This window comes from Microcaecilia unicolor, chromosome 13 (assembly GCF_901765095.1).
Source record: "Microcaecilia unicolor chromosome 13, aMicUni1.1, whole genome shotgun sequence".
Classification (NCBI taxonomy): domain Eukaryota; kingdom Metazoa; phylum Chordata; class Amphibia; order Gymnophiona; family Siphonopidae; genus Microcaecilia; species Microcaecilia unicolor.
The window spans coordinates 93,416,247-93,521,301 of record NC_044043.1 but is presented as its reverse complement, the minus strand read 5'-3'; the positions used below and the strand labels follow the sequence as shown (position 1 = coordinate 93,521,301).

General features: G+C 45.7%; 2 protein-coding genes across 2 annotated transcripts; both read left to right on the top strand.

Moving 5' to 3' along the window:
- The first annotated feature begins 522 nt into the window (after positions 1-522).
- On the top strand, positions 523-58,452 carry TRIM62 (tripartite motif containing 62). Its single transcript, XM_030222435.1, has 5 exons — positions 523-1,816; positions 38,198-38,293; positions 46,007-46,263; positions 51,506-51,621; positions 57,278-58,452. Exons 1-5 carry the CDS (start codon positions 1,406-1,408, stop codon positions 57,826-57,828), a joined length of 1,431 nt encoding a protein of 476 aa, XP_030078295.1. The 5' UTR covers positions 523-1,405; the 3' UTR covers positions 57,829-58,452.
- Positions 58,453-87,536: 29,084 nt separating this feature from the next.
- On the top strand, positions 87,537-89,085 carry LOC115482558 (calpain small subunit 1-like). Its single transcript, XM_030222436.1, has 2 exons — positions 87,537-87,866; positions 87,939-89,085. The coding sequence occupies exons 1-2, from the start codon at positions 87,728-87,730 to the stop codon at positions 88,766-88,768; spliced, it is 969 nt and encodes a 322-aa protein (XP_030078296.1). The 5' UTR covers positions 87,537-87,727; the 3' UTR covers positions 88,769-89,085.
- Positions 89,086-105,055: the final 15,970 nt, after the last annotated feature.

Here is a 105,055-nt window from a genome sequence, read left to right as displayed (position 1 = left end):
AGTACCGGCCGCCCATTCCTAAACCAGTGCTGTACAGAACAATGAGGAAATTAAGACCGTACCATTCAGCGCGGAGGGGGGCACGGGATTTGTAATGTTCCTGTATTCTTTCACTGGACAGTAACACCCCTTCTTACCCCACACATGCTTCTTCCCAAAGGTTTTATGGCTCATGTTTACCCTGCATAGTGGCCTTCCGGGGGGGGGGGGTCTCGAGGGTTATAACCGCAGTAAATCCCAAGGGTCCCCCCCCCTCTGGTCCTCGGTAGCAAGTCTGCACTTGGTTGGAGCCGGGCTTAGTCTCAATCCTTCTCCGCTTCCTGAATGGGAAGAAGCTGCTAGGGGTCCCGGGGTCCTGGGTTGGGGGCTTGGGGTCCGGAGGTAGCTCTAGGCCGGGGAGCAGGCACTTCCAGCACCACCTTGACCTACCTGGGAGGGGGCACGGGTGGGGGAGGGCAGATCTGAGGGTCAGCTCAGTCTGGCAAGGACAGGCTTTGATTCTTGGGTGTTGGGGGCTGCAGGGCAGATTGGGGCTGGGCGGGCAACGTTAGGCTTTAATGGGCATTCTGGAAGGGTATTAGGAGCCCTTGGTGATGCAAGGGACACGGGGCTGTTTATGTAAGAAGTTGGCAAGGTCCGATCTGGCCTTTTTTATTTATTACAGTCCTTAGTTTTGCGTATTTTGTATTGCTTTTTGCCAAACCGATTGCACGTTTATTGTTCTTCTGTGCCGCTGCAGCTGGGGCACGTTTCTGCCTGTGGACGGGAGATTGTTCGGGGCATTGAATTTGCCTTTAATTGAACGCACAAGGAATAAGGAAGGTTATTTCTTTTTTTCTCATTTTCTCACTACTGTGTTCATTGTCTAGGTTTTATTTATTAATGTATTTGTTGATTTGCGCCGTTTCGAAGGAAAAATGGAAAAGTTTTTTTTTTTTTTTTGGTGACTGGTGAGAAAGCGCAACCGGCAAGACTGTGAAATAAATGCTGTCCGATTTTTTTTTTCTCTACAGCTGTTGTTGCATGCAGGGGTCCCAGATAACAAAGAGGGTTTTGGTACTGGGGAGTGAAAGACGATCAGAGATTATTTAGTGAACAGTACTTTTTTTTTGCTGTACCAGTTTGCAGAGCAAGCTGACTGTGTAGTAAGGGTCTTTTTCTTTTACTCAGGATTTCATTGGTGTGACAGTGGTTCTGGTACCAGTATAGGGTTTCTGGGTAGGAGAGAGAGGGGGGAGTGTGTATGTAGTAGCCATAACAGTTTGATGGTGGGTTTCTGGGTTTGTGTATGTGTGGTCCCTGCACCATTTAGTACTGGGTCTCAGGATTCTGGCTGCCAGTAGGTTGGTTTCAGTATTGAATGCAGAGAGGATTCCACAGGGCTTGGAGAGTGGATGGTGCCTAAATGATGTCTTGCTGTCTCAAAGATGAACTGCTCTGCTCCATTTGCCTGAGCATCTACCAGGACCCTGTCAGCTTTGGCTGTGAGCACTACTTCTGTAGGAAGTGTATCACCGAGCACTGGTGCAGACAGGAGCACCAGACCACCCGGGATTGCCCGGAGTGTCGTAGGACCTTCTCGGACCCCACGCTTTCCCCCAGCCTGAAGCTGTCCAACATTGTGGAACGCTACTCAGCTTTCCCGCTGGACGCTATCCTCAATGCCCAGAGGAGCTGCTTCCCCTGCAAGGACCACGAGAAGGTGAAGCTCTTCTGTCTCACAGACAGGACCATCGTCTGCTTCTTCTGCGATGAACCTGCCTTGCACGAGCAGCACCAGGTCACCAACATGGACGAGGCCTTTGAGGAGTTGCAGGTAATTTCTGGACGTGCTGGGAAGCCTTCATTTCATAGGTCTTATGGATCTAGAACCAGGGTCATGATAAAGTTGGAGAGGGTATGGCTAGAAATGTTTCTTCACCAGAAGGGGCTGGTGGGTGTATAGAGAGACCTTGCAGTGAAACCATCCTGGAAGTGGGGTCAGCAATGTTGCAGTAGGGAGGGTTTTACATGCATCATCTACTACTATTTCTGGGATTTGTTAGTTGCCTTTACAAAGAGATTCACCCAAGGCAATGTACAGCAGGTACAGTTTAACATATACAATTTTAACAGCATAACAATAGTAAAATAATCAAGAATAAACATAAGTAAATTGAAACCTAATAATAGAACTACGTGAAACAGTATCAAAAATAGGTCAGATGTCAGCTGGTGGTGGGAGGCGGGGATAGTGCTGGGCAGACTTATACGGTCTGTGCCAGAGCCGGTGGTGGGAGGCGGGGCTGGTGGTTGGGAGGCGGGGATAGTGCTGGGCAGACTTATACGGCCTGTGCCAGAGCCGGTGGTGGGAGGCGGGGATACTGCTGGGCAGACTTATACGGCCTGTGCCAGAGCTGGTGGTGGGAGGCGGGGCTGGTGGTTGGGAGGCGGGGATAGTGCTGGGCAGACTTATATGGTCTGTGCCAGAGCCGGTGGTGGGAGGCGGGGCTGGTGGTTGGGAGGCGGGGATAGTGCTGGGCAGACTTATACGGTCTGTGCCAGAGCCGGTGGTGGGAGGCGGGGATAGTGCTGGGCAGACTTATACGGTCTGTGCCAGAGCTGCTGGTGGGAGGCGGGGCTGGGGGTTGGGAGGCGGGGATAGTGCTGGGCAGACTTATACGGTCTGTGCCCTGAAGAGGACAGGTACAAATCAAGGTAGGGTATACACAAAAATTAGCACATATGAGTTATCTTATTGGGCAGACTGGATGGACCGTACAGGTCTTTTTCTGCCGTCATCTACTATGTTACTATGCATGTTACTATGTCAGCTATTTCTTTCTCTCAGGAAGTCCTGACCTAAGATTCCCCTGAGCCAGTAATACCCCATTATAAGGCTGGTCATGTGGGATGAGGATTTTGTGTTATGTTTATTTACTGTCTCCCTTTAAAGCAAAGTTCAGCCAAGTTAGTTTGCAAAATAAGGAGAGAATACTTAGAAGGTGGCCCACCTGTCCTGCAGATGGTGGGTGGGAAAGTGCCTTGTTGTGAAATTAGGAGAAAATTAACCTATTTCTTGCTGTCTTTCGGTTATTTGTCACTTGATTTTTGTGGGAGGTCTGTCATTCCCATCACACTTCTCTACATGTTCCTTAGGCAGCATATGCAAAATACTCAGCCTTCTTTCTTAGAAACCTAGCGCAGAAAAACCGAGAGCGTGTTGTGTTCAGCTGCCATTCAGGCGTTTTCAGGCAAATCGCCAACCACGCAATCAGATGCCTCTAGATCTCAAGTTTTCCACTGAGGACTTTATGTTTAGAAAACAAGAGACTACAGTGTAAGCATCCTGTGTCAAAGTCCTGTTTCTCCTGACATGATCTTAATTATAATGCCAGGTCCCTTCATGTAAGGCAGCGTCTGGAGCATTGATCATGATGCTGAGAGAACAGAAGTGAGCCCTTGATTTCTCTCAGCCACCTGCCATCAGGTTTTAATTAGCCTACAGGTTTAGACCCACTGCTGTAAGAAAACCAGCAGCACTTTCTGCTAAATTACGCCATCCATTCAGAGCCTTTCCCCACCCCCCTCATGGCTCCTGCATTCATGCACCTGTTAATGCTGCCCCACTGTTACACTTGGGTGATGGGCTTCAGGTAGGGGGCAGTGGGGCCTGCTTGTCCCCTTCAATGCCAGCCTGCACACCTTGGAAGAAAACCATAAGCTTGTCTAACCTTAATTTTGATTGTTTTTATAACAGAAAAATAAAATATACAATCTATACACCTGTTTGTTTAAGGTTAAAATCATTATTACAATGTGGAAACATCAGGAAATAACAAGGTGTGGATAAAGGAAGCACTAGACAGGGGCAATGCAGCCTTTGGGCAGGGCAGTGGGTATAGGGGTAATTCTTTAAAATGGATGTTAACATATATGTGCTTAATGATTAGAATAATGGCTTAATAAACACGTGCACATAATGCATGTAAATGCCCCAATTCTGCCTAATTGGAAATTCTATCTATCTATCTATCTATCTATCTATCTATCTATCTATCTATCTATCTATCTATCTATCTGTTCATGCTTTCCAAAAATACTAGGACTAGGGGGCATGCGATGAAGCTACAATGTAGTAAATTTAAAACGAATCAGCGAAACATTTTCTTCACTCAACGTGTAATTAAACTCTGGAATTCGTTGCCAGAGAATATGGTAAAGGTGGTTAGCTTAGCGGAGTTTAAAAAAGGTTTGGGCGGCTTCCTAAAGGAAAAGTCCATAGACCGTTATTAAATGGACTTGGGGAAAACACACTATTTCTGGGATAAGCAGTATAAAATGTTTTGGTCATTTTTGGGATCTTGCCGTGTATTTGTGACCTGGATTGGCCACTGTTGGAAACAGGATGCTGGGCTCGATGGACCTTTGGTCTTTCCCAGTATGGCAATACTTATGTAGTTATGTATCTATCTATATCTCTTACAGAGCAGCTATTTTACAGGGAGATGTACACATGGGTGGGACTCGCACTGCATGGGTGTTTCTCTGGCATTGAGGCACGAGCTCTTAGGCCACCTTTGTGGTTGGTGTAAGCCCCTAAATTATAGGTACATATTTCACCTGTTAACGCTGGATTCTGTAGGGCCCCCTTACCTTTTTGCCTTTGCCTCCAAGGGGGGGGGCCCTGCACCTGCAAGCTGCTTCCTGCATGCTTGCTCCCACGGTCTGTCCTCTCCTGCTCTTGTCCGTGCTGGGAGTCAGGACCCAGATGATTGCATTAACGCAATATTACGCTAATGCAATTATCCAGGTCCTGGGCAGCACGCAGGAGCAGGTGAGGACAGACCTGGAAGCAGGCAGCAAGAAGAAGCTTGCCAGGCCCGGGGAATTTTGCCCCCCTGCCCCCCCTCTCTCGTTGGCCCTGGTATTCTGTAAAGGAAAGTGGTACCTAAATATAGGTGCCCTGTGATAGAATCACCCCCATAATGCCCCAGAAGCATACAGGGTGCATGATGGTAGCCAAGTATCGTCAAAGTAACAGAAGAGTTTGGGCAGCTGTTGAATTGTTAAAATGTGCTTTCAGAATAGAGAATGACATTGGGGACAGAGCTTGCGGGGCAGGGGCAGATCCCACGGGGACAGAGACAGGGCCTGCGGGGATGGGGACAGGGCGGGAACGGGGACAAACTTTGTCCCTGCCTCATTCTGTAATTCAGAGGCCCTTTTGCTAAAGGGTTAACTTGCAGCGCACCAATCCGGAACTAGCCCAATGGTAGTTCCCACCCCCAGCATTCGCCATTTCTAGCACTATAGTAATTTGTTTGATTTTTCTAGCGCTGGAACTTAACCGATGGTAATCACTGCCCGGTTACCACTGGGTTAACGCAGGAGCCCTTACCGCCATCTGAATGGGTGGTGGTAAGGGCTCCCCGCCGAAATGGCCAGCCTTTTACCTGCTGCAGTAAAAGTGAGGCCTCAGCACGCGTCAAAACCATGTGTTGACGCTAGCGTAGTTCCCCTTCTATCACAGCTTAGTAAAAGGACCCCTCAGTTCGTTAGAGCATCTTAAACATTTAGGACCTAAGTCTATATATTTCGCCTAAAAAAAATTGATGCCGAAGGAAAACACGCTTAGGCGTATTCTGTAAACCGTGCCTGAAGTTAGGCGTGGCTTACAGTATACGCCTAAATCCATCCACGCGACTAGAATCTAGGCACAGTCATTTACACCATGAAAACCTGGTGTAAACGCCCATGCCGAACTTTAGGTGCGGAGTGGGTTATTCTCAAATGCTGCATGTAAAGTTTTGGAATGCCCACAACTCGCCCATGCTCCTCCCATAGCCACGCCCCGTTTTGGGATCTACACGCTAGAATTTACGTGGACTATATTATAGAATACACTTAGCTAGCAGTGTGTGTAAATTCTATTTATTTATTTATTTGCTACATTTGTATCCGGCATTTTCCCAACTATTTGCAGGCTCAATGTGGCTTACATAGTCCCGTAAAGGCGTTCGCCAAGTCCGGTAGAGAAACAATTACAGGCTTTGTTGTGGTTGAATAGGTAGGTGTGTTTCAGGCCCCATGGGGGTCGAAGAGAGGGAAGGTAGTGGATTGTCCAGGTCGATCATTGGTTTTGCCGGGTGTAGGGATTTATGGTGGGTCGGTAGGGTAAGCCTTTTTGAACAGGTTGGTTTTTACTACTACTACTATTTAGCATTTCTATAGCGTTACAAAGCGTACGCAGCGCTGCACAAACATAGAGGAAAGACAGTCCCTGCTCAAAGAGCTATGTAATAAAAGTGAGCCAAGTATAGGACAATCAAGCCATTGTGACATCACTGATGAGGTTGGCTCTTATTGGTGGCCTGAGGCATTATGACATCACAATATCACCTCTGATTACAAGAGACTACTACTACTACTATTTAGCATTTCTATAGCGCTACAAGGCGTACGCAGCGCTGCACAAACATAGAAGAAAGACAGTCCCTGCTCAAAGAGCTTACAATCTAATAGACAAAAAATAAAGTAATCAAATCAATTAATGTGTACAGGAAGGAGGGTAGGTGGAGGCGAGTGGTTACCAGTCAAAAGCAATGTTAAAGAGGTGGGCTTTCAGTCTAGATTTAAAGGTGGCCAAGGATCGGGCAAGACGTAGGGGTTTTAGTGATTTCCTGAAGTTTAGATGGTCGTAGATTTGTTTTCACAGCTTCTGGCAATGCACTCCATAGTTGTGTACTTATATAGGAGAAGCTGGATGCATAGGCGGTTTTGTATTTGAGTCCTTTGCAATTTGGGTAGTGGAGGTTTAGGTATGTTCGAATTAGTGCTGACAATGCCTTGTTAGCATCCAATTATCAGCACTGATTGGCTCGTTATCAAATTAAGTTACGTGCGCAAATCGGAATATGGCCAGATTTGCGTGCGAAACTCAGGGCTCCCTATATAGAATCCAGGGGTTAATGCATGTTACAATTTTTATTAACAAAAAGTTTGATACAAAACAAAAAAAAAAAAATCCCAAAATTGGGAAAGAGAATTGGAAAATGAACCAGCTTTTTCACCCATGCACATCCCTGCTTGGTGATAAGATGGTATGACGTAGCAGAGAAGGGGCAGGAACTGGATTAAGATACTCATTCACGCAGAATGGGAAGATCACAAATCTTGGACAAGGATCGATATCCTGCAGAATTTCAAGCTGTGATATTTCCATTGCAGCCTGAACCTCAACATCCCTCACACATCTACTTATTTATAAAAGAGCTGGACCGTCAAATCGGAAGAACGTTCAGGTGAACCACACCAGCAATGTCCATCCGAACCAGCTCAGGCTGATCATTCCTCCAAATATTCTATTTTCAAAAGATTTTCCTATTACTGCTATTCATAGTATCTTTTGTTTGACTACTTTAAATTATCAAAAGATTATAATTGAAAGCCCAACTGAGCAGTTATCTGTATGAAGCTGTTATTTCAGTTCCAAATTCCCAATCCCACATATCATTTAACTAGTACCTTCATACAGATAAGTGCTCTACATTTTTATTTTTTGACTATAGTCAAACAAAAGATATTATGAATAGCAATGATAGGAAAATCTTTTGAAAATAGAATATTTGGAGGAATGATCAGCCTGAGCTGGTTCGGATGGACTTTGCTGGTATGGTTCACCTGAATGCTCTCCCGATTTGATGGTCCAGATCTTTTTGAAAAAGCAGATGTGAGAGGGATGCTGAAGATATGAGTTATTAGAGTATTACTCCTTATGGTGTTTGCATCAAAGGCATTGCCCTGACCAAATTTATGGGGCAAACAGGATGACCCGAAAGGTTTTTATCTGCATGCAATAACTCAGAGTTGAGGGCTGATAAGGGCCACTTGCTCTCCCCCCAAACCCCCACCGAGTCTGTTCAGTTGCCCCTGCAAACACTAGTTGATCTTTGGTCATCTCCCTCCCTTGCCCTTACTGCTGCCCTCTGTATCTCTCCCAAGCCCACATGAATTTCGTCATTGTTTTGGTCACTTCCACTTCTAGTGATTCCAAGCATCCATCACACCACCCTCTCGTTAAAGATGTATTTCATCTAATGAAAAAGAACCTAACCAAAAGGAAATCATTTTACCTCCTGCCAGGGCTGCATAAAACCAAGGTATGGGATTAGGCGTTTGAGAGGCTGAAATCTATCTGGGCTAGAGAAAAGGCCCAGAAGAAATTTGAGGGGGCCCAGGCCCCTGTGGCCCCACCTAGCTACACCACTGGCCTCAGCATTAGAGCAGTTATCTGGGTCCTGCCCGAGGAGCCCTGCATACTTGTGTGGTAATGTGACCTCATAAGGAGGCAGGGAGCCCTCAATAAATATAGCCAGTCAGAGGACTGCAAGTAAAACAAGTAATAAAACTCAAAAATAAAGATTTCCCAAGTATGTTCTCTCCACAGGCTATCAGTGGCATAGCCAGGTGGGGCCACAGGGGCCTGGGCCCCCTAGATTTCATCCGAGCCCCCAACTCCTGCCAGCTGAAGACTTATTCAGTGCCGGTGTCCTCGCCGCACCCCACAGCACCAAATACCTTTGCTGGCAGAGGTCCCCAACCCCCCGCAAGCTGAAGCCTTCTTCAGCGCCGGTCTCCGGTGCGCCGTGTTCACTGCCCTGTGCTTTCTTCCTCCTGATGTCCTGTGCACGCTCCTTTAAGTGAAACTGAGCATGCACAGGACGTCAGGAGGAAGGGAGCGGGGTGGCAGATTAAAATGTGCTCCCCCACCTCAGGCTCTGGCCCCCTCCCACCGCGAGGTCTGTCTACACCCCTGCTAGATACTAACCATACAATCACTTGGTGCTTTATTGGAAGTCCCTGTAACACTATCCCTAACAGGCTGCACGGGATAAATACAAAGTAACTTCTTAACTCAGGCTCTTGTAGTCTGTCTCTGACACAGCTTCACAGGGTTTGTCAATACGCACTCACTTAACTCTGAGGTTTCAAGGAAACTTCTCCTACCTCACTAAAGCCTCTGCTTCTAGTAATTACAGGGTAACAATCTCTGCTGAAGGCTGCTCTTCTTTCCCAGGCTCTCCCCAGGTTCGGCAGCCAAGGGGAACACCCTGGGAGTCCTCTGCATTTGGGGTCTCCTTGATCTGTTCAACCTCGGGGGCATTTAACTGTAGCCTGGTCTGAGCCCTGCCCTTCTGACTCAGCAATTTAGCGCCACCTGCTGTAAGGTGGCTAAACTGCACCAGTGAGGGAGTGTTCTTCACTATGCCATCTACTCCCTCACACTAGGGGACAGGGAAACACTTGTGTACCTGAATGTAACTACAACTGAAGAAGGCATGAACTAAATCCAGAATCTCTTCTCCTTTCCATCCCTTTGAACTTTTCGGTTTGTAACTCTTGCATTTTCCCACTGAGAAGAAGATCAGTTCCTGCAAATGGGTAGAATCTTCCCCCCCCCCCTCCTACCTAACCTTAGAAGATGCCCCTTGTTTTGTTTTATTTCTTTTTCTAAACATTGATTGTCAGCCTTGTCCTTGGGACACACCCAGCTAGTCTGGTTTTCAGGGCATTTACAAAAATATGCACCAGAGAGCTTTGAATGCTCTGGCTCTATTTGCATGCAAATCTGATTCATGCATATTCATTGTCTGATATCCTAAAAACACAACTAGCTGGTGCACCCCTGTACAGGTTTAAGCATCATGGCACATGACATTTAAATTATCCCAGTGTAAGCAATCTTGTCCTTGGTGGCCCGTTTCACATAAAGCTTTATCAGGGGATCAAGATTATTTTTGAACCCTGTGAAGCTGTGTCAGAGAGAGACTACGAGAGCCTGAGTAATATCAGCACGTCTTGATCCCCTGATGAACCTTTGGGCCCTGGTTACTAAGCAGTTCTGTAGGCATGCAAACTTTTTATCTCGTGCTAACGATTGAGATGCTCATTATATTCCTTTGGGTGTCTGTATCATTAGTGCATTTTAATTTTTAGTGTGAGCTAAAATGTTTGCGTGCCTACAGCATGGCTTAGTAAACAGGACCCTTAATGGAAGGAATGAATCCTAAGGAGCTTAGCCGAGATTGGGTGGCAGAGCCAGCTGGTGGTGGGAGGCGAGGATAGTGCTGGGCAGACTTATACGGTCTGTGCCAGAGCCGGTGGTTGGGAGGCGGGGATAGTGCTGGGCAGACTTATATGGTCTGTGCCAGAGCCGGTGGTGGGAGGCAGGGATAGTGCTGGGCAGACTTATACGGTCTGTGCCAGAGCCGGTGGTTGGGAGGCAGGGATAGTGCTGGGCAGACTTATACGGTCTGTGCCAGAACCGGTGGTTGGGAGGTGGGGATAGTGCTGGGCAGACTTATACGGTCTGTGCCAGAGCCGGTGGTGGGAGGCAGGGCTGGTGGTTGGGAGTCGGGGATAGTGCTGGGCAGACTTATACGGTCTGTGCCAGAACCGGTGGTTGGGAGGCAGGGATAGTGCTGGGCAAACTTATACGGTCTGTGCCAGAGCCGGTGGTTGGGAGGCAGGGATAGTGCTGGGCAGACTTATACGGTCTGTGCCAGAGCTGGTGGTGGGAGGCGGGGCTGGTGATTGGGAGGCGGGGATAGTGCTGGACAGACTTATACGGTCTGTGCCCTGAAGAGGACAGGTACAAATCAAAGTAGGGTATACACAAAAAGTAGCACATATGAGTTTTTCTTGTTGGGCAGACTGGATGGACCATGCAGGTCTTTTTCTGCCGTCATTTACTATGTTAATGTGAAACAGGTCCCCGTCAGGATCCCATAGATAAGTGCTGTTTTTCCCGTTATTGTTTGTTTGTTTATTTTTTTTTGCAATGTGCATTTAGAGTTTAGCATTAGGAAAAAGATTTCAGTGTAGCAGTTTTTCTGACCAGCAATTACAAGCGACCCCGAGTTGGCAGTGAAGTTAATCCTATCATATTTATGGACATTTGCTGGGACACCTGAGGTCTTTTCCTCCACGTATTTGGTTTGTAAGTTATGCAAAAGCAAATTATTTGTATGCTAAATTGCTGGTCATAAGTGATAATTGATTTTCACAATTTTGTTGGTGTTTATAAAAAAAAAAAAAAGTTTTGTGAAATTTTCCCAATTTTTGTGGTAGTGTATGTTCTGACTTACCCATCAATTCACTGCCCCCCCCCCCCCCGCCCCCAATCTGGGCAGTTTACAATAAATCAAATACAAGCCAAAGAGAAGAAAAGGAAATACAAATACATCGATAGAAAAGAGAGAGAGGTTAAGATAGCGTCTGCTGTTCAAAATTTGGACCTGGATTGGGTCCCCATCACCTTGTGATAGTGGAACAGAAATCAATCAACAAACACACATAAATGCCAATATTCGGGCTACGCGGTGTCTAAAAGTGCTGGCGCATAGTTTGCCGAGGCGGTATTCACATGGATAGAGTTTAGAAGGCGTGTAGGAAGGGGAGGACGCATTTTACCACTATTGTGTAAACCATCTAGATGCCTATGTGCAGCATATCAAAAGTTCAGAAATAAATAAATTATAGAATCCTATCATGCTTTGGATATGGGCATGTTTTTTTGGCATTTTATGCTGGTATTCTATAAAGAAAAGTAGGCAACCACGTTTCCTTTTGGGGTTTTTTCGTGGAATCTGTGGTTATGTGGTCCCCTCTGATAACCTAGTCTTAGAGGAGGCTGTAATATGTGGGAATTCTCTCTCTGACCCTTCTACTTACCATAAGAAATATACCATTTGGACAAGTGGGGCAATAGGGTTTCTGCCTTACATCTGCCCCAAGATATAGTGGACCAGCCACCCCCAAGATATGGGGTGGCAGAGAAGACAGAAGCTATGTTCCTTCCAAGGAGAAAGTCTTTATTCCTTACCAATCCAGATATTAACAAAGCAAACAGGCAATAACAAATAGCAACTTGTTATGAGAGGGAGAGAGAGACCACCGCTGTAAAGATTTACTCACTGTTGATCATCTCAGCCTCTGCCTAACTACAATACAACAGTGCCTTATATACCTTTTTGTACAATGGATTGGGCATTAATTCCCTCCCAAATCATGCAGCTTGCAACTTCAGCTAATTTCTGTCTTACTGCATTGTTTACATAGAATGGAACACACTATCTGAATGTTATGGAGCACAGCATCTTATAACAAGTCCAAGGTTTCTTTTACAGGAGATTGTAGCTGTCATTTTGTTACAGGAATTTCTCCAAGACCCAGGTCTTATCATTGTTGTGTCTAGTAACCTCAACACATCTTCACTTTCAAACTGTGTATACATTCTTAGTGTCCTTGTGATGTAGAGTCAGTGGCACCAACTCTCAGGGAGGGGAAGAGCGCTCCTTGCTGTAGATCAGCATGACCTCAAATTCACAGCTTTCAGCAGAAAGTACAGAAAGATGCAGCTCTCAGGCATTTTTAGGTTTGAGCCATTAGCTATGCAGTTCATGGGTCATAACTGACCTGTCAGTGGTCAGAAAAGTGCAAATCAATTCACCTTGTATAATAGGTCCAGGTAGATGTGCTGTATAGAATTACCCACGTCCAGATATGCAGTGGATTAGTTGGCCTATAGTAAAGTGGTCTTGATCGCCTTCCCCTATCCATCGGTTCTTCTCCATCACCAAAGCGTCTCTTTTCTCTAATTGCCAGCATCCTCTGCTCCTTCTCGGGAGCCAGGGGGGATCCCTGTTGACCCCCTGGGAGCATAGCCAGACTTCAATTTTTGGGTGGACCTGGGGGTGAACTGGGTGGGTACGACACACGCATTTCTTGTCTGCCTGCTATTCCTGCCCCTGAAGCAGTAACCAATTTCAGGATGGACCTAAGTTTGGGCAAGAAAATTTTGAGTTTACAATTTGATATGTCCAGCACTTTTGACATGGTTGACCATAAAATGTTACTGAGTCTGATGGATCAATTTGGCATTTGTGGTGAAATTCTACAATGGTTTCTTAAAGTCAAGACACTCAATTTTATCTGGCAACATTTCTACCCTGGCTCTCTGTGTGTGGGGTGCCCCGGGGATCCCCCCCTTTCTCCCATTCTGTTTAATATAATGATGGTCTCACTAGGTAGATTATTGGAATCAAATGGCTTTAATACCTTTATTTACACTGATGATGTCACTATTTACATACCATTTAAAGAAAACTTAAATGAAATCTTGCCTAGAATGAAGTCCAGCTTGGATCTGATGGAATCTTGGGCTGCCAATTTTAGATTAAAAAAAGTTCCTGATCCTAACCAGTTCTGCCCAATGAACTAATGAAACTTCACTATTGATAATGTGTCCTACCCATTTTCTTCCACCATAAAAATCTTGAGAATAAGTATTGACCAGTGCCTATCATTTGAACCTCAGGATTCTGTGGAGTTTGAAAAGACCGAGGCCTGTCTTTTCTAACTCGCTTTTTCACTCTTTAGTTCAGTCTTTAGTGCTATCCAAATTTGATTACTGTAATGCTGTTTACTCAGGCCTAAAAGTCTCTCTTATAAAAAAAAACTTCAAACAGGTCAGAATACTGCGGCTCGTCTCATACGTAAAGCCCCTCGATTCACCAAGTCAGCTCCTCTTTTAATCGAACTGCACCGGCTTCCAATAAATGTAAAAATTACCTTTACGCTATGTGTATTTATCAAAATTTATTTGGTCTTTTACCTGACTATATGCAATACTTGATAGAATTACCTTTACGTAATGCTCATCCGACGTCGAAAGACTGTCTTCTCCATTTTCCACGTTGTAATCTCAAAATCTTTGTTACAGATCTACAGTAATACCTTGGTTTTCGTTGACTTCGTCAATTTTTTTTTTTCCGCAAAAAATTTGTCTCGGATTTCGCCGGCATGCCCACGTGCCCTAGCTGCTAATTTTGCAAAAACAAAGGGTGACCCATGCGGTCTCCCGCTCAGGAAATAATTGCCTCGGTTTTCGTCGGTTTTGGATTTCGCCGATTGTTTTCGGACGGATTATCGACGAAAACCGAGGTATCACTGTATTCATATGCCAAGCTACCAGGAATTCCCTACCAAAATCACTCAGATATGTTACTGACTACTTGAAATTTTGTAAATTGTTAAAAGCATTCTTATTTAGTGAATTCCTCACCACTGTTGATGATTGTTATTCTTTTCGTTAATTTATTTCAAAATGAGTCATCCTACTGCTTGGATGTTTTTTTACCTATTATTATTATTTTGTATTTTCTTTAAAGTTCTCTTATTGCCATTTTCTTTAAAAGTTTGATGTAAACCACATTGAACCCGAACTTCTTTGGGATAATGCGGGATACAAATGCCATAAATAAATAAAATAAATTAATTAGTTAATTTTAAAAAATGAATGCTTTGGCTGGTGGGGATCCCTCGGCCCCACCAGCTGAAGAATCCTCTCTGGAGCCCTCCCCAAGCAATCTCATCCTCGCAGCAGTCAGTGGCACATCTCCAGCTCCCCGGTACGCATTCTCATTTCAACCAGCATCCCCTGGTTGAACTGAGCATGTGCGGGGGTGCCAATTAAACCAAGCATGCGTGGGAAGAGGGAGTGCCGGTGTCGGCAGCTGGGAACATTCTGCTGACTGCTCCGGACATGAGACCACCTGGGGAGGGAACGCCAGAGAGGTCTTTTCAGCTGCTGGGGACTGGAGTATCCCTGCCAGCTATACTAATGATGTGGGCCTGAAGCAAAACTGGGTGGGCACACCACCCATGGCTACAGCACTGCTCCCTATTAGTGTCTTCCTTTTAATCGTACCCTAAGATCTTGGGAAGCTGAGGATACAGAACCGGGCTGTGTACATGGTTGTGCTCCGTGGAATGCAGCGGTGGCTCCTGGGGAGGGAGATCCTGGTACACTGGATGCACAGTCTTGAATCTGTGGGTTTCCCATTGCTGGACTAGAAGGTTGTCATAGAAACAGGGGTTTTCTGACTGGGAAATTGTCTTTCATAAATGACATCCCTTAGGAGCTACACACCATTTTTCCTAATGCTTTAAAAACCTATGTCATTTTTTTCCATCACGGCATGCTTTGAAACAACCTCCTCGCTGATACATTTTCAAAACACTTTGGTTATAAATATTGCACAGTGGAAGTGTATATTCTTTCTGAATCCAGCTGGGGAGAGGGCATGGCCATAGGCGTAAACATGGTTTATGTCAATCGGATGTAACGATTAATACAAAAGAGGGCATGTACGATCCAGGGGCGTAGCCAGCCTTCCGTGGGAGAGGGGTCCAGAGCCCGGGGGGAGGGGGCACATTTTAGCCCTCCCCCCGGCGCCCCCCCTCCCGCCGCGAACCCGCCGCCGCTGCCGCCTACCTTTACTTTTGCTGGCGGGGGATCCCACTCCCCGCCAGCCGACGTCTTCTTCTTAGTCGCTTCCCGCTTTTCAATTTGTTTGTTGACGTCCTGCACGTACAACGTGCAGGACGTCAGACTCAGAGAACAGAACTGTTCTCTGAGTCTGACGTCCTGCACGTACAATTACGTGCAGGACGTCAGCAAACAAATTGAAGAGCAGGAAGTACTGAGAAGACGTCGGCTGGCGGGGAGTGGGATCCCCCGCCAGCAAAAGTAAAGGTAGGCAGCGGCGGGGGCGGGTTCGCCGGGAGGGGGGTCCTGGGGTGAATCTGCGGGGGCCCCGGCCCCCTCAGGCCCCACCTGGAAATAACACCAACAAGAGGAAAAGTTGGAACCAAAAAATAAACAAGTTGAGGTTCTAGGGCTGTGTTCTCCACCGTCCTTGGGACATAACCCAGGCAGTCATGTTTTCAGGATATTTATTTTATTTATTATTTATTGCATTTGTATCCCACATTTTCCCACCTATTTGCGGGTTCAGTGTGGCTTACAATACATTGTATTGATGGAGGTACAATTTGTTACAACTCGATTATGGTTACATTGTGAGGAGTAAAGTAAAAACAAAATCTACGTATCGCAAGAGGGATAAAACAATGGAACGGAACAATGGAATAGTGAAGAAACAATGGATACTGATAGGATTACAGAACAATAGCTAGAGAACGTTTGGTTATAACATTTTACTTGTAGGTTAAGGTTTGAGTGTGTTAGAATTTCGGGGGATGGGAGTATAAATGAGTATGTATTGATGCAGTACTAACAGTGCATGGACTTCATGTGTTTTAATCCTTTCAATAGATTTTTTTCGAAGAGATAAGTCTTCAATGACTTGTGGAAGTCGGTCAGCTCGTAAGTCGTCTTCAGGTTGTGTGGTAGTTTATTCCAGAATTGCGTGCTCATATAAGAGAAGATTGACGCGTGTAGCACTTTGTATTTTATGCCTTTGCAATTTGGGAAGTGGAGGTTAAGGAAAGTTCAGGATGATCTTTTAGTGTTTCTGGGTGGTAAGTCTATTAAGTCAGACATGTAGGTTGGGGCTTCACCTTGAACAATGACTATGAATGAGATAGATTTGCATACAATGGAGGTAGCGTGTGCAAATTTTATCTCGTACATATTCATTGTGGATAGCCTGAAAACCGGACTGGGTTGAGAACCACTGTTCTAGGGGGAGGGAAGGAGTAGGTGCTGCTGCTTTAGGTTTGGGAATATCCATGAAAAGGTGGTTCACCAAAACTCGTATTTCATTACGAGCCTTGTCATTTCTGCAGTTTCAGGCTTTTGTGTGTATGCTCTGGACTAACCTTGAACAGATCTGTTTGAATGCAGTCATGCTTGCTCAGAATTTGTACTGCATTTTTTCCTTCATTGCAAGGCATTATTCTTGCCTTTACACTTAGGGCCCCTTTTACAAAGCGGCGGTAAGCCCAACACGGAGCCACAATTGACCGGAATCTGACCCTGGAAACCCAAGTAAATTGCACCACAAAGAAAATGTTCTACTCGATGTGGAAGCTTAAACGTATAAAACCTTTCTTTCCTCAAGATGTTTTTCGTAAATTAATACAATCTATGGTATTAAGCCATTTAGATTACTGCAGTGGAATCTATGCAGGATGCAAAGAACATCTAATCAAGAAACTTCAGACCGCGAGGCTGATCTTTGGAAAATCAAAATTCGAATCTGCCAAGCCCCTTCGCGAAAAATTACACTGGCTTCCCATTAAGGAACGTATCGCCTTTAAGGTCTGTACCTTGATTCACAGGATTATTTACGGAGAAGTTCCTGAATACGTGCTAGATCTGGTTGATTTGCCACCCAAAATCAACTCAGAATCATCTAAATTTCAGAAAATTATTGAAGACTACCTTGTTCAAGAAGGCTTACCTTCCAGACTCAACCTAAATTACCTTTTCTTGGTTTCAACAAAATTCATTGACCCTTTTATCTTGTATTATCTTATTATCTTTGCTGTTTTATATGATACCTATTTGATTACTATCTTACTATTACATTGTTTAATTGTACTTTTTTGAACTGTAGCCTACCTACGGTTATGTGTAAGCCACATTGAGCCTCAACCAGTGGGAAAATGTGGGGTATATATGTGTTAAATAAATAAAAAGGAACTAGCACCGGGCTACCACAGCATCCCAGTGGTAGTACCCAACCCCAGGGCGCCATCATATCCGGCGCTACAAAAATATATTTAGTTTAGTTCCCCGACACCACCTGCCATTGCCGACACTCCCCCGCCGATGACTCCGCCTGCCGTCGCCGTGACATCGCCTACCTTTGCTGGTGGGGGACCCCAACCCCCGCCAGCCGAAGTCTTCTTGCTTCGTTTGGTTTCTGAGTCTATCTGACGTCCTGCACGTTGTGTACGTGCAGGACGTCAGACAGACTCAGAAACCAAATGAAGCAAGAAGACTTCGGCTGGCGGGGGTTGGGGTCCCCCACCAGCAAAGGTAACGGACGGTGACGGTGGGCGGCAGGAGGGGGGGGTTGAGAGGGTTGTTGGCAGGGGGTCCAGGGCCAAATCTATGGGGGCCCTGGCCCCCGTGGCCCCATAGCAGCTACGCCCCTGCTGCCAGGTTAGTACAGGAGCCCTTACTGCCACCTCAATGGGCGATGGTAAGGGCTTCCCCCCCCCCCCCCCCCGAGATGGCCGCGCTGCAAGTGCTTTACTTGCCGCACAGCCATTTCCTGCAGAAAAGAAAGACCTACCTTTTACCTGGCTGCGGTAAAAGGGGGCCCTGGAACGCGTCAATAGCACGCACCGATGCCAGCGCAGACCCCCTTTTGCTGCAGCTTGGTAAAAGGGGCCCTCAGTTTGGGTCGCTATTATTTGTTATATGCAACGTGGTTAATTTTATTTATTATCCCCCCCCCCCCCCCCCCACCTCCATATGTAATAAAAATACAACAGGTCATCCTTTTAATCAGGGACCGAGACACAGGGATTATTCAGATGAATCGGGGACTGAGGGGAGGGAAAGCGACTCCTCCAAGGTCACTCGGGAGTTGGGGACTGAGTCTCAGGGAGGGAAAATCAGTATTACATTGGCCATCCTCCTTTCTTCAGTCACCCTGGCAGTTGGTATGAAATGACTGCTTCTCCCTACCTATTCTTACTGTACACCGCCTTGAGTGAATTCCTTCAAAAAGGCGGTAAATGCAACCTAATAAATAAAATAAATATATGAGCTGTGGTTTTGCGCTAGGCATGAGGAAGAGGAGACGAGACAGTGAGTGAGCAATTGGCTTGTCAGTCCTAAAAGATCTCCATGGATGGCTGGTCCAGTGGCTGATGCTTTGGACAGTAGCAGTCGTACTTAGCTCTGTATTGATGGATCTTTAACTCTCAGAAGCTCTTTTGTTTTCACAATACGATATGAATATGAATTTGTACATTATTCTACAGCTTTGGGAGGTTTATGCTACGATTCTTACTTTCGGATGACTTTTCTATTTTTATTTGTTTGTTTTAATTACTTATATATATATTTTTAACTGTATCCTGCCTAGAACTGTGCATAGTGCTGGTAAATATCAAACATATAAATGGCAAGTGACCAACTCACCTGCAAATGCGGAGTCGGACTGTCGGACGCTGCCGCTGGAGCCTTGAAACGAACATCGCGCACATCAACCTCCACCCCCCCCCCATCCCCGCCGCCGCTCCCGCCCCCTCCGTATCTGGCCCCCTGCACTGACCTGACAGCACCTCTCACCTCTGTGTGGAAGCGCTGCAGGCAGCAGCAGAGCGATCTGCTGCTGCCTGCAGCGCTTTCACACGGAGGTGAGAGGCGCTGTCAGGTCAGTGCAGGGGGACCGGCACGGAGGGAGGAGGGTAGCTGGAAATCTTGCCCATTTTAACGGGCTTAACGGCTAGTATTTTAAATAAATTGTTCTGCAATGGTGGTCTCTAATTTCTTGCTTGGGAGTCTGGGAAGGGGACACCTGTTACATAGGGTCCATCAAGCCTTGCTGTATTTTGTGCTTTTTTTTCTTCACCCAAGGGTCACATTTGTTCTTCCCATCTGTAGTTTTCCTATGCTATTCTTTTAGTTTTCCAGCACAGGCCAGATTGAGAAACAGGACCTTTTTTTCATCTTATCCATGCTTCAGTAGCTCATAGAATCACGTCTTTAAAAGGACTGTCTTGTACGAAACAGGACATCTGGCACCCTCTTCCAGCTTCCGTCTACAAAGACTGAAGGAGTAGCACAAGAAGGCGATATTTAGCACAGGAAGAGATGGTGTTTAAGGTGGGCATCCAGGATGGTGGGCTAAAAAAAGGTGGCAAATGAGTTGATGTTGGCAGAGGAAAGGGAAACATCTGGGGCAAGTGTTGATGTCAGCAGCAGCCAAATGGACCAAAGAGGAGTATGTAGGTTGCCTATTATGTGATCAGCATGTGCAGGAAAGAGAGGGAGGAAGGGGCTGCTGGTTGGGGACAGAGTGGAGGATGAGGGAGAGGTTGCTGACTGGGGAGAGGATGGAAGAGAGAGAGAGAGACTGCTGGTTGGGGATAGGGTGGAGGACGAGGGAGAGGTTGCTGACTGGGAAGAGGATGGAAGAGAGAGAGAGAGACTGCTGGTTGGGGACAGGGTGGAGGACAAGAGGGAGAGGTTGCTGGCTAGGGAGAGGATGGAAGAGAGAGAGAGAGACTGCTGGTTGGGGACAGGGTGGAGGATATGGGAGGTGACAGCACAGGTTGTGTGACCTCTGTGTTTGGATGGTCTGGGCACAGTAATACTTGTGCATTTTATACTTGAAAACTCCCATCTTTATGGAAAGACCAGAGTCGCCATTCCTGGCTTTGGCTGTAGGTCAAACCCACTTATTGCACTGACTTAATCTATTTGTCAGATAAAAGGTCCCGTGGCCTCTGTATTGACTCTTATATCTATGTCTCTAAGTAGATTAATACAGTGACCACATTTCAGAGGCAGGCTTCCAAAATGTGACACTGGTGAAATAAGAAATTTCTATAAGATGTACTTGGGGGGGGGGGGGGGGTTTCAGGGGGTACCTGTTAGTACTGAGTACTGCACTTTTTCCATCGCCTGCTAGAACTGCAGACCCCAAAAGCACCATAGAGGTTCCCCACGCACCCACCCCCTCAAGGAGGAAAAGCAGTATCGTCGGCCAAACCCTGCTCAGCCCCTGCAAAACGTGGGGGCAGAAGCTAAAGAGGCTGAGCTGTCCAGACAATAAAAGCAGAACAAAAAAGTTTGCTTTTGCTTTAGTGATTTGAATATGCAGCATCTCTGATACCTTTCTATTTTACACAGTGCATGAGGAAATGCGTTTCTGTCTTTATTTCTCTGGTGTTGTACTGCAGGGCTGACTCTGGCTTGGAGCCTCCAGTGCAGTTTTTTCATCTGCACATTTCTATTTTTAATTTGTGGTCTTTTATTTTGTGTTTGGTAAGGCTTTATCTATGTCTTCTTTTTGTGATCAAGGTGAGGGATTTGTAGCGGTCTGGCTTGTTCCCTTTTCCCAGTAAGAGGTGTCTTGTAAGGACTGGTGTTAATATTTGCACTTGCAACAAATTCCCAGACCCTGTTTGATTGGAAAAAGATTATGGACTAGATTCAGCAATAGGTGCCCAAATTTGGGCGCCGAGAAAAATGCACGCTTTGCGGTTCGAGTTGGGTGCTGTTTATAGAATAGAGTGTAGTGCCGGGATCCGCGCCCAGCTTTCGGTGCGAGGATTCACACCAACTGAAACCTAGTATAAATCTTCGCACGGAAACTAGGTGCAGATGCCCTGAATTCTATAATACTGCGCACATCTTTAGTGAACCCTCCTGACTCGCCCGTCCCATGGCCATGCCCTGCACGCTAAAACATTTGCACATACATCTTTATAGGATAGCGCTTAGCAAGATGCACGCGCAAATCTAAATTGTTGCTCATTAACACCAGTAATTGTTAGCACACAATTATTGGTGATAATTGCATCGTTACTCAATTAAATTGGGTGTGCAGATTAGATGTGCGCCGAAATTTGCATATGCAATTTTGGGCACTATGTATAGAATCTGGGGGTTACTGTATTTTCATAAATTAGTCAATTCTATGCACATCTTAATTGAATAATTAGCCAATAAGCTCCCATCGTGGGCATGGCTTTTTTGTTATGCGCACAATTTTAGAATAAGGGGATCCGCCTAAGTTTAGGCGCAGGCATTTCCACCACATTTTTGCTGGGGCAAATGGACGGGCCTAAATTTAAGTCTGACCTCTGGGCTTAAGTGCTATTCTCTAAACCAAGCCTAACTGTAGGTGTGGCTTATACAATAGTGTTTAGCATTTTTTCGGTGCTATTTATAGAATGTAGCCCAATATGTGTCAACCGTACCAGAAAAAGACGGTTATGTCAGATCTCTTCTCTTTTTCCTATTGCATTTAGATGCATTTTTAGTGCCTAGCCAGCATTTTGGTTTTACGTACGCATATGTCAGTATTCTAATCACTTCTATGCATAGAGAAGAGCTCCGCGTTTTGGCTTGGTTGGATTATTGTCTGATTTAGAAGGGGACCGATGATGATCTTGTTTTTATGGGGTGGGGTAGGCAGTAGATTTATGGTTTAATTTGAATAACTTTACAGTATTTAGATGCCTGTTATGTATTTTCTACAGGCTTGTTTATGTTTGTATTCTGTATTGTTATTCGCCTCAAGTGGATTTTGCAGAGGGAGTGGATAAATGAAAATCAAATAAATAAATACATTTTAGTAGGATCCCAAGTTTGATTAGGAGAGGGCTGAAGGGCCACTTGTAGGTCATGCAGAGCCTGGTGGCTGTGTAGCTAAGGGAGATGGGACACACAAGAATATGAAGCCTTAGCATTTAGATTGGTCTGCTGGAAACAACCCAGTTTATTGGCGATTCTGACACCTTTTTTTTTTTTGTTAAGCTCTGAATTTCCAGGCATGTCCTCAGAATGGGAAATGAGCCCTTCGGAACAAAAGTGGGCCATGTCCACTTTTTGCATTATTTCAGCAATGCACTGATTTCTTAGCCTCTAAGACCTAAATCTGGCCATGTCCATTCCTAAACAATTTTCCATCTTATATATGTATTATTTAGATTTTGCTCACACCTTTTTCAGTAGTAGCTCAAGGTGAGTTACATTCAGGTACTCTGGATATTTCTCTGTCCCAGGAGGGCTCACAATCTAAGTTTGTACCTGAGGCAATGGAGGGTTAAGTGACTTGTCCAAGATCACAAGGAGCGGCAGTGAACCGGCCACCTCTGAATTGTAAGGCTGGTGCTCTAACCACTAGGCCACTCCTCCACCACTGGCAACATTCCGTGTAGAATCTCAAGTAATAGCAACATTCCAGAATCTCAAAAAGTGGCAACATTCTATATATTTATAGATTTTGCTCACACCTTTTTCAGTAGTAGCTCAAGGTGTGTTACATTCAGGTACTCTGGATATTTCTCTGTCCCAGGAGGGCTCACAATCTAAGTTTGTACCTGAGGCAATGGAGGGTTAAGTGACTTGCCCAAGATCACAAGGAGCAGCAGTGGGATTTGAATCGGCCACCTCTGGATTGCAAGACCAGTGCTCTAACCACTAGGCCACTCCTCCACTCCTATATCAGAATTTACTAAGCCACGTGACAGTGTCGACAGCCTATTCAAAGTGAATGGGCAGTGTCGGCATTAGCGCACAGCAACCACTAGAGCGGCTTAATAAATAAGGGGGGGGGGGGGGTTAGTTAGGTATGGACATGGTCTGATTTTTCTTCTATATGAATCAGTGCCTAAGGTGAACATGGCCTGCTTTTGCTCTGAAGGACTTAAATTCCATTTCTTTCAGGACAGGAACCTCTCTTTCTAACTTCTCCTAGCTTGCTTGACACACTGTAAGGAAAAAAAAACACAAAACCTTGTCTCTCTCAGAAAGCAACAATTCGGTAGGTCTAGCATAGATCACTTCAGCTATCCAGGCTGTTAACTAGAACCGTGGCAGGTGTCTGCACACTGAAGAGAGATTCCCAGCAAATGTGAGATGGAGAAGATGAGATATGGGAAGAGGACAAAGTGTCCTGCCATCAGTTCTCAGGTAGCGTGACATGATTCTCAGCTCGAGCAGGGAAAAAGGCTGAAGCACTCTGTGTGCTGCTTCTGACGTCCAGCTGTAATGAATATACATTCCCACGTGAGCGGTTGATCTTTCTGAGAACAAGATATACCTTAAAGGAGTGAGTCTGTCATTAAACTGGCTTTCATCTCTTACCTCATTCTGGTACCTGCAGAGCTAAGCTGAGGGTTGTGTGCCAAGACCCAACTGCCAGTACTAACCCATCTGTGAAATCATTCCCAGTGTCCTCTGAAGATCCGACAACCTAGTTATAGCTTTGAGAATCAGAGTTGCAAACTAGCAGCAAGTGTAAAATATTTCCTGTGTGACCAAGCTTATGGGTCTTATCTATAATGTTGCTAATAAGTTGTTTGTTCATTGTCTGTCTGTTTTATATATTTTTCAGTTATTTACTTGTTTCTTATGTTTGAGTTCTGCTTAGAAATGTGGGTATCTGGCATTCAAATATCCTTCAATAAATAAATACTCGGCCTTTCAGCATAGTCCCTGATGTTTCACGGTAGCTGCGTCGAGGGAGCACTCAAGCCTTTGGCAGAGTCCGTGCAGTTTCATGGCACTTTAAGCCAAGTTTAGTACTGCCGTAGCTTAACTGTGATTCAGCTTAAAATATTAAATTAGTCTTCTGCATTAAAACAATAAACTTACTGCAAATTAGGCTCCGATTTTGGATGTTATACGCAGAGCAAGGCCTGGACTATAACTATAGAAACAAAGAAACAGATTCCCCCAGTTTGGGAGGTACATCTTTGGTCAACTAGAGGAGGGGCCTTTTTAAAAAAAAAAATTTTAGCACCTCAACTTTGGAATGCTCTCCTATAAGCGTTTCAGGAAGTTCAGTCTGGCACGTTTTAAGTGACTTTTAAAGGCTTCTTCTTTTCATTTAGCCTTTTCTGTATTATTGTTAGAAAGTTGAAGGAGAGTCAGTGGTTATTTATGCCTGATGCTTCCCTATCATTAAATGGTGTTGCTTTTCTAGTTATTTGTATTACTGTTTGTATATGATGTATACTGCTGAGATCTGAAAGTTAGTTAAGCGGTAAAGCAAATAAAATAAACGGTAATTGCTTGGCCGTTTTCTTTTTATGGTTTTAATGCTTAGGCCTTACTTCAGAGGGCTTGTGTTGCAGACCCTGCACTGGTTTGGTTGCCCTCTTCTGGTCTACATCTGCTCTGTGTCCTCAAAAACTGAACAAAGTACCTCGGATGAGAATTTACATGAAAGATTACAGGCACATAGTCACAGGTGGGGCCTGGGCCCCTCCACTAGCAGCTGGGCACACCTGTAGATGGTGGAGATCCTGAAGCTCCAGAAGCTGAAGAAATCCAGAGTTGAGTCAGCAGAACGTTGAAGAAGTATGGTAGTCAGCGGCAAACATTTGAGCCACTGTTAACTTTGAGTACTGGTGGGCTAGCTCCCAGGAGAACTGAGTAAGCATGCTACTGACCGCCATTTCTTCAGCTGGTGGGGCTTGGAAATCCCTGCCAGCTAAGGCATTTTAAATTTGGTAAGGGGCATGGGGGGTGTAGGAAGAGGAAACAGGATGCTTGGTGCCTAGTGTCAACCCATATTTTGTCCCCCAGAAAATTTTGTTTCTGGCTATGCCACTGGGAGCTCCCCAAAAAGAACTGGATGCTTTAGGAAGCAGTGAGTAGTAGAGCGCATGCGTAGAAAAATGTTATCTGTGTGAACTGGAAACTGATCCTCTGCAGTCCCAATTCATTATTAAAATTTGGGTTTAGCTCAGGCCTTTGCAATAAATAGTAGGTTGGCGGGTTATGTTCCAGGTACGGTAGATATTTCCCTGTACCAGAAGGTACAGCAAAGCGAGAGGGGCAACAGATCCACCATCTAGGTGTAAAGTACCATTTAAAAAAATTGGTGAAAGTGAAAATCCCCATAGGGACTCTACATTCAGTGATAACGATAGAATAACAGTAATCTTGTCTTGTAATAAAATCACTGTACCAGAAGGGCCCTACAGTCTTAAGGTGGCAATTCCATAATGGCACCAAGATTCCATTATAGAATTCTAGAATAAGTTGGTATCGATGTGTCTACGTTTAGGAGTCCACTTACTCTGGGTCTGTGGCAGTTATACGCAGGGCTGCCGAGAGACTAAGCCGGGCCCGGGGCAAGGCTGCCCCACCTCTGTCCCCTGCCGCCCCATCGCACCCCCCGCCGCTTCAGTCCGCGGTCTCACCTGCCTGCCTCCACGGATCGGGCCCCCTGCATTCAAGGTGGCAGTTGCAGATTACCTCTCTTCTAGCCCCTCCCTGTGTCCCGCCCTCGTCTGATGTAACTTCCGGTTTCCGTGAGGATGGGACACAGGGAGGGAAGGCCCGAAGGGCGGCGATCTGTGACTGCCGCTTCGAATACAGGGGGCCCGGAGCTGAGGAGACAGCCAGGTGAGACTGGGAACTGCAGTGCCGGCGGCCTAACCCCGGCGCCGGGGCCCCCCTTGGAGGCCCAGGCCCGGGGAATTTTGTTCCCCCCCGCCCCCCCTTTTGGCGGCCCTGGTTGTACGTTAGTGCACTAAAGTGTACCCGACTTATAGTATTCTACAAGGTGAGCACATAAGTAGGAGAAAGGCCCATGTCCTGCCTATGCTGCACCCATATGTACCCCCCTCCTTTGCAGTACATGCTATAGCATTTAGGGGGGGAATTCTATCCGAAAAAATCTGTGCAGAGCGCTGTTTTGTAAAAGGCGGGCATGTGCCTAACTTTGGGTCCCAGACTTACACCTGCTGAATCCTTGTGTAAATGCTAGTGCCATTCTATAACCACACCCCTGACATGCCCCTCCCATGGCCACACTTCCTTTTAGGTTACCCTGCCTTATAATGCACGTGCAAATTTTAATGAGTGCCAATTAACATTATTGATGGTTAAGAGCTCATTAACCAATTAGTTTGTTCGCACATCTCGGCAACCTTCCCAAATTTGGATACCGTATATAGAATCTGGGGGTTAGTACACTTGAATGCGTAAGTGCCAATTAAGGCTCCGCTTACCTTCACGAGATGTGCAATAACTATACACACCTGGTTAGAGAATTGCCCTGGGGCAATGGACTGTAAGAATGGGATCTGAACCCAGTTTTCAGTCTGCTGCTCTAACCACTAGGTTATTCCTCTACTCTGGTGATCAAGACTCTTGAACTGTGCTCATAGCATGGATCCGTCATTGCCTGGCTGATTTCCGAGAGAGAGAAGCTGCAGAGTAAGCAGGCTTGATCATCAAGCTAAAAGCTGATTTTCTTTCAGTGACCCAGACCCTGGAGGATGATGCTCCTTGTTACTCTTGTAAGTGCTTTTACAGAAAAATCATCTTTGTTAATTTTATAAAGAATATACAGCCAAATCCATTGAACAACACTTATTAATTTCATTTGGCATAGTGAACAAGTCTGCGGTAACATCAATTTCTTTTCATTAAAGTAACCCCCCACTAAAACAACCCGAACCAAAGAACTCCCACTTACCTCAGATTTCATATTTGATCTGATCGTGTTTAATACTTCATACATATATAGTTGATTTGTTCTGTCTGTGTATAGGTCTGTTGATAATTTAACATTACAGGTTAAACTACTGTATGATTTGTACCAATTCCACATATATTTTAGTAAATACCCTGGGGTCTTCTGAATGATTTTCTTTTTCAGACTGATATTGGGGAGATCAGTATGCTTCCCATGGACTTGCCTTGCCAAGATTTGATGCCAAGGTGACCAGGAAAACAGATTGCTCGGTGACGGTAAAGAGGCCACATTGTCCACTGCTGCAGGCACCCAAGAAATATTTTTTTCTAGATTAGCGAGTATGCAGTGTGAATGGCTAAATGCGAGTCTGAATGTGAGACCATGTGCTGCCAAGCCGTAGTGAATGCGTGGCATGTGCATTTCATGCATGTGAGACTTATCAGCAGGTCACTCATACTGCGGACACACGGGTTCAGGTTTCTGTAATTTATTGGGCATTTGCTGTGTTACTGCAGTGGGGAGAGGGGATGCACATGGGGAGAGGGGATGCACATTAAGAACATAAGAGTAGTCGTATTGGATCAGACCAATGGTCCGTCTAGCCCAGTATCCTGTTTTCCAAACAGTGGCCAAGCCAGGTCACAAATACCTGGCAGAAACCCAAATTGTGGCAACATTCCATGTAGAACCCCAGAAAATAGTAAGATTCTGGAATCCTAAGAGCGACAAGATTCCATGCAGAATTTCAGAGAGCAGCAACATTCCATGTAGAACCCCAAAGAATAGCAAGATTCTGGAATCCTAAAGAGTGACAAGATTCCATGCAGAAGCTCAGAGTAGCAACATTCCATGTAGAACCCCAAAGAATAGTAAGATTCTGGAATCCTAAGAGCGACAAGATTCCATGCAGAAACTCAGAGTAGCAACATTCCATGTAGAACCCCAAAGAATAGCAAGATTCTGGAATCCTAAAGAGTGACAAGATTCCATGTAGAACCCCAAAGAACAGCAAGATTCTGGAATCCTAAAGAGTGACAAGATTCCATGTAGAACCCCAAAGAACAGCAAGATTCTGGAATCCTAAACAGTGACAAGATTCCATGCAGAAACTCAGAGTAGCAACATTCCATGTAGAACCCCAAAGAATAGCAAGATTCTGGAATCCTAAGAGCGACAAGATTCCATGCAGAATCTCTAGCAACATTCCATACTACAAATCCCAGGGGCAAGCAGTTGCTTCCCTTGTCTGTCTCAATAGCAGACTATGGATTTTTCCTGCAGGAATTTGTCCAGACCTTTTTTAAACCCATTCTGCAACATGTTACAAATTTCTCTTCCTAACAAGCTCAGATTTTATTGATTGCAGTGTTCTCATGGACAAATATTCTTTTCAGCCACACAACACCCATATGCTGTGGCTTCAGAATCAGCAGTGACCCAAGTGGTACAGCCAGGGTGATATGATGGCCCCAGCCCAATCCCATAAGCCACCACTATCGCTTTAGCACATCAGAAAGCACCAGAAGTTGCAGTGACATTTCTTTGTTTTCCATTATGTAAATAAACTATATGTCAAGGGTTTGATGTCTCATCCTGCATGAGGCAAGTGGGCTTGAAGAATCCCAATGTGCATCTGTAAGTGGAGGTGTTCTGTACGTGGGTATAAGGGAGAAGCCTGTGTGAACAGTGTGTGCAGTTGGCTGTATGTTAGGGAGATGACTCACGTACTACATACTCAACAGTATGGATGAGTCACGCTTGCTAATGTCGCTGATCATTACTGTGTATGTGCTTTGGATTTCCCTACAATCCTAGGTATACAGAATGGCATGAATCTGTGATGGGGTTTTGAATATGTTAAAAGTGTCTTTGTATGTGTTTATTGGGCAATTTTCAAAACAGCCCACATGGTTGCAAGATCTGTGGAGATGGGAGCCAACTTTTTTCTTAGGGATCCTTTTTACTAAGGTGCGCTGAAAATGGACTGCGCTAGTGTAGGCACGTGTTTTGGGTGCGCGCAGATCCATTTTTCAGAGTGCCTATAAAAATGGCCTTTTTAACAATTTTGGCCGAAAATGGACGTGCGGCAAAATAAAAATTGGCGTGCATCCATTTTGGGTCTAAGACTTTACTGCCACCCGTTGACTTAGCAGTAAGGTCTCACGTGGTAACCACACAGTAATTGTCTATGCGCGTAGAATGATGATTGCCATCCCGCCGCGCACAGGAAACAAAAAATTATTTTCCGGCGTGCATAAGAAACGAAATTAATGCCCAGGCCATGCGGTAGCCGAGCGGTAACTCCAAATTGATGCACGTAGGACACATGTACACGCCTACGCGGCTTAGTAAAAGGGCCCCTTAATGATTGAGGTTGCTTAACCCAATAGAAATTACCGGTCTCTGTATACAGTCAAGGAGTTTACTCAATATTAGGGACGCTCAAGCACCTGTCAAGCTGGATCCTATGTTTGTGGATACTTTTTATCCTGAACTTTGCACCAGTTCTCAAAGGAAAGTATACCTGTTGGTTCACTGGCTTCTCCTCACCTCCATTTCAGCCTCTCAATCTATTTGGCAGTTGGCACAAGCTTCAGATATTTGGAAATTATATGAGAGACTGCCCTCTCTTTCAAACCACAGTTAGCATAACTGTCCGAGACATCTTTCTTCCGTTTGCTATTTCCTCTCAATGCTCAGAGAACAGCACATAAACAAACCCTGCTCTGCGCTCTGGACACCTACCGCCAGCTTGGAGCTGGCACTTGGGGGGGGGGGGGGGGGGGGATTTGAAGAGAGGATTTCTTTTGATTTTTCTCTTTAAAATCTGCTGGTTTTGGTTTCTTTTGGAAGCAGAAGGAAGCCCGTGCAAGCCACGAAGTATGGGTACTGAGAAACAAATATATGTGAGTCCGAGCAGACCTACAAGTGAAAGCACATATTGGCACCTGTTTTCTGCCCTTAAATTCAATCTGCACAGACATCACATGAAGATAGCCGGTGCCAGTCAGGTTCCCACCCCGGTGGGCCAGCACTTTACAAGACCAGGATACTGTACCAGTGACTTCATAGTAAGAATCCAGAAAGGTAACTTTAAAACAATACAGGAACGTAAGACCTTTGAAGTCAGAATGATTTAATATTTTGACACCCAACAGACAGGACTTAACAAGGATCTGGGTTTTCTAGCCCATTATAAACCATAAAATTGTATTTCTCTGTTTATCACCCTCCTGTCACCTACCCACACCCATCCTGTTAGACTATCAATGAAATGCTTTGATGTCCCCATGCATACCTCCTACCCACCCCCAGCCTCCCACCCTGTCAGACTGTCAAAGTAATGCTTGGATGTTTCACTTATATATATACTATCTGCTACCACATTTGCTTATTTCCGATCTGACAAAGAAGGGCAACCTTCGAAAGCTAATCAAGAAATGTATTATGTCCAGTAAAAAAGGTATCATCTTATTTTCTTTTCCATGTTTTATTTTGTTTGATTTCTATTGATAACCTTAAGAGTGGACTAACATGGCTACCACACCTCTCTGCCCTTAAATATAAACCTTTCAAGTGGAAAAACATTTTTTGAAATGCTTATATTTAAAGGCGCAGAAGAGTGGCACCGATGTGTGCTTCACTTTGGGGTTTTCTTGGCGCATGCGCACAAGAGCTGCGCTTACTGTGAAACTCTTGCGTACGTGCACCAGGCACGGCCCTCCCCTTTACTTTCAGCCTCATAGCACGCATCTGATTTGAATTATATACTTCTGCGCTGTTCCTGTGGTATGGGGCGGGTGCTGTTTGTTTAGCACCGGAGCTTTGAGCTCCGGGGCCCTAGGAAGCGGGAAAACAAGGAGGGAGGCTGGAGTGGTGAGAGCAGAGAAAAGCTGTACTCCTCCTTAATCTAACACTTTTGTCATGCCTCCTGCCCTTTCCTCCCCATACATTGCCACCAGAGATCTTGCCTGTATGCTGTGGATAGGAAGGGAGAGGCAGGAGAAGGTGAAGCAGCAGAAAAAAAGACAAGGCCAACCTGATCTAAACAAAAAAAAACAACCAAAAAAGCATCCAGACAACAAAGGCATTTCCATTTCAGTTTAGTGATTGGGAAAGTACACAAAGGCCTCTTTTCTTTATCAAGCTGCTGAATTTTGGAATTATCTACCTTTATTTATTTATTTATTTACGTCCTTTTTGAAGGAATGGGTGGTGTACTGCAAGAATAAGTCAAACATAAGCAATAGACAATTACAGCAGTAAAAATATTCAAACAACAATACAAAGTATGGCATAGTATTCTACATTACAACTTCAACAGAATACATAATGAAACATTTAAATAGACAGCATAGGGTGTAAGCAAAGATGGAATGTATAGGTAGATAGAGTAAAAGGCGTAAGAAAATAAGGGACTAAGTTAAAGAAAGTTGCAAATGAGATCAGAAAGGTGCTTGAATGTTATCTTGGCTAAGGTAGGAGTGGATAAACATGTCCTGATATAATATGTGCAGCCAGTGTCATTTACGTCTTGCATTAAAGACTTGGTTGAAGAGCCAAGCTTTCACCTGCTTCCTGAAGTAGAGATGGTCTTGTGTTAAGCGGAGCCTTTCAGGCAATGCATTCCAGAGTGTGGGGGCTACTCCGGAGAAGGCTCGCTTGCAGGTATCACATCATGTGATGTCCTTTGGGGAGGGTGTGGTTAGGATACTTCTTGAGAGGACCTTAGTGACCTACCGTGTGTCCAGGGAGATCCTGTTTCTTCAAGTACTCTGGACCATTTGCTTTAAGGGCCTTAAAGGTCAAACAGATTTTTAAATTTGGCTCTGTAATGTATGCAGTGGCCCTGAAAGAGCAGACCACTGGAGTACTTTGCTACATTTCAGAACCTTTTTGTGTTTTACATTTAAAGATATAAAGTGAAAGATTAGATTAGATAACTAATGCAGTGGTCTAGAAAGTTCATGGCTACTGGAATAAACTGGATTCTCTGCAATCTGTGGTGGCTTTCAGCGGGTCAGTGTAAATATAGCGGTCACAGAGGTTCCTTCTTCAGATGTGAAAAATGTCTGCTGATCCAGTGAAAGGTTTCAGTCTGCCAAGAACCCTGTGATTGAAATGTAGTCTTCAGTGTTTAGTTTTTTTTGCTTTGTGTGCATTTTGGTTTTGTTATGGAAAGAGGCTGAATCATTTTGTGAAAAGAAATAATAGCTCACTGAGTGGAACAGAGCTGTAACAGCCCCTTGATAAGAAAGCAGCAGCACATCACTGGTTATGTAAGGATCAGCTGGCATGCTCCACTTGGCTGTTTTAGTGTATTTGCATGCATGGCTGGTGCTGTTGTTCACAAAGCTGTTTTCCTCTGGAACTCGCTGCCGTAGCGGTTAACGAATCTGGGTTTAAAAAAGGTTCAGACAAGTTCCTGGAGGAAAAGTCCATAGGCTGCTGTTGAGACTGACATGAGGAAGCCTCTGCTTGCCCTGGAATTGGTAGCATGAAATGTTGCTACTAATTGGGTTTCTGCCAGGTACTTGTGTCCTGGCTTGACCACTGCTGGAAGCAGGATACTGGGCTAGATGGACCAGAGGAGAGGGAGGGTCACAGCAGCCACTGGAGGATTAAGGAGGGGTCATGTCTTAAGCCCTCCAATGGTCAGCTGTTCAATCAGAGCACCTTAGACGCGATTTAAACAGGTCTAACTTAGAACATCCTTTTTGGACATTTTTTCCCGTTCGTTATCGCTGTTGGACATCCTGATTTTGAGTCCTCCCTAGTCCTGCCCAAAACACGCCCACAACATGTTCCCTTGGTATTCAGCTGTTCTGCGGGGTTGGATGTCCTTTTTCTGCCTTTGCAAAATCAGGATTTGGATGTTTCAAGCGCTTGAATGGCCATTTGGGTATTTTGAGATGTCTATATTCTTTGAAAATAAACTCCTAAATTTTCAGCTGAAATTTCATCTTAATTTAGGAGCTTAACAGTTATGCTTATAAATTTAATGTCGTTAATTTGCCTAATTTATGAGCCTAGAGCTGAAAATCGGCACCATGCTCCTAACTTAGTTTCCCCACGCTAAATCTGGCCTGTTTGCCACTCACTTTTTATGCTCCTAAATGTAAGAGTTTAGTGAAATTTTGGGGTTGATACTCAAAGCAATTTAACAGGGCAGGAGAGGCTGTGCTTCTGTTGGTGTTTTTGACGTTACCTAACGTTATGTACAGTAGGTTGTCTTTTGTTATGAACGTATTTCTTTACTAAACTAAGTTTAGGTTGATTCTTTCTATTTGTGGTTCATTCATTTGATAATACGAGATACTTCTAGTTACACCCTCTGATAAGTACATATCAGTTAACAATTCATCTGCCACTAGCCTTTTTATGCTTTCATCTATCTGTGTTTAATATTTATTTTAATTTCTTTTATTTTGCCTGCAAGATATCAAAGTTATATACTTTCAGATAGTTGATATTTTTCCGTCCCTAGTTCATAGTCTTAAGGAGCCAATGTAGAAATCCTCGTGCTAGAGCCGCGAAACCACCCCTCCAAAAATAGCGCAGCACGCTACAAGCAGTGAACATGCAAATTACTGCTGCGTTAAAGTCACGTCAGTAATCTGCAGATCATTGCAAAATGTCATCATTCCTGTCCTCCTCTGAGCTGCAGTTGGCTCTGACAGAAGGATGACATTTTAAAAAGAAAAAGTGCTGGTGGTCTGTACCGACTCCTGATCTCCCCCCCCCCCCCCCCCCCCCCGCCCCAGTATTAAAGAATTTCCCTGGTGTCTAGTGGTCCTTCCACCCCCTGATAGGATCAACAGCAAATTGCAGAATCTGCCCTTGGTCAGGATAAACAATAGCTTTTGAGATTATTCTTTAGAAACAGAGATAAGACTTTTCATGGTTTTAAGATCAGGGTTTTCCCTACTATTTCTTGAGATGCCCAGAGTTGAAAGAAGTAGTTATTCTTGGATCTCTAATTGCGGACTTGAGTGAATCAGTAACTTAGATCATATCCTGTTATATATTTGTAATTTTTTAGATTTTCTTATTTTATCTTCTTTTTTTCCTGATTACTGATCACTTTGGTGTACAAGTATGTTGTTTGCTTGGTTGTATATTGGTTTAAATTGCATAAATAAATAAAAAATTAAAAAAAGAAGAAGAAGAAAGGTGGTCATTTAAATCGGTTGCCTAGAATGGCCTGGTCTTTTCTTTTGAGCCACATTTTTATTAGAAACTAGGAAAGAAGGCCCGTTTCTCAGAGCAATGAAACGGGCGCTAGCTTTTTTTTTTTGGGGGGGGGGGGTGACTCACATACGGAGAACAGTGGCGATTTTCCTGGGCTGCCCCGTGGCTCGTCGTGGTTGTAGCTGGTTCGTGCGCCCCCACTGTTGTTAGCATTGTCGTAGCTCTGTGTGGGTGGCGATTTTCCTGGGCTGCCCTTGACGTCATCGCGTTTTGACGCGAGGGCGGAGCACAGGTACAGTAATAAAACTCACCCTCAACGTTTGCTCCGCCCTCGATGTCATGATGTTTGACGCAAGGGCGGGGCCCGGTGGCTTCACCACCACGAACCTGAAGGAACTGAAGTCAGTGGCTTGGCTTCACTGACGTCAGTGTCCTCAGAACGTTGAGGGTGAGTTTTATTATAGTAGATAAGTCAACACAGTGGAAACCTGTGCATTACGGTTGTTTAACTTAGAGACCCTCCAGCGCCACCCCTCACCCACACACCCCATTGGCTACTTTCCTGATATGAGTGACTGTAGGTCTGTGTCCTCTTCTCACATGACCCCCCTACACTCAGTACTGATTGACTCATTGAATTTCCCTGCCCACCACAGGTTAAAAGGTGCCGCGTGTGGTAGCAGTCATTGCCTTCAATAATTCCAGCTTTTTGCTTTATTTTTCTTTGATTAGTTTTATTACAAACTACACTGCAACTAAGTCATCTCTTCTTCAGTGTGAGGGAAGAGAGAAGAAATGTTGGCCTAACATCCCATCCACCTGTCTTCGGTGTCTCTCTGTCTGACTAAATTGAAGGCTCCATTGAGCAGAGAGGATCCTGTTCTATGCATCTGTAGTAGGAACACGATGGGATGTCTTTCCTTTTGTATTAAGATGTTCTTCATTGGGGATAGTAGTGCGACATGTAAAAAGATGTCCAGGATCAGTAGTCATGTCCTTACTAAGGCAGGGTGTCTCTTTTGGGTTTATATTTTATTTATTTATTTGTTAGATTTGTACCCCACATTTTCCCACTCATTTGCAGGCTCAATGTGGCTTACATACTACCCACCGTATGGCGATCGCCAAATCCGGTATGAACAAATACAAAGTGATGTTATGGTAGAGTAAGGTTCATGTATCACAGATACATTAGGGAATCATAGAGAGGAAGAGTTATTATATGCCCACTACGGGCTTTGGTTTTGTTGTGTTGCAGGGTACAGGCATTTAAGTAGGGTCGGTAGGGTATGCCTTTTTGAACAGGTTGGTTTTTAGTGATTTCCGGAAGTTTAGGTGGTCGTACGTTGTTTTCAAGGCTTTTGATAATGCGTTCCAGAGTTATGTGCTTATGTAGGAAAAGCTGGATGCATGAGTTGATTTGTATTTGAGTCCTTTGCAGCTTGGGTAGTGGAGGTTTAGGTATGTTCGTGTTGATCCTGTTGTGTTTCTGGTTGGTAGGTCTATGAGGTCTGTCATGTATCCCGGGGCTTCGCCATAGATAATTTTATGAACCAGGGTGCAGATTTTGAAAGCAATATGTTCTTTGATTGGGAGCCAGTGCAGTTTTTCTTGGAGGGGTTTGGCGCTTTCGAATCGTGTTTTTCCAAATATAAGCCTGGCTGCCGTATTTTGAGCGGTCTGGAGTTTCTTTATGATTTGTTCCTTGCATCCCGCATAGATTTCATTGCAGTGTTCTACATGGCTTAGTACCATTGATTGTATTGCTTGTTAAGTGAAGTTAAATACGCTGATTGGCTTGCTAAACTGATTTGGTTATGTTCATTGTTATAGAATATGCCTGGATTTCGGTGCAGATCTCAAGGCACCCTATATGGAATCTGGCAGATAGTGGCTAACCGGCTGTATTGCGTGATATATCAGTCCTGCTCTCCTGTCTGGCAGCAGTGGCATGTCTCCGCTGCTTCAGGAGTGTCAGAATCTTAGGACAGGACCCAGGAAGTGGCTGTTGTGAAGGTATCATGACTGATTTCTCCAAAGAACAGAAGACGATCTCAGTGGCTTTGCTGGGAAAGTGGAATGTTGGAAAGGGTCAAGGATTTGATATACTGACTTTTCTGTGGTATAACCAAACTGGCTGTTTGGTTGGGGAGTAGCAGAAACCTTCTTTGCTTCTAGAAACATTTACAGCTGGTAAACATCCATTGTCCACTAGGTAGCTGCAAATGCCTCCCCCAAACTCTCCTTTCATGGAGATACCAGATCTCAGCAGTGCCTCCAGAGGCATATTCCAAATTTTTTATTAAATATTTCCAAAATATTGCTGTAACAGATAATGGGGGTTTAGCAATATTTTATTTATTTATTTATTTGTTGCATTTGTATCCCACATTTTACCACCTCTTTGCAGGCTCAATGTGACTTACAATACATCATGAATATTGTCATCTTAGACCACTGTTACATTTTCTTTCATTAGAAGTGGACCTGTCGTTCTAATGTCTTCAGTTTCCCAATATAAACCAAGTAGAATGTCTGAATCTGTTTAGAAAATACAGTTGACCCATCCCACCATTCGAAAACGTGTATTTCTAACGGCTCTAGTGCCATCCAGATCAAGTCAGTTGTGAGCGCTTTCTTTTCCTTGACTGCCCACGCTTAACAGGGGACACCTCAGATACTAAAATTGGGCTAGAGAGAAGTCCAGAGCCAGCCTTTTCTACCAACATTGAGCCAGGCAACCCTGGATCAAAGGATATTCCCTGCTTTCCCTCTCCATCATCCCCTGGCATCACATTTGTGGCAAAAAGAAAGTTCTGTTTCCTGCTGGGTCCTGGCCAAGAACAACAAATCTCGGGGCTGTACAATATCTCGATCTCTGGCTGACAGATCACAGCTGCCAGAGTGTCATCTCAGCAGGGCTGGAGAAGGCAATCTATGATGAGACCAATGAGGAAGATCCCCATCCGTTTGACAATGGTAATATCAGTCTGTCAAGAAGTGAGATGGAAGCGGGACTTGGGTTAAGCATCTCGCTTCTGCCATGGCCATTTTTACCCCCACAGCTTGATTTTCGTTTAAGGTGCTTCAAACTTTTGCAAAATTGTATTTTTGGATGTGGACAGCTGTCTCTCTGTCACAGGAGCTGTCCACACTGTGGTACTGAACACCCACCTGTAGCCAGCAGTTGCTTACTTACAGTTATCCTTCATAATGAGAATCTTCTGGAACATCTGTACCACCATTCACAGCTGAGAAATGGACTTTAGGAAGCCCTCAGGTGTATTAGTCATTCTGGGTTTAAGAACCAATGACCAAGTGATTTCTGAAGATTTAGTCCTTGTGGCCCCTTGATAGGTCTGCAAATATACCTGTATACACCACATTGTAGTGCCACCTGCTGTTCAGTTTGAGAATTCCATGGCCCTTTGATAGCTGTGTTCTTCACTGCCAAGAAAGAGAGCACTGCTATCACTGATATTTGAGTGAGGACTGAAAAAATATAATTTTTTTTTAATCTGCACGTGAAGGTTTTGTCATGACGTTGTTACAGTCCTTTCAGCTTGCCTTCCTGCAGTCCTGTTCACCTGTGAATTGGACACAGTTTTATTTATTTGTTGCATTTGTACCCCACATTTTCCCACCTCTTTGCAGGCTCAATGTGGCTTACATGGTACCGTAAAGGCGTTCGCCCAGTCCAGTAGGAACAAATACAGTGTGCTGTATGATAGGATAAGGTTCATGTGTTACAGACACATTTGGGAATCGTACGATAAGGTTCAGATGTTACAGACACATTTGGAAACATAGAGATGAAGTTATGTTATGTCCATTCTGAGCTTTGGTTTTGTTGTGTAGCAGGATCCTGGCATTTAAGTTGGGTCCGTAGGGTATGCCTTTTTGAATAGATTGGTTTTTAGTGGTCTCCGGAAGTCTAGGTGGTCATAATTTGTGGTGCACCTGCTTTTTGCAGGCGATGACCGGGAAGGGAACTAATAGGGTTTTCTTTTTCCGTTTTTCTCTTACAGCGGGAACTGAAGGAACAGCTTCAAGCTTTGCAGGACAGTGAATCTGGGCATACAGAGGCATTGCATCTCCTCAAACGTCAGCTGGCTGAGACCAAGGTAAGCTCAAAGGAGCAGCCTCCTGCATCTGCAGCCTGCAGTGCTTAAGTTTGAAAAGCAGGCATGGATTTTGATAATTTCACAATAAGATCTGCTGAAATAGAATTAAGAACCTTTCAAAATATCACCAACTACCTAATATGACTTAGATGTTATGAGGGGCAGTTTTTCAAATTGGGATGTCAGGTCAGAGTTTACAGGAACTTTTCCCTGTGAACTTTCCATCAGTTCTCAAAAGGAAAATGTGAGCTTTCTTTCCCTGTAGAAAATTACCTGTGCCTGTTTTTCTGTAGGTATTATTTTCTGGCCAAAACAACATGCTGCCTTATTTTGAAAGTACAAAGTATACATGCGTTTGCCTCTTCCAACCTAAATCCCATCCTGGGAACACTTCCAAGGAACTACGGGGTAGATATTCAGCTGATGGCTGTGAACATTTTTTAGCCAGCAGCGGTGTTATTCCCAGATATTCAATACCCAGCCATGTCTGGGCACTGGCATTGAATATCTGGGTTTATGCGCCCAGCTATCTCTTATGCGGTTAAGCGCAATATTCAGCGACACCGCATAAAGATAGCTCTATGTATTATGAAGTCCGATATGGCTGCTTAACTTAACTTAACTGCATAAGTGCAGACTCCTCCCCTGGACCGCCCACCAAATGGCCGACTTTCACGTTGGTGGTCTGCGGTGATATTCAGAAGCACTAATTGGTTAACTGCCACTGAATTGCAATGGATAGCCCCACATGAAGAAACAAATTTTGAAAATAGCCCCCCTCCTCTTCTTCGATCCTTCCTGTTCTTTTTTTTAACAGGTTGGGCAGCTCCTTTTTTCTTTTCAGGGTTAGGGAAAGGTACCTAGTTGAAGGGGTGAATATTTCCCGAAGAAGTCACTAGACCACCAGGGCAGTAGTAAGGTAAAGGGAAGGGGGTGACGGGGTATGTGACAGGGGGGGAGGGAAAATGTGCCAGGGGGCGGAGCGAGGGCCTGATAGGGGCGGAGCAAAGGCATGGAAGGGGGTGGGGTGTGAAAGTGGGTGGGTGTGTGGTGGGGCGGGGCATGTGTCCTTTTTGGGGGACAAAATATGGTAACCCTAAGTGGCAGGAGGTTGTACCTTTTGATCCTGCTGCTCTCTGCTTCTTCAGCCGGTAACACCAGTGGGCTTAGAATGTCAGAACAGGCACTTCTTGTATTCTCGTGAGAAATAGGTTTCAAACTGTCCCAAAGAAGCAGAAAGCCGTGAGAGCAAAGGCACAATCTCCCACTGCTGTCCAAGGTAGAAGGGGGCTGGAGCTAGGCCAAAGGGGGGTTGCAGCTTGGAAATGCCACATCATTTGTTTTTTCTTGACATGAATATGCCAGTAAACCTCTATTTTTCTGATTCTGGTAAAGCACCTAATTGCCTCAAAAATAAACCTCTAAAATTCCAAAAGTGAAACCACTATGATCAGAAGCCCTGCGTGTGGGTTGTCTTCATCCTTTTTCATTAGGATGCTGCATAGAGCCACATACCATGAAGCTTCTGGTTGTGTTCTGTGTGAATGAAAGAATGTGACAGGGTATCAGTATGTAATGAATCCTAGCACTAATGAGCTTGGACTTCAGATTTTCATTAATTGTTATAGCTGACAGGAGAATAAAAGGTGACACAGAGTCAGTAATTAAGGTGCAGGGAGAATTTTCCAAGCTATTTGCCCAGGCACTCTTAATCCAGTTTAGGGAGAAAATTATCAGTGTGGGCTACCTTTAGGACATGTTATTTTACTGTTAACCTCAGTTATTAGTAACTAGGTCTCATGGCATAAAATGGGATCTGTGGTAAAATAACCCTTCTTTCACATTGATAACTTCCCCCTTATTGTGAAGAGTTTTAGTCTCTGGTAACCAGAGCTGATATTGTGATGTCATAATGCCATTCCACCAATGCCTAAGAGCCAGCCTTATCAGTGATGTCACAGTGGCTTGATTGTCCTATACTTGGCTCACTTTCCCCCCTTAGTGTGAAGAGTTTGTCTCTGGTAACCAGAGCTGATATTGTGATGTCATAATGCCTCATTCCACCAATGCCTAAGAGCCAACCTCATCAGTGATGTCACAATGGCTTGATTATTCTAGACTCACTTTTATTACATTATAGCAGTGACTTCCATTTCTAGAGACATTTCTTTATTCTTTAAATGGGGACATTATCAACATGTTCTCATTGCATAAAATGGGACTTGTGCTTAAACAATACGAGTTGTGATAAAATAATTGATCTTAACAGTAGCCCACATTGATAAATCCCCCCCCCCCCTTAAAGTTTGTACAGGGTTCCAGAGCATGGGTGCTTTTGGCCAGATTGAGGTAAATTATTTAGGATAGGTTTCAAGAATAACTTGGTGATTTTAATCTATGCAGTATATTTTCCAGTAAAGTTTGCCCGTACTTAGAGCAGATATGAAAATCTGGTCATACTTTGTATCCAGGGTGATTTTCAAAGTGAAAATAGAAATGTACACAGTAATATAGTAAATGACAGCAGATGAAAACCAGTATGGTCCATCTAGGCTGCCCAGTAAGGTGGCTAGAGTTGTACCTGACACTCTGCAAACTAAACCCCTCTGTGCCCTTGTTTGGGATTGTACCTGTTGCTCTGTGCAGTTTATATCCTCCTATGCCTTATTCAAAGTGTGACGTTCTTTTAAGTTTTTCTGTGATTCCCTCCTCTTGCTATGTTAATTCAAACTTAATATATCACCTTTTCGTGCAAAGCAGGTCAAAGCAGTTTCCAATCATAAAAACAAAATTGAGGAAATGAACTCCAACAATGCTATTTACAGATCTTCTGTAATCCGCCCCTTTCTTTCCGAGCACTCTACCAAAACCCTCATCCACACCCTTGTCACCTCTCGTTTAGACTACTGCAATCTGCTTCTTGCTGGCCTCCCACTTAGTCACCTCTCCCCTCTCCAGTCGGTTCAAAACTCTGCTGCCCGTCTCATCTTCCGCCAGGGTGGCTTTACTCATACTACCCCTCTCCTCAAGACCCTTCACTGGCTCCCTATCCGTTTTCACATCCTGTTCAAACTTCTTCTACTAACCTATAAATGTACTCACTCTGCTGCTCCCTAGTATCTCTCCACACTCGTCCTTCCCTACACCCCTTCCCGTGCACTCCGCTCCATGGATAAATCCTTCTTATCTGTTCCCTTCTCCACTACTGCCAACTCCAGACTTCGCGCCTTCTGTCTCGCTGCACCCTATGCCTGGAATAAACTTCCTGAGCCCCTACGTCTTGCCCCATCCTTGGCCACCTTTAAATCTAGACTGAAAGCCCACCTCTTTAACATTGCTTTTGACTCGTAACCACTTGTAACCACTTGCCTGCTTAGACCCTCTAAACATTAATACTGCAAAATGGTAGCAAGCTGTAAACCAATGGTAGCAAGCCTCACCAATCTAATGCATTTTTTTGAGGGGGTAAGCAAACATGTGGACAATGGGGAGCCGGTTGATATTGTATATCTGGATTTTCAGAAGGCGTTTGACAAAGTGCCGCACGAAAGACTCCTGAAGAAATTGCAGAGTCATGGAATCGGAGGTAGGGTATTATTATGGATTAAGAAGTGGTTGAAAGATAGGAAGCAGAGAGTAGGATTGCGTGGCCAGTATTCTCAGTGGAGGAGGGTAGTTAGTGGGGTCCCGCAGGGGTCTGTGCTGGGTCCGTTGCTTTTTAATGTATTTATAAATGACCTAGAGATGGGAATAACTAGTGAGGTAATTAAATTCGCCGATGACACAAAATTATTCAGGGTCGTCAAGTCGCAGGAGGAATGTGAACGATTACAGGAGGACCTTGCGAGACTGGGAGAATGGGCGTGCAAGTGGCAGATGAAGTTCAATGTTGACAAGTGCAAAGTGATGCATGTGGGTAAGAGGAACCCGAATTATAGCTACGTCTTGCAAGGTTCCGCGTTAGGAGTTACGGATCAAGAAAGGGATCTGGGTGTCGTCGTCGATGATACGCTGAAACCTTCTGCTCAGTGTGCTGCTGCGGCTAGGAAAGCGAATAGAATGTTGGGTGTTATTAAGAAGGGTATGGAGTCCAGGTGTGCGGATGTTATAATGCCGTTGTATCGCTCCATGGTGCGACCGCACCTGGAGTATTGTGTTCAGTACTGGTCTCCGTATCTCAAAAAAGATATAGTAGAATTGGAAAAGGTACAGCGAAGGGCGACGAAAATGATAGTGGGGATGGGACGACTTTCCTATGAAGAGAGGCTGAGAAGGCTAGGGCTTTTCAGCTTGGAGAAGAGACGGCTGAGGGGAGATATGATAGAAGTGTATAAAATAATGAGTGGAATGGATCGGGTGGATGTGAAGCGACTGTTCACGCTATCCAAAAATACTAGGACTAGAGGGCATGAGTTGAAGCTACAGTGTGGTAAATTTAAAACGAATCGGAGAAAATTTTTCTTCACCCAACGTGTAATTAGACTCTGGAATTCATTGCCGGAGAACGTGGTACGGGCGGTTAGCTTGACGGAGTTTAAAAAGGGGTTAGATAGATTCCTAAAGGACAAGTCCATAGACCGCTATTAAATGGACTGGAAAAATTCCTCATTTTTAGGTACAACTTGTCTGGAATGTTTTTACGTTTGGGGAGCGTGCCAGGTGCCCTTGACCTGGATTGGCCACTGTCGGTGACAGGATGCTGGGCTAGATGGACCTTTGGTCTTTCCCAGTATGGCACTACTTATGTACTTATGTACTTATGTACTTATGTACTTAATTTGAATTCACAGTCCAAGACCCCTTCAGGGCAACTGAACTACTTAAGCCCCAGCCCTGGCTATTAACAAGTGCAGGCCGAAGTTGTTTCTTTAAACGTCTGCAGTAACAAAGGCTGGAATTGGGGCCTTTGTTGTACAGCTGCTGATTACTCAGAGATAGAAAAGCTAGCTATATTCTAGAAAGCAACAAAAATCTCTATAGACTGTTAAGCAATTTTGCAATTTGGAAAAAGAGCAATTGGTAAAGAAAAGAAAAACTTAAGCAATTGTCAGAAGCTCATGATTAGCCAATGACAGAAAGTGAATCATAGAAGGTTGCAAGCGACGTGACCACATCACACCGTTTTTGCAAAAACGTCATTGGCTGCCGGTACAATACAGGGCTAAATTTAAAACTCTATGTCTGATCTTCAAGGCCCTAAACGGAAATGGCTCAGAGTATCTGAAGAATAGGATGATCCTCCATACACCGCCAAGGACACTAAGGTCCTCCCAAGGACTTTCACTAACTACACCATCTCCAAAAGACATTACACGATGTGATACCTGCAAGCGAGCCTTCTCCAGAGTAGCCCCCACACTCTGGAATGCATTGCCTGAAAGGCTCCGCTTAGCACAAGACTGTCTCTACTTCAGGAAGCCGGTGAAAGCTTGGCTCTTCAACCAAGCCTTTAACGGAAGAAGTAACTAACTTGTTTGTCTCACTCACACACACAAGGATTGACTTGGGCTGCACATACTGCAGCGGGACATGTTTATCCACTCCTACCCTACGAGATAATATTTAACCATCTTTCTGACCTCACGTGCAACTTTCTTAAAATCAATCACCTTACTTTCTAATTCTTCCTACTTTCTTACTCATCTATATGTTACAACTTTGCCTTACCCTTCACTACCAGTTATAATGTTCTAGTACATATTGTGTTGTCATTGCAAGTAGTATACAATGCCATACTTTGTTGTTCGAATATTTTTTTACTGCTCTAATTGCCTCCTGCTCATGTTTGATCTATTCTTACTGTACACCGCCTTGAGTGAATTCCTTCAAAAAGGTGGTAAATAAATCCTAATAAAGCAATTTATTTTTGAGCAACTAATGAAGAGACAAACTTTAAGCAGCCAGAACATAAGAGGCAGAAAGAGAATTCAAGCTGCCAGAAACTGCAAAAATTTAGCAATTTATCCAGACGGCTTCTCCCACTGCACTTCTGCCCCAGTACCTCACCTTATGCAGTTAAGTACAATATTCAGCCGTTAACTGCATAAGCTGAACCGCCCAATTTAAACAGTTACCTTATGCCATAAAGGGCTGAATATGGGCACCTCAATGCATAAGTGCCAACTCCATTTCCAGAATGCCCATAAGTTAGCCAGCCTCGGCGCAGATGCTAACTTCGAATATTCAGCGTCGCTAACCGGTTAATTGGCACTGAATATCATCAGCCAGAGACAAGCGATTTAAGGGGACAGGAGCCTCTCCTGCCTGCTTTAATCCTTTTGACCATTGCCCGGAGGGAGGTTAAGCCAAGGCAGGCTTTTGGTGGGATATGACCTGGGCAGCTGTACAAGGTGGCATGCGTGAGGGGTGTTTCTGTGCAGGTCTCTTACCATCCCACTGCCTTGTCCTTCCACATCTTGTGGCCAGTAGGAAGGAAGGGGGTTGGGGAATAATGGGGAGACTGAAAAGATGTTGTACTGGAGTCACTCCACTGCTAAAGAAGGAAGTGCTATGTTTATCGTTTATTCATTTACTAGACCGTCGCTTATTACAAAAGTAAATCAGAACGGTTTACAATTTAATATAACATTAAAAACGGTGGATAAACATACTCTGAAATCCATTTATGATAGGAAAGCACAGCAAAAGACATTCTATTAATAACATTCTTACAAATTTCTCAGGCTATAATCATAAAAACATGTAATAAAATAAAAAAATCTAAAAAAAAAATTCTTTTTTCTATTTTATGTTTTCCTCCTTTCTTTCTCCCTCCTATTTCCTTCTTTTCTCCTTTGTTTTTATTTTAAACATTATTTTCAAATGACTCTCGAAAAAAAAATATGTTTTTAAAATTTTACAAAAATGAGTATAAGAATCTTCAAACCTAAGTTCTTTAGGAAGACAATTCCAAAATGTAGGGGCAAGGAAAAAGAATGCAGATGTTCGCATTGATTCCCACCTAGCTTTAGATGGAGGTGGAATTACCAATCTGTTGTCTGTCAATGACCGAAGTGTCCGAGTTGGTGTATAAGGAATAGTAAGATTAGACAGATATGATGGACTAGCTGAGTAAAAAGCTTTATGTGTTAGTATCAATAGAAATCAAACAAAATAAAACATGGAAAAGAAAATAAGATGATACCTTTTTTATTGGACATAACTTAATACATTAGTATCAGAACTTTATCCTAGCTTCTATTGGAAGTCAGCAGTTGCCTCCGCGAAAGGGGTGGCATTTTCAGCATTTGCACTTTAGAGCTGGCTGTGCTTAAAGTGACTCCCCCAGGATCACAGAGAGAGAGGAAATGACTCCCCTAGAATCACATAGATAGTGGTGATGTACTGGGGGGTGGTGGATCAAATACTTATTTCCCTCTGCAGAATGCAAATAAATTCATATACTTTCCACAATGTGATTTTCCGGATTTAATTTGTGATGTGCTATCTCTCACTGTTACCAATAACCTACCCTTCAATTATGGGCTGCTCATGTCTTTGTCAGTGGGCAAACTTACAAAATCAGCAAGGGATCAAATACTTATTTCCCCCACTGTAGATAGTGGTGATGTACTGGGGGGTGGTGGATAAATTGACTCTTGCAGGGTTACACAGGGAAGAATTATGACACTTGTGTTTTTGTATAAATAAAGAGGTCCATCTGTTACTCATGCTGAATTTTTTGGCCCTGGCCTTTTTTTTTTTTTCATACAGTCATCGGCAAAGATCCTGAGGGCCACCATTGGGGAAGCCTTTGAGCGGCTGCACCAGCTCTTGCGGGAGCGTCAGAAGTCCATGCTGGAGGAGCTGGAGGCCGACACAGCTCGCACCTTGAATGACATTGAGCAGAAAATCCAACGGTATAGCCAGCAACTTCGCAAAGTGCAGGAGGGAATGCAGATCCTTCAGGAGAAGCTGAGCGAGGTGGACCAGCACACCTTCCTGGCAGGCATTGCTTCCCTGTCTGAGAGGTACAGGAAGTCTTTCCCTAATGCTGCCTGGTGCTTACAGGGTTACTGCAGGGCCAACCAGGCAGAAAACAGTTAAGCTATCAAGCTCTGTTTTTTATTTTCATTCATCACCAAGCAAAAAAAAGAAATCTATCGCCCATTATTCAGCTAAGCACTGACTGTCTCTGCCTAAATTAGACCCAGATATTCAATTCCAGGCCATGTCTGAGCACCAGCATTGATTGTCCAGGTCTCGCTGAACATATGGTGGCTGCTGGGAACTGGGCCGCTGAGAGACTGAGCTTGGCCCAGGGCAAGCCCCCCCCCCCCCCCCAATTGCTACTGCTGTCGCCTCCCTCTCCTGCTCCCAGGCCGCCGGTGCCGCAGTCCCCAATCCCCACCTACCTACCCTCAGCTCCCTTCTGTCTGCCATCCGACCAACTTCATTTAAAAAAGCAAAAACAAAATCTCGAAATCGGCAGCGCAGCGCCTTCTGTGTGAAAGTGGCAGATCGCCTCGGGTGGGCCTTCCCCAACTGTGTCCTACCCTCGTGGAAATAGGAAGTTACATCAGAGGAGGGCGGGACACAGTGAGGGAAGGCCCGCCCGAGGCGATCTGCCGCTTTCACACAGAAGGCGCTGCGCTGCCGATTTCGAGATTTTGTTTTTGCTTTTTTAAATGAAGTTGGTCGGATGGCAGACAGAAGGGAGCTGAGGGTAGGTAGGTGGGGACTGCGGCGCCGGCGGCCTGGGAGCAGGAGAGGGCGAGACCTCCTTGGAGTCCCGGGCTGGGGAATTTTGCCCCCCCACCTCTCTCTCTGCAACCCTGGCTGGGAATTGTGTGGATTCAGTCGGGACCTGTATATCTTGCCTCTCTAACTATTCTGTACATTCCCGTTCACTAAATAATAATGGACTGGTCTTCCCCATCCTTCAAAAGCTAGATGGGAATCTACAAGGGCAAGCACCTTTTACTTTCTTGCACCTGCGCTTTGGAACTCTCTCCCAGAATACCTCTGGTTGGAATCTTCCCACTTGTCCTTTCTTGCCTGTCTGAAGACTTGTTTCAATTAGCATTTAATACATGATGACGGACAGTCCCTGCAATGGGGGAGTCAATCTTCTCACCCTGTAAGGTAGAATGCTGTGTGCATGCAGGGTGGATGTTCTCTGCGAGAGTGTGTGAGCGACATGGATATATATTTTTTTAACTTGTAGTGTTCCCCTTCCCTGTGCGTGGTGTGTGACTGCTTTTTCTTTCCTATCTATAAATGGCGTTTTCCTTCTTGTCTTTGATTTTCTCTTAATTCTCTTGTTGTAGCAAGCCTGTAAACTTGACTGTCTAGCAGTGGCTGGGAAATTCTGATCTGGAATATGTTATTAATAATCAGTTACTCATCAGGCTGGCCCTTCCCATCCAGCACTGCTGGTAACTCCCACCCACCCACCTTCTCTGAGTGGAGGAGTAGCCTAGTGGTTAGTGCAATGGACTTTGATCCTGGGGAACTGAGTTCGATTCCCACTGCAGCTCCTTGTGACTCTGGGCAAGTCACTTAACCCTCCATTGCCCCTGGTACAAAATAAGTACCTGAATATATGTAAACCGCTTTGAATATAGTTGCAAAAACCTCAGAAAGGTGGTATATCAAGTCCCAGTTCCCTTTCCCTATTTGAGATTCTAGATGGAATGTGGCTACTATTGAGATTCTGTTGCTACTATTTGAGATTCTACATGTAGAAGCCTGCCCTTGCAGATCAGCAAAGCAGCCGCGTAGGCTTCTGTTTCTGTGAGTCTGACATCCTGCACGTACGCGGCCACGCAGGCTTCTGTTTCTGTGAGTCTGACGTCCTGCACATACGTGCAGGACGTCAGACTCACAGAAACAGAAGCCTGCACGGCCGCATTGCTGATCTGCAAGGGCAGGCTTCTACATGGAATGTTGCTAGTGGAGGAGTAGCCTAGTGGTTGGTGCAGCGGACTTTGATCCTGGGGAACTGGGTTCGATTCCCACTGCAGCTCCTTGTGACTCTGGGCAAGTCACTTAACCCTCCATTGTCCCTGGTACAAAATAAGTACCTGAATATATGTAAACCGCTTTGAATGTAGTTGCAAAAATCCCTTTCCCTTATGACATCACAATATCAGAAGTGAGCCAAGTATCGGGCAATCAAGCCATTGTGACATCACTGATGAGGTTGGCTCTTATTGGTGGAATGAGTGGAGGAGTAGCCTAGTGGTTAGTGCAGCGGACTTTGATCCTGGGGAACTGGGTTCGATTCCCACTGCAGCTCCTTGTGAATCTGGGCAAGTCACTTAACCCTCCATTGCCCCTGGTACAAAATAAGTACCTGAATATATGTAAACCGCTTTGAATGTAGTTGCAAAAATCTCAGAAAGGCGGTATATCAAGTCCCAATTTCCCTTCCCTTCCCTAACCATTTATAAGTTCACAGGTCTCCACTGATGTTCCAGCTGTCACAGGGGCTCATCTGTGTCCAGACTTTTTCCCTGTGTTTTGTTTATGTGTTGTGGGTTCCAGATTGGTCTTGGAAAGTGCAGGAGATCGCCAGCTACAGTGTCATTGTAGGGCACCCAAATTAGAAAACCAGTTGCACCAAACAGCAGCAGGGCTGTGGCATGTGAAAACCATTGTAGCCTCCCGACAGCTCTGTCGCAGCTAAAGCAGCATAGCAGGCCACATGTTGGGTTTTAATTCAAAGGCTTTGTACTTTAGGTGCAGCTCAGATGGGAACATGCGGAGCCGCTGCTGCTGTGGCTTGCCGGAAACCCTTTCCTGAATGGAAATCTAGCCCGTGTTCTGTGCAGAAATGCATGCACCCCACATGAACAGCTGACCTGCTGCACATTTTAATTGCAGAAGCTGTGTGTTCAGCGTGAGGGTGATGCACATCCTTGGCTGTATGTGAAGGATCCTCTCTTCTTGCAAAGATTTATGCCACACTGTGCTCCTATAATTACAGCGGTAACCCCAGCACGCAGCAGCACTGCGTAAAAAAAAGAACATTGTTCTTTATCTTCCACTCTGGCAGTTAAGGAACCGCTTGTTCTGCAGACTACGCTCTCGCTAGGAACTTCATTCACTGCAAAATTAGTATCTGCTCTCCCGAATTCAATGCACAGTTTTACACTCTTCCGACTCAAGCTAACATGGGACCTGCCATCTGTGCATAGTTCCTTTCCAATTAATGCTTGGATTATTATTCATGGCTGCTACAGTTCTTGCAGTCACTGCGGCTGGAACAGATTCAGTCTACACTGTCTGTCACCATGTCGCGATTCACCCATGAGCAAAGGAAATATGCTGACACAAATTAGCATAGCAGCTGCACCCAGGAAGCGCAACCAAGGACATGAGCCTGATTAGTAAAATTAATCTCTTGAATGAATTAGTAGGTGCCTAATTAGGAAGTTAACGAAGCACAACCTGTAAGGCTTTTACTGGAGAACAATTTGCACAGCCCTTAGCCCTGGAGGGCTGTGCAAATCTGCAACTCCTGCACCAAGATCTGAGCGGAGGGGGTGAATGTGCCCTTGGGCCCCAACGCTCAAAACTCCAGCGCCGGAACACCGCAGTAGAACAACTCCCTAATGCTCAACGCTAATGATATGCAAATATATGCATGCTGTTAGCGATGGGCATGAGGGAGTTCAGGGGGAAGATTGTGCCTAGTGCATGCATTCAAGAGTTAGGCGGCAAGCACAGCTGTTCTGCACATGCGCCTGAGCTGAGGAGTGGAAACGGATTCTTGTTAGTGTTTTACAAAAGTTAGCACTGGCGAATGGAGCGGAGGCTATTCATCAGGGAACAGCTGTGGAAGTGCCCCTCCCCCCTCCATCACTTTGGATTCTCCCTTGCTGTAACTATCCTGCAAACAGAAAAATCAAAGCCCATCATTAAGGTCAGAATTAAGTGCCTGCATGTGCTGGAGTTTTGACATGTGCGCTCGTGATCCTGAGCCGCCCCCCCTCCCCAAGAGCTTGGGTCCCATGATAAATCTCTCTTAAGCCACCCTAATGCAGGGGCATAGCCAGACTTCGATGGGAGGGGTGTCCAGAGCCCGAGGTGAGGGGGCACATTTTAGCCCCCCCCCCCCCGGCACCACCGACCACCCCCCTTCCCGCCGCGGACCTTTGCTGGCGGGGGACCCCAACCCCCGCCAGCCGAAGTTGTCTTGGCCGCCGGCGTTGCTTGCTGAATGATCTGATCAAGTTTCTGTGCGTGCGTCTGATCAGATCATTCAGCAAGCAACACCGCGCAGCCGAGGAAAAAACTTTGGCTGGCAGGGGTTGGGGGTCCCCCGCCAGCAAAGGTACGTGACGGCAGCGGGGGAGGGTTGGCGGCGAGAAGGGGGGGTCGAGAGGGTCGCGGCAGGAGGGTCCAGGGCCCCATGGCCCCATAGTAGCTACGCCCCTGCCCTAATGCCTGCTCTCTGAGCTGGCGTTAGGTTTTCGGCATTAAGGGTGGGCTTATTGACTGCGCTGTTGTCTGAACATCAGAGGGAATAAGAAATGGCCTAGTTTGCCTACATTTACATGCTTTTTGCATTCTTGTCCGGTGAACACGTTGTTTATCACGGTAGGGCCTTATGAGCATTCTGCACCGGTAACTGCTCACTCCAGTAATGAAGGCATTTAAGTTTTGCTTGACTTGGATCCATTCTTTATATAGACGAGAGCAGTGGTTCCCAAACCTGTCCCTATCCAGTCAAGGTGTTAGGATATCCACAATGAATATGCATGAGATAAACCTGCTGATGGCAGAGGCAGTGTTATTTGTTGATTACGTTTGTTTATTGCTGGTTGTCTTTCCATGACCATCTTCAGTTTTACAGTTTTTATTCTGATGGATTTTTTTTGTGTTTGTTTGATTTTTTTTTTTTTTTTGGTTTATTGTGCTGTTTTCAAATGACATTTTATCATTTTTATACATTCTTTGTACTGTGATTGCTGCATTGTTACCCACTCTGTAAATCTTTTTTTGTCAAAAAAGTGGGATGTAAATCTTAATTTAAATTAATCCACGGTACCGAGTCATCCATCAGTTGTAAAAAACCAGAACTAATATTAAGTCAGGTTAGGACAGAAAGAGGGGTTCCAGTTTAAATAAAAGGAGTTCATCAAGAAACTGAGGGAGGGGAACTGAATTTGCTGCAGATGTTTTGGTGGGCTAACCCTCCTTTGAAAGTGAGTGGGAGGGATGGGGGGAAGGACTTGCTAATAACCAACATTTCTTTCCTGTCAGGTTAAAGGGAAAGATCCATGAAACCAACTTAACCTACGAGGACTTCCCCACGTCCAAGTACATGGGCCCGCTGCAGTACACCATCTGGAAGTCCCTCTTCCAAGACATCCATCCTGGTAAGGATTCATTGAAAGCAAGATCCTTCTGCAAGATAGAGAAGAAATTTCTCCGTGTTCCTGTTCAAGTGCTGAAAAGGGAACATCTAATACTACTGCTAAAAATGTATATAACAAGGTGGATGTAGCAGTGGCGTAGCTACGTGGGGCCTGGGCCCCCGTAGATTTGGCCCGGGGCCAACCCGCCGTTGCCTACCTTTGCCGGTGGTGGACCCCAACCCCCCGCCAGCCGAGGTCCTCTTCTTCCAGTGCAAAGCTTCGTTCAGTTTCTGAGTCTGACGTCCTGCACGTACGTTTCTGAACGAAGCCTTGCGCTGGAAGAAGAGGACCTCGGCTGGCGGGGGTTGGGGTCCCCCGCTGGCAAAGGTAGGCGGCGGTGGGGGAGGGTTGGCGGCGGGAGGGGGGTCGAGAGGGTCGTCGGCGGGGGGGGGGGGGGGGGGGGGTCAAAGTTTTTGGTGGTGGTGGTGGCGGCGGCACCGGGGAGGGGGGCTAAAATGTGCCCCCTCACCTCGGGCTCTGGACCCCCCTCCCGCCGAAGTCTGGCTACGCCCCTGGGATGTAGTGCTGTACGGGCATATAGAGAGAGGTTCCTTCTCTGTGGAGCTTACAGTCTAGTTGAAGAGATAGATTTGAAGAGGAAAAGGGTAGTGGTAGCTTTTGTGTTCAGTTGTAGAGTTTTGGTGATGTTTATTAGATTTTGAAAGGAAGGCAATGATATATATCTTTGTGATTAGCTGTGGAATTTTTTGACTCCATGGGAAAAGTGCTGATTAAGGGATTTAAAACCCATTGCTGTTTTCAGAGTTGGAAAGGAAATGTATTTTTCTCAGCTGTAAAATTGGCCACAGGTGAATAGGGCTATCTCTCACTGTCCCCCCACATGGTGTGATGTTGAAGCAATCCAGAAAATGGTTACTTGCTGGACCTCTGCGTTTGATCTGTTATTGTAACCTGAGGATCAGCGACTCAGACACAAGAACAGTGGGCACCTTGCTCGTACACCCTTAGGCTAATTTTCCCTCTCTTGCGGGGAGGAAAGAGAGGGGTTTGGTGGGAGAACGACATCCTGTTTTTCTTCTCCATTCCGTCCCTCCCCGATGTCGCTACAGGCATTCTCGGCACCTGCAGCGATTCCTTCTCGCTGTTCGTGCTGGCCCCGCAGGCTTCCCTCTGCCATGTCCCGCCCTCACTGACATCATTGCCTGTTTCCTGTCTGATGGAACGTGGCAGATGGAATCCTGCGGGGCTGGGCGCAAGCAGCAAGAATGAATCACTGCAGGCACCAAGGACACCTGTACCAACACCAGGTAGGGAAGGGGGTCAGAGACCGGAGTGCAGATGCCAGGACACTGCGGTGGAGAGGTGGGAAGAGAGCAGTTTGGCACTGCAGATGGGTGGGCCTGTGCCCACCCAAGCCCACCCATAGCTACGCCACTGGTTCTTATCCTGATGAGAGGCACTTGTATCACACGTGTAAAAGGCCATTCTTTAGCTGGGAGCGTGCAGAATCATGTGCAAGGCAATATTTACATGCGGAAGTGCACTGTGTCCCGTAAATGACGAGACAGAGTGGGATGGGCTTGAGTAGGCTTAAACGGCAACTCCAGCAGCTGGGACTTAATGACAGTGTCAGGCGGAATTCTACAGTCCGTTTCCCAGAGATGGCAAAGAAATATCAGGATCAAGTATTTTATATTTTATTTTATTTATTTCTGCAGAACATTTTATACCCCGCTTTATACCACTGAAAGCGGCCTCTAAGCGGCTTACAATGAACTGATAAAATGCAATGACAGTTGAGAGGGTAAAAGGAACAGAGGAAGAAGAGAAGGGAGGGGAAAGACTACTACTACTACTATTTAGCATTTCTATAGCGCTACAAGGCGTAGGCAGCGCTGCACAAACATAGAAGAAAGACAGTCCCTGCTCAAAGAGCTATGTAATAAAAGTGAGCCAAGTATAGGACAATCAAGCCATTGTGACATCACTGATGAGGTTGGCTCTTATTGGTGGCCTGAGGCATTATGACATCACAATATCACCTCTGATTACAAGAGACTACTACTACTACTATTTAGCATTTCTATAGCGCTACAAGGCATCCGCAGCGCTGCACAAACATAGAAGAAAGACAGTCCCTGCTCAAAGAGCTTACAATCTAATAGACAAAAAATAAATAAAGTAAGCAAATCAATTAATGTGAACGGGAAGGAAGAGAGGAGGGTAGGTGGAGGCGAGTGGTTACGAGTCAAAAGCAATGTTAAAGAGGTGGGCTTTCAGTCTAGATTTAAAGGTGGCCAAGGATGGGGCAAGACGTAGGGGCTCAGGAAGTTTATTCCAGGCGTAGGGTGCAGCGAGACAGAAGGCGCGAAGTCTGGAGTTGGCAGTAGTGGAGAAGGGAACAGATAAGAAGGATTTATCCATGGAGCGGAGTGCACGGGAAGGGGTGTAGGGAAGGACGAGTGTGGAGAGATACTGGGGAGCAGCAGAGTGAATACATTTATAGGTTAGTAGAAGAAGTTTGAACAGGATGCGAAAACGGATAGGGAGCCAGTGAAGGGTCTTGAGGAGAGGGGTAGTATGAGTAAAGTGACCCTGGCGGAAGATGAGACGGGCAGCAGAGTTTTTAACCGACTGGAGAGGGGAGAGGTGACTAAGTGGGAGGCCAGCAAGAAGCAGATTGCAGTAGTCTAGACGAGAGGTGACAAGGGTGTGGATGAGGGTTTTGGTAGAGTGCTCGGAAAGAAAGAGAGTCTAAAATGGACTGCGGAAGTCCAGACGCTGAGAGGCATCAGAGTAGCTGGAACAGCTCCCAACAAGGCACTGTAGTGAGATCCAGCCCGCACAGCCAAAGCGCGGAAGAAGCAGGCATGCAGCCTGGAAAGAGGAGGCGGTCACCGGAGGCAGAAGACAGCAGGCGATCAAAGCTGGCGGGGCCAACGGATCCAGCACCAGCACTGACGAGGTACAAGAGACGCGGTCCACCGGAACCAAAGGCAGCAACCCCTAGCATCAACTGGCGTCCCAGAAGGAAGCAAGTCCCCCACCAGATGCAGCAGTGCACAAGAGATCTCCCCGTCGCGAAGAAGACCTCGATGCCCAACTACCAGCTACAAGCAGCGCAGTAGACGAATGCGGGCTGGAGCAGTCCGATGGGAAGGCAGAAGGAGAGGAGAGCTGGTTCAAATCAACAGCAGGAAGGAGCCAACCAGCAGCCACACCGGCGCCCCGCCTCGTGAGGAGCCGGTCCCTGCACTCCCGCACCCAGCAACGGTCCATCGATGAAATCGAGTGCGCAGCCGGACCGCCGACACAGCGAGCAAGGGCAGAAAACTGCGCCCCCCCCCCCCCCAGAGTTCCTGTCCGAAACAGGTGCCGGGGAGAAAAGCAGACCACTGCGGTACCCAATGAAGCCGGTTTCTACAAAATTGGGGCAGCTCCGCGATGGTAGCTGGAGCTAATGGTTTTTTAGCCTGTTACTCGGCGGCCATTTTAGGACATTGTTGGTTTTAACCATGAATTGATGATGAGTGTGACTGTTGGGCAGACTGTGTGGACTATTTAGGTCTCTATCTGCCGTCATCTACTATGTTACTGTGGTGCTCATTAAAAAATAACAAAATAAAGTCATAAAGTGGCAGAAGGATGTTTTTCTCACCAAAACAGGTCTCCCGAAAACGTCCTATTTATTTATTTATTTATTTGTTGCGCTTGTATCCCACATTTTCCCACTTCTTTGCAGGCTCAATGTGGCTTACAATACATCATGAATAGTGGAAATAAGAGGAAGTAGACATTTAGTATTACGGAAGGATTTTGGGTTACATGATAATGAAAAACAAGAAACTAATATAACAAGAAAACATTATAAACATGATAGTAATACAGCAAGAGAACATAATAAAACGGTTTTGGTTACATGTGGGAGAGTTCACATGTGTTGATCTTTGTGGTATGTCCTGTCAAAGAGATGGGTCTTCAGTAGCTTGCGGAAGTCGGTCAGTTCATAGATCGTTTTTAGGTTGTGCAGCAGTGCGTTCCAGAATTGTGTGCTCAAATAGGAAAACGTTGATGCGTGCGTTAGTTTTTATTTTAGACCTTTACATTTGGGGAAATGAAGATTAAGGAATGTTCGAGATGATTTCCTAGCATTCCTGGGTGGTAAGTCTATCAGGTCTGACATGTAGGCTGGGGCATCGCCATGAATGATTTTTATGAACAAGAGTACATATTTTGAACGTGATGCGTTCTTTGAGTGGGAGCCAATGTAACTTTTCTCATAGGGGTTTAGCACTTCCATATTTTGATTTTCCGAATATGAGTCTAGCTGCAGTGTTCTGGGCTGTCTGGAGTTTTTTGAGTATTTGCTCTTTACAGCCAGCGTAGAGTGCATTACAATAGTCTAGATGACTGAATACCAATGATTGTACCAGATTACGGAAGACAGTCCTTGGGAAGTATGGTCTTATTCTTTTTAATTTCCACATTTGCCCTGGATGTTTTTACAATGTTCCATTATCGCAGAAAAATTTCCAAACCGTAAGCCCTTCTCTACTTCTGCCCAGAACACACCGCCAACATGCTCTCTTGAGATTTCCATGAACTGAATAGAAAAACATCTTAGAAATAAGTTTCAAAAACAGCAATTTGGACATGTGTAATTTTAAGCGTCATCAGAATTTTCCTAATTACATCTTTACCTCCCTCCCCCCCCCCTCGACAAACTGTGAGCAAGTGCAAAGTGATGCATGTGGGAAAGAGGAACCCAAACTATAGCTACACGATGCGAGGTTCCACATTAGGAGACACCGCCTAAGAAAAGGATCTTGGTGTCATCGTTGATACGTTGAAACCCTCTTCTCTGTGTGCAGTGGCGGCTAAGAAAGCAAATAGTATGTTAGAAATTATTAGGAAAGGAATGGAAAACAAAAGTGAGAATGTTATAATGCCTTTGTATCGCTCCATGGTGCGACCACACCTTGAATACTGTAAAAAAATATATAGCAGAATTAGAAAAGGTACAGAGAAGGGTGATGAAAATGATAAAAGGGATGGGATGACTTCCATATGAGAAAAGGCTAAAGTGGCCTGGGCTCTTCAGCTTAGAGAAGAGGTGGCTGAGGAGAGATATGATAGAGGTCGTCAAAATACCGAGGAGTGGAGTGAGTAAATACAAATTGATTGCTCACTCTTACCAAAAATACTAGGACTAGGAGGCATGCAATGAAGCTACTAAGTAGTAAATTTAAAACAAACCAGAGAAAATATTTCTTCACTCAACATGTAATTAAGCTCTGGAATTCATTGCCAGAGAATGTGGTAAAAGCAGTTTAGCTTAGCAGGGTTTAAAAAAAAAAGGTTTGGCTAATTTCCTAAAAGAAAAGTCCATAAGCCATTCTTAAGATGGACTTAGGAAAACCCACTTCTTATTTCTAGGATAAGCAGCATAAAATTTGTTTTACTGTTCTGGAATCTTACTTATGATCTGGATTGACCACTGTTGGAAACAGGATGCTGGGCTTGATGTCCTAGTATGGCAATGCTTATGTTCTTATTTTCTTGTCCATCATGACGTTTGGGCTGAGATTGAGTGGACATATATTCACATTTCATCTCCTTCTGTGCTCTTAATACCTTTTTATTTACTTTTTCCCAGTACCAGCTGCTCTTATGCTTGATCCTTCCACTGCCCATCATCGCCTGATTCTGTCTGATGACTGTACCATTGTGGCATATGGCAATCTGCACCCACAGCCACTGCAGGACTCCCCAAAGCGCTTTGATGTGGAGGTCTCTGTGCTGGGCTCTCAGGCCTTTGATGGTGGAGTGCACTACTGGGAGGTGGTGGTTTCCGAGAAGACCCAGTGGATGATTGGCCTGGCCCATGAGGCTGTGAGCCGCAGAGGGAGCATACAGATCCAGCCAAGCCGCGGCTTCTTCTGCATTGTCATGCACGATGGAAACCAGTACAGCGCCTGCACTGAACCCTGGACTCGACTCAATGTCAAAAGCAAGCTGGAGAAGGTGGGCGTCTTCCTGGACTATGACAAGGGCCTGCTCATATTCTACAATGCTGATGACATGTCCTGGCTGTACACCTTCCGGGAGAAATTCCCAGGCAAGCTGTACTCGTACTTCAGTCCTGGCCAGAGCCATGCCAACGGGAAGAATGTTCAGCCCTTGAGGATAAACATGGTCCGTATATAGAAGACTTGTACTGGGGATGCTAGCTCTTGCCAACCTAATTCCATGGACTCAGGAGGTTTCGTAGTGGTCCTAACTCCTATCTCCATTTGCCCTGCCCTCTCCTTTCCTGTTAGTGCAACCCCCCACAAGCTGTGACCTCTGAGACCACTGACCTGCCATGGAGAGACTTGTGAGTTCCAGTCCTCTCTGTAGACCAGAGGTTCCCAGATCTAGTCCTTGAGATCCCCAAATGGGCCTTGTTTTCAAGATAACCAAAATTATGCAAAATAGTTAGCCTGAAAGTATGCAAATATAGCTCATAAATTATTCAGTGCAAATATGCTGAGAACCAGAAGAGGTGGTAATGCTTGAGAACTGGACTCTGGAGCCAATGCTGTGTGTGAAAGGGGGGGGAGGGGAGGGGGCACCAACATCCGTGGAGGTGGTGAGAAAGAGGCCAAGTCCTTTCAAATGAGGCTGCTTTGACGATTGGGACTGGGAGCAAAGACGTAACCCAGTAGGATCAGGAACATAATGCACCATTGTCAGTGTCATGCATTAGGACCACACCCCACTCATGCTTAGGGTTACCATATGTCCGGATTTACCCGGACATGTCCTCTTTTTGAGGGCATGTCCGGGCAACCAGACGGGTTTTGCCAATCTGCCCCATTTGTCCGGATTTCTGGACAAACGGGCAGGCTGGTGGGCGGGCCATCCTATAGGACGGGCAGATTGCTAGCCTCCCTTCCCCTTACTTACTACTGCCCTGGTGGTCTAGTGACCTCTTCCGCCTTCGGGGCAGGAAAGAGCCCTCTCTTTCCTGCCCGGAGCGCTGCCCTGCATGCATCCTTCCTGTTGTTCTATCCTTGGAGCCGATTCAAAACGGCCGCCGAGAGTTGAAGTGACCTTGCGAGACTTCAGCTCTCGGCGTTCATTTTGAATCGGCGCCAAGATCACCAACAGGAAGGATGCGTGCAGGGCAGCGCTCCGGGCAGGAAAGAGGGGGCTCTTTCCTGCCCCGAAGAGGTCACTAGACCACCAGGGCAGTAGTAAGGGGAAGGGGGTGACGGGGAGTGGGGGGGCAACGGGGTATGTGACGGGGGAGTGGGAAAATGTGACAGGGGGCGGAGAGAGGGTGTGACGGGGCGGGGCGAGGGTGTGACGGGCAGGGTGGGGTGTGAAAGGGGGCGGGTATGTGGTGGGGACGGGGCATGTGTCCTCCTTTTTGGGGGACAAAATATGGTAACCCTACTCATGCTGCTCTAGCCCTGGCCCCCTCTCTCTCTCCCAAGTCTTCGGCTGTGGCATCCTTGTGGGCCTGCCTTCCTTGAGCCCCGTCAGATCCAGTCTGTCAACAGCCTCTCTGCTCCCGTACCTCCGGTATTATGGCCCTCCTGCTCTGCAGCACTGATCCTGGACACTGCGGAGGTGGGGATGGGAGTTGGGGGTCGGCCAAAAATCTGCTGCTGCCAGTGGGATTACACAGTTCTGTTTCGGGCGTCTGTGCTTGTCTGTCTTGCTTCAGTGTTTGTTATTGCTGTATTTAATGTTTGGGGTTTGGATGGTCACTGGGTTGATGTAACGAGATGAATTACATGTGTAATTTTGCTTTAAAGATACTGTCCTGTATTCCTTTATTTTAAGCATCTCGATGGAACTAGAGACTGTTACAGAAGCCTCGGGGCATAAGTGCCAGAGGTTATGATGGGTAACTCCATGACATCTGAACTCTGTCGTGCTGTGGCTGTTTTTAGAAGTCACTTTCCAAAGCTTGCTGGGATGGCATTAGAGTATCAGAATTTCACCAGCTTGCTTGAATGTTTTATAGCCACTTTGGACTAGATTCTATATGTCACGCCTAAAAAAAAAAAATCGGCGCCAAAACGAAAAGCGTATTCTATGAAGTACGCCTTAATGTAGGTGTACTTTATAGGAGTAGCCTAAATTTCCATGCAGTATATAGAATATGCTGAACGCCCTTCTGCGTTGACTTCATTTAGTTGCGGGCAGTTACGCCAAGTAAAACTTGGTGTAAATCCTAACACCTAAATTAGGCACAGATCTGGGTGTATTCTATAACACGTAAAGATTTTAGAAATGCCCATTCCACGTCCACGATCACACCCCTAAACTATGCGACTTAGAATTTACATGCATCACATTATAGAATACACTTAGACAGTTCTGTGTGTAAATTCTAATTAATGCCAGTGTCAGTAATTGCTAAGTGGCAATTATTGGTGCTGATTGGCTTGTTAACTAATTAAATTGTATGTGCAAATCCAGAATACGACTATTTCTGCACACAACCTAAGTTAGGGCAGCCAAGAGACACAGCGGGGATGGGGGCAGGACCCACACATACACACACACCTTGGCCATAGCGCCTCAACCCCCCACTCGGGCCGCCCCCACCCGCCCCCACCCGCCCCCTTACCTTCCTATGTGACTCAAGGAGGGACTGCTCCTCCCTTGGTCTGTCGTCTCCTGCTCCTGTGTGCCGGCACCTGGATGATTGCATTAGCGCGGTAACCCGGGTGACCTGGGTTATCGCATTAATATAATTATCTGAGTCCTGGCACACAGAAGCAGGAGAGCGACACTCAGAAGCAGGCAGGTAGGAAGAAGCTTGGAGACCAGGCTCCCCCTTGGATGCCGGGCCCGGGGAATTTTGTCCCCTCCTCTTGGCGGCCATGACTTGTCGAGCTATATAGAATCCAGCAATTTGTGTTTTAGGTTATCCCAAATGAATTATGCCTGAGAGACGTTTGCATATATCGGTCCTGTTCATAGACCCAACGTATGCGGCTGACTTATGCACACTGGTTAGGGGTATCCTGAAAACCAAACCAACTCTTCCTGAGGAGAACGTTTCTAGGGATTCATTTAGAAGAACTGTTCTACAGGTGTATAAATACTTGGGGGGAAATATTCAGTTGGCGTTAGTCAATGATTTTTTTCGCTGCAAGGCACCGGCATTGAATATCGGGGTATGTGCAGACAGCCTCTTCAGCTTTAAATGGTTATGTTTAACTGGCATTTACAATGACAGAACTGAGAATCATAAATGGGCGAGATTTAAAGAGGTTTGTCTTGTGAGGACGCTAATAGTGAAACGGAGGCTGTTGAGCAAACCAAACCATACCATATTGGATTAAGATAAGGGCTCTTGAATAGCTATGTTCTGGACAATAGATACCAGTTAAATTTGATATTAGTGTGGAGTGGAGTGGAGGAGTGGCCTAGTGGTTAGGGTGGTGGACTTTGGTCCTGGGGAACTGAGTTCGATTCCCAGCACAGGCAGCTCCTTGTGACTCTGGGCAAGTCACTTAACCCTCCATTGCCCACCGCATTGAGCCTGCCATGAGTGGGAAAGCGCGGGGTACAAATGTAAAAAATAGTTAAAATTGATATTAAAACTGCAAAAAAAGATAAAAAGAAAATAGAATATAAAATTTCAAGTTAACTATGGGAGGTGTTTCAGACTGATGAAAACTTGCCCAGCATTCATTTTGCTAATTACACCACTGAGAGCCGAGCATCTGAAGTCTTTTCCTCCGTTAAGCAAACACATTTAAAATAAATAGGAGAGTGTGATATTTGCGTAGTTAAGTTTAACTGGCAAACGTAGAACTGCTATTTATAGTTTGAAACTTATCCGGTTAACTGTATATTACTACTACTACTACTTATCACTTCTATAGCGCTACAAGGCATACGCAGCGCTGTACACGATACATGAAAAGACAGTCCCTGCTCAAAGAGCTCACAGTCTAAATATGGAATGTTGCTAGTGGAATAGCAACATTCCATGTAGAATCTCCAATAGTAGCAACATTCCATGTAGAATCTCAAGTAATAGCAACATTCCAGAATCTCAAATAGTAGCAACATTCCATGTTCCACTGCACTAACCACTAGGCCACTCCTCCACTAGCAACATTCCATCTAGAAGCCTGCCCTTGCAGATCAGCAACGCGGCCGCGCAGGCTTCTGTTTCTGTGAGTCTGACATCCTGCACGTATGTGCAGGACGTCAGACTCACAGAAACAGAAGCCTGCGCGGCCGCGTTGCTGATCTGCAAGGGCAGGCTTCTACATTACTACTACTAGTACTACTACTTTTCACTTATATAGCGCTACAAGGCATACGCAGCGCTGTACACCATACATGAAAAGACAGTCCCTGCTCAAAGAGCTCACAGTCTAAATATGGAATGTTGCTAGTGGAATAGCAACATTCCATGTAGAATCTCAAGTAATAGCAACATTCCAGAATCTCCAATAGTAGCAGCATTCCATGTTCCACTGCACTAACCACTAGGCTACTTCTCCACTAGCAACATTCCATGTAGAAGCCTGCCCTTGCAGATCAGCAACGCGGCCCCGCAGCCTTCTGTTTCTGTGAATCTGACATCCTGCACGTATGTGCAGGACGTCAGACTCACAGAAACAGAAGCCTGCGCGGCCGCGTTGCTGATCTGCAAGGGCAGGCTTCTACATTACTACTACTAGTACTACTACTTTTCACTTCTATAGTGCTACAAGGTATACGCAGCGCTGTACACCATACATGAAAAGACAGTCCCTGCTCAAAGAGCTTACAGTCTAAATATGGAATGTTGCTAGTGGAATAGCAACATTCCATGTAGAATCTCCAATAGTAGCAACATTCCATGTAGAATCTCAAGTAATAGCAACATTCCAGAATCTCAAATAGTAGCAACATTCCATGTTCCACTGCACTAACCACTAGGCTACTTCTCCACTAGCAACATTCCATGTAGAAGCCTGCCCTTGCAGATCAGCAACGCGGCCGCGCAGGCTTCTGTTTCTGTGAGTCTGACGTCCTGCACGTATGTACAGGATGTCAGACTCACAGAAACAGAAGCCTGCGCGGCCGCGTTGCTGATCTGCAAGGGCAGGCTTCTACATTACTACTACTAGTACTACTACTTTTCACTTCTATAGCGCTACAAGGCATACGCAGCGCTGTACACCATACATGAAAAGACAGTCCCTGCTCAAAGAGCTCACAATCTAAACAGGACAGGCAAACAGACAGAACAACTAAGAGGTAAGGGAATTCAAGAGGTGGGGATAAAAGGGTACAGGGCAAGTGAGTAGTGGTTAGGAGTCAAAAGCAGTGTCAAAGAGGTGGGCTTTTAGCCTGGATTTGAAAACGGCCAAAGACTGGGCTAGACGTGCAAGCTCGGGAAGTCTATTCCAGGCATAAGGTGCAGCGAGATAAAAGGAACAGAGTCTGGAATTAGCAGTAGAGGAGAAGGGGACAGACAAGAGAGATTTATCCACAGAATGGAGTACCCGAGGGGGGGCGTAGGGAGAGACAAGAGCGGAGAGGTACTGGGGAGCGGTAGAGTGAATGCACTTATAGGTCAGTAAGAGAAGTTTGAATTGAATGCAGAAACGGATAGGGAGCCAGTGAAGTGACTTGAGGAGAGGGCTAATGTGAGCATAGCGACTCTAGCAGAAAATGAGTCGCGTAGCAGAGTTTTGGACTGATTGAAGAGGAGAGAGATGGCTAAGTGGGAGGCCAGTGAGAAGCAGGTTGCAATAATCTAGGCGAGAGGTGATAAGAGTGTGGATAAGGGTTCTGGTAGAGAGCTCAGAGAGGAAGGGACGGATTTTGCTGATGTTACAGAGAAAGAAAGGACAGGTTTTGGCAATCTGCGGAATGTGAGCAGAGAAGGAGAGAGAGGAGTCGAAGATGACCCCAAGGTTACGAGCTGATGAGACAGGGAGAATGAGAGTGCCATCCACAGAAATAGAGAAAGGGGGAGAGAGGAGAGGTGGGTTTAGGGGGAAAGATGAGAAGCTCGGTTTTACTGTCAACACCAATTATTGATTGTTAGTTAAATTAGCTGCTAATTGGCATGAAGTTATGCACGTAACTGCACTGTTGTATAACTTATGTACACTAACCATCAAATTGTGCACCCACATTTTTAAAGCAGGGGTCTGTGTCGCTTGAGATTATGGATACGGTTGATTTATTGGCGAAAAGATTGGGATTGGGGGAGTGGTGTTGGTCTAGGGAGGGGAATTTATTTGCACATCTCCTCAAAGCATTAGAAGAGGGTTAGTTGGTACAAGACGTGGATTGGCCTGGGAATAAGAGCTTCAGATGAAGATGAGGATCTGAGCACCTTGGCCACTCAAGCCATGGCCCAACCAATATTTTGTCTAACCCAGCGTTAGCTTGGTTGTGGGGGGGGGAGGGGGGGCTATTGGTGTGTTTGGCTGCACCAGCTAAAAAAGGTGTTATGCTGAATGGAGAGAGAGGTAGGACAGTAAATATTGTTTTAATTGTCATGTGTGTGTCTGGGGTGGGGAGGGGGGGGGGGTCTTAGGCCAAACATATGCAAATAATTTGTCTTTCCATGTTTCTGGCGTGTGTAGCTGTAACAAAGGCCTGATGGGATAGTACCTTGTTTTGACACCAGGTGGCAGCAAACAAATCCAAATCCTACCATTTCTTTTGAAGCCTGCTGCAGTGTGGACCCTGGAGGGGTGTGTGTTTTTATCTGAGCAGAGACAAATAACAGTCTCCCTGGACCAGTGAACTGGTTTAAATAGAAAACTCTACTCCAGGTACATACAACCAGTCATTAATACCTGCCTCTTTCTCCACGCATCAGACTCTCACTGTACTGTTAGTATCTTCATCTTCACGTTACGTGCTTGTACAACAAATGGAAAACAGATGAGGGCAGATAACGACAATCTGGACCATCCATACTGCCCACTTATCTTCTCTGCTTCCTCACTGATGAGTGGATGCATTTTGGTTAAGCAGCTCCCCTCCCTCCACATCAGTCTTCTGGGTTTGGCTGTAGACGTCTCAAAAGTGTTAAGAGTTCACATTCTGGGTGTGACAAAATGGCTCCCCTTCTTTCATCCACAGACTTGGGCATCTCTGTCTGCTGGTGGGGGGGGGGGGGGGGGGGGGGGGGGGAGTGTGTGTGAGGATGTCCCTGGAGTGTGAAGGTTGTTTAGGGGATGGGGGGTGTGGTTGGTGAGGGAGGGGGGGGGTCTTTCATGATGGTCTCACTCCTCTGCCTACTCCCTCCTCTTTCCCCTCCCACCATCCATCTACTCCAACCTTCCCCTCCCCCTTACTTTTTGGAAGCCAGTTCCTCTTAAGCAGTGTTGCCAGTCTCGCCCAATTGGGCTCCTTTCCGCAAGCCGCTGAGACTTTTTCACGCCGTGTGTGGGTGGCGGGATTTTGGGTGGCTTTTTTAAGCCCCACCGGCGTTTTTTTTTCGCCCACCACGGGGTTTTTTCCCTGCGGCTGCGGCCAGTATAAGCCCCACGGAGGCGGATTTTTAATGATGTCATTTGTATGCAAATGGCCTCATTAATATTTATTAATGATGTCATTCACATGCAGATTGACTTTGTGCGGGTTTTGGGGCTGGCTTTGGGCGTGACAAATTTTTTCCATCTGGCAACCCTGCTGTGTTTTTCTCTACTGTGGCTTGACCTGAACGCTCCTTCCTGCACTGCAGGGCTTTAGTTGTGATCCCTGCGGTGGCAGTGCCTGTGGTATCTTGCCTTTTTCTTCCTGTATTGCCTCTTACGATTCTTCAGAGAGGTTTGAGCATGCACAAATTAATCTTTGCAAACCCATGTCAAGATACCCAATGTACCTGAATACAACTCACCTCGAGCTACTATTGAAAAGGTGTGAACAAAATCCAAATAAATAAATAAAGCAGACAGACAGTCTTGTTTAGGCAAAAGGAGATGGGATTTGATACACTGCCTTTCTGTGGTTACAATCAAAGCAGTTACATATTATGTGCAGGTCCTTATTTCAAAGGTGCTCTTGCTCCGGCAAAACACAGTTAACAAGATGGATTGCTCTGGTTTGGGTAAAGGAGGGTTGCCACCAACCCAACACGTAGCTCCAGTCCTGGGTTTCCTCCACTACATGCATGAACTTGCCTTGCCTTTCCCAGGGAATAAGAACATAAGAATAGCAATACTGGATCAGACCAAATGGTCCATTTAGCCCAGTATCCTGTTTCCAACAATGGCCAACCCAGGTCACAAGTACCTGGCAGAAACCCAAACAGTACAATGAGAAAAAAAGGGCGAGCCCAACTACCCTGGCTTATTTTTAACAACCCACAATGGTAAAGTGAATACATCAGATAAACCAGGCTATTGGATCGCTTATAGCTGTACGCTATTTCAAATCCCAAGCCCGCTGCTATCATCAATCATTGGCGGTCACTTGTTACATTGTACATTTTTGAGGAATGAGTCTCTGTTATGTATTCCCGATTTTTGTTTTTCAGAAACCCAAATAGTAGCAACATTCCATACTACCAATCCCAGGGACAAGCAGTGGCTTCCCCATGTCTGTCTCAATAACAGACTATGGACTTTTCCTCCAGGAACTTGTCCAAACCCATTTTTAAACCTAACTGCTGTTACCACTTCCTCATAAGTACATAAGTATTGCCATACTGGGAAAGACCAACAAAGGTCCATCGAGCCCAGCATCCTGTTTCCAACTGTGGCCAATCCAGGTCACAAATACCCAGTAAGATCCCCAAAATGTACAAAACATTTTATACTGCTTATCCCAGAAATAGTGGATTTTCCCCAAGTCCATTTAATAATGGTCTATGGACTTTTCCTTTAGGAAGCTGTCCAAACCTTTTTTAAACTCCGCTAAGTTAACCGCCTTTACCACATTATCTGGCAATGAATTCCAGAGTTTAACTAAAAATATTTCCTCCTATTTCTGTTAAGTGTTTCCATGTAATCCCATAGGGAAATCAGAATTCCGTGACCCCTGCATGCAGTGGGGTAAACTCAGAACTAGAGATATCTATTCTAAAAGAAAGGAAAGATTGGTGCTTGTCCATTGCAGTCTTATGAATTGCTATGTTCCCATTAACCTCCGGATGCCCACATGCTTTTTTTTTTACATGTGCAGGCAGAGGCCATTCATTACTGACTCCATCAGTATCTGTCCATAACTGACTGCTGTCAGCAGAAAGAGATTTTTACAGTCACAGAGCTTTCTCCTCATCCCCAGGGACCAGCCTTTGATCTGTGGGCTCCTGCCAGGAACCTGATAAGCTTTTCCCATGCAGTGATTAGTGAGGCAGGAGCTGCTGTGTGCTGCCCTCCAACACTTCCCAAGGGCTCTGTCTGTATACTGTAGCAGATGTTTCCTGTGCATCATAAGAGGAACTGCTTGAATTAGGAAAACATCAATTTAGAAAATCTGAGCAGAGGAACGGAGGCTCCATCTGTATAAAAAGAGCAAAGTTTCGAGTCCCTTCTGGGTAAAAAGGATGGCAGTGATGTGGCTGGGACTGAATTGGTCACCCCTATAATGCCATCTCTCCCGTGGTAGTAGGGATGGGGGTGGAGGGGAAACCCTTTAAGAGCTGCAGTAAACGAACCCTGCAAAAAGCAAACCTGTCACAGTAATAGAAACTGAAACACAAGATATCAGACAGACAACAATTCATACATTTAGAAATAAAATACTTTTTTCTACCATTGTTGTCTAATCATTGGTTTGGTCCCAGCATCTCTTTTCCACTTTTCTCATGTTTTTCTTAATTGTCTTTTCAGGGTCTCCTGTCCTTTTGACATTTCTTCTCTCTCTTGTCCACTGTCCATCTTTCCTCTGTGTCCCTGTCCAGCATCTCCCCTGTGTGTCCCTGTTCCTGGCCTCCTCCCATGTTCAGCAACTGCCCTCTCAGTGTCCCTATCCAGCATTTCTCCTTTGTGTGTCTGTGTCTAGCATTTTTCCCTTCCTCTTCCCTTCTTCCTTCACCCCACCCCTGGATCAGCCTCTCTTGTAGGAGTGTTTCCTGGGTCACCTTTGTGGGCTTGAGGCCTACCCTGCGCTGAGCCATGTGGTCATGGTTTCTGCAACATTCCCTGCAGTTTTGTGCATTATGTGTTGTGCCATCAAGGACACTGCTTCCTGAATACCATCTTTGTCTATTGTTCACTTTGTGAACCTGAGGTGCCCAGCCATGATTCATGTGGACCAACCTTGGGAGGCAGCATTGTATCAGAACCAGTCCTGCACTGAGGAGCTGGACTACCAAGCAGGCTGGTTGGTTGGACTTGATCTTCTCATTGGCGTAGCCACAGGTGGGCCTGGGTGGGCCAGGGCCCACCCACTTAAGGCTCAGGCCCACCCAACAGTAGCACATATTTAGTGGTAACTGATGGGGATCCCAAGCTCCACCAGCTGAAGGCTTCCTTCTGATGGTAATGAAAACTCTACTCTCCACGATACCGGTACCTGCACATGGTGGAAAGAAGCATTTTCCCGCCAGCTGAGATTTTTTTGGGGGGATGGGGGAGAACACTTGGTGCCCATCTAGTTCTTGCCTAGGCCCACCCAAAATCTGTTTTCTGGCTACGCCCCTGCATTGGGGCAGTGAAGTCCCAGAATAACAGCTAAGCAGGGACATTGCTCCTGTCCTGTTTGTCCAACAGGTACACTGAGGGAGTTGCAAGAAGGAATTAGTACATCTGTATTGCTGATCCATCAAAATAACTACGTTCTGAGCCTCTCTGAAAAAGACTGCATGTACAGCCGCTGTTGCCCCCCCCCCCCCCCCACCACCATATGGGTCTGGGATCTCTGTAGCCCCCTCTCCCCAGATGTCCAACTTTTCTCCCGTTCCAGAATCTCTCTAACCCCCATCTCTCCCCTCCCCTTCGCGTGGGCCCAGAATAAGATTACCATATTTGTGGAGACAAAAGAGGACACAAGAAATAAAATGGTTGCTACCTTTGCTAAAGAAATATTTAATTGTAGCAAATGCGCTTTTGAACTACTACTACTTAACACTTCTAAAGCGCTACTAGGGTTACGCAGCGCTGTACAGTTTAACAAAGAAGGACAGTCCCTGCTCAAAGGAGCTTACAATCTAAAGGACGAAATGTCAAGTTGGGGTAGTCTAGATTTCCTGAGTAGAGGTGTAGTGGTTAGGTGCCGAAGGCGACATTGAAGAGGTGGGCTTTGAGCAAGGATTTGAAGATGGGCAGGGAGGGGGCCTGGCGTATGGGCTCAGGAAGTTTGTTCCAAGCATAGGGAGAGGTGAGGCAGAAAGGGCGGAGCCTGGAGTTGGCGGTGGTGGAGAAGGGCACAGAGAGGAGGGATTTGTCCTGTGAGCGGAGGTTTCGAGTAGGAGCGTAAGGGGAGATAAGGGTAGAGAGGTAATTAGGGGCTGCAGATTGAGTGCATTTGTAGGACACATATCAGATCAGCGGCGGGGGGAACCCTGCACTTCTACATTTCCTCTCTCTCTTTCTAGGGGAGGAAGTCAAGGATCCTGCTGCCTCAACTCTGGCTTTTATATTTCCCTCCTAAAAGCTACAACTCTGATGCCATTGGGCTATTTTCCTAGAATAGAGAGCCCTTCAATTAGATCTGACCCGCCCTGCTCTTGATCAGGGACCCAAAGGTACACTGGGGCATCCTGCTACATATGCATAGGTTGGGTAACTCCCGTTACTTCTGTCTCCTCCCAAGACCTCTCGGCTGTCTCTCGTTTTTGCTGTCTGAGCTCTCTCTTCAGCTGTTTATGCTGTATATATGGCGGGCGTCTGTTTGCTGCTGCTGTCTCTTCCCTGAGTGTTGTCTTCAAATGTGCTGCTATACAGGTTGCATGTCCCTGGTTTTTGCTGTCTCCTCCCCTGAGAGCACTTTTTAGCTGTTTGTGCTGTATACATGGGTTGGATATCTGTACTCACTGCTGTCTCCTCCACTGAACTCTATTCAGCTGTTTATGTTGTATATATAGGTTGGGCATCTCGAGTGTTTGCTGTGTGAGCTCTCTCTTCAGCTATTTGTGCTGTATACACATGCTGGGTATCCCTGGTCACTGCTGTCTCCTCCTCTGAGTGCTCTCTTTAATTGTTTGTGCTGTGTCCGCATGTTGGATGTCTTTGGTTGCTGCTGTCTCCTCCCCTGAATGCTCCCTTAAAACTGTTTGTGTGGTGTATATTGTTAGGTGTGTCTGGTCTCTGCTTTTTCCTCCCTTGAGTGCTGATTGCAGCTGATTCTGTTATATACACACACATTGGGTGTGTATATAACATCTCTTCTAGATGCTGTCTTTAGCTGTTTGTGTAGGTGCTCTCTTCAGCTGTTTGTGCAGTATACACATGTTGAGTACCTCTGGTTGCTGCTGTCTCCTCCCCTGAGTGCTCTCTTAAAGCTGTTTGTGCTGTATACACACACTGTGTGTGTCTGATTGCTGCTGTCTCCTCCCCAGGTGCTTTCTTCAGCTGTTTGTGCTGAATGCATACATTGGGCATGTCTGATCCCTGCTGTCTCCTCCCATGAGTGCTCTCTTAAAGCTGATTGTGTTGTGTACAATTGGGTGTCTCTGGTTGCTGCTGTCTCCTCCCCTGAGTGCTCCCTTAAAGCAGTTTGTGTGGTGTGTATTGTTAGGTGTGTCTGATCTCTGCTGGCTCCTCTCCTGATTGCTCTCTTCAGCTGTTTGTGCTGTATTCACACATTGAGTGCATCTGATCTCTGTTCTCTCCTGGCTTGAGTGCTCTCTTCAGCTGTTTGTGCTGTATTCACACATTGGATGCATCTGATCTCTGCTGTCTCCTGTCCTGATTGATCTCTTTAGCTGTTTGTGCTGTATTCACACATTGGATGCATCTGATCTCTGCTGTCTCCTGTCCTGATTGATCTCTTTAGCTGTTTGTGCTGTATTCACACATTGGGTGCATCTGATCTCTGCTGTCTCCTCTCCTGATTGATCTCTTCAGCTGTTTGTGCTGTATTCACACATTGAGTGTATCTGATCTCTGTTCTCTCCTGGCTTGAGTGCTCTCTTCAGCTGTTTGTGCTGTATTCACACATTGGGTGCATCTGATCTCTGCTGTCTCCTCGCTTGAGTGCTCTCTTCAGCTGTTTGTGCTGTATACACACGTGTGTGTGTGTGTGTGTGTGTGCCTGTGTCTGGTTGCTGCTGTATCCTCACAGAGCTCTTCATGTTCTGCTGGTACTTTGGGTACTTCAGGGCGTTACCTATTTTCCACACTGGGCTGCTGTGATTCATCCATGTGATGAGTAATGAGGAGAAACTATCAGTCATTCCTGGCTCCTGGGCATTAAAAGTCAGAATGCAGCAATCCAAGTGACAATAGACAATTTCTGTTAAGCAGATTTTCTGTCAAGTGTTATGCTTGTCGCTGCTATGTTACAAAAAAAAGCTTTGTCTTCCAGCAAGAGTTGGTTAGTGCAAGTCTTCAAAACATCTGCAGCTTGTTAATGGCTCTGTTGTTTTCTTTATTTCATCTTATTCCTACATCTCCTTTCTTTTATCTTCCGTGTATTTTATTTCTTATGTTGTGACAATAAATTTTGGGGGGTGATGGCGGTTGCCGAACTAGCAAGTAACATAGGTCCTGGTTTTGAATGTATATCTTAAAAGCAGTGAGAGGGTGGGCGGGGGTGTCTAGTCCCCGATTCCTCCTCTCAAAATCAGTGCTGCAGCTTCCGTACCCCCAGATTCTCGACCAAAGTTGGGTATGGATCCCAGATGCACTTGCAAACTAATTAGTCAATGAGGTGTAACAGTTAATTCTTGGGGTTTATTGTACTTAATCTAATCTAAAATGACTCTTTTTATCCCGCTTAATCCCTATAAAGGTCCAAAGCAATCTCTAATACATCAGTTAACATTAATTTAAAACTATAAATCAATATATCTAAATTAAACATAAATAAAAACAATATGTCATCAAATTCAAACATCCAGTTGAACATACTTCTTAAGGAGAAATGCCTTCAAGTCTCTATGACATAATGAATATTGAGTTGTCACAGAAGCTGGCAGAGAGCTCCATACATGAACAGTCTGATACCAAAAAGAAATTTGCAAAATCCTTGGGTTTCTAATCCCCTTAAAAGAAGGACCTGTACAAGTCATTGGTGAGGCCCCACCTGGAGTATTGTGTTCAGTTTTGGAGGTCGTACCTTGCGAAGGATGTTAAAAAAAAATGGAAGCGGTGCAAAGAAAAGCTACGAGGATGGTATGGGATTTATGTTCCAAGACATATGAAGAGAGGCTTGTTGACCTGAACATGTATACCCTGGAGGAAAGGAGGAACAGGGGTGATATGATACAGACGTTCAAATATTTGAAAGGTATTAATCCGCAAATGAACCTTTTCTGGAGATGGGAAGGCGGTAGAACTAGAGGACATGATATGAGAGTGAAGGGGGGCAGACTCAGGAAAGATGTCAGGAAGTATTTTTTCATGGAGAGGGTGGTGGATGCTTGGAATGCCCTCCCGCGGGAGGTGGTGGAGATGAAAACAGTAACGGAATTCAAACATGCGTGGGATGTACATAAAGGAATCCTGTGCAGTAGGAATGGATCCTCAGAAGCTTAGCCGAAATTGGGTGGCGGAGCAGGTGGGGAAAGAGAGGTTGGTGGTCGGGAGGCGAGGATAGTGGAGGGCAGACTTATACGGTCTGTGCCCTGAAAAAGGCAGGTACAAATCAAGGTAAGGTATACACATATGAGTTTATCTTGTTGGGCAGACTGGATGGACCATGCAGGTCTTTTTCTGCCGTCATCTACTATGTTACTATGACCTACCAAATCCATTCGATGTAACAATCAAGCAGTGCCTAATCTAGCTGAATAAGTAACCAAATGAAGAACATACCCTGATATAAGACCATACCAAATTTTTAAAATGATACAAGATTTTAAAAGAATCCGCGCCTGAATAGTCAGCCAGTGTAACTCCTTTAACAAGGGAGACACATGATCAAATTTACCCCCTCCCCCCAGGGCCACCGAGAGACAGGGCAGAACCGGATCTCCTCAAGCCGCCCCCCCCACTTGTACCGCTGCTCCCACCTGCCCCCTTACCTTTCTGCCTTTGCCTTCAAGGGGGGGGGGGGGGGGCAGAGCCAGCAAGCCGCTTCCTGCATGCCTGCTCCCACGGTCTGCTACTACTACTACTTATCACTTCTATAGTGCTACAGGACCCGTATGATTGCATTAACGTGATATCGCACTAATGCAATCATCCAGGTTCTGGGCGGCCTCGCCTTGTCGCCTTGCCCCCTCACAAATACCTTTGCTGGCGGGGGTCCCCAACCCCCGCCAGCTGAAGCCTTCAGCGCGGTGTCCGGCGCAGCCGCGTTCGCTGCCTGCCCCCTGCTCTTTTTTCCTTCTTGCTCCACCTGTGCATGCTGATGCTCAGCATCTGCGTGCACAAGAGGAACAAGAAGAAAGAAGAGCAGGGGGCAGGCAGCGAACGCGGCTGCGCCGGAGACCGCTGAGCATCAGCATGCACAAGAGGAGCAAGAAGAGCAGGGGGCAGGCAGTGAACACGGCTGCGCTGGAGACTACGCTGAAGAAGGCTTCGGCTGGCGGGGGTTGGGGACCCCCGCCAGCCAAACCAGGGGCCCAGGCCCCCATGGCCCCCTGTAGTTACGCCTCTAGTCCCATACCTTTTACTGCGGCATTGTAAAAGGACCCCTTATTTATATCTATCACTTCTATTTTGTCTTATCAGCATATCATATATAGGTCACTGTGTATAACGGTCTGTGCCAGAGCCGGTGGTGGGAGGCGGGACTGGTGGTTGGGAGGCGGGGATAGTGCTGGGCAAACTTATACGGTCTGTGCCCTGAAAAGGACAGGTACAAATCAAGGTAAGGTATACACAAAAAGTAGCACATATGAGTTTATCTTGTTGGGCAGACTGGATGGACCGTGCAGGTCTTTTTCTGCCGTCATCTACTATGTTACTATGTAACTAACAATTCTACCCTTATCCTACTCTGTATTGCTCAGTAGAAGCTGTAGTCCCATCCCCGGAGACTTATCAGTCTCATTGGGACTACTTCTCTCTATATGCTACTATATATTCGTCCTTTTAAGCTTTTTTGTAACACTGTTTACCTGTCAATCCTATTTAAATACTTATTTATCGATGTGATGCCGCTATACACATCCATTTCCTGTTATGACGGAACAGTTTTGCTTTGTTTTGTTACGTTTAGATGTTATTTCATCTTTCAGAATTCTAAAATTTTCAATAAAAATGATTTGAACTAAGAAAAAGTTGGGTGCGGAAATCCATTCAAAGCGCCATTCTATAAAGATTACTTAATGCTATGCAACCTTTGTGGAATTTTGGCTCTTAGTGCGGATCTTAACAGCATTGCGAGTTTGATGTCCGGTGGTGCCCGCACGACATATCTTATTCCAACGTCTATTACATTTTATCCTTCTTCACTGTTACGATGCTGTTTCTATAATTGTTAAGGCTCCTGACAAAGGCACACCAGCTGAAACACGGCCGTGTCGAGTCTTTCAACAATTGCCTTACCGTACTTTGGAAGCAATAAAGACTTAGAGCCAGATGCACTAAAGTCGTCGGTAATTCCTGTTCCCTACCGATTCCATAGCGAATCGGTAGGGAACGGGAATGCATCAACGATAGGGAATGCAAATGAGCTACTCGTTGTAGCTCACTTGCATTCGCTATTTTCCTCGGTTGCCAGTCGGAGAATCGGGACGTCCCTTTCGATTATGCACCTCTTCCTGGTCTCTTCAGCCAATCAAAGTGGGCTTAGCTGGCTGTTGTCAGCGAAAGGCGCTCTGATTGGCTGAAGAGACCAGGAAGAGGTGCATAATCGAAAGGGACGTCCTGATTCTCCGGCAACCAGGAAAATAGAAACATTTTGCTGTGGAGGGGTAAGTGGCACGGTGAAGACAAAATAGAAAGGGGGAAAAAAACACGAGCGCCGGCAGAGCAAAAAACGGCGAAAAAAAAAGACGTCTCTCACAAGCGCAGGGAGAGTACGTCCATAAAGGACGCCCCTCACATGCGCTCCCTGCTTTTTTTTTCTTTTTTACCTTTTTTGGGGGGCCCTTTTCCGATTCCCTCACAGGAGCCCTAACGAGAGGTGCAGACCTTCCGTTAGGGTTCCTAATGTAAGGGAATCGGAAAAACGGTAGTGCATCTCATTATAATAGCTTTTGAATAATTTGCATTCCGTTTTCGTTGCCTGCTACTGTGGCAGGGAAAATGCCCTTAGTGCATGCTGGAACCAGTTTAAAACGCAAGTTGTGGGCTCGTTAGGTTTAGTGCATCTGGCCCTTAATCATTTGATCTGGCTTTGGCTTCCTCTTCTTTTGCCCCCTCACCCTTGGTTGCTAGCTTTACATGAAATGTTCACAAACAATAGTGCACACTACGTGCAAAGAGGACTCACTGTTTCTCAATAGGGGACGTTCCTTAAGAACAGTATGCCCTCTTTACACATTGCGATTGTGCACACAACATCTTTACCCACTGTGCACTCGCGATGATATTTGTTCCAGAACAAAACAAAACAAAAAATGTTTCGGCTGCCCATCCCTATGCTCTACACAACCGAAACAAGCAAAAACTTGACATTCGTTCATTTAAAATGCTACAGTTTCTATAAGCCCAAGAAACTTCCAGCCAGGACCTCAACCTTTCATTCTGTTTAAAGGGTTGAACAACATCTCCTTAAGCCCAGAATCAGTCTGGAGAGATGAGAGAGACCTGTGTCAGCTTGATTCTCCAACAAGTCATTCAGGTTTTGCCCCAAACAAACCTGCTGGAAAGAGACCATCCCATAATTGTTCTCTTAGTTAGGAATTAGAGTTACAGTCAAATCCTGCTTAAATCATAATTGGGCTACCCAAGTGTCTGATATACATGGTTAGGATTCCTGGTTTTTACCCAGGCGGCCTGGGTTCGACTCCCGGTATGGGAACCATTTTTGGCAAATGCGTGTGAGGTCTTTTTTTCTCAGAGAGAAAGAACTGTGTCCAAAGGTGATGACATATTAGGCTGGCTGTGGTAAGGTAAGAGATAGTGAGAGCTAGTTGGGTAACAGCTAAATAATAAAGTCAGTAATACAATACTCTAGGGACAGTTAAATGTGCAATAAATCACAATAAAAAGGGCAAGGAAAGTATATACTTGCCACTCTTCAGGGAAATACCTCCGACCAGGACGCAATCAACTGGTCCTCAGGAGCCACTCCGACTCTTACCAGGGAGCTCGCAAGGGGAGCTAATGGATACCCCCAGCTATTCAGCCGTCCTGCGAATGGGGCTGAATAGAAGAGCGGCTTGTCCAACGGGGCTCGCAGATCTTCCACCCTGGACAACCATGGACAATAAACAAGAAAACTAAACTTCACAAGAGACCCAGTTGTACTCCCTTCTTAAACCAAAGTCAGATGAACTACACGTCTATAGAACCCTTACCTTTTCAGGATATGCGAAGGCGGTAGAACAAGAGGACATGAAATGAGATTGAAGGGGGGCAGACTCAAGAAAAATGTCAGGAAGTATTTTTTCACGGAGAGAGTAGTGGATGCTTGGAATGCCCTCCCGCGGGAGGTGGTGGAAATGAAAACGGTAACGGAATTCAAACATGCGTGGGATAAGCATAAAGGAATCCTGTGCCGAAGGAATGGATCCTCAGGAGCTTAGTCGAGATCAGGAGGCGGGGCTGGTGGTTGGGAGGTGGGGATAGTGCTGGGCAGACTTATACGGTCTGTGCCGGAGCCAGTGGTTGGGAGGCGGGGCTGGTGGTTGGGAGGCCACATTGAGCCTGCAAATAGGTGAGAAAATGTGGGGTATAAATGTGACAAATAAATAAATAAAAGGCAAACTGATTGTATTATAAAAGCGAGTAACCCTAGATCCAATATCTACGATTCGCTTTGCTGTATTTAACCTCATCTTTCCCTTCTGAAATGTTTCCCATGAGATGTGTTCTATTTAGTACTTTTGGAGCTAAATGTATGGAATGTTTTTCACAGTTTGGGGGCAGGACTATATTTTATTTACTAGTAAAACAGGCCTGTTTCTGACCCAAATGAAACGGGCGCTAGCAAGGTTTTCCTCGGAGTGTGTATGTTTGAGAGAGTATGTGTGAGAGTGACTGTGTGAGAGAGAGAGAGAGAGTGAATGTGCGAGTGTGTGTGTGTGACAGAGAGAGATTGAGACTGGGTGCGAGTGTGTCTGTGAGAGAGAGTGTGTGTGTGAGAGTGAGAGTGTGTGCCAGGGCCCCCCCCCCCCCCCCCCAGTTCCAGTGTCACCCCTTCCTCCGTGTTCCAGGGTCATCGTCACCCCCTCCCTCCCTCCGAGTTCCAGGGTCTTCCCCCCGTTTTTTTTTTCTAGTTTTTGTACAGGTGTTGCATTCCCTCCCTCCTCCCCTCTCGTCCCCTCCCCCGAATACAGAGTAGGATAAGGGTAGAAGTACACTTGATTATAACTGGAGTGGAAAAATTCGTAAAGTTTGAAGTAATAGGATTATGTGGAAGGGGTATTGTTAATTTCTTAGTTCGATAGATGTGATTGTTCATGAATTAGTTCGGGTCTGCTGCGTAGGCTTTCCGGAAGAGGTGAGTCTTGAGGTCTTTTCGGAAATTTCATGCTGTAATCTGCTTTGTACCTTCTGTCAAAACTAAAAAGGCAGAATATAGTTTCTTATTAAATTAAATTGAAATTGCATTAAATAGGTTGCATAGTGTCAAAAACTACGTAAGTGCTTTTAAATAGGGATGGGTTGTCATTTGCTACACATCCCGAGTCCTTGTCTGTCATTAACAAATGAAAACGAGTAGAAAAAACATGGCATTTTGGTTATTTTTTCATTTGCTGAGAATTCTTTGGGATGAGGGCACACTCTTAATGACATCTCTCTTGTACGAACAAATAAAACAAGAATTCCTAGAAACGACACTCAATGTGGAAACTCAAACGCGTGAAGCAATTCTTCCCGAGGGAAACATTTCGCAACCTGATACAATCAATGGTACTAAGCCACTTAGACTACTGCAATGGAATTTATGCGGGACGTAAAGAACAAACCTTAAAGAAACTTCAGACCGCTCAAAACACGGCAGCTAGGCTTATATTTGGTAAAACGCGATTTGAAAGCGCAAAACCCCTCCGCGAAAAACTACACTGGCTCCCAATCAAAGAACGCATCGCCTTCAAAATCTGCATCCTGGTTCACAAAATCATCTACGGAGATCTTCAAGGTATGTCGTACATGTTGTGTTTTTAATGTTGTGAGTCATAGCTTGGCTCTGACTGCAGTGCACAAAGCTACTATTTCAAAACATTTTACTACAGTTTCAAAGTTAGGTAATTCTTACATTCTCCCTTCATATAAAAGTTCTCTATTATTATCCTGAGATCTTCAATGCCCACTACCCTGATAATATTAACTAGGATACCTCGTTCTAGAGGTACCCCAAGCTTCTAAATTGCCCAAAGGTTTTTTTTACATAAGAATACATAAGGCCATTAGTAGTTGTACTTCAAGATCTTTGTAATGCTCCAAGGGACATAGTAACATAGTAGACGGCAGAAAAAAACCTGTACGGTCCACCCAGTCTGCCCAACAAGACAACTCATATGTGCTACTTTTTGTGTATACCCTACTTTGATTTGTACCTGTGCTCTTCAGGGCACAGACCGTATAAGTCTGCCCAGCACTATCCCCGCCTCCCAACCACCAGTCCTGCCTCCCACCACCGGCTCTGGCACAGACCATATAAGTCTGCCCAGCACTTTTACGGTAGTAGTGCAGTGGACTTTGATCCTGGGGAACTGGGTTCGATTCCCACTGCAAATCCTTGTGACTTTGGGCAAGTCACTTAACCCTCCATTGCCCCTGGTACAAAATAAGTACCTGAATATATGCAAACCGCTTTGAATGTAGTTGCAAAAACCACAGCAGAATATCAAGTGCCATTAACAAGGTTCCAGGCACAATCTCAAAGAGTAGCAACATTCCGTGTAGAACCCCAAAGAATAGCAAGATTCCGGAATCCCAAGGAGTGGAAGAGTAGCCTAGTGGTTGCTACTATTTGAGATTCTACATGGAATGTAGCTAGTGGAGGAGTAGCCTAGCGGACTTTGATCCTGGGGAACTGAGTTCGATTCCCACTGCAGCTCCTTGTGACTCTGAGCAAGTCACTTAACCCTCCATTGCCCCTGGTACAAAATAAGTACCTGAATATATGTAAACCGCTTTGAATGTAGTTGCAAAAACCTCAGAAAGGCGGTATATCAAGTCCCAGTTCCCTTTCCCCCTTTCCCTTATGACATCACAATATCAGAAGTGAGCCAAGTATTGGGCAATCAAGCCATTGTGACATCACTGATGAGGTTGGCTCTTATTGGTGGAATGAGTGGAGGAGTAGCCTAGTGATTAGTGCAGTGGACTTTGACCCTGTGAATTGGGTTCAATTCCCACTGCAGCTCCTTGTGACTCTGGGCAAGTCACTTAACCCTCCATTGTCCCAGGTGCAAATAAGTACCTGTATATAATATGTAAAGTGCTTTGAATGTAGTTGGAAAAACCACAGAAAGGCGGCATATAAGTCCCGTTCCCTTTCCCCTTAAAGTTTCCAAATGAGGTGGCTGATGCAAAAGCCTGAATACAAACAGGTATGGAGAGCACCCCTCTCTGACAGGCAGAATTGTGGTGCTTGTTAAACCAGCATTACTGGAGGAGCAGTAGGTGTGAAAGGCACCTCAGGGGGTGCTCCCAGTCTCAGCCTGCTTTCTTTTCAATACTGCCAAGGATAGCCAGTTCAGCTTTTCTCTGTGCCTCACCCACATCATGCTGTAAATGCCCTCTCTGTTATCCTCCCAAGACAGGGGCTGGGTTGTAAAATCAGAAATTTTAATTTACAGTGATTAGGAATGCTTTGTGCCTGTTGTTTTGGTAAGAGAGAATTGCGTTATACCATCTCATAAGCAAAAGATCACCTAAACCATGAACTGGCCTGAACAAACAGAGACAAAGCCAAACAATATAAGGTCGGTCACAGATTAATCTTTGGGAAACATTTTACTCAGACACGCTGACTGCTACAGCTGGAGTGACATAGCATCAGTTTTTTAGCACCAGACATTCAATGTCCCCCTCAGTCTCTCTTAAAACTAATTACTTAAAATACAACCTATCTCTAAAAATAACTAAAAACCAACCATCCCTTTTTTTTGTTACATTTGTACCCTGTGCTTTCCCACTCATGGCAGGCTCAATGCGGCTTACATGGGGCAATGGAGGGTTAAGTGACTTGCCCAGTGCCTGAAGTGGGAAAAACTCAGTTCCTCAGGACCAAAGTCCACCACCCTAACCACTAGGCCACTCCTCCACTGTTGCTACTATTTGAGATTCTACATGGAATGTTGCTATTCCACTAGCAACATTCCATGTAGAAGTCGGCCCTTGCAGATCACCAATGTGGCCGCGCAGGCTTCTGCTTCTGTGAGTCTGACGTAAGTGCAGGACGTCAGACTCACAGAAACAGAAGCCTGCGCAGCCTTCTACATGGAATGTTGCTAGTGGAATAGCAACATTCCATGTAGAATCTCCAATAGTAGCAACATTCCATGTAGAATCTCCAATAGTATCTATTTATTGTTGTTACATTTGTACCCTGCGCTTTCCCACTCATGGCAGGCTCAATGCGGCTTACATGGGGCAATGGAGGGTTAAGTGACTTGCCCAGAGTCACAAGCAGCTGCCTGCCCAACGAGCCCACTCCCACTTATAAACAGTAGGTCAGCATTGACAAACTGCACCCCTATCAGTAATCACTAAAATATCTGAATTCTCAACAACAATCAGATCATAATCCTTATCTTTCCACCCAAACCCTCTTCTCCTCTTTCCCCACTTTCCGTCTCTGTTGACAACGCCCTCATCCTCCCCGTCTCTTCAGCACGCAATCTCGGAGTCATTTTCGACTCCTCCCTCTCCTTCTCTGCCCATAACCAGCAGACAGCTAAGACCTGTCGCTTCTTCCTCTATAATATAAGCAAAATTCGCCCATTCCTCTCTGAACAGACCACCCGAACCCTCATCCATTCGCTCGTTACCTCTCGTCTATTGCAACCTTCTCCTCGCTGGCCTCCCGCTTAGCCACTATCCCCCCTTCAAAATTCTGTCCAAAATTCCGCCGCACGTCTTATCTACCGCGTGAACCGATACTCTCATATCACCCCTCTCCTCAAGTCGCTTCACTGGCTCCCAATCCGCTACTGTATACAGTTCAAGCTTCTCCTATTGACCTTCAAGTGCACCCCCATTACCTCTCTACCCTCCTCTCCCCGTATGTTCCCACCCGTAACGTCCGCTCTCAGGACAAATCACTCCTATCTGTACCCTTCTCCACCACCGCTAACTCCAGACTCCGCCCCTTCTGCCTCGCATCACCTTATGCCTGGAACAGACTTCCAGAGCCATACGCCATGCGCCCTCCCTCCCCATTTTCAAGTCCTTACTCAAGGCCCATCTCTTCTCCCTTGCTTTTGGCGCCTAACCACCTTCCCCATTCCTGTTACCTACACTGACTACGTAGTCTGTTACCGTTAGATTGTAAGCTCTCTTGAGCAGGGACTGTCCTTCCCCGTGTTTAAACTTGTACAGCGCTGCGTAACCCTGGCAGCGCTATAGAAATGCTAAGTAGTAGTAGTAGTAAATCAATATAGCCTTATTCCTAACAGAGCGAGCGTTTATGAGAGAGCCATTTTCAACATACAGTCCCCATATTGAAGGGGGGCAGACTCAGGACTAATGTCAGGAAGTATTTTTTCACAGAGAGGGTGGTGGATATGTGGAATGCCCTCCCGCAGGAGGTGGTGGAGATGAAAACGGTAATGGAATTCAAAAAATGCGTGGGATAAACATAAAAGAATCCTGTTCAGAAGGAATGGATCCTCAGAAGCTTAGCGGAGATTAGGTGGCGACACTGGTAATTGGGAAGCAAAACCAGTGCTGGGCAGACTTCTATGGTCTACACCCTGATTATAACTGAATAGATAGGGATGGGCTGGAGTGTACATTTTAAGGGGTTTCAATGTTAGCTTCAGAACTTTAGTACAAGAAGAGTTCTGGGCAGACTTCTACGGTCTGTGTCCTGAGAAAGGCAGAGACAAATCAAACTCAGGTATACATATAAAGTAGCACATACCATGTAAAATGAGTTTATCTTGTTGGGCAGACTGGATGGACTGTACAGGTCTTTATCTGCCATCATTTACTATGTTACTCTTTCACAGACAGCACCTGTACCTGCCTTAAAGCATCTGTAACTCAAGAAACAACCTCCTACACCTTGTTAAACACGCCAATGGCCCATACCTCTCCCGTTCCATAACCACCTCAATACCAGACATTTAAAAACCCAACTCAACTAATACACAATACTATCAAATGCACATCAGGGGTATACGAGTTCCCAGAATAACCGCCCAAAGTCTGCCCAAAAGAGCGCCCTAAGGAGCACCTTAGTCGTGCTCCTATGTCAGCGTGACGAAGGAGGTTTCTGCATCCTCAGTGCATCGCACCTCCGGCACTCCTGTGCCCATTTTCACTCAGCCCTGATGAGTGACATCAGCCAGGGTGACAGAGCTAATGCTGTCCTGGGGCTACAGACAAAGAACCCGCCAGAGGGTGTCCTGGTAGCAGAAGCAGATGGAACAAATCAGGGATTGGTTAAGATGTAAAGTTTAAAAAGGCAGGCCAACAAAAGAATTTGAAAGGAGCTTCTATAGAGACCAAAACTAATAACAGAAGGTTTTTTTCCAAGTACATTTGAAGCAAAAAGCCCATGACAGAGTCATTTGGAACCCCCTAGATGGCACTCAGGGTTTACAAGGCCATAGCAGAAATTCCAAATGAAATATTTGTTTTGATTATCTCTGTTGCAGAGGGTATTGGGAAAGTGTTCACATCAGAAACACTTTTTGACAGCGCGGACTGTGAGGAACTGAAAGAACTCATAAATGAAATTGCAGATGTATTATTAGTAATCTGTAACTAAGATTAAAATCAGTGATGGTACCTTAGGGTTGGAGGGCAGGCCAATGAAATGCCAATCTTTCTTTAAATAGGGCTCTAGGAGTGATCCAGGAAACTAAAGGTCAGTGTGTATATGATCTGGTCCTGTCTGCTCTGTTACATCTTCCAGGGTCACACAGTCATGTGTTTTTTTCAAAGACTCAAACAAAGGATTAATTGAGTTTTTCTACTATGGCTTTCTCAGCCTTGACTGCCCTGTTTCACACCTTGGCCATCTAGTGATCAAATCTGAAGGGTATCTGGGGTACAATGTGTAAGTGGGGGGGGGGGGGGGGTTTGGAGCCCTATGCAGAGACAGACTTTTGGTGTGTTGTTGGCCACTTGCCATCTTTTCTCCTTCCCCACGGGATCTAGAGGAACTTTTAAAAGTCTGGGATCTGGGAGGAGGTCAGTGTATCACACATAGCAATCCAGCAGCGCTGCCTGGTGTTTAACCCTCTGGGAAACAGGTAAAAGGGCTTAAGGACTTCAGCGCCAAAGTCTGGCCGTAAGAGCTGTGAAATCGGTGCTTAGAGACTGGAAATTGGAAAACAGAGCTGCTGGCAGGGAGTGTGCTGTGTGTGCACCAAGCATATCTCCTCTCAGACCACCATCACTGTCTCAGATAGTTTGCAAAATGATTAAGTTCTGTGGCCCTACCAGTGGGTGGCTTCCGTTTTTTTTTTGCTGAGCTTGTGCTCAGTGGTAATATAAAGGGGTGTTAAAAATGATTTGTGAAAAAAATAGTAATTGTAGGCTCACCGTGGTGGAAATTGTTGGGGTTTTTTTTTTTTGCTAATATGTGAAAGTAGTGCAGAGGCTGAGGAAGGTTGTGGATGTCACTCATGTCTGCTGAGTTTCCCTGCGTTACCCTGGCAACCACAGGGTAAACATTCCGTTAGTAGCTGTTTGTGGACAGCAGAGCTGCCAAGTTACTGGTTCCAGGAGGGAGACGTTTTGGCCAGTCCTGGATTTCTGCCAACCTCATCCTGGTGCATTATGGGATCTGCAGCACTGATTTCAGTGGATAGAGTTATGGACTACATGTCCCACACTGCTTTTGGTAAGTTTATCAATAGAAATAGAATTAAAAAAAAACAGAGAAAAGAAAATAAGATGTTACCTTTTTGATTGGACTAACTTAATACATTTTTTGATTAGCTTTCGAAGGGAGCCCTTCTTCGTCTGATCAGAAATAAGCAAATGTTGATAAATAACAGTATATATAAGTGAAACATCAAAGCATTTCAGTGACAGTCCGACTCTCACAGGGTCAGGGTGGGGTGGGTTAGATGAGGGACAGGGAGATAGATTTGCTTGGAGATAAGAGGGTGACAAAGCAGTAGAATTCTGTGGTTTATAATGGGCTAGAAAACCCAGATCTTTAAGTCCTGTCTGGTGGGTGTCAAAATATTTAATCATTCTGACTTCAAAGGTCTTGCATTCCTGTATTGTTTTAAAGTTTCCTTTCAATATTCTCACCATAAAATCATTGGTACAGTGTTCTGGTTTTGTAAACTGCTGTCCCAATATCCTGGTTGGCACTGGCATTTTTCATGTGATGTCTATGTAAATTAAATCTTTTCTTGAGCATCTGGCTTGTTTCTCCAATGTAGCACCCTTCCTTGCATTTTTTACACTGAATGCTATATACCACATTGGAAGATGAGCATGTGAAGGATTCCTTTATGTTGAATATTTTTCCTTTGCGAATGACCGTGGGATCCTGTGAAATGTTTTGGCATAGGGAAGTTTGAATAGCCCGAGTCCACTGGCGGACTAACAAATGGTTTAAACAATTACGGATTCAAAAACATCAAATCAAGTAGCCACTGCTCACCCTCGGATTGAAAGCATGGAGTGGTGCTACTCTTTGAGATTCTACACAGAATCTTGTTACTCTTTAGGATTCCAGAATCTTTCTATTGTTTGAGATTCTAAATAGAATGTTGCTTCTATTTGAGATTCTGCATGGAATGTTGCTACTAATTGGGATTCTTCCAGGTACTTGTGACCTGGATTGGCCGCTGCTGGAGGCAGAATACTGGGCTAGATGGACCTTTGGTCTTTCCCAGTATGGCAATACTTATGTACTCTTATACTGCGCTTCAGTGAGGAAGGAGGCGTGCAGGAGGCTTTGTGGCCCAATTGCTTTGGTGTCAGGATTTTTAGAGGTACAGGAGCCAGATGGTCAATGGGCGGGGACACTTGCAACTTTTCAGGCTGGATCAGGGAGAAGCCTTAGGGACCAACCCAAAGGAGGTGTGCCAGTAAAATCCTGTCCATCAGGATCTGCTCTGTACGCAGACGATTAATCCCTTTTCTTTTGCACAGTTCCAGGTAAACTAACTATGACAAGGAGCATTGTGGTGTAGTGGGGGAAGGGCCATGTATTATCCTTTGTGGGGGCGGCCCCTGGACAGTGCTGTCAACTGCACGGCATAGGGGAAGTGTCCTGCCCAATTGAGGAGGACCTCTTTAGGTAGTGGGGCTTGGGGATCCCTTCCAGCTCAGGTATGTATAATACATTTGAGTTGGGGATCACTGGGGGGGAGAGGCGGCAGAGGGTGGGGCAGAGGCAGAATTTTGTGCCCACCCACTTTGGGCTTAGACCCACCCAAATTTGGATGTCTGGCTACACCACTGAGGTGGGTAGTTTTCAAACAGCCCCATTACTTAAGGATGTGGCTTTTGGAAGCTGCCCTTATTTTGTGTGTATAGCTAATATTTGAAAGTGCATGTCCAATTATGCATTTTTACAGGATTGTTTTGTGCTGGGTATTTAATGAAGCATTTTGCTGCTTGGTCTGCTATTAAAATGAATACAAAATGTTGAAATAAAAGCAAAATTCTTATTTGCCTGGTGGGAAGAGAGAAGAGGTGGGGAGGGGAGTATTCCCTGAAGCCTCTACTGCACCTCCCACACTCTCCCTGCAGACCAGTTTTGGGCTGGTTTTGGGCGGGGAAATTTTTTAAAATCTGGTAACTCTGCTCACCTCAGCCTCTCCCCACTGCAGACCAACCTCAGAGACCCCCTCCCACACTATCTCGCCCTGTACACCTGATACCCCTCAGTTTGCTCCCTTATGCACACACACAGAGCCCATGCCTCACACACCACCACTGCCCCGGACACCCCATGGACACACGTTAACACATATACAAGCCCCTATTCCCACCACACCTCTGACATCTCACCCACAGCAGACACCCCCATATATCCCTATTGTCTTAGGTCCTCCTTACACAGCCAAACCCTGCACCCATGCGCACTTCTAGCTCCAATATCCTCCCAAACGCACTGTGCCCCTGATACCCCTCAATCGCCACTCCCTGACCTCAGCTCTGAAGGACCAACATCAATGGCCCCCACTATCTCGGGAAAACATGGTGTTATAGGGGCTGGTCTTAAAATGTTCTCCAGGGGACCATTCAGTCCTAGCTGTGCCACTGATATGACCTGTCTGTTTTATGGGAACTGGGACTTGATATACCGCCTTTCTGAGGTTTTTGCAACTACATTCAAAGCGGTTTACATATATTCAGGTACTTATTTTATTACCCTCCAGGGGCAATGGAGGGTTAAGTGACTTGCCCAGAGTCACAAGAAGCTGCAGTGGGAATTGAACCCAGTTCCCCAGGATCAAAGTTCACTGCACTAACCACTAGGCTACTCCTCCACTATCAACATTCCATGTAGAAAGCCTGCCCTTGCAGATCAGCAATGCGGCTGCGCAGGCTTCTGTTTCTGTGAGTCTGACGTCCTGCACGTATGTGCAGGACTTCAGACTCACAGAAACAGAAGCCTGCGCGGCCGCGTTGCTGATCTGCTTCTACATGGAATGTTGCTAGTGGAATAGCAACATTAACATTCCATTTAGAATCTCAAATAGTAGCAACAGAATCTCAATAGTAGCAACATTCCATGTAGAATCTCAAATAGGGTAAGGGAAATGGGACTTAATATACCTCCTTTCTGAGGTTTTTGCAACTACATTCAAAGCGGTTTACATATATACAGGTACTTATTTTGTACCAGGGGCAATGGAGGGTTAAGTGACTTGCCCAGAGTCACAAGGAGCTGCAGTGGGAATTGAACCCAGTTCCCCAGGATCAAAATCCACTGCACTAACCACTAGGCTACTTCTCCACTCATTCCACCAATAAGAGCCAACCTCATCAGTGATGTCACAATGGCTTAAAGTCCATTGCACTAACCACTAGGCTGCTCCTCCACTCATTCCACCAATAAGAGCCAACTTCATCAGTGATGTCATAATGGCTTGATTGCCCGATACTTGGCTCACTTCTGATATTGTGATGTCATAAGGGAAAGGGGGGAAGGGAAATGGGACTTGATATACCGCCTTTCTGAGGTTTTTGCAACTACATTCAAAGTGGTTTACATATATTCAGGTACTTATTTTGTACCAGGGGCAACGGAGGGTTAAGTGACTTGCCCAGAGTCACAAGGAGCTGCAGTGGGAATTGAACTCAGTTCCCCAGGATCAAAATCCCCTGCACTAACCACTAGGCTACTCCTCCACTGGGTGAAGCGGGAGAGGGAGGTTAACTCATTACAATGTCTTCAGTAGCAGATTCCCTGTCTTAAGATACACATATACCCCCCCCCCCCCCCCCATGCCATTCTTCTAATGATGGGTGTTGATTCCTTTCTGTAGGCTGCAGTCTGCTACCACATCTGCTTCAAATAACATCTGCTGCTCTTGAACTTTTTTTTTTTTTCAGGCTCTGCTGGTCTGCTCTGGGCGGGGCACTGCAGATGACTCACACTTCTCCTCTCTTCCTGCCCAGACAGATTTCATATTCAGAGAGAGCAAGCTTTGCAGCTGAGAGAGATTAGCTGCTCCCTCCGGTCTGCAACCAACGCAAGCGAGCAACGAGAGGCAGGTCCTGCAGCTCAGCCTCATCCACCATCTCTGCATGAAGGGCGCTGCCTGCATCTTTGCACGTCTTGATTACTCGTCTCCTGCTGTATAATGTTCCTTTTACAAAAAGGTGGGGACATTCTCGGAGGAGTTCTTGGCGGTGGCAGTGGCGGCGGTGGTGGCGGCGGCGGTGGTGGTCTTGGTAACATTCTCGGAGGAGTTCTTGGCGGTGGTGGCGGCGGCGGCGGTGGCAGCAGAGGTGGCGGCGGTGGAGGCCTCGGTAACATTATTGGAGGCGTTCTTGGCGGTGGTGGTGGTGGAGGCAGCGGTGGCGGTGGTGGAGGCCTCGGTAACATTATCGGAGGCGTTCTTGGTGGTGGTGGTGGAGGCGGAGGCGGTGGCGGAGGCGGTGGTGGCAGCAGAGGCGGCGGCGGTGTCGGTGACATTCTTGGAGGCGTCCTTGGAGGCCTGTCAGGTGGCGGTGGAGGTGGTGGAGGCGGCGGAGGCGGTGGTGCCGCTAATGTCCTGGGTGGAATTATTAATTTTATCGGAAAGGCAGCGGCTCAATACACCCCACAACCACCCCCGCCCCCCAGAAGCAACTTTGCTAACTTGGAGGCCAGCGAGAGTGAGGAGGAACGTGCATTCCGACGCCTCTTTCAGCAGTTGGCTGGAGAAGACATGGAAGTGTGCCCCACTGAGCTGATGGGTATTCTCAACAAGGTGCTGGCCAGACACCAAGACCTGAAGACAGAGGGCTTCACCTTGGACACCTGCCGAAGCATGGTGGCCGTCATGGACAGTGATGGCACAGGCAAACTGAACTTTCAGGAATTCAAGTATCTGTGGACCAACATCAAGAAATGGCAGTGCATCTACAAGAATTTTGATACCAACAAGACGGGGACTATCAGCGCTCTCCAACTGCCTTCAGCCTTCCATGCTGCAGGCTTTGAGCTCAACGAGCAACTACAGGTCATGCTGATCCGACGATACACCGATGGTGAAGGCAACGTCGACTTTGACTGCTTCATCAGCAGCCTGGTCCGCCTGGATGCCATGTTCCGTTCCTTCAAAGCTCTGGACAGAGATAGAAGTGGAGAGGTGCGCATGAACATGCCGCAGTGGTTGGAAATGACCATGTATTCGTGAGGCCAGTCTGGACCTTTCTGCTGCTCAGGGGGGCTTCTTGCCTCTCCCTTCTCTACAGGACCTGGTGATTCTCTTACCTAACTTTGCCTCTCTTGACTGTTTGTTTTTCTTTTTAGCTCTATGTAAACTTGCAGTAGATAACATAATGGCAAAATGACAGCAAATGGTATCAACAGAAATTCTCTCTGTGCTCAGGGAGGGGAGAAGAGAGTGTAACAAGGTCACTTGTAACTGAATGAAGGTCATTAAAATAATCTTTAAGAAAACTTGCTATTTGTTTAGTTAACGCAATAAACATTTTCTCTAGCCCCCACACATTTTTCTAGCTTTAATTGTCGTTATTATTGTCTTTGTGGCCTTCTGAGTGGGCTCCTGTTTTGAAGGTTATGAAACACATTTGTTCAAGTCCCTTTTAGCAAATGTTACACTCTTGAGATTATCTCCTTGCAGAAAATAGCTTGCATTTCTGCTGCCAGGCTTTCGGCAGAACTTGCACTTAAACCTGGGTCGCTGCCAGTTGATCACACCCTTCTGCTTTCTGGGTGACAGTTTGGGATGGGACCATGGTAAATGATAATGCAATGGAGGTTGTCTTCTCTGATGGTGTCCTGACATGGGGATCCCTGGCCCTGTAGCTAGTTAAAGTAAATGCTGCACATCCCCCACTGTCTTTGCAAGGCAGCTACTGCCAGGAGCAGAGGAGGCAGGGAGGGCACTTGCTTGGGTGTGTTCCAGTCCAGCTAAAATTCCTCCGCTGTGCTCCGCCGCAGAGCAGGGGAGGGGGGTTTCCTAGTGGAAAAACACTGTATACTGCACTACTTTTTCTTAGCAAGCACTGCCCTAATCGGTAAAATTAAGTAGAACCTGGGAAGTTTTTTTTTATTTTGCAAACCAGAGGAAACCAGGACCACACATAGAATGTGTCCGCTAGGCCCCTTTATCAGAAGTCTCTCTGCAGCCATAGGCCTAGTTTGGTGTGAGCATGTGGGGCGGTGCCCCCTCCCAAATGTTGGGGGTACTAATGCTGAATTGGTCCCCCTTCCCCCCCCCCCCCCTTATAAGCTAGGGTTTTGTCACACCCGAGTTGAATGCATCACAAATAAACTCTTTTCTGGGAAGTTAGAGGAATATCTTTAAAAACAGGAAATCTCGTGGCATAGAAAATATTTTTGGAGCAAGCAGAAAAGGATGGGCGGGGACCGTAAAAGGTGGGGGAATTGTTTGCCTCCCCCCTACATGATTTTAATGACTAACTCTTTTTGCATCTATTTCTATGTTTGTTTGGGTTTTTTTGGTGTAACCCCTGTTTCTGTTGTGTCCTCTTGGCTGGAAAATTTGATGTAGGCACGGGTGGGGGTATACTTGCAGTGCCCCCACCTATGCTTGCACAAAGAAGCCCAGGGGCTTATAAACCCCTGAGATGCCTGTGAGTGCCAGGCAGGCAGGGGCAGCACCATGCATTCCTTGTGGAAGTGCAGCTGGGGGTGGGGACACATTATGGAATGTGTTCCCTCCCAGTCTGGCTCCTGGTACCCTTCCAGGGCATCTTTGGTGCGGGAGTCCAAAAACAGTATGCACATGTCTGGGGGGAAGGGGAGGGAGCAGGGTGGGAGACTGGAGAGATGATGCATGTATGGCTGAGAAAGGACTGAGGAGGGAGGGTCTGTATGAGGGGTCAGGATGCTGTGAATGTTTGGGGGGGGGGGAGAAAAAGTGCCTGTGAAGTGAGGATGAGGAGGGAGGGTGAGGATAGGAAGAGGGCGTGGTGGGGTGGGGCTGTTAGAAATCCACATAGTTTGTGGTATTACTGCAAGAAATCTGATGCTCTGGGTTGGAAGTCGGTATGAGGAAACGGATGGAGCTCACTGTGGCTGCAGAATCACAAGAGCAGACCTTTTTGTTAGCGGAAAAAGTGAGGGGAATAGCCAGCACCCTTTCTACCCTGGGCAGCTGTTCAATTTGAATACTGTAATGAGTTATTCTGTAGGGGCAAGAAGAGGTTATAATGCGGGGAAAGTGGAAGCCAAAACTAAGCCAGATTTGTATAGTTGGAGTTAAATCTGTTCTAAATAATTTGTATGTTATAAACACAGCAGAGCTGCCAGTTAGGGTGACCACCTCACCCAGGCCAACTCGAGTAGGCTCAATCTACTTGTGCCCCACCATGGAGCGATACAATGGCATTATAACATCTGTGTTGGGAGTTTGCTTCTCACAAGCTGGGAGGGGGGTCCAGAGCCCGAGGTGAGGGGCACATTTTAGCCCCCCCCCCCCCGCCGCCATTGCCGACACCCCCTGCTGCCGCCAGCACCACAACAACTTTGACCCTCCCCTGCCGACGACCCTCTCGACCCCTCCGCCTGCCCGCCATCACCGTCGCCTACCTTTGCTGGCGGGGGACCCCAACCCCTGCCAGCTGAGGTCCTCTTCTTCCTTCATTCTGTTTCTGAGTCTGACGTACGCGCAGGACATCAGAAACAAAACGAAGGAAGAAGACTTCGGATGGCGGGGGTTGGGGTCCCCCACCAGCAAAGGTAGCAGACGGCGACGGCGGGTTGACGGCGGGAGGGGGGTTGAGAGGGTCATCGGCAGGGGTGTCCAGGGCCAAATCTACGGGGGGCCCAGGCCCCCGTGGCCCCATAGTAGTTACGCCCCTGGGTGCAACCCCAAAGTTAGCCGAAATGCCCTGCCTTGTAGAAGATGTCAGTGCTAATGTCTGGTTTTTCATTTTTTAGGTATGCAAATACCACCAGTGCTAAATCAGAAATACAGTAGAACGCCGATTATCTGAACACCGATCATCCGGATTTCCAATTCTCCGGACCCATTGTCTTCCGATACCTTCCCAGTATTTTATATATATTTTTTTGCAAACATATTGATGAAAATAAAACTTCTGTTTAACATGCAATGCTATAATCTTGTTTTCTTTACAGAAATCTGATATGTCCAATTAGCCGGATTTATGATTATCCAGACCACCCTCTGCAGAGGATAGTCTGGGTTGCCCCGCCCCTTTACGGGGCCATCCTTACAGATGGGCGCCCTTAAAGATGGGTGCCCCTGTTCGATTATCCCCCGCTCTGTCACCTACGAACCTTAATGCAATATAACTCTGTATTTCTCATTCCGGGAATGGCGATCGCCATTACGGAACAATGTAAGCCACATTGAGCCTGCAAATAGGTGGGAAAATGTGGGATACAAATGCAACAAATAAATAATAATCAGCGTTCTACTGTACTCTCATACTTTTCCAGCCTGCCCAAAACAAATACACTTATACCTTCCCATCTGTGGAAACAGTGCATGCTGCAGATCTTCTTAACCTAACTCTTACCATTCAGGAAATCCAGACTGCCCCAATTTGACTGCCCCTATCGGACCGACCGTTCACTTGTCTATTAGATTGTAAGCTCTTTGAGCAGGGACTGTCTCTCTGTTAAATTGTACAGCGCTGCGTAACCCTAGTAGTGCTCTAGAAATGTTAAGTAGTAGTAGTAGTATTACATATAGCAGTGATTTAACCAGAGCTGAGATTGTGATGTCATAATGCCTCATTCCACCAATGCCTAAGAGCCAACCTCATCAGTGATGTCACAATGGCTTGATTGTCCTATATTTGTCTCACTCTTACCTATTAGATTGTAAGCTCCTTGAGCAGGGACTGTCCTTCTATGTTAAATTGTACAGCGCTGCGTAACCCGAGTAGCGCTTTAGAAATGTTAAGTAGTAGTAGTAGTAGTTGTGTAAACACCGCTATTTACACGTGTAACATTGGTACAAGCCATCTAAAATGACCTCCAAAGCCTGGAAATACATAGTATTTATTATTATTTTATTATTTGTTACATTTGTATCCCACATTTTCCCACCTTTTTGCAGGCTCAATGTGACTTACATAGTACCGTTAACGGTGTTAGCCGATTCCGGTCTGAACAAATACAAGGTATGAGTGAAAACAAGGTGATATTATGGTAGATATTATAGTAAACAAAGTGGGAGCTAAAATGAGGCCTTTTGGGGACCTCCCCCCCCCCCCCCAACTCCAGGATATTAGAAGCAGAGCAGTGTTCCTTCCACATCACACGCTGCCGTCAATTCTCTAAAACAACACAGAAATCATTGAGCAGGCCTTTTTCATCCAATCCGATATCAGCACAGCTTCCCATTAAAATCTGGTACTCAATAGTATCAAAGGCAGCTGAAGGACTTAACACAATCTAATGATGGCCTTTGGTTATTTAAATCTAGTTCCTTGAAGTCAGTTTGTCAAGAGTCTAAAATTTGAATTTTGGCAGCCAGTAGTTAGACAACAGCTGGCAAAAACCACCTTTTGAGTTAACTTGTTTGGAAAAGGTAAATTAGACAGTGGCCTAAAATTTCCAAAATCTAGTAGTCAGACTACAAATCCCGCAATACATTGTGTAGAAATCAATTTTCTTGTATCCTTGCTGGTCCTCACTCCTCACTATCCACTCTAGGGCTGCGACTGAGAGTCCACACTAGCATGGGAGCAAGATGAGGCCCCCAGTGGCCCCAGAAAGCAGAATTATTAGAACCCTGGCAGTGGGCTTTGAGGGTCACCCTCCCAAACTTCTGCCCTAGGCCTCAGCCACGTCTAACACCAGCTCTGGAAGATGTAAATTCTAAAATACAATATATTCTACTCACAAAAGAGAAAATAAAAAATTCTACCTTTTGTTGTCTGGCCATTTTATTTTTCTAATCATGTTGGTCCCAATCTCTGGTTTCTGCTTTTATCTGTCTTCTCTTTTCCCTCTTGCCAGGGTCTCCTGTCCATTTGACATTTATTCTCTCTCCATGTGCCCTATCATCCTCCATGTTCACTTCTCTGAGTCCTTATCTTTCCACATGTTAATGATCTCCCTTCTCTGTGTCCCTATTTTCCCCTGTCCAGCATCTCCCCTATTTGCTCATATCCCCCATCCAGGGGAAGACTGACCATACGGGCAACAGGGCAGCATCTGAGGGCCCAGTGCCTCTCTCTCTCCCCCCTCTCTGCACACTATAGCCCCCTAAGAAGTAGGCTATCCCCCAGGCCTACCATGAAAGTCCCTGGTGGTCTAGTGGCCTCTTCGGGGACAGGAAGGAACCCCACTTTTTCCTGTCCGCTGCCACTGCTCTGCCCAGCGCTAACACATCTTCAGAATGGCTGCCGAGACTACTTGCGGCAGTCTCGCAAGACTGCCGAGACCAGCAAGACTACCACAGGACTTCCAGACCCCCTACTCCCCTATAATAAAGATGAAATCCCTGTTGGTCCAGTGTGACCCTAGTAGCTCCCATGAAATTTGTATGCTATTACTTTTAATCATTAGGGCTTTATTCTTTTTTTTTTTAATTAGGATTTATTTATTGCTTTTTTGAAGGAATTCACTCAGTAAGAAGAGGAGTGTGGTAGCCGTGTTAGTCCACTCTTAAGGTTATCAATAGAAATCAAACAAAATAAAACATGGAAAAGAAAATAAGATGATACCTTTTTTATTGGACATAACTTAATACATTTCTTGATGAGCTTTTGAAGGTCGCCCTTCTTCCTCAGATCGGAAATAAGCAAATGTGCTAGCTGACAGTGTATATAAGTGAAAACATTCAAGCATTACTATGACAGTAAAATAGATACTATTGGAGATTCTACATGGAATGTTGCTACTATTGGAGATTCTACATGGAATGTTGCTATTCCACTAGCAACATTCCATGTAGAAGCCTGCGCGGCCACATTGGTGATCTGCAAGGGCCGACTTCTACATGGAATGTTGCTAGTGGAATAGCAACATTCCATGTAGAATCTCAAATAGTAGCAACAGTGGAGGAGTGGCCTAGTGGTTAGGGTGGTGGACTTTGGTCCTGGGGAACTGAGGCACTGAGTTCGATTTCCACTTCAGGCACAGGCAACTCCTTGTGACTCTGGGCAAGTCACTTAACCCTCCATTGCCCCACGTAAGCCGCATTGAGCCTGTCATGGTGGGAAAGCGCAGGGTACAAATGTAACAAAAATAAAATAGATACTATTGGAGATTCTACATAGAATGTTGCTACTATTGGACATTCTACATGGAATGTTGCTATTCCACTAGCAACATTCCTGCGCAGGCTTCTGTTTCTGTGAGTCTGACGTCCTGCACATACGTGCAGGACGTCAGACTCACAGAAGCAGAAGCCTGCGCGGCCACATTGGTGATCTACAAGGGCCGACTTCTACATGGAATGTTGCTAGTGGAATAGCAACATTCCATGTAGAATCTATAGAAATCAAACAAAATAAAACATGGAAAAGAAAATAAGATGATACCTTTTTTATTGGACATAACTTAATACATTTCTTGATGAGCTTTCGAAGGTCGCCCTTCTTCCTCAGATCGGAAATAAGCAAATGTGCTAGCTGACAGTGTATATAAGTGAAAACATTCAAGCATTACTATGACAGTAAAATAGATACTATTGGAGATTCTACATGAAATGTTGCTACTATTGGAGATTCTACATGGAATGTTGCTATTCCACTAGCAACATTCCATGTAGAAGGCTGCGCAGGCTTCTGTTTCTGTGAGTCTGACGTCCTGCACGTACGTGCAGGACGTCAGACTCACAGAAGCAGAAGCCTGCGCGGCCACATTGGTGATCTACAAGGGCCGACTTCTACATGGAATGTTGCTAGTGGAATAGCAACATTCCATGTAGAATCTATAGAAATCAAACAAAATAAAACATGGAAAAGAAAATAAGATGATACCTTTTTTATTGGACATAACTTAATACATTTCTTGATGAGCTTTCGAAGGTCGCCCTTCTTCCTCAGATCGGAAATAAGCAAATGTGCTAGCTGACAGTGTATATAAGTGAAAACATTCAAGCATTACTATGACAGTAAAATAGATACTATTGGAGATTCTACATGAAATGTTGCTACTATTGGAGATTCTACATGGAATGTTGCTATTCCACTAGCAACATTCCATGTAGAAGGCTGCGCAGGCTTCTGTTTCTGTGAGTCTGACGTCCTGCACGTACGTGCAGGACGTCAGACTCACAGAAGCAGAAGCCTGCGCGGCCACATTGGGACTTTTACATGGAATGTTGCTAGTGGAATAGCAACATTCCATGTAGAATCTATAGAAATTAAACAAAATAAAACATGGAAAAGAAAATAAGATGATACCTTTTTTATTGGACATAACTTAATACATTTCTTGATTAGCTTTCGAAGGTTGCCCTTCTTCCTCAGATCGGAAATAAGCAAATGTGCTAGCTGACAGTGTATATAAGTGAAAACATTCAAGCATTACTATGACAGTCTGACAGGGTGGGAGGATGGGGGTGGGTAGGAGGTATGCATGGGGACATCAAAGCATATCATTGATATTCTAACAGGATGGGTGTGGATAGGGGAGGGGAGGGTGATCAACAGAGTAATGCTTGAATGTTTTCACTTATATACACTGTCAGCTAGCACATTTGCTTATTTCCGATCTGAGGAAGAAGGGCGACCTTTGAAAGCTAATCAAGAAATGTATTAAGTTATGTCCAATAAAAAAGGTATCATCTTATTTTCTTTTCCATGTTTTATTTTGTTTGATTTCTATTGATAACTCAGTAAGAAGAAATCAAACACGAGCAATAGGCAATTACTTTCCAGTGTTGTTTCAGTGCTAATTTTTACAGCGCTGTTCGGAACAGCATGGGGGTTTTTAATCATCAGCCTGAAAATGTATTAAATTAGTCCAGTAAAAAAGTTATATTTTGTTTTTGTTTTTTTTTCTATTTATTGCCTACTTTGTGGACATCCTATATTTTGACTTTTATTATGTCGTTGATTATTTTAAAACCTGGTAGTTTGTTGCTGAGGGTTTGTTTGTTTTTTTCCGCTGCCTGGGTGGAGGCCTCTGTGTCATCCTTCAACTATGCATTCCTGGGTCTGTAAAAAAAAAAAAAAAAAAACATTTGCCATCCTGCTAGGACTTACCATATGTTAAGAGCTCCCTCTAGTGGCTGGAGGTGGAGGCATGTTCCATCTGAGAGAAATGCTAGAAACCAGTAGAGACACTCCCTGGTCCTTCAGGCTGCAGCGAGTTCCATTTGTTGGGACAGACTGATCCAGTCTTGGTTTTACCCCGTAGGGAAGGGAACCAGAGTTCCACGTGAGTCCATGGTTCTGTGTCAGAAATGAAATTGGTTGGATTGTTTAAGCCCTCAAGTCACCAGTCTTAGACCCTGCAAATGAGGCTCACTCTTCCCTCACCTCAGTACCTTCAAACACTTGCCTCGAAAGTGGCAAGGAATACTCACTCCTTCAAATACTACTACTACTACTACTTAACATTTCTAAAGCGCTACTAGGGTTACGCAGCGCTGTACAATTTAACATGGAAGGACAGTCCCTGCTTGAAGAGCTTACAATCTAAAAGACAAATGTACAGTTAATCAGATAGGTCAGACAGATTGGGGCAACCTATGTGTTCGAAAGGTTAGGTTCCGAAAGCAGCATTGAAGAGGTGAGCTTTAAGCAAGGATTTGAAGATGGGTAGGGAGGGGGCTTGGCGTAGGGATTCAGGAAGACTGTTCCAGGCATAGGGTGAGGCAAGGGAAAATGAGCAGAGCCTGGAGTTGGCAATGGTGAAGAAGGGAACCGTGCAAGGGAGGTTCACTCTTCCCACACTGCGGGGCCCCCTGAAGCTTTGGGGCCCAGCCTTATACCCCACAATGGAGGCTCACTCCTTCCTCACCTCAGTACCTTCAAACACTATAAGAAAAAAATCGATTCCTCCCCTAATTTATTATTATTATTATTTATTGCATTTGTACCCCACATTTTCCCACCTATTTGCAGGCTCAATGTGGCTTACAGAGTGTTATTATGATGTAGTCATTACATGATCTTGAATACAATCAATAGTATGCAGAAGATGGATGAGGAATTAGAGAAGATGGTGTTAGATAGGATAGTTTCGGAGGTGATTTGTGTCTTTAAGGGTTCTCTAACCAGTCTAACACACCATTAAACCTCACTGCCCTGCCCAGACCCAGGGATCATTGCTGAGCTTCCAGTTACCAGTTCTGGGTCTTGTCTGAAGCTATAGATTAGAACCAAAGTCTATTTATTCATACCCAGGACAGATGCAAAGGGATTTAAGGGTTCTTTTGCTTTTGGGTACTTGTTCTTCCTTTTTGGTGGACCCTCCATTTAAGTGATGGGTCCTGATTGTGATGGTTGGGGTGGGGGTTGGGGAGTTTGATAGAGAAGGGGGTAGTGGCTGGTGTGATTGCTGGATGTCTTGTGGGTGTTGTAGGGTGGGAGAGTGTGGTGTGTTTGGGGGGGGGGGGGGGGTTGGTGAGTGTCCTGGTGCTGTACGTGAGATGAGCGCTTTGATGTCTTGACGGAAGGGATTTTGTTTTTTGACCTTTAATGTTAAAGGTCTCAACTCTCCCTGGAAATGACGTCTGTTATTTAAGGAAGCTCTCCGTTTAAATGTGGCAGTGAGGTTTGTTCAGGAGACCCATTTGTTCCCTCGCTATGAGTCGTTCCTGGCTCATAAGCAATATCCTACTGTTTTTCGGGTCACTAATAAACGATGTGGCAAGACTAATGAGGTAGCAGTTTTTTCTCCATCAATCAGTTAAATATGTGGTCTGTGATGCTTTGTCAGATATCGAAGGTCGCTATTTGTTTGTGAAAGCGGAGTTACAGGGCCGCCTCTTTACCCTGGTTAACCTGTATGCCCCTCATGCTGATCAAGGCTCCTTTTCTTGAGTATTTGGAGCAGTGGCTTGTAACTTTTCAGGAGGAGGTCTTGTTCATAGATGCAGATTTTAATCTTACCTGCAACCCCCGGTGGGACAATTCTTCAATGCAGGTTCATTATGCCTAAAGGGACCATGTGTGTTTGCACAGGCTTTTGGAATGGTTGGATTTTGACAATGTGTGGTGTCTCTACCAACCAGTTGAATGGGATTATACTTTCTTCTCCGCTGTTCATACTTCTGGATAGACCTTTGGCTCTTGGAGCAGAGCTCGTGTTCTTTGGTTTTGGCTGTGACTATTGCAGGGCTGATTTTAGACATGGTGAGGCCCAGGGCAGAAATTAAGGAGGGGGCCCCTGATCCCTGAACCTCCCTCCCCCCAATCTCCCCACCTGCATTGCTACTACAAGGTCTACCCAAGCAGCAAAGGACTCAAATACAAATCCACCTATGCAACCAGCTTTTCCTACCTAAGCACACAACTATGGAACGCACTGCCAAAAGCAGTAAAAACTACGCTCAACCACCTAAATTTTCAGAAAGCACTAAAGACAGACCTGTTCAGAAGAGCATACCCCACTGACCCAACATAAAAATAATGGTCACTGGCGACACAACATAACCAAAGACTGCAACGGACATTACCTGACTCTTCTTCCCCCTTTCCCTCTCTAAGCTCCCCCCAACTGTTTCCTACCATACATATACCTCATTATACCACAATATCACTGTGTATTCATTCATACTATGTATTTGTTCAAACCGCAATCGGCTAACACCGTTAACGGTTATATGTAAACCACATTGAGCCTGCAAAAGGTGGGAAAATGCGGGATACAAATGTAACAAATAATAATAAAGGTCCAGGCATCTCTTCCCCTTCTCCCCACCACAGTCTGTCTCCCTCCCTTCCCCTCACCTTGCGGTCTTCTTTAAAATTTTTATTTCCTTTCTCAGAGGGGCTCCAGTGTGGCAGTCATTTCCACAGGCTGCCTGCAGCTGACCCGAAGCTTTCCTTCTCTGCTGCGATCCGCCCAGGTGGAAACAGGAAATTACATCAGAGGGGGGAAGATCGCAGCAGAGAGGGAAAGCTTTGAGGCAGCAGGCAGCTTGTGAGAATGGCTGCCCTGCCAGAGCCCCTCTGAGAAGGTAAATAAATTTTGAAAGAAGATCTGGAAAGGAGGAGGAAACGGACTGTGGTGGGAAGAAGAGGAAGATATGCCTGGACTGCAGGGCCCCCTGTAGCTTTGGGGCCCAGGGCAGCTGCCCTGTTTCCCCCCCCCCCCCCCCCCCCCCCCCCCCCGCCATACACACACAATGCTGGCCGTGGACTATTGAGCTTTGCCTGTGGTTGGACCATGCTCTGGTGTTGTTCCACTTGATTCCTGCTCTTGCTATGGTTGATCATTGGTTCTGGCACTGTAATGATCAGCTGCTCCTGGACCCGCATATCCTCCAGGTGTTGGATATCAAGGACTTTCTGGCGGTTAATGATACTGGAGAGGTGAGTCTGGTGATGTTGTGGGAGAGTTTTAAGTCATACATAGAAACATAGAAGAATAGAAACATGACAGCAGATAAAGACCAAATGGCCCATCCAGTCTGCCTGTCCTCCATAACCACTAATATTTCCTTTTCCTAAGGGATCCCATGTACTTGTCCCATGCTTTCTTAAATTCTGACACAGTCCTCGTCTCCACAACCTCCACCAGGAGGCCATTCCACGCTTCCACCACCCTTTCCGTGAATTAATACTTTCTTACAATCCTCCTAAGCCTATTTCCTCTTAACTTCACCGTATGCCCCCTCATTCCAGAGTTTTACTTCATTTGAAAAAGGCTCACTTCCTGTATACTAATGCCCTTCAAACGTCTCTATCATGCCTCCTCTATCCCTCCTCTCTTCCAGCATATACATGTTGAGGTTCATAAGCTTGTCTCTATATGTTTTATGTTCAAGACCGCTTACCAGTTTTGTAGCCGCCCTCTGGACCGACCATCCTGTTTATATCCTTCCATAGGTGCGGTCTCCAGAATTGCACACAGTACTCTAAATTGGGCCTCACCAGAGGCTTATATAAGGGCACTATCACCTCTTTGTTCCTGCTGGTCATCCCTCTCCTTATGCACTCAAACATCCTTCTGGCTATGACCATCGCTTTTTCCACCTGTTTGGAAACGTTAAGGTCATCAGACACAATCACCCCCAAGTCCCGCTCTTCCTTTGTACACAGAAGCACTTCACCCCCCTTTATTGTACCGTTCCCTCAGATTCTTGTGACCCAAGTGCATGGGACCCTCCATGTTTTAGTGTTAAATCTTAGTTGCCAAATATTGGACCATTCCTCAAGCTTCGCTAGGTCCTTCCTCATGTCATCCACACCTTCCAGGGTATCCACCCTGTTGTAGAGTTTGGTATCATCCGTAGAGACAAAGCTTATGAGACAGCCCTTCCGTAATATCATTCACAAAGATATTAAAAGGAGCTGGCCTTAGGACCGATCCCTGCGGTACTCCACTGATAACATCCCTATCTTCAGAGCAAGCTCCATTTACCACCACCCTCTGTCTCCTTTTGTTCAACCAATATTTAACCCAGTCAGTCACTCTACGTCCCATACCAAGGGTACTCATTTTATTTACGAGTTGCTTCTACTGAACCTTGTTGAAGGCTTTGTTGAAATCCAAGTACACCACATCTAGTGCCCCTCCCACGTCCAACTGTTTGGTCACCCAGTCAAAGAAATCAATCAGATTCGTCTGACACGACCTACCTTGGATGTGTATCTCGTATAATAGATATCGCACTCATCAGCATCATGAGCATCAATTGCTGTTGTGAAGTTGGTTGATTTGGCTTGAGCGCCTTCATAAGGCCTGCCTGTCCTGTGCGGCTACTCTTCTGGAGTTAGTGGCCTGTCGACGGGAGCTTTTGGATATTGATCTTGATGACTTTGCTTGCACAATGCTGTGGATGAATCCCACTAGCTGTGCCTCCTATAGGCCCATTTCATTGCTGGAGGTGAATTATAAGTTTTGACTCAGATTCTTGCCGCCCGCCTGCAGTGCATCCTGCTCGATCTTATTCAGGGTGACCAATTAGGATTTATAGCTGGTAGACAACCGAGTGATAATGTTTGTTGTGTGCTCAATTTGATCTGGGTGGCAGGTCAGGAGCCTTCTCCAGCATTGTTGTTGACTGTCGACGCTGAGAAGGCCTTCGATCACGTTTCTTGGCCCTTTTTGATGGCTACCCTCTGGCGGTTCGGTTTTGAGGGCAATTTTTTGCACTGGATCTCTTTGATCAGAATCCGGTTGCCTGTTTGCAAGTGAACAGGGTGTGCACTGATATTTTTTTTTTGCCTTGCTTTGTGGCACGCATCAAGGTTGCCCGCTTTCGCCATTCATTTTTGGCCTGGTCAAGGAACCGTTTGCCCAAATGATTCAGGATAGCCTGGAGGTGAGTGGGATGCAGGTCAGGAAACAGGTCCACAAGCTTCTGCTCTATTCTGACCACATGGCTTTTATTCTCATGGACCCCTTCCTCTCCCTCGTTGCATGTCTCAGACCCATGGCACAATATGGACGCCTGTTCGGCTTTCAACTGAACATCCAGAAATCTAATCTTTTGAATCTTATTGTGCAGGAGCCCTGGCTGTCTGAGTTATGAGCTCATTTCCAATTCCACTGGGCAACCCAGAGTATCAGGTATTTGGGGGTATCCCGACTGACTTATCTCAACTGTTTTCCCTTAATTATCCCTCTTTATTGAATGAGGTGCTGACTGAGTTAGATCATTGGGTGGGTCTGTGTGTGTCTTGGGGGGGGCGTATCAATGTAGTTAAGATGTCAGTGCGTCCCCATTTTCTGTATTTATTTGCCTGCTTGCCCTTACTGATCCCGGAACCTTTTTTGGTTAAACTTCAGTGTAAAGTATTTGCCTATATCTGGCGTTGCAAACCCTTTGGGTGTAAAGGGCCAGGATGTATTTAGATCGAGCCCATGGTGGGATGGGAGTGCCAGACTTTTTGACTTATTATCGGGCGGCGCAGCTTTGGGGCCTTTTTAAGTGGGCTGCCTTTCCAGGGAACCGATGGGTTCAGCTTGAGCAGGCGCAGGTGGGAGTCTAGCCCTTTGGCTCTCTACCTTGGTTGCCTCTTTCTGTTTTGTGGCCCTCCCTGGCTTAACATAGTAACATAACATAGTAACATAGTAGATGATGGCAGAAAAAGACCTGCACGGTCCATCCAGTCTGCCCAACAAGATAAACTCATACTGTATGTGCTACTTTTTGTGTATAAATTCTTTTGTAAATAAATACACTTTCAGTACATCATAGTATTGTGAAACAAGATTTTTGTTTCTCAGCGTGTCAACTCACCATAAATGACTATTCTATGTTTAGAACCAATTAGCAAATCCCATGAGAAACCCACCTACCCACAACCTACAGAGAGGCTTAGAGATCAAAGATTGTAAACCAAGTAATGGGCATGTCAAATGACAAACACCCTAAGCCAAGCTGAAAAGTAACTTAAAGGCATAACACTATGCACTGAGGCAGATTATTAAAACTTAAGATACTTTGTCCATATTTTAACAAGACAGCTTATGGAGCAGCCTGTACCCTAGGACTGTGGTGCACATTGCGAACGGCTTTTTTTTTTTTTTTCTGTGGCAGCGTTATTTTTATGCTATGACTTTTCAACCTGCCCCAGGGTTTGCGTCTAAGGATTTATCTGGTGTGGAAGGGTTTTAAGGTGTTGGGACAATTGGCTGTTCACAGTGGGTTACATAAGTACATAAGTATTGCCATACTGGGAAAGACCAAAGGTCCATCAAGCCCAGCATCCTGTTTCCAACAGTGGCCAATCCAGGTCACAAATACCTGGCAAGATCCCAAAAAAGTTCAATACATTTTATACTGTTTATCCCAGAAATAGTGGATTTTCCCCAAGTCCAATTTAATAATGGTCTATGGACTTTTCCTTTAGGAAGCCGTCCAAACCTTTTTAAAACCCCGCTAAGCTAACTGCCTTTACCACATTCTCTGGCAACAAATTCCAGAGTTTAATTACATGTTGAGTTAGTACCTTTTGAAGCGCTATACACTATTTTTCTTGTTTTCAATTGTGAGACTTCATGCTGAAAAAAGTGCTTCCCGACTGCCATCAGGTTGATCAGGGCTCTTTTAAAAATTTCTGGATTGGAGTGGGTGTGAGCCTTATTTCTCAGATATAAAGCTTTACTCCATAGCAGCTCCCCCTGCCCGTCAATATGAGTGACGCTGGGAAGTGGGCTATGTGCTGTAGCCGAAACAATGAAACTCTCTGTATGTGCTCTGTTAAAGGTCTCCATTGCCAGTAATTACGTGGAACATGGCTACAAAATGTTGTTTCAGTGGTACTATACCTCGGACTGGTTGCACCATATCTTTGGGGTGGGCACTGGACATTGCTGGTGTGGGTTCTCCATTCCTGGAACTTTTGCCCATATAGAAACATGACGGCAGATAAAGGCCATATGACCCATCCAGTTTGCCCATCCTCTGTAACCCCTAATTCTTCCTTTTCCAAAGCGATCCCACATGCTTATCCCATGCCTTTTAAAATTCTGGAACAGTCCTCGACTCCACCACCTCTACCGGGAGGCCATTCCAATTTCCACGCCTCCATCACCCTTTCTGTATAATAGTACTTCCTTAGATTACTCCTAAGCCTATTCCCTCTTATCTTTGTCATATCCCCCTCATTCCAGAGCTCTCCATTTGAAAAAGGCTCTTTTCCTGTACATAAATGCCCTTGAGATATTTAAATGTCTCTATCATATCTCCTCTCTCCCAGCATATACATGTTGAGGTTCATAAGCCCGTCCCTATATTTTTTTGCGTTCAAGACTGCTTACTAATTTTGTAGCCACTCCATATCTGGTGGGACTGTGTCAAAGCTCAGTATTATTGGGAGATGGTGGCTCGTCTGCTGCAGAACTTACTCTGGGTGCCTGTCCCTTTGAGTGTGGACACTTATCTTGTGAATGGCCCTCTGCCAGGTTTGGAGTGTGAGGCGGCCCGGTTGGTGTCTCTGGTGGTCACTGCAATGTGTGTGTGTTTGGCTGCGGCATGGTGCCAGTTGGAGCCTCTTTCTGAAGATCAGCTGTTCGCTACATTGGATTATTTGTTTTTGTTATCTAAGTTGACTGCCCTTAAGAAAGATACAGTGGGCCACTTTCGGAAGGTTTGGGGACCTTAACAGAGGTGGAGGGGGCTCTTTTAACAGGCCTTTCCTGTTTTCCTTTTGGACTCTGGTTTTATTTACTTTTGGACAGCTGTGGGGGGAGGTGGGGGTGAGATGGGACTGGGGTACTTGTTTTTGTTTCTTGTTGTTGGTTGGCATTCCGTCTGTGTACTTGTTCTTCTTAATAAAGTTTGCTACCTTCAAAAAAAAATGGAAAATAAAATGGAAAGAGAACAAAAAGATCAGAGAGATGAAAGCAGGCAGAGAGTAAAGTGGAACAGAGGGTGAGA

Coding starts and splice junctions, on each gene's coding strand:
- TRIM62 (XM_030222435.1), top strand. CDS start 1,406: ATGATGTCTTGCTGTCTCAAAGATGAACTGCTCTGCTCCATTTGCCTG. Junction 1,817..38,197: donor AGGCCTTTGAGGAGTTGCAG/GTAATTTCTGGA, acceptor TTTCTCTTACAG/CGGGAACTGAAGGAACAGCT. Junction 51,622..57,277: donor CTTCCAAGACATCCATCCTG/GTAAGGATTCAT, acceptor ACTTTTTCCCAG/TACCAGCTGCTCTTATGCTT.
- LOC115482558 (XM_030222436.1), top strand. CDS start 87,728: ATGTTCCTTTTACAAAAAGGTGGGGACATTCTCGGAGGAGTTCTTGGC. Junction 87,867..87,938: donor TGGTGGCGGCGGCGGCGGTG/GCAGCAGAGGTG, acceptor GTGGTGGTGGAG/GCAGCGGTGGCGGTGGTGGA.